Source organism: Salvelinus alpinus, chromosome 24 (assembly GCF_045679555.1).
Source record: "Salvelinus alpinus chromosome 24, SLU_Salpinus.1, whole genome shotgun sequence".
In the NCBI taxonomy this organism is placed as follows: Eukaryota; Metazoa; Chordata; class Actinopteri; order Salmoniformes; family Salmonidae; genus Salvelinus; species Salvelinus alpinus.
In genome coordinates, this window is record NC_092109.1 from 6,641,574 (window position 1) to 6,764,766 (window position 123,193).

The 123,193-nt window shown below is 42.3% G+C and overlaps 8 protein-coding genes and 2 long non-coding RNA genes across 25 annotated transcripts in view; 3 read left to right on the top strand and 7 right to left on the bottom strand.

The window, feature by feature from the left end:
• The window catches only part of LOC139552047 (torsin-1A-like), a 20,187-nt gene extending 19,630 nt beyond the window's left edge, over positions 1 to 557 (bottom strand). Inside the window, exon 1 of the mRNA XM_071363405.1 lies at positions 210 to 557. Within this exon, the coding sequence (XP_071219506.1) occupies positions 210 to 390 (181 nt within the window). The 5' untranslated portion in view covers positions 391 to 557. The remainder of the gene's footprint in view (positions 1 to 209) is intronic.
• Positions 558 to 1,912: 1,355 nt separating this feature from the next.
• On the bottom strand, positions 1,913 to 5,622 carry LOC139552050 (putative nuclease HARBI1). 6 transcript variants are annotated; one of them, XM_071363417.1, is made up of 10 exons: positions 4,874 to 5,622; positions 4,610 to 4,786; positions 4,458 to 4,519; positions 4,289 to 4,375; positions 4,160 to 4,201; positions 3,918 to 4,091; positions 3,803 to 3,838; positions 3,150 to 3,704; positions 2,759 to 2,868; positions 1,913 to 2,664 (listed from the first exon to the last, which is right to left on the bottom strand). In XM_071363417.1, the coding sequence occupies exons 1-7, from the start codon at positions 4,974 to 4,976 to the stop codon at positions 3,803 to 3,805; spliced, it is 681 nt and encodes a 226-aa protein (XP_071219518.1). In that variant the 5' UTR covers positions 4,977 to 5,622; the 3' UTR covers positions 1,913 to 2,664; positions 2,759 to 2,868; positions 3,150 to 3,704. The 6 variants fall into 6 exon arrangements, with proteins under 6 accessions (XP_071219518.1, XP_071219517.1, XP_071219516.1 ...); XM_071363416.1 differs by having other exon boundaries at positions 3,803 to 4,091; XM_071363415.1 differs by having other exon boundaries at positions 3,150 to 4,091.
• A 189-nt stretch (positions 5,623 to 5,811) lies between these two features.
• Positions 5,812 to 9,542, top strand: LOC139552038 (putative nuclease HARBI1). 5 transcript variants are annotated; one of them, XM_071363393.1, is made up of 10 exons: positions 5,812 to 6,560; positions 6,648 to 6,824; positions 6,915 to 6,976; positions 7,059 to 7,145; positions 7,233 to 7,274; positions 7,343 to 7,516; positions 7,596 to 7,631; positions 7,730 to 8,284; positions 8,566 to 8,675; positions 8,770 to 9,542. In XM_071363393.1, exons 1-7 carry the CDS (start codon positions 6,458 to 6,460, stop codon positions 7,629 to 7,631), a joined length of 681 nt encoding a protein of 226 aa, XP_071219494.1. In that variant the 5' UTR covers positions 5,812 to 6,457; the 3' UTR covers positions 7,730 to 8,284; positions 8,566 to 8,675; positions 8,770 to 9,542. The 5 variants fall into 5 exon arrangements, with proteins under 5 accessions (XP_071219494.1, XP_071219493.1, XP_071219492.1 ...); XM_071363392.1 differs by having other exon boundaries at positions 7,343 to 7,631; XM_071363391.1 differs by having other exon boundaries at positions 7,343 to 8,284.
• A 6,320-nt stretch (positions 9,543 to 15,862) lies between these two features.
• Positions 15,863 to 49,189, bottom strand: LOC139552046 (torsin-1A-like). Of its 2 annotated transcripts, none has more exons than XM_071363404.1 (5): positions 49,000 to 49,189; positions 20,453 to 20,718; positions 18,668 to 18,843; positions 17,851 to 17,978; positions 15,863 to 17,481 (listed from the first exon to the last, which is right to left on the bottom strand). In XM_071363404.1, exons 1-5 carry the CDS (start codon positions 49,187 to 49,189, stop codon positions 17,228 to 17,230), a joined length of 1,014 nt encoding a protein of 337 aa, XP_071219505.1. In that variant the 3' UTR covers positions 15,863 to 17,227. The 2 variants fall into 2 exon arrangements, with proteins under 2 accessions (XP_071219505.1, XP_071219504.1); XM_071363403.1 differs by lacking the exon at positions 49,000 to 49,189 and adding an exon at positions 34,036 to 34,280.
• Positions 49,190 to 57,534: 8,345 nt separating this feature from the next.
• Positions 57,535 to 65,929, bottom strand: LOC139552048 (torsin-1A-like). The gene is made up of 5 exons (XM_071363406.1): positions 65,605 to 65,929; positions 61,750 to 62,015; positions 61,192 to 61,358; positions 59,514 to 59,644; positions 57,535 to 59,143 (listed from the first exon to the last, which is right to left on the bottom strand). The coding sequence occupies exons 1-5, from the start codon at positions 65,792 to 65,794 to the stop codon at positions 58,899 to 58,901; spliced, it is 999 nt and encodes a 332-aa protein (XP_071219507.1). The 5' UTR covers positions 65,795 to 65,929; the 3' UTR covers positions 57,535 to 58,898.
• On the top strand, positions 62,734 to 63,039 carry LOC139552055 (uncharacterized). Its single transcript, XR_011670377.1, has 2 exons — positions 62,734 to 62,896; positions 62,957 to 63,039. It is a non-coding gene; the product is annotated as an uncharacterized lncRNA (long non-coding RNA).
• Positions 65,930 to 66,660: 731 nt separating the features above from the next.
• Positions 66,661 to 70,389, bottom strand: LOC139552052 (uncharacterized). Of its 3 annotated transcripts, XM_071363420.1 has the most exons (10): positions 69,645 to 70,389; positions 69,381 to 69,557; positions 69,229 to 69,290; positions 69,060 to 69,146; positions 68,931 to 68,972; positions 68,689 to 68,862; positions 68,574 to 68,609; positions 67,921 to 68,475; positions 67,528 to 67,639; positions 66,661 to 67,433 (listed from the first exon to the last, which is right to left on the bottom strand). In XM_071363420.1, exons 1-7 carry the CDS (start codon positions 69,706 to 69,708, stop codon positions 68,574 to 68,576), a joined length of 642 nt encoding a protein of 213 aa, XP_071219521.1. In that variant the 5' UTR covers positions 69,709 to 70,389; the 3' UTR covers positions 66,661 to 67,433; positions 67,528 to 67,639; positions 67,921 to 68,475. The 3 variants fall into 3 exon arrangements, with proteins under 3 accessions (XP_071219521.1, XP_071219520.1, XP_071219519.1); XM_071363419.1 differs by having other exon boundaries at positions 68,574 to 68,862; XM_071363418.1 differs by having other exon boundaries at positions 67,921 to 68,862.
• Positions 70,390 to 77,897: 7,508 nt separating this feature from the next.
• LOC139552049 (torsin-1B-like) lies at positions 77,898 to 105,386 on the bottom strand. Of its 4 annotated transcripts, none has more exons than XM_071363410.1 (5): positions 105,249 to 105,386; positions 81,096 to 81,361; positions 80,707 to 80,882; positions 79,827 to 79,957; positions 77,898 to 79,467 (listed from the first exon to the last, which is right to left on the bottom strand). In XM_071363410.1, exons 1-5 carry the CDS (start codon positions 105,283 to 105,285, stop codon positions 79,223 to 79,225), a joined length of 855 nt encoding a protein of 284 aa, XP_071219511.1. In that variant the 5' UTR covers positions 105,286 to 105,386; the 3' UTR covers positions 77,898 to 79,222. The 4 variants fall into 4 exon arrangements, with proteins under 4 accessions (XP_071219511.1, XP_071219510.1, XP_071219512.1 ...); XM_071363409.1 differs by lacking the exon at positions 105,249 to 105,386 and adding an exon at positions 94,934 to 95,310; XM_071363411.1 differs by lacking the exon at positions 105,249 to 105,386 and adding an exon at positions 94,930 to 95,307.
• On the bottom strand, positions 95,789 to 97,142 carry LOC139552053 (putative nuclease HARBI1). The gene is made up of 4 exons (XM_071363421.1): positions 97,049 to 97,142; positions 96,864 to 96,979; positions 96,656 to 96,767; positions 95,789 to 96,561 (listed from the first exon to the last, which is right to left on the bottom strand). The coding sequence occupies exons 3-4, from the start codon at positions 96,765 to 96,767 to the stop codon at positions 96,191 to 96,193; spliced, it is 483 nt and encodes a 160-aa protein (XP_071219522.1). The 5' UTR covers positions 96,864 to 96,979; positions 97,049 to 97,142; the 3' UTR covers positions 95,789 to 96,190.
• On the top strand, positions 104,342 to 106,004 carry LOC139552054 (uncharacterized). Its single transcript, XR_011670376.1, has 3 exons — positions 104,342 to 104,510; positions 105,366 to 105,496; positions 105,600 to 106,004. It is a non-coding gene; the product is annotated as an uncharacterized lncRNA (long non-coding RNA).
• The last annotated feature ends 17,189 nt before the right edge of the window (positions 106,005 to 123,193 follow it).

Below are 123,193 nucleotides of genomic sequence, written 5' to 3' on the forward strand. Positions count from 1 at the left end.
TATGGATTTAAGCTATCGTTTTCTCAAGCCGCCCGCCCAATATTTAATGGCCCTAATGTCAACCCTCGCATTCTAAAGTAGGCATATTGGTGGAGCTCGATGAGCAATTACAAGATTAAACATTTTAAAGGACTGACTGTCTACATGATCAAATAGTCGAAGTAAACCACGTAACACATCAACCACTTAATATTTAGCTGTACACATACCTGTTGAATTAAAAGCAATCCATTTTGATTGGCAACTTTCATTATGTACATAATTGTACAATTTCCGCCACACTGCTGCCAAACCGACCACAAATGTGGTTGAGAATGGTTCAAACGCGTTCACAAAAACATTCGATATCAAAACATAAAATACGAAAAAGGTTTTGTATGTTGCTCTCATTTTCACTTCACATAAACATTTAGCTACCTAGTTTATAATTTAGGAGTGCAAAGACGTTAGAAAAAGTGCAAGACAGCTATTTCCTCCTACGTAATCACTATGCGACACCAACACAGCAAAAACTAATTTGTAGCAAAATTGTCGTCACCAGGTATAATCCTGCGTTCCCATCATAGTCGGAACTACGAAATTCGGAATATCCGATTGCTAACTTGTTAAATTATACACGTGCAGCATTCAATTAAACAAATCGGGCATTTCCGAGTTCCGACTAACATATGAGCGCGACATAATGAACAGCTACAAATGGCAAAATCCCGCCTATTTACACAATTTATCTATGTAAAATCAGATTTTAAACAATACTAACCACACCGCAAACCCCATGACTAACCTTAAATGAAGACATTTTATCTATGAATTTTTACGATATAGCCCATTTTGACTTTGCTGGTTGTCACTCGTTACCCCACAGCCAGAAAAGGGATCACATTCAACATCGGCTACGTTCGAACATGGTTTGTCACCTGGATGTCATTCGGCATTTCAAATTTAAAACCGCAAATTATATTCAAAAAGCATTCAATGTTAAGGGCCTGAGGTGTTCCGACTGAGCCAGGGAGATGCAAGTAGCTAAGGAAGGACCACAATACCTTTACTTACTAAAAACAAGGATATGTTAAAAATAAATAAAGTTGCAACGCTTTTAATACATCTAGGAAATGTCCCCAAAAATAAACGTTACCACACCGATACTAAATGTTCAATGTACCTGGGGCCTGTTGCACAAAACTAGGATAAGGGATTAAGCCAGGATATCTTGGTGATCCTGGCTCAATTGATCCGTAATCCGGTTGCACTAAAGATGGATAGGGGGCAGGAGGATATGTTATGGTATAAATTACCATGGAGATTTATTCTGTGGAGCTAGCCTGCTCCAGACCAGGCTAAATTCCAGGATCTATTTAATCTCATCCCTAATGTCAGTCAGCAGTCACCACAAATGGAAACCAATAGTTATTTCACTGCTCACTATACATTGTTATCACATATAACTAGACCCACTGTTATTATTTAAACGTTTGTGATCATTAATTTCAATGATTTTGGATAAAAAATGATTTTTAGATGATGTTGCTATCATTAGATAATTTACAGTTTCCCATAGACTATAAGGCTATATATAAAATGATAGAATATTAGGGCCACAGAGGGGAAAAAAACACAAGTCATAATATTGTAACCAGTTGTTTTAAAGGAGGACAGTTGTTAAAATGACAGATGTGGGGCATTTCGTGAAATTGTACTTCAGTATGGTTTCATAAACAAAGACATGCTGATGTGCCAGAATATTAAGTATCACATTGTCATAAGTATCAAAACTGTAAAAACAATATGTAGCTTTTCTGCAGAAAGAACCAGCCTCATAAATTTATGACTTTATCCTTTTTCTTCAGTGTGGCCCTAGTACTCTGTCATATAAACAAATACACATTCCATATGAATATAAAAACACAATGTGTAACATTATGTTCCTTTATTGAATAAGGACAAAACAAAGCAGGTAAACCATCAGCTCCTTTCGAAACTGAAGTCACAGTGACTCTACAAGATGGAAAGCACAGAATCCAAGCATATTATACAAAATGATACATACACATTCAAAGGTCTGTATATAACACACCCTGCATGTCTGCACACTAAAATAAATGCAGGACAAATCCATACACATCAACTGAACAGACAAATGAATGGATGCAGTAGCCTCCCTGCAGCCTTGTATTACACACAGTATACCGCACAAACATCATAAGAGGCCAAATTCGTCAAAAAACGAACCCAAAAAAACCCAAATTCCTCTGCCACCGCAGGACATATTTAACCAAAATTGAAAGCACACATACTAACTAAAATAATTCAACACATATTGGTCCCTCAGCAGCCGACCACTGTCGTCATCAGGGAAGATTGCCGGATTGTCCCAGTCCATGGCTGGTGGCACTCTGGGGGCCCTCTCCTTCCTCAGGCAGGCCACATTGTGGAGGACAGCACAAGCCACAGTAATATCACATGCCCTAACAGGGCTGACCCTTAATTTGTGAAGGCAGTGAAAGCGTGCCTTCAGGAGGCCAAAGGTCATTTCAACTCTGGCCCTGGTCCTGGCATGGGCATGGTTGTAGGCCTGCTGTGCTTCCTGGGGGTCTGTGAAAGGTGTCAGGAGAAAAGGCTGGCAGCCATACCCCCTGTCTCCCAGCAACACACCAGAGAATTCACCTGTCAACACAAAATCTCATCATTACTACCTCATAAACACAGTGATATTCTTGACACAGCCATGATGGTTATAAATAGGGGTTGTGTGGCTTACCTTGTGATAGGCACTGATAGATTTGAGGCCCGAAAGATTCTGGAGTCATGGACTGAGCCAGGCCATTTTGCCACAACATTGCTGATCACACAGTCAGCATTGCAGACCATCTGAAATCATAAGATGAGGAATATTACACCAATCAATGCACATCACTGGCAATGCAGAGTGTTCGTCAATGGACAATATCAAAAAGTTATGTTCACCTGAACATTAATGCTGTGAAAGGATTTCCTATTCACAAAATCGGCCTCATGGGCACCTGAGGGGGCTTTTATCCTTATGTGTGTGCAGTCCACTGCACCAATGACATTGGGGAAACCTGTCACACAAAGTAATGAGTATCCTACTATGTTTTAACAGTTGTCCTGTAATTTGTAGATCCTCTTACCTGCAATCCTATAGAACTCCTCTTTGATGTCACAGAGTCTTCTGTGGCCAGGGAAGGAGATGAAGACATCTGCTAATGCTTTGATAGCCAGACACACACTCCTTATTGTGCGGCAAATTGTGGCCTTGTTCAGCTGTTCTGCATCCCCCACTGAGTACAGGAAGGCTCCACTAGCAAAAAAGCGCAAGGCCACACAAACCATTTGCTCCACACTCAGTGCATGGCTCCGTGCAGTGCGGTGCTTAATCCTGGGACCCAGTAGTCTGCATAGATACCTGATGCCATCTGCAGAAAACCTGTATCTTTCATATAGATGGTCATCAGGGAAGGCCAGTGGGTCCAACCGGTCCCTGAAGACCCTTTCTCGCCTGAAGGCTCTCCTCAGCACAAGTGCTTCTTCATCCACCACATCTCGCACGAATGGGCATGCCATTGTCAGAGCAGAAAGGAACACACAATTTTGGGCCTTCATATAGGCTAGTGGCCACACCTGGTGCTGGGGGGGTGGGCAAAAGAGGGCGATGCCTTATAACGATGACTTGGTTGTACTGATTGCTGGGAAAATAAAAAAAACCTTAGAAAGATGCCACCGTCCTGTGTGCTCACAATAAGAGCTCATATGTCATGGCTCACTTGACTTTACGAGAATATACCTAATTTTTATTTTGAGCTGTGTCATCTTCTTGGAGCTGGGGGAGGAAAGAAAAATAATGATTAATACATTTGTGTTACAGTTAGCATACAGTGTACATTGAAGGCATATCTCACCTCCCTCTCAAGTTTTTTTATTTCAAGGTCCAGTTTCCTAATTGTCCTCTTTTTTATTTCGGACTCCAGTGCAAGATTTTCCATCTTTTTCTTCTTGTACTGAATGTCTATGTCTGCCAGTTCTATTTGGCGCCGGAGGTGGTTGCCATACAACTTTCTGATAGCTTGTGAGCTCTGTGAACACAATACAATTAGCGCAGCTGGAATTTGGCAGGATGTGGTGTCCTTTTATTAATACGCACTATGTTGCCAGGCTGGTTTTCCCACTGTATAGCATCTGGGTCCTGTAAAAGAAATTAGATTTTTTGATTTTGATGAGGACTCCTCACCATTGTAGAGTAAATAGTACTTTCACAGTCTTAACATGATACCTCATGCCTTCTGGAATCCAGAGAGATGGTCTCCTCCTCATCATCGTCTCCATCATGTGCTGTTGCTGCTGCACTGGGGCCTTCACCCTATCACATTTAATCGGATTCATATTGAAGCTAGTAGACAAGACATGCCAGGCCTACAGTATGCCTTTGATGGAGTACTCACTGGATCAGCATCGTCTGGTGCTTGTGCTGGTGGCTCTAACAGGAACACAGTGCTGCCAGACACTGCAAGGCAATAGGTAAACCAAAGTCAGACAGTCCAAATTGATTCAATATGAATGTGGTTGTATCCCATGTAGAGATGGAAGGACATACCTTGAATGAAGCGGGTGGCATCTTGGGAGGAACCTATGCTCGTCTCTTTCCCCCCAGGGATCCCCTCTAAGACGGGCCTGCCTTTATTTAGCTCCAAGGCCATGTCCTCTGCTGGGGTAAGGTCAGCCTTTGGTGACCCACCACCCGTGCCTTGTCTGTGGGTATTCTTTTTCACTGCTAAAACAGTACAGACAATGTGTGAGCAGGCACCTTCTGGGTACAATATATGCTTGTGCTTTGTTAAATATTAGTCAGGGACCATACCATTCTGCAGAATGTTCTTGTATTTGATTTTGACCTGCTGCCATGTCCGTTTTGGCCCGTTCATGTTTAATCTACACACACACACACACACACACACACACATTTAATGGAGTCACACTGCAAAAAATTACTTGGTATTTTTGTCTTGTTTTCAGTAAAAATATCAAAAAATGTATCATAGCTTTATACAGTGTGATGGAGTTACTTTACACAATTTCACTCATATCTGCAGTGCATTTCAATTAAAAATTTAACCGTTTCATAATTACAGTACAACTGCATTTTTGGAGATGTGAATTAAATATTTGAATTGTAATTGTGATGTTTCAGCGGAGCGGTGAGTGTGTAATTGTGCACTACTTACGCATTCAGGCGGTCTGCAATACTTTGCCACGCTTTTTCTCTTTGCTTTATCACTGTGGCGGTGTTGCCTTTCTTCTTAATTATATCTTTTACCTCCTCGTATGCCTCCATGAGGATTTGTGCTTCCGACGGGGAAAAGTACGCGGCTCTAGTTGCCATGGTAAATCAGTTAATCTATGATCTGTGGCGGGGTCTATTTGAGTGAGCCGTGAGCGCGCACCTATCCAGGATTGGTTTCACCTGGCTTAATGAATCCGTGTCTGCTCATCCTGGCTTGGTCTTTGTGCAACCAATTAAGCCTGGACGCACATGTTTTGGCTTCATTGAGCTCAGCTGAGTCATTTATCCCGGATGTCTTAATTCTACTTTTGTGCAACAGGCCCCTAGTCTGCAATCAAGTTTGTTTAGGTAAATATACACAGCTAGCTAGTAAACACTGCCAAAGATGCTACTGTTTTTTCTGCTGTCGAACGTCACTGCGCGATTGATGCCATCCAGTACCAGCATAGCGGTTGGTATGTGTTTGACTATTTTCACGAATGTTGTATACCAAAGACGATCTCTTAAAAACAGAGCAGGGGCCTGTTGCACAAAAGTAGAATTAAGACATCCGGGATAAATGACTCAGCTGAGCTCAATGAAGCCAAAACATGTGCGTCCAGGCTTAATTGGTTGCACAAAGACCAAGCCAGGATGAGCAGACACGGATTCATTAAGCCAGGTGAAACCAATCCTGGATAGGTGCGCGCTCACGGCTCACTCAAATAGACCCCGCCACAGATCATAGATTAACTGATTTACCATGGCAACTAGAGCCGCGTACTTTTCCCCGTCGGAAGCACAAATCCTCATGGAGGCATACGAGGAGGTAAAAGATATAATTAAGAAGAAAGGCAACACCGCCACAGTGATAAAGCAAAGAGAAAAAGCGTGGCAAAGTATTGCAGACCGCCTGAATGCGTAAGTAGTGCACAATTACACACTCACCGCTCCGCTGAAACATCACAATTACAATTCAAATATTTAATTCACATCTCCAAAAATGCAGTTGTACTGTAATTATGAAACGGTTAAATTTTTAATTGAAATGCACTGCAGATATGAGTGAAATTGTGTAAAGTAACTCCATCACACTGTATAAAGCTATGATACATTTTTTGATATTTTTACTGAAAACAAGACAAAAATACCAAGTAATTTTTTGCAGTGTGACTCCATTAAATGTGTGTGTGTGTGTGTGTGTGTGTGTGTAGATTAAACATGAACGGGCCAAAACGGACATGGCAGCAGGTCAAAATCAAATACAAGAACATTCTGCAGAATGGTATGGTCCCTGACTAATATTTAACAAAGCACAAGCATATATTGTACCCAGAAGGTGCCTGCTCACACATTGTCTGTACTGTTTTAGCAGTGAAAAAGAATACCCACAGACAAGGCACGGGTGGTGGGTCACCAAAGGCTGACCTTACCCCAGCAGAGGACATGGCCTTGGAGCTAAATAAAGGCAGGCCCGTCTTAGAGGGGATCCCTGGGGGGAAAGAGACGAGCATAGGTTCCTCCCAAGATGCCACCCGCTTCATTCAAGGTATGTCCTTCCATCTCTACATGGGATACAACCACATTCATATTGAATCAATTTGGACTGTCTGACTTTGGTTTACCTATTGCCTTGCAGTGTCTGGCAGCACTGTGTTCCTGTTAGAGCCACCAGCACAAGCACCAGACGATGCTGATCCAGTGAGTACTCCATCAAAGGCATACTGTAGGCCTGGCATGTCTTGTCTACTAGCTTCAATATGAATCCGATTAAATGTGATAGGGTGAAGGCCCCAGTGCAGCAGCAACAGCACATGATGGAGACGATGATGAGGAGGAGACCATCTCTCTGGATTCCAGAAGGCATGAGGTATCATGTTAAGACTGTGAAAGTACTATTTACTCTACAATGGTGAGGAGTCCTCATCAAAATCAAAAAATCTAATTTCTTTTACAGGACCCAGATGCTATACAGTGGGAAAACCAGCCTGGCAACATAGTGCGTATTAATAAAAGGACACCACATCCTGCCAAATTCCAGCTGCGCTAATTGTATTGTGTTCACAGAGCTCACAAGCTATCAGAAAGTTGTATGGCAACCACCTCCGGCGCCAAATAGAACTGGCAGACATAGACATTCAGTACAAGAAGAAAAAGATGGAAAATCTTGCACTGGAGTCCGAAATAAAAAAGAGGACAATTAGGAAACTGGACCTTGAAATAAAAAAACTTGAGAGGGAGGTGAGATATGCCTTCAATGTACACTGTATGCTAACTGTAACACAAATGTATTAATCATTATTTTTCTTTCCTCCCCCAGCTCCAAGAAGATGACACAGCTCAAAATAAAAATTAGGTATATTCTCGTAAAGTCAAGTGAGCCATGACATATGAGCTCTTATTGTGAGCACACAGGACGGTGGCATCTTTCTAAGGTTTTTTTTATTTTCCCAGCAATCAGTACAACCAAGTCATCGTTATAAGGCATCGCCCTCTTTTGCCCACCCCCCCAGCACCAGGTGTGGCCACTAGCCTATATGAAGGCCCAAAATTGTGTGTTCCTTTCTGCTCTGACAATGGCATGCCCATTCGTGCGAGATGTGGTGGATGAAGAAGCACTTGTGCTGAGGAGAGCCTTCAGGCGAGAAAGGGTCTTCAGGGACCGGTTGGACCCACTGGCCTTCCCTGATGACCATCTATATGAAAGATACAGGTTTTCTGCAGATGGCATCAGGTATCTATGCAGACTACTGGGTCCCAGGATTAAGCACCGCACTGCACGGAGCCATGCACTGAGTGTGGAGCAAATGGTTTGTGTGGCCTTGCGCTTTTTTGCTAGTGGAGCCTTCCTGTACTCAGTGGGGGATGCAGAACAGCTGAACAAGGCCACAATTTGCCGCACAATAAGGAGTGTGTGTCTGGCTATCAAAGCATTAGCAGATGTCTTCATCTCCTTCCCTGGCCACAGAAGACTCTGTGACATCAAAGAGGAGTTCTATAGGATTGCAGGTAAGAGGATCTACAAATTACAGGACAACTGTTAAAACATAGTAGGATACTCATTACTTTGTGTGACAGGTTTCCCCAATGTCATTGGTGCAGTGGACTGCACACACATAAGGATAAAAGCCCCCTCAGGTGCCCATGAGGCCGATTTTGTGAATAGGAAATCCTTTCACAGCATTAATGTTCAGGTGAACATAACTTTTTGATATTGTCCATTGACGAACACTCTGCATTGCCAGTGATGTGCATTGATTGGTGTAATATTCCTCATCTTATGATTTCAGATGGTCTGCAATGCTGACTGTGTGATCAGCAATGTTGTGGCAAAATGGCCTGGCTCAGTCCATGACTCCAGAATCTTTCGGGCCTCAAATCTATCAGTGCCTATCACAAGGTAAGCCACACAACCCCTATTTATAACCATCATGGCTGTGTCAAGAATATCACTGTGTTTATGAGGTAGTAATGATGAGATTTTGTGTTGACAGGTGAATTCTCTGGTGTGTTGCTGGGAGACAGGGGGTATGGCTGCCAGCCTTTTCTCCTGACACCTTTCACAGACCCCCAGGAAGCACAGCAGGCCTACAACCATGCCCATGCCAGGACCAGGGCCAGAGTTGAAATGACCTTTGGCCTCCTGAAGGCACGCTTTCACTGCCTTCACAAATTAAGGGTCAGCCCTGTTAGGGCATGTGATATTACTGTGGCTTGTGCTGTCCTCCACAATGTGGCCTGCCTGAGGAAGGAGAGGGCCCCCAGAGTGCCACCAGCCATGGACTGGGACAATCCGGCAATCTTCCCTGATGACGACAGTGGTCGGCTGCTGAGGGACCAATATGTGTTGAATTATTTTAGTTAGTATGTGTGCTTTCAATTTTGGTTAAATATGTCCTGCGGTGGCAGAGGAATTTGGGTTTTTTTGGGTTCGTTTTTTGATGAATTTGGCCTCTTATGATGTTTGTGCGGTATACTGTGTGTAATACAAGGCTGCAGGGAGGCTACTGCATCCATTCATTTGTCTGTTCAGTTGATGTGTATGGATTTGTCCTGCATTTATTTTAGTGTGCAGACATGCAGGGTGTGTTATATACAGACCTTTGAATGTGTATGTATCATTTTGTATAATATGCTTGGATTCTGTGCTTTCCATCTTGTAGAGTCACTGTGACTTCAGTTTCGAAAGGAGCTGATGGTTTACCTGCTTTGTTTTGTCCTTATTCAATAAAGGAACATAATGTTACACATTGTGTTTTTATATTCATATGGAATGTGTATTTGTTTATATGACAGAGTACTAGGGCCACACTGAAGAAAAAGGATAAAGTCATAAATTTATGAGGCTGGTTCTTTCTGCAGAAAAGCTACATATTGTTTTTACAGTTTTGATACTTATGACAATGTGATACTTAATATTCTGGCACATCAGCATGTCTTTGTTTATGAAACCATACTGAAGTACAATTTCACGAAATGCCCCACATCTGTCATTTTAACAACTGTCCTCCTTTAAAACAACTGGTTACAATATTATGACTTGTGTTTTTTTCCCCTCTGTGGCCCTAATATTCTATCATTTTATATATAGCCTTATAGTCTATGGGAAACTGTAAATTATCTAATGATAGCAACATCATCTAAAAATCATTTTTTATCCAAAATCATTGAAATTAATGATCACAAACGTTTAAATAATAACAGTGGGTCTAGTTATATGTGATAACAATGTATAGTGAGCAGTGAAATAACTATTGGTTTCCATTTGTGGTGACTGCTGACTGACATTAGGGATGAGATTAAATAGATCCTGGAATTTAGCCTGGTCTGGAGCAGGCTAGCTCCACAGAATAAATCTCCATGGTAATTTATACCATAACATATCCTCCTGCCCCCTATCCATCTTTAGTGCAACCGGATTACGGATCAATTGAGCCAGGATCACCAAGATATCCTGGCTTAATCCCTTATCCTAGTTTTGTGCAACAGGCCCCAGGTTAAGTAAAATTAGATACAAAATGGTATAGCCAAAACACCACCTGAGCGAGCCACAACTCTGTGGTTCGAGCTTCTTCTATGATATAATGGCGGTCCGTGCATGCCGCCACCTACTGTGCTGTAGTGTGTAGTCAATCACGATTTACAACATTTCTAAATACTCCTTCCTAAATCAGTACTTTTGAGAAAATACAAAAAAGCCCTACACATCTATCAAAATTACTCTGATCTTACATTTGCCCTCAACTCTACCCAGTGGAACATTAATATCAATTATATCTATTTTCAAAGCTTTTTTGGCTAACTGGTCTACAATTACATTCCCTTCCACACCCGAATGTGCTGGGACCTTGCAGAATCTCACTAATACACCCATTCTCTCAATTCTCCTTAACATTAATATCTCCAATAGTAGGCCACTCCTATTAGATTTACCTGATGATAAACTATTCAACACAGACAGAGAATCTGAGCATACTGTAATGACCTGACTAGATCATAAAGGAACAATTGTCCAGACAGAGGCTAGAGTTTACGAATTGACGGTTTATTAACCCAACTTTACACAGGCTACTGTTTGGCTGTAGCCCACGCCAAATAAATTAAAGATAACCCACAAGCCAACCGTGACCTTCTCTTGTGAAGGCCAGACGTAAGAGAGAGAACAAAGGCTAAACCTGGTCTTAACTTCCAATGCTCCATCCCCCTGCCCAACCCCCACCCCACTCCGCCAACCGCCAGGATGCCCAGCATCAGAACATTCCTGGCATTCCCGTGATTGGCAGATAGCAGGTTGATTGGCATGTCGGACCCTGCGAACACTGGGTACTGGTAAGTACAACACAACCACCTCCTAGCCTAACACATAACACACAGCTGTCTGTACGGGTCGCTACAATACTATAATTCCAACAGGTTGTATGTCCTCCACCCACTGGAGGCCACTATTATCGGCAACAGTTCAACTGAGTATACTGAAAGTTAATCTCTTAGTCTTCTACATACCCGTATCTGCACATCAAATTCAGGAATGTAAACGACTGTTCCTGTGCGCCCATTATCTGGGTCCTTGGATCCATCTGTGAAAATATGTTTTAAAAAAGCCTAAAAACTTCTACCAATGTAATTATCAACCAGTTTCCCTATATCATTGACTTCTGACCAATCTTTCCTTTTCTCTACCAAGGTTAGATCAACATCAGGATCTGGGAGTAACTATGGAAGAACATCCCCTATCACCACAGAAGGGACAGTCTCCAAATCCCTCAAACCACTCTCATGAGCAAGCTGTATCACAACCCGGCCGTGATTGGGAGTCCCATAGGGCGGTGCACAATTGGCCCAGCGTCGTCCGGGTTAGGGTTTGTCTGGGGTAGGCCGTCATTGCAAATAAGAATTTGTTCTTAACTGACTTGCCTAGTTAAATGAAAGTTAAATAAAAATAAAAAAGCTTTCCAACTGTCCAACCAAAACCACTACTTTGTCTACTAGTATGTTCCCAACGATCATCTAGAACAGTAGCATTGGGATGCTCAACCTCACAGCCTTTCAACATAAGCCAATAAGCTAATGACCATTTTTTATGCCGTATATCCAAAGACATCTCACCTGCCTCCACTAGTAAGGCACATACAGATGTTGATTTAAATGCACCAATACATATCCTTAAAGCTATACACTGGATTTTGTCCAGCTTCTGAAGCCAAATCTTAGGCGTTGTTCCATAAACTATACACCCGTATTCAATTGTCGTCCTGATCAGAGCTCTATAAATATCAATCAACGATTGTCTATCAGCTCCCCATTCATAACCAGAGACCGAGCACATAAGATTCACCACCTTCTTACACTTTGTTTCAACATTTATGACATTATCTTCCCATTTATATCGCTCATTGAACAATAGACCCAAATATTTGTACTTAGAAACCCTCCTTATAGGCTGTCCATACAGAAACAACTGTATATTATCTGCAACTTTCTTATTCAAGAAGAACATACAACAAGACTTCGCCACTGACAATTTAAAACCCCAGTCAATCGACCATCTTTCAACATCCACTATAGCTTGTTGAATAGATTTGATCACATGAGAGACATTCCTTCCCCTCTAAATAGCCACATCATCAGCATATAGGGAAGCCCAATACCCCTACCTACATTCGAAAACACATTGTTAATCATAATGTTGAAGAAAATAGGACTGATAGCGCTGCCTTGAGGAATACCGTTGTCAACTCCATAGGCATCAAATATAAATGCTCCTATTTTAATTCGGAAAGAGCGATTAAATAAGGCCAAAAACCAGTTATATAATCTGTCACCAATACCAATTCTTTCAATCTTATTCAGTAGGCCCTTTCTCCACATAGTGTCATAAGCCTTTTCAATGTAAAAAAAGACAGTAGCCATTACTTTTTTCATGACCAGAGTTTTTTCAACTTCATTGTTCACCTTTACTAACGCATCCAATGTAGATCTACCTTTACGGAATCCACTTTGACATTGACTCAATAAACCTCTATGTTCCAGGAAATAAGACTGGAAATATGACTATCATCTTTTCCATCAGTTTACAGAAGTTAGAGGTCAGTGCTATTGGTCTATAACTATCAGCACATGAAGGGTCCTTGCCAGGCTTTACAAATGGTAATATTACTGCACGTTTCCAACCAGAAGGTATAACCCCCTCACTCCAAATTGTATTAAATAATCAAAGGAGAACATGTAGGACCTTATCAGGTAGATGCTTAAACATTACATAGCACAACTGACCATGACCTGGGGCTGTATATCCACAGCCTTTTAAGGCTGAACGCATCTCATGTACAGTAAAAACAGCATCTAAAGAAGAGTCAACAGTATCTCTTTTCTTATACACATTAACATGACCATTTAAAATCTCACACCTGCGTTACTTATATACTTCATCCAATTAACCCCACCATGTACCCTAGCAAATGTGTTCCCCAACAAGTCAGCTTTTTCTTTATCAGTTACGGACATTTGACCCACAACCAAAACTGGAATTCGAGAAGACTTACTTCTTCCAGTCATCTTATTCAACATAGACCATACATCTGACAGCTCAATACCCCTGCATATTGTAGAGCAGAACTGTCTCCATCCATTTCTCTTGACAGACTTAATGACCCTACGTACTAAAGCTCTCTTCCTTTGGAAATCAACTAGATTCTCAGGAGTCATATTCCTACGCAACATTCTGTAAGTCCTATTTTTTTCTTGAATTGCCGCAGTGCACTCTTCAGTTCACCAAGGAAACACCTTTATTTTCTCACCCACTTCACTCATTGCTACATATAGATTCGCAGCATTCAATATCTGAGGTTACAGAGGGATCACATACATCAACCAGCCTCTAAAGACAACTGTCCAATAGACTTTAAGCAATGATCTCCAAACTTTTCCCAGTCTGCTTCTTGAAATCCCCATATTCTGAATGGTACCCTATCTGGAATACTAACATCAAAGTTTATGGTACACCAAATCTGGAAATGATCACGTCTAACAGTAAAATCATTCATTACATTATATTCACACATAGATGCAATATAGTTAGAAGCTGTTATGAGGTCCAGGCAGGATGTAACCCCTCTAACAACATCAACTCTTGTACCACATCCATTGTTAAGACATACTAATGCTGTGGTTTCTATCATATCTTCCACAATGTACCATTACGCTGCATCGGCAAGATAGAACAGCTGCCTCCGGTAAGACAAGGTGTGGCAGTCTGTGTATATTTGTAAACAACAGCTGGAGCACGAAATCTAATATTAAGGAAGTCTCAAGGTTTTGCTCGCCTGAGGTAGAGTATCTCATGATAAGCTGTAGACCACACTATTTATCAAGTTTTAATTTATATTTTTCGTACCTGTCTATTTACCACCACAAACCGATGCTGGCACTAAATTGAACCTTTATTTAACTAGGCAAGCCAGTTAAGAACAAATTCTTGTTTACAATGATGACCTACCCCGGTGAAACCCAGCGTCATGCTGGTCCAATTATGCGTCACCCTATGGGACTCCCAATCACAGCCGGATGTGTATAAGAACAAACAGAAAAACGCTCATCCAGAGGCAGTGCTCATAGTGGCCGGGGACTTTAATGCAGGGAAACTTAAATCCATTTTACATCGTTTCTACCAGCATGTTAAATGTGCAACCAGAGGGGAAAAAAACTCTAGAACACCTTTACTCCACCCACAGAGATGCATACAAAGCTCTCCCTCGCCCTCCATTTGGCAAATCTGATCATAATTCTATCCTCCTGATTCCTGCTTACAAGCAAAAACTAAAGCAGGACGCACCAGTGACTCGTTCAATAAAGAAGTGGTCAGATGACGCAGATGCTAAGCTACAGGACTGTTTTGCTAGAACAGACTGGAATATGTTCTGGGATTCTTCCGATGGCATTGAGGAGTACACCACATCAGTCACTGGCTTCATCAATAAGTGCATCGATGACGTCGTCCCCACAGTGACCGTACGTACAGAGGAATGCTAACTTGTGTCACTGGCATAGAGGGCGTTGGCGGAGCAGCCTGTCCCCCGTGCTCCGTGTTGGCCTCGGAGCCTCTGGGGACTGTGTGCCATGCTGTACCAGAGGGGCAGATTGGGAAAGAAAGGCAGACAGGTCAGGTCCATGTGGAGGGGTGGTCAGGTCAACTCCCTGTTCGTTCCTCTCCAGGAAGGATGAGACCATTCGTGCCTCCTCAAATTCCCTTCTTGCTTGACGGTGCCGTCGCTGCTGTGCCAGGTCCTTGGCAATGAATTCCCGTTACTGTAGAGCTCTACGGGCCTGCACATCCAATAGGTGATATTGTTCGTCAGCCTGTCGTTCCTCCTCAATCTGAAGCTCAATTTCCTTCAACGCTAGTAGGACAGCGGTCTGTGAATCGCTGAGGGCTAGTGAATGGCGGCTGCCATGGCCACTTCGAAAGGGGTATCCACTGGTCGAACTCTCACTCCGTCAAGAGTGCCTCGACGATTTCCCATTAGTTAAGGGGTGAGCAGAGCCTGCCTCAGGAAGCTGGTCGACTAGTGCGTTGGGTGTTACCTCCTCCATAGATTCTTCCTGTAGACCACTTTCCCGTCCCAAAGCAGTTTCCGGTCCTTGGCTCGGAGGGGATGGTTGATGGCTGAAACGTACAGTTGATCCATCACCACTTTGAGCTCTGGTGGGCTTGCCCTTTGATGTGGGAAACTCGACCACATAATCCTTAAGATAACCAGGTGCTTGTCTGGTTCTTCTGGTGGTAGAGGATGAAACCAGGTGCTTGTCTGGTTCTTCTGGTGGTTGAGGATGAAACCAGGTGCTTGTCTGGTTCTTCTGGTGGTTGAGGATGAAGCCTTCCTTGTTGCTTTAGGCTTAGCTCCTGGATCTTTTATTTGTTCCAAGACTTTTCCCTCAGCTGCTTTCTTCCTCTCTCCTTCCTTCCAGTGGAGACAATTCTTCCTTCTCCATTTCCTTTTCACCTGTCTTTGGTTCAGTCATGATCCTGCTCAAAGGACCATTGAAAGATTAGTGGAATCTGTGTGGGGAGGAATGAGACTGAGGCAGGAATTCCTTTAACCATTAAGTGGTATATTTACTGGGTAGTCTGTGCTGCATAACAAAGGAAACAGAATAACATGTATCCAATCAAATTGATAACATGTATACAATCAAAATCATATTCACAAAGATCACATCATAACAATCATTCATTATTAACATAATTAGGGAATTCAACAAACCAGTTCATTAAGAAGTCAATAGGAATCATCCTTGAGTCATTTATGCACGTAACTATATATCATAATCATGAGAAGAATAATACAAACAGTGATCAGTTATTCAATCTATAATCCCCATTAGTTTGATATCAGAATCGATCAGTTCAGCAAACGATGACGTTTCATATTTCACTCTTTCAAGTGTCTTCAGATGTACATGTAATGTCATTACATATTAACCATATATCAATGGCATAATTGGCCTGTGATGATCTGTAGGGCCGTGATCATTGACCATTCACATTACACAATAGGTTTGAAGCGTGCGCTTCAAGCCGCGCTCCGCGGTAATAACTATAAACAATAACTGATGGCCCACTCTCCCGATCGCAACAGATACTTCAGATGACAGGTTCAGATGAAAGGTAACAGATTTGGTGGATTCATGGACATACAGAACTTCTGGATTAGACGAAGTTAAGGACGAGAAAGCAGCGAGATCGGGCGATGGAGATTTCCTCCTTTTATGGAGTTGAGATCTGTCTGACTTTTCCACCTGACCTAATTAAAGCGCCCCTGGCCCAGCTGAGTAAGTGGCCATGAATTAAAGGATTTTTCCACCAACTCCATGGGCCTTTTCTACAGTATTTCAGATTGTAACTTTAAACCACATTTGTTTCTAATACACAACTCATTTTCACTTGCCATAGTTCATGTGCAGCAGAATTCCATGAAAAAGGAAATCATTATTTGGAGATAATCATTTACAAAATATACAAATCAGGAACGAGCAACTTGATTGGTTAAAAAGAATAGCGTTTACCCTCAGTGTTTTAATTTTATTTTTGTATCTCTTCTTAAAATCTGCCATCCTCTCTCTCAGTAATCCATCTTCAGGGAGAAGTGACACCATAAGAACAAGACCGTTGATGTCCTCCACATGGTTGTGTTGACGGTGGGAGGCCTGAGGGGCGGGTCATCATCAGTCACTGACTTCCTCACCCCGACTGGCGGAGACGTTCTCATTAAGAAAGAGCACACAGTAGAGTAGGAGGTAGATAGATACAGTAGCTGTTACCTCGGAGATCGTCTACATTACCGTCAGCAACTGCAGACCGACTGATCAGACCTACAAACCACCTTTCATCCTAAATTACCACTCATTATGATTAGATCAGTCAGTCTGCAGCCGCCGGCAGCAACGTAGTTGATCTCAAACATGCACTACGTGAAGAAATAGCCTTTTGTTGATGGTCTTGCAGCCCTGGACGGAGAAGATCTTCTCACCTTTTGGGAAAAAGACAAATTCTCTGGCCATCTGGTCGACTACGTCCTGGTCGGGCTCCAAGCCCTTGGCGGACATTTCTGCCATGCCACACAGCAGCACGTGTCTGTACTCCAGAGGCAGGAAGGGGACAAAGAAGTCAACTAGGTTCTTGTCTATCAGACTGGTGTGCCACAACCCACCTACACAGAGAAAGGGAGGGAGGGACACAGTCATGAGATGGGCAAGAAGAAGCTACCACCAATTGCTTACCCAATCCTCTGATGTACACAAGTGCCTAGGGGGTAAGGATAGTCATAAGATGGGCAGGGACAAGAAAGGCAGATGGACAGAATATAGACAGAATATAGAAATCACAGGTAATCTTTGAATTGAAGGTCTGAAAAGACTCCAATAACATCCCCAGTCTTCTAATCCCAGGCTTAGTAACATAAAATGAGAGAATCCTGACCTTAGAGAAACATGTGCATGATTAGTTAAATATAAAAAAGAGTTACCAAAAGTTCATAAGTTAGGCTTCAGCCCTAAAGAATGACAGCATAGTGGCTTACTGTTCTTGTTGTTGAACACGGACAGGGAGAGAGCTGGTTCTAAGTCATGCAATTGTATCTCCTCTCGGTCTCGACCTGCTTTCCAGAAGTCCAGGGCCACCTGCGTGATGTGCTCTCCTCCAGCGTTGCTATGGACATGAGCAAAACAAACTAGTAGATATTAAAGTTGCACTATGCAGAAATGTCCTGGTTGCTAAAACTAATAGTTCGCCTAATTTCAGTTTGTGACAAAATAAGCTGGTAGAGAATCACTGTACAATCTAAACCGCTGTAAAATATATTTTCTACAACTAATAATATTGTTGATTCAGCTGAAGCTGGTGTAAAAAAACAAAAGTAAAAGACAAAAACAAAACTTAAGAATGGGAAGCATAGAAATTGAGCACATAGCAGATCTACTCCTTCTTAGACTTGCTTTCAAGTAGATATATCTATTACTCACATTTCTATGCGAGTTTGGTCAGGTCGCCCATAAAAGTTGCGTATTGCCACTTTAAGCTGGGTTCAACTTTCTTTTTCTTCCTCACTGGTCCGGACATGGGGTAGTTTCTAAATGCATTAGGTTCATGTGTGGTGATTTTATTTGCAAAATAAAAAATCTGAAGTAACTGAACTTTAGTTTTGGGAGGCCGTATCTGATTGACAGCTGACTTTTAGCTAAGTAAAACCATGGACACTGCAACGAGTCGTTAAGTTGTGGGAAAGATAGGATGATGGATGACTAATATATTTGACTGTAAATCCAGTTTAAAAAAACGTAAGATTCCAAAAACAACACAGGAATTCTTATCACACACTGCTGGTCTGTCTGCCCTACCTGAGAAAGATGAAGATGGCTTTGCGGTAGGAGACCCTGTGCAGATATTCGTAGTATTCCAGGTAGGGCTTTATACAGTCGATTAGGCCAGGGTGCATCTTGTCCATCTCGTCAAAGATGAACATGGAACGTGGGCAGTTGGTGACGTTGCCTTTGACCCACTGCTGCAGCTGAGACTGGGGGATGGTCACAACAGTTTAAACAGACTTATCTACAGCAGTGAAGATATATTTTGCGGCATTGCTGTAAGCTATTTAAAAAATTCAGATATACCAGTCAAAAGTTTGGGCACACCTCATTCTACGTTTTTATTTTTTACTATTTTCTACATTGTAAAATAATAGTGAAGACATCAAAACTATGAAATAACACATACGGAATCATACAGTAACCAAAAAAGTGTTAAACCAATCCAAATATATTTTATATTTGAGATTCTACAAAAGTAGCCACCATTTGCCTTGACAGCTTTGCACACTCTTGGCATTCTCTCAACCAGCTTCCTACATATGCTGAGCAATTGTTGATTGCTTTATCTTCACTCTGCGGTCCAACTCATCCCAAACCATCTCAATTGGTTTGAGGTCAGGTATTTGTGGAGGCCAGGTCATCTGATGCAGCACTCCATCACTCTCCTTCTTGGTCAAATAGCCCTTACACAGCCTGGAGGTGTGTTGGGTCACTGTCCTGTTGAATAAACAAAATGGTTGTCCAACTAAGCACAAACCAGATGGGATGGCGTATCACTGCAGAATGCTGTGATAGCCATGCTGGTTGTGTGCCTTGAATTCAAAATAAATCACAACAGTGTCACCAGCAATCACACCTCCTTCTCCATGCTTCACGGTGGGAACTACACATACAGATATCATCCATTCACCTACTCTGCGTCTCAAAGACATCTCACACTGCTTGTGTTTCTTGGCTCAAGCAAGTCTCTTCTTCTCATTGCTGTCCTTTGGTAGTGGTTTCTTTGCAGCAATTTGACCATGAAGGCCTGATTCACGCAGTCTCTGAACAGTTGATGATGAGATGTGTCTGTTACTTGAACTTGGTGAAGCATTTATTTGGGCTGCAATTTATAAAGCTGGTAACTGTAATGAACTTATCCTCTGCAGAAGAAGTAACTCTGGGACTTCCTTTCCTGTGGCGGTCCTCATGAGAGCCAGTTTCGTCATCGCACTTGATGTATTTTGCGACTGCACTTGAAGAAACGTTCAAAGTTCTGGAAATGTTCTGTATTGACTGACCTTCAAGTCTTAAAGTAATGACGGACTGTCGTTTCTCTTTGCTTATTTGAGCTGTTCTTTTTAACAAAGTTTATTTAGATTTGTTTAACACCTTTTTGGTTACTACATGATTCCATATGTGTTATTTCATAGTTTTGATGTCTTCACTGTTATTCTACAATGTAGAAAATAGTAAAAAAAATTAAAAAACACGGAATGAGTAGGTGTGTTCAAACTTTTGACTGATACTGTACTTCCCCTATGATATAGAACCCTCAAATCCAAATATGGACCTTGAAGCCAGTTCCACTGCTTTTTTCTTTCTTTCCATCTAACCAGGGACTGATTTAGACCTGGGACACCATGTGGGTGCAATTCATTACCAAGTAGATCAGAAAACCAACAGTACTCCAGACCTTGTAGGGTTTGATTTGAATTCCACTGATATAGAATATGCATAAAAGCGATTTTTTTTTACAGTCCAATTCTCCATTGAGAATTTCCCTGCCACGGTTACTGGGGATTATATTTCAATTAAACAAAATACTTGTTTTACCTTGTAGTTCTCAATCTGACTCGGATGAGGAAAGTGAGCTGTAGAAACAAACAGATGGATGAAACTGCTGGCCATGCCCTCCTTGTAGATGTTTTCAGCTATCAACTGGCTGACGAAGTTCTTCCCTGTGCCAGAACAGCCATGAAGGGAGAGCACCAGGGGCTCTTTAGGGTTTTTATCGTTCATGAAACCCGTTACAGCTTTCTGGATGACTATGGAAGCAACATGTTGACCAATCAGCTTCTGATCTAGGGCCACTTCCAAACCTGATGACAGGGCAGGAGTTGATTATTAAGTGTCAATGAACGGGATGTGCTACGAATACACCATTATTACTATACAAATTATAGGTGGTTATCTTAATAACGTGATTAGTTACGCATGTAGAGCACAGCTGCTATCTAGGCTAGAGGTGCACGAGTTAGCTGTTTGTTCACTCGCACCCGCAATTGCTAATAACCCATCCACAACCACCCGACTTTCCCTCATGGGTGAGGATCAAAGATGGCAGACCCCCCCCTCTCTCCCACCAGAGGGGAAGAAGTGGGGCCGGTTGTATGACTTTAACGACCGATCGTAAACTCTCTCCCTCTTGCACTGCAGTATGGAGAAGTCAAAAATCCTTTGTGTGTAGAGAGACTCTTGCCAAAACTTCAAACATCAAAAGATTGGACATTGGAACATTAGCTTTAATATCCAAACGTCTGGAATGGTTGGTGGGACCCAAACAATAATTATGTCATATCCTTTGTTGTTTTGTAATATCATTAAGGAGGGTATAACTAAATAACGGTATCTCTAAGGGTGTACACATTCCAGTTAGATTTACATCTGTTGTAATACGTATATGATTAAATATGAAACAATTTCTGAGAAGATAAAATGTGATTTTAGCCTTCCTAATTAGATCATTATTTTTCAAATATACTTTGCCAAGTCAGTAACCACGCCCACGTGGGCACAGACATTATGCAAAACGATGGAATGCCCTTTTTGCCAGAGTGCTTATAAAGTACTCCTAACGAAATTTACATTAGACCAAGCAGCCGGACAGTGTACACCGGACATCACGTAATGGTTAAAACTACAAGACCAGTATACGAAGGTGAAGACGGGACTACACATTCACAGTCTGCAGCTGAAGTCGGAAATTTACATACACTTAGGTTGGAGTCATTAAAACTAGTTTTTCAACCACTTCACACATTTCTTGTTAACAAACTATAGATTTGGCAAGTCGGTTAGGACTTTACTTTGTGCATGACAAGTAATTTTTCCAACAATTGTTTACAGACAGATTATTTCACTATATCACAATTCCAGGGGGTCAGAAGTTTACATACACTAAGTTAATTCACTAAACAGCTTGGAAAATTCCAGAAAATTAGGTAATGGCTTTAGAAGCTTCTGATAGGCTAATTGACATAATTTGAGTCAATTGGAGGAGTACCTGTGGATGTATTTCAAGGCCTACCTTCAAACTCATTGCCTCTTTGCTTGATATCATGGGAACATCAAAATAAATGAGCTAAGACTTTAGAAAGAAATTTGTAGACCTCCACAAGTCTGGTTCATCCTTGAGAGCAATTTCCAAATGGCTGAAGGTACCACGTTCATCTGTACAAACAATAGTACGCAAGTATAAACACCATGGGACCACACAGCCGTCATACTGCTCAGGAAGGCGACGCGTTCTGTCTCCTAGAGATGAACCTACTTTGGTACGAAAAGTGCAAATCAATTACAGAAAAGGAACTTCTGAAGATACAGGAGGAAACAGGTACCAACGTATCTTTATCCACAGTAAAACGAGTCCTATATCAACATAACCTGAAAGGCCGCTCAGCAAAGAAGAAGCCACTGCTCCAAAATCGCCATAAAAAAAGCCAGACTATAGTTTGCAACTGCACATGGGGACAAAGATTGTACTTTTTGGAGAGATGTCCTCTGGTCTGATGAAACAAAAATAGAACTGTTTGGCCATAATGACCATCTTCATGTTTGGAGGAAAAAGGGGGAGGCTTGCAAGCCGAAGAACACCATCCCAACCGTGAAGCACGGGGGTGGCAGCATCATGTTGTGGGGGTGCTTTGCTGCAGGAGGGACTGGTGCACTTCACAAAATAGATGGGATCATGAGGAGGGGAAATTATGTGGATATATTGAAGCAACATCTCAAGACATCAGTCAGGAAGTTAAAGCTTGGTCGCAAATGGGTCTTCCAAATGGACAATGACCCCAAGCATACTTCAAAAGTTGTGGCAACATGGCTTAAGAACAACAAAGTCAAGGTATTGGAGTGGCCATCACAAAGCCCTGACCTCAATCCTATAGAAAATTTGTGGGCAGAACTGAAAAAGCGTGTGTGAGGAAGGAGGCCTACAAACCTGATTCAGTTACACCAGCTCTGTCAGGAGGAATGGGCCAAAATTCACCCAACTTATTGTGGGAAGCTTGTGGAAGGCTACCCGAAACATTTGACCCAAGTTAAACAATTTAAAGGCAATGCTTCCAAATTCTAATTGAGTGTATATAAACTTCTGACCCACTGGGAATGTGATGAAAGAAATAAAATCTGAAATAAATCACTCTCTACTATTATTCTGACATTTCACATTCTTAAAATAAAGTGGTGATCCTAACTGACCTAAGACAGTGAATTTTTACTAGGATTAAATGTCAGGAATTGTGAAAAACTGAGTTTAAATGTATTTGGCTAAGGTGTATGTAAACTTCCGACTTCAACTGTATATGTAAAATAGTCTAGGAAATTCAATCGTAGACGAGAACACCTCGTGGTACAGTTTTGTAGTATACATTCTAACACTTCCAGAACAAAAGCCTACTACAACTACAAAAGACGTTGCGAACTCTGGTGGACAACCAGAGACTTACATGACCAGAGAACCTCCCACAGAACATCGAGTTCTACAGAGGGATGACAGAGAAAGACATAGGCGTAAATATATACATTGCAATTCTTGTCGAATGAGCGGTCGTTCATGTGCAAAGTATTCATATTCCCATGAGCATAGCTTACAAACGTCCCGATAGTTAAATTCCTTTGCCTCTCCCTTTCCCTCTCTTTTGAATACTCCATATTGTGTAACAAGCCGTCATATCGGTTTATTGTGTTAGTAACCAATAACTATGCTGTGTTTGTGTGCGTTTATGAATTTCTGTGTGATTATTTAGTTAATTATTTATTTACTAAGCCAAAATGTATATCGCTGATTTATCATTTATGTTAGGGTTTGTGCAGATTTGAAATCAACTGCGTTCAAAATGAGACTGAGGTAAAATTTGAATTAATGATTGATTTTATTTTTGTATTTTATTTTGAGATTAAATTGATGACTAATATGATATCGAAATTCTGATATTGTTGAGTTAATTCGGGAAATGTTAACTCATTAAACAAACTTATCCCGTGGTGCCCCAGGTTACTAATGAGTTAATTGTTGCATGATTAATATAAATCAAGTAATAATTAAACGTTAGGTAATTGATTCGATAAAACAGCATGTCATCACAAGGATAGTCACGACACGTGATAACGTGAAAATCTGAGGCCTGCATCCAACCCTAACCCGCTAATATAGAAACTGCGCTGTAGGCTACAGTCAGATGGTGGAACAATTTTTGTCAGGGGGTGCATATTTTTTTGACTGATTTAGATAGCTATAGCTGTGTTCGAATATCCATATTAACATACTGTATACTACAATGATTATATACACTAGACCAGGGGTCGGGAACCTATGGCTCCCGAGCCAGGTGTGGCTCTTTTGATGATTGCATCTGGCTCGCAGATAAAACAAAATATTCTCACTTGTTTTAATCCATCCATCGATTTTTCACTGCTCATGTCCTGTTCAGGGCTGCAAGAGCAATTGTCCATTATTTTAATTAAATGATACTGTCCTACGTTGGCCGTTGCTAGGTAAAACAGGTAAAAGCCTCCTTTTGAATCAGTCTGCTCGGTCATTAGCTCAAAGCTAACCCTTCGACGAAGAAGATGGCGAAAAGAAAAAAAGATGACGAGTATCGTACATTTCAGGACGAATGGACCGAAGAATTCGCCTTTGTGGAGAGAGCAGGTTCTGCGGTGTGTCTAATTTGCAATGACAAAATTACATAGATGAAACGGTCGAATGTAAAGCGGCACTTCGACACGCGCCATGCTACCTTTGCATCAAAATACCCTGCGGGAGACAGCAGAAAGAAAGCGTGCCAAGAGCTACTGAGCAGGGTGCAAGCTAGCCAGCAGCAACTCCGCGTATGGACCCGGCAAGGTGACTATAATTCCGCTAGCTTTGCTGGATCTTTAGAAATAGTGAGGAACGGAAAACCATTCACAGATGGCGAGTATGCTAAAACGTTCATGCTGGATGTAGCCAATTAACTTTTTGATGATCTTCCGAACAAAGACAAGATAATTAAACGGATACAAGACATGCCTCTGTCGGCAAGAACTGTTCATGATCGTACCATCGTGATGGCAAACAAAGTGGAGGAAACGCAAGTGAAGGACATAAATGCAGCGCCGTTCTTTTCCCTGGCTTTGGATGAGTCAACAGACGTGAGCCATTTGTCGCAGTTCAGCGTGATTGCAAGATATGCTGTTGGTGACACACTGCGCGAAGAAAGTCTTGCAGTTCTGCCATTAAAAGGGTCCACAAGAGGTGAGGATTTATTTAAGTCTTTCATGGAGTATTATATGGCTCTCACTGAAATAAATTTCCAAATTTTTTGCTTTCATGGCTCTCTTAGTCAAAAAGGTTCCCGACCCCTGCACTAGACTATTAGTTCATTTTAGTATACTGTAAACGAACGGTATCCTTTAAGTTGAGTGTAATAGCTCTTTGCTTGTCTACCGGAAGTTGTTGCTATGCAACCTTTTGCTAGCTAGTTGGCATAAATTACTAGCTAGACATTTTACAACTTTGGGTGTGTTCTTCAATTAAATTTGGAGTTCCAGAGTGTGCCCATAAATTCAGAGTGTTGTCAGATTGTCCGTTTGTAAATTCTGACCGTTTCTCTCTCAGAGTGCACACTGGACGCTCGGGGCGAAGAGTAGGGTTGATTTGATTGTTCTGGCCTTACAACGGCAGTCAAGCACCCAAGCTAACATTGGCTAGCTTGCTAGCTACTTCCAGACACAAATGAGACCACCCGGACCATTTTACTCACCCTAGCAGAGCTGGTTAGGTAGTTTATGTTATCCATTGGTGACTAACTGTGCTGCTGGAAACAATTTATTTGCGCTTTTTTGCCAACGTTTACTGACACCGGCCATATTCAACGGGTGATGAGCGCCCGTAAATTCATTATTCTGCGCTCTGGTACAGAGTGCTCTGAAATCGGAGTATTGTCGTGGCCAAAAGTTTTGAGAATGACACAAATATTAATTTCCACAAAGTTTGCTGCTTCAGTGTCTTTAGATATTTTTGGCAGATGTTACTATGGAATACTGAAGTATAATTACAAGCATTTCATAAGTGTCAAAGGCTTTTATTGACAATTACATATAGTTGATGCAAAGAGTCAATATTTACAGTGTTGAACATTCTTTTTCAAAACCTCTGCAATCCGCCCTGGCATGATGTTAATTAACTTCTGGGCCACATCCTGACTGATGGCAGCCCATTCTTGCATAATCAATGCTTGGAGTGTGTCAGAATTTGTGGGTTTTTGTTTGTCCACTCGCCTCTTGAGGATTGACCACAAGTTCTCAATGGGATTAAGGTCTGGGGAGTTTCCTGGCCATGGACCCAAAATATCAATGTTTTGTTCCCCGAGCCGCTTAGTTATCACTTTTGCCTTATGGCAAGGTGCTCCATCATGCTGGAAAGGGCATTGTTCATCACCAAACTGTTCCTGGATGGTTGGGAGAAGTTGCTCTCGGAGGATGTGTTGGTACCATTCTTTATTCATGGCTGTGTTCTTAGGAAAAATTGTGAGTGAGCCCACTCCCTTGGCTGAGAAGTAACCTCACACATGAATGGTCTCAGGATGCTTTACTGTTGGTATGACACAGGACGGATGGTAGCGCTCACCTTGTCTTCTCCGGACAAGCTTTTTTCCAGATGCCCCAAACAATCGGAAAGGGGATTCATCAGAGAAAATGACTTTACCCCAGTCCTCAGCAGTCCAATCCCTGTAACTTTTGCAGAATATCAGTCTGTCCCTGATGTTTTTCCTGGAGAGAAGTGGCTTCTTCGCTGCCCTTCTTGACACCAGGCCATCCTCCAAAAGTCTTCGCCTCACTGTGCGTGCAGATGCACTCACACCTGCCTGCTGCCATTCCTGAGCAAGCTCTGTACTGGTGGTGCCCCGATCCCGCAGCTGAATCAACTTTAGAAGACGGTCCTGGCGCTTGCTGGACTTACTAGGGCGCCCTGAAGCATTCTTCAAAACAATTGAACCGCTCTCCTTGAAGGTCTTGATGATCCAATAAAATGGTTGATTTAGGTGCAATCTTACTGGCAGCAATATCCTTGCCTGTGAAGCCCTTTTTGTGCAAAGCAATGATGACGGCACGTGTTTCCTTGCAGTTAACCATGATTGACAGAGGAAGACAAATGATTCCAAGCACCACCCTCCTTTTGAAGCTTCCAGTCTGTTATTCGAGCTCAATCAGCATGACAGAGTGATCTCCAGCCTTGTCCTCGTCAACACTCACACCCGTGTTAACGAGAAAATCACTGACATGATGTCAGCTGGTCCTTTTGTGGCAGGGCTGAAATACAGTGGAAATGTTTTTGGGGGATTCAGTTCATTTGCATGGCAAAGAGGGACTTTGCAATTAATTGCAATTCATCTGACCACTCCTCATAACATTCTGGAGTATATGCAAATTGCCATCATACAAACTGAGGCAGCAGACTTTGTAAAAATGAATATTTGTGTCATTCTCAACTTTTGGCCACGACTGTAGATAGCTAGAGCGAATTCACGAAAACACCTGAATGTCCATTGAGAATGCACAACGACTATACCATTTAGCTAAGAATGAGGGAATAATCAAGTCAATAAACGTTGGGTAGTTAGTTAGATAGCCTGTAGTTAATATACTGGCAAGTTTGATGTATAAGTAGCCAACTAATGTTAGGTACCTAGCTAACATACCGGTACATATTGCTGTAATGATATGCTATGTCGTTCGTAAGGACAGAGTAGCTAACAAATTGTCAGCCAATATAACATGTAAGGTAACCTATTTGAAAAGTCATTACTTTATTACATTGCTCAACATTTTCTTAACATTTGTCATAATTAGTTAAAGCAATGAATTTGTATCTGCTCTTGTTGAACTTCAGCTGCATATTTTCCACCATTATCTTCAAATCTGAAAACAAAGCCATGCCCATTTCCTGAAGAGTTGCATTATGAGCCCTAAAGTATGGAAATAGTATCCTCTGCGTGTATACTTCCTATTTTGGCCAATGTAGTACGACATCAGGGACATATTGGTATAGGTGTACAGAGGCCCATTATCAGCAACCATCACTCCTGTGTTCCAATGGAACATTGTGTTAGCCTTTTAAAAATTATCAACTTGGACTAGCAAACACAACGTGCCATTGGAACACATGAGTGATGGTTTCTGATAATGGGCCTCTGTACACCTATGTAGATATTCCATAAAAAATCAGTCATTTCCAGCTACAATAGTCATTTACAACAATAACAATGTCTACACTGTATTTCTGATCAATTTGATGTTATTTTAATGGACAACAAAAATGTGCTTTTCTTTCAAAAACAAGGACATTTCTAAGTGACCCCAAACTTTTGAACGGTAGTGTAGCTAGCTAGCTACTACAGCCAGCTCATCTCAAGTCTCTGGGTACAGAGTCTGTTGTGTGTATGGAAATGTTTTGTAGCCTTTTTGTCCGGTTTCAAACTAACTTGGCTAGTTTTCGCCAGTTGATGTACCAGAGCTAGCCAAAAGTTGGCTAACTTTACCTGGCTAGCTCAGAAACTTTAGATATTATTTTTGTCTCAATCACACTAGACCTGAATTAAACGATGAAACCAGCGGCCAAACAATTTTAGACCATTTTTATTAGAGTCAGTTTAGCAATGTAACGTTATTGATCTGTCAGTTTCCCTAGCTAATTCCCTATTTTTCAAACAAACACGATATGAACAGCTATACAGACTACACTGTCATCGTGAACGGTCAGTGATGATGATGAATGGATAAAGATATCTTTGAATGCACAGTCATGTTCATATAATCTCAGACATAAATTACTAAAGTTTAGAATCCTCCACAGAACATCCTACATGCCAATGAAACTGAATATCATGTAATTGCTCTGCTGGATGTGGAAAACACAAAAGGGGACATATTTGCATATGTTACGATCTTGTGAAGGCTGGGTATATTCTGGCAAAGAGTATGTTATTTTATCTCTGCATGTCGACAGATTCTCCCTTATCCCTGGTTTTGTTTGCTTGGAAATGTTGATACTGGAGACTTATCAGAAGAAACTGTAACCTAGCATTTATAGCGGCTAAGAAACGCGTCGCCATTCATTGGAAGGTTGGTTCTCCTACCAGAATGTCACAATGGATGGCAAATGTGAAGACGTATCACTAGATTTGATTTATTACAAGATTAAGGGTCTACTGTGCAACATTCATAAGGTCTGGGTGCCTTATATGGAATAGCCTACTGTATGACGAAAGGGCTCTATTTAATTTACTTTAGTCGAGCAGTCACAAATAGATACATTTTTTTTCATGGCCCAAGAGACACCTGTGTGATTTGCGAATGCCTCAGTGGACTAATCCATTGACGAGGCTGCGAGGATACCACGGTTCAAGAATATGGGAATTGCGGCTCAGATGCACAAGGCACGTCTCTCTCCAGAATGCACTCTTCCTCCATTTCGTGGGAATTCATTGTTTCATAACTTCCTTGTGTGCATTATTTGCTGTGTATCAATTCCCCATTACATAAACTCAGCAAAAAAACTTGGTATATGGTATCGATTTTAAACGCCAACCTAACCAAAATGTCCGCTCCCACATAAACTCAGCAAAAAAAGAAACGTTCTCTCACTGTCAACTGCGTTTATTTTCAGCAAACTTAACATGTGTAAATATTTGTATGAACATAACAAGATTCAACAACAGACAAACTGAACAAGTTCCACAGACATGTGACCAACAGAAATTGAATAATGAGTCCCTGAACAAAAGGGGGGGGTCAAAATCTAAAGTAACAGTCAGTATCTGGTGTGGCCACCAGCTGCATTAAGTACTGCAGTGCATCTCCTCCTCATGGACTGCACCAGATTTGCCAGTTCTTGCTGTGAGATGTTACCCCACTCTTCCACCAAGGCACCTGCAAGTTCCCGGACATTTCTGGGGGGAATGGCCCTAGCCCTCACCCTCCGATCCAAGAGTTCCCAGGCGTGCTCAATAGGATTAAGATCCGGGCTCTTCGCTGGCCATGGCAGAACACTGACATTCCAGTCTTGCAGGAAGCCACGCACAGAACGAGAAGTATTATCATGCTGGAGGGTCATGTCAGGATGAGCCTGCAGGAAGGGTACCACATGAGGGAGGACGATGTCTTCCCTGTAACGCACAGCGTTGCGATTGCCTGCAATGACAACAAGCTCAGTCCAATGATGCTATGACACACCGCCCCAGACCATGACGGACCCTCCACCTCCAAAATGATCCCGCTCCAGAGTACAGGCCTCGGTGTAACACTCATTCCTTCAACAATAAGCACGAATCCGACCATCACCCCTGTTGAGACAAAACCGCGACTCGTCAGAGAAGAGCACTTTTTGCCAGTCCTGTCTGGTCCAGCGACGGTGGGTTTGTTGTGCCCATAGGCGTCATTGTTGCCGGTGATGTCTGGTGAGGACCTGCCTTACAACAGGCCTACAAGCCCTCAGTCCAGCCTCTCTCAGCCTATTGCGGACAGTCTGAGCACTGATGGAGGGATTGTGCGTTCCTGGTGCAACTCGGGCAGTTGTTGTTGCCATCCTGTACCTGTCCCGCAGGTGTGATGTTCGGATGTACCGATCTGGTGCAGGTGTTGTTACAAGTGGTCTGCGACTGCGAGGACGATCAGCTGTCAGAACCTGTCTCCCTGTAGCGCTGTGTTAGGCGTCTCACAGTACGTAAATAGCAATTTATTGCCCTGGCCACATCTGCAGTCCTCATGCCTCTTTGCAGCATGCCTAAGGCACGTTCAACACAGATGAACAGGGACCCTGGCATCTTTCTTTTGGTGTTTTTCAGAGTCAGTAGAAAGGACTCTTTAGTGTCCTAAGTTGTCATAACTGTGACCTTAATTGCCTACCGTCTGTAAGCTGTTAGTGTCTTAACGACCGTTCCACAGGTGCATGTTCATTAATTGTGTATGGTTCATTGAACAAGCATGGGAAACACTGTTTAAACCCTTTACAATGAAGATCTGTGAAGTTATTTGGATTTTTACAAATTATCTTTGAAATACAGGGTCCTAAAAAAGTTTACATTACCAGTAGTAGCCTACATTTACCGTTAATTCCCATCATTTCTAATCTGCAATGTTTGTTTATGGTCATTTCTGTTAATGCATTCAATATATATTTTTTATTAGTCATTTACCATTAGTTCTTATTGTCAGAGTGGACGTGTTTTGCAAAACTCGCAACCTATGCTACACTTGTGAGAAACAAGTTTGTTTTATTTCATTACATTTACGAGTTGTCAATTTATTTATTGTCGTTTGTTTGAAACGCTCCTGTCAATGTTGAGTAAGGACAAGCACCTATTTACACATATAGAAGTAGGACTAGTCTACCTGGCCTGCACGCAAATGTAGGGCTATAAATGTGCCCATTTGGGGATGTCAGATAGTATTTCTGATGTGTTAACTCACCCCCACTAATGAGCTTTGGAGCTTCTCAAAGTAATTTTTCTTCACAACAGCAAGTAAACAAAGTCTGTTTTTACAATCAATTGTGAATGGCAATAGGTTCTCATGGTATTTGAACAATATTTCCAGCTCTCTCCCTTTCGATAACCACTCGGCATGAAAGGGAAAATGTAATGTTCTGATCCAGTGGAAATGTCATAAAATACCTGATTACTTCTTATCCCTTGCACAAAAAGCCTACAGCTGTGTGTCTCGAGATCACTGGCACTGGAAACTGAGGGCCCAGACTATTTTATACAATATCTCAAGTTTGCTAGCACGAGTTTTGGGGCGACACAGTTGACAGTTGATACAATGTTTCAAAATCGTTGCAGACAAGCCATGCGTAGCCAATGTAATTTATATGATATTTATTTTCTATCTGCATTGTTGTGTTGGCTTTATGTAGGTCATTATTACATAGTTGGCAAATGGCAATAAAAGTAATTTTTAGATTAGACTTCTGTTCCTTTCCATCTCTCTACATTAGCCAGCAGACGGAACAGTTTGTCATCTCCATTGTGTTCAGATGATGACATCTTCTCCCAGAAGTCACCGGTCGTCTTCAGCTCCCTGATGAGGTGTTTTATCACGTTGCTGCCTAGGATGAGCTCATCACGTTGGCCATCCACTACTAGAACAGGGACAGAGGTGCCGGAAAGAGTGGGCACGGTAAGGCTGAAGCGGTCACATTGGAGCCCATGCAGGAACATTTAGTCTGGGGCCGGTTGTGTACGCCTCAAAATGTATCTGCGGGCAGTGCTGTCGTTATTGAGCCTACGAGGGCACGCTCAAGACCGAAAAACATTCTAGTGGGGAGAACAGTAGCGACATTGTGGAGCGATGGCTGGGTCCCTGTCAAAGTTATCAATCCCTCACCAAAGCCAGTAACAGTGAGACGCAATGCCAAGATAGCAGACGTTTTTCCTTGCATGGCATTAGAGGACTTTGACACTGACTACATAGATGGGCCCACTGTCGAACCGGTCCCCCTGGTGCAGCAGATACACAAAATGGATGACAATCAAGACTTTGACAATGGTAGTGGAGATAGCTTGACCGTTGACAGTGCCGTAAAACCGCACAGAGTGACAAGTGAGGTGTTTCACGAGTTAGGGCTAGGTGACATTGACATTGAGTCCACTCAGTTGTCGCAACAGTGTAAGGCCCAGCTAGTTCAGCTAATAGCCCGCTACGAGTGTATCTTCTCCCGGAACAAACTAGATTGCGGGAAGGCTACTAGATATGTCCATCGCATCAGACTCAGTGACACTAAGCCTTTTTTACCGTTACACTCACCCCCCTTTCGACCTCCTCCTTTTCCGCAGCAACCAGTGATCTGGGTCACGGCACCAATGTAACAGTTTAACTTTACGTCCGTCCCCTCGGGCGCGAACCAGGGACCCTCTGCACACATCAACAGTCACCCACGAAGCATCGTTACCCATCGCTCCACAAAAGCCGCGGCCCTCGCAGAGCAAGGGGAACCACTACTTCAAGGTCTCAAAGCGAGTGACGTAACCGATTGAAACGCTATTAGCGCGTACCACCGCTAACTAGCTAGCCATTTCACATCCGTTACATCGGGAACAGGTTTCTTTTCTTCTGGTTAGGCTATCTTGATCTCCGGCTCCCTTTGAGTCATTTGTGTGTCTTCTTTTGTTTAATCAAACAGCGTGCTAAAAGCATCTGACTAGTTCAGTACATACAGCTGATTTTATTAAAACACATAGGGTGTGTCTATATATGGAAAAATACACATTTAAAATTTTGATTAATAGATTGCTCAAAAGAAAATACTACTCTTGGTTTATCGGGACCGGTCCTAGTAGAAATGCAGTAAATGAGCTAGATGCCCAAAACCATTCTGAGGGAAGACCCCCTCTATGGTTATGTCCCCCCCACTTCTAAAACCAAAGTTGCACCCCTGATGTAAAAACTATAAGAGGCACTGATTCAGTTGTTCCTAACTCACTTCACTCATGCTAAAACAGGTAGGCTTGCAATACCATTGCAGACATATGTGCAGATCAAACACACCTTTGGAACACCAATTAAGGTGTTTAGATGTTCTTATAATTCGAAAGATACTCAGAAAACGTGTTTATTTTGATTTTACAACGATTAACATAAGCATAGTATGGTGTTAACAAGACTATGGCATAATCTGCCTACTAACGTAATCAGTTTAATATCACATTGTTTCCGTGCATGTAAACGTAGCCTACTAGTCCTTATTGTTTATGTCGATCGATTTTTCTGCCCGTTCCCATTTGGCGAGTAGGGTGTAGGCTATTTGGCAAGGGAACAATTAGGCCTTAAAGCTTAGGTTTATGCACTAATGCCAAATAGCCTAAAATAAATGGCAAACTTTTATGTAGCCTATAGATATAAACTGCACAAGACTGCTACATTTATGGATTTAAGGTATCGTTTTCTCAAGCCGCCCACCCGCACTTCATCCACACAATATTTAACGACCCTAAAGTCAACCCTCGTTGTCTAAAGTAGGACAACAGTATATTGGTGGCGATCGATAAGCAATTTCAAGATTAAAACTCAAAAGGACTGACTGTGTCTACATGATCAAATAGCCTAAGTAAACCACGTTAACACATCAACCATTTAATATTTAGCTGTGCACATACCTGTTGAATTAAAAGCAATCCAGTTTGAATCGCAATTTTCATATACATAACTGTACATTTTCCGCCCCACTGCTGCCAATCCCAAACCGAGCACAAATGTGGTTGAGATTGGTTCGAAAGCATTTACAAAAACACTCGATATCAACACATAATATACGAAATAGGTTTTGTATGTTGCTTTCATTTTCACTTCAAATAAACATTTAGCTACCTAGTGTATAATTTTTGAACGCAAATGCTTTCAGTCCAACTCAGCTATTTCCTCCTACGTAATCATTATGCGACAACACGGCTTTTTTTTATTGGAGAAAAATCAGTATACAGTGATCCCTCGCCACTTCGCGGTTCACTTATCGCGGATTCGCTATTTCGCGGATTTTCATAATGCATTTTTTTTTTTTTTTTGGTGCATTGTGCTCTGCATTCTGATTCGCTAAAAACTCACTCCCGCTTCTTGTATCAAAACATGCTACGAATTGTGCAATCATTTTGTCGTCTCGTGCAGTTATGTGTACGTACATAAAACAGCTTGGCAAATTTACATTAAGTTGGCCAAATTATCTTGTAATTTCGAACATCTCCTAAACCCATAATAACCCACTGCAGAGCGCAGTCAGGATGCAGCGGCCCAGTCTGAAGAGCAGTGAAACGGCCTACACGTGAGTCACTGTATTTGTATACATGTAATAGTTGCTAATTGTAAAAAAAAAAAAAGTTTTCTATTTCGCGGATTTCACTTATCGCGGGTCATTTTTGGAACGTAACCCCCGCGATAAACGAGGGATTACTGTACATACAAGAAGTATACAAACATACAATGATAACATATGCTAGGGGGTACAACAAATGACACATTATACAAAGACCTTAAAAGATGCACACATATTGATTGTTTTAACAGCTTTCCTATTAGAAGAATGTAGAATGGTCTTATCGTATTGGTCGAAGTGTTTTTTTTGTGAATTTACATTTATGAATATGACATTTTGCCATTAGCACAATCAGATTTATAAGGCAAAAATGTTTTTCTTTATCTTTATTATGGTTAAGGAAACCGAGCAGCACATTCTCCCATAAAAAAACAAAAGTCATCAAGAATATTAACAATTATAAAACTGAATATCTTTCCATAATTGTTTTACATGTAGTGTGACAAAAGCCAAAAAGGATCTGCCCACTCCATCAAGAAGTGAGGACAACAACACAGGGCATCCATGGGACCTCTTGGAACCATGGACTACACCTGCAGAAACTGGACAACAGGGGGAAGCAGAAGAGATACCCATCATAGACCTCTCACTGCTGACTCTCGACACACCACCTCCAGTGGAAGAAACAACCAGCTGGTATCATCAAGTAGAATCAGCCGACAGTAACACGGAAGCAGCAATGTGGGCGTCAGTTTTGCATGACCTAGATTTGGAACAGGAAGCTTGAGTTATAGCTGAGTGCACTAACTGGAGTTTAAGATTGCGCAATAGTAGTCTGTTTTAGACAGAGGCCCAGAACCTTGGGAACTTCCCCTGTAAAAATAGTATATAAAGAGAACAGATATCATGAGAGAACTATGATACTCACTGACATATGAGACAGACTTCATATGGAGAATCATCTTAGGTAAATTTACTATTGCACTATACGCTTTTTGTTGGCCTAGAACAATATTTGAGAACTGGATAATTTTGCCTAAGTACTTATTGGATCACTATCTGAATCTACCTGGTTGAACTTTGTGAACCCGTACCTGAGTCTCCGAAACACAGGGGTCTAGACACCTCTTGATTGCGGACAAAGCGGCATTCACACATTGAAACATCAGGTCCAGAAGTGTTTAGCAATAAAATGAAACAGCCAAATACCAGTTACAATATATTGAGTCTATACACAGGGTTGGAAGCAGTGGCGTGCCGTGGGCCTGGGGCCTGTGCCTTCAGTGAGGTCCTACACAGTCCCACCCGAATTAATCCACCTCTTATTACCATCATTATGATGCCATGGCTCTAGACACTATACATTTAGACAGAAATGCAGTATAACCAGGCGTTGCGTCACCTTGAAATTGATAAAAATGTAAATTTTGGGGTAAACAGTGTTTACCCAAAAACATAACACAATCAATGAGTCTTTTCAATATTTCCCTATTTTTCTTCACCTTTTCATTGTGCAGCTCCGTTGCCCTGCGCGTTTGTTCGTTGAGCTGCAGATCCACTCGGGTGTCCCCAAAAGTTTTCAAAAGCACAATTGCTTGTCAGTGCCCAGCCGTACTTTGGTGTCTCGTTGCTGCCTTGGTTAGACAACTCAAGTTTGCAAAGCCAGTGTGGCTCCAAACACCAAATCGATCACTTGCAAATAATAGGCATTCCCAGCAGTACAGTTTGCAGTGCTTCTCGGAGCCTGTGAGCCATTGATAGCGCTCGTAGTTGGAACTTTGAAAGTGGCGAACGAACCCCTTTCCCGCCTGTGACAGGCTTTGTAGCGTCGGCGTCGGGCGACCTCTCCTTACAATGTCTAACTTTTCTTGAAAAGTTCGTCTTGAGATATAATATATAATTATATCCTCGACCAAATCGATATCTTCTCCTCCTTCCGCCATTGTGGGTTGAAAAAACAGCTTAGTAGTACGCAAATTAATTTGTTTATCAAATTCAGTTTCCTAGTTCTGAGGTTCTGCATAGACCTGCCCATAGGACCTGCCTCTCAATATTGGTAATCCAATCAAAAGACGTGCACGCACTACGCCTGCTAGCTGGCTCCTGTGTAACACTGGAGCCAGCCAGCAGGCGTACAATAGCCAACTCTAAAGCTGATTGGTTGACACTAAATTTTCATTTCCATTCACTTTAAGCTACAAGTGCCCGCACTGTTGATTCTGAAGGTCTGAGGGCAGATTTTAGACCCCTGGCAACACATGATGGCTGAATATGATTGGATAAAAGATCTAACATAAAGACCAGCCCTCCAAATCTCAACCTGGGGCTGGAAGCAGTGCAACCAAGAGGAAAACTATGAAATGAAGAGTATAACTCTTACTCTGGGGAATAATTTAATACATATTTGTGGGGAAATATTTTTTTTTTTTTTTTTTTATATTCTGATGATGTTTAGGCCAGCAGAGAAGGCCTTGCTGGCCCTGACGGCCCACCACTGGTTGGAAGTGAATAGTATTAAGATATTGGAATTCGGAATCTAGCATTATTGCTGTGAGAATACCAATTACAGGAAAGTGACCAAGGGGCTGAGCATTTAAGGTAATTGAACTATTTTGCTATTTAGTCAATATTGTTAGAAGTGTTAACGCATTTAAAGATTTGCAATATTATCTGGCATTAGTATAAAGTGTATTAAGGAGTGATTGAGCACTATTGTTGTATTAATGAAAACTGTATAACCATTGAAGTGTGATAACGTGTATAAGACAAAAAACAGAGTGATTTAATAAAAGCTAGAAACTTTGACAACTAGGCCAGTTTAACGATCTGGAGAGAAACGCCTTTGACACTCTCACTGAACAGAAAGTGACACTGGTTATAGGTTAAGGCTATAGCACTAAATATTACTTAATTGTGTGGACAATAAAAAGTATATCAGGGATTAGAATTTACATCCCACATATAACAATACTAGTTTCCAAGTGACTACTAGCTGACGAGCATAATAATCAACAGAGATTATTAGGTATTGATATATAAATAAATAAAAAGGACAGGTGGTTAAAGGAGATCTTAGTATAAATTTGAGTAGTTAGAAGAAATATAATACTCTAAGAGCCCACAATAGAATTATAAAGGGAGTGACAATGCGAACTAAGGAACAAAGCCAACTCACGCAAAGGGCCACTAAGAATAGATAGAAGGGATGGTAGGGCCGCTCGGCTAGGCCCTTGTTGCACCGAAGTAACTAAAATCCTAAAGTACTCTGCCTAGCCAGAGGACGGGATAGAGGCTTTTGCTGCAGGCGACGGGCAAAAGTCAGTACCGTGACAGTAGACAATGCCAAAATAAATGTGAAACTGTTTCTAGATGCTCAACACAAAAAGTACAATCAATGTTAATGTCTTTTTTGAGTTTCTTCAGGTAATGATTCGCATGGTGATACTTATGGATCATTCTGAAAGAGACCTCTTTGACCTTGTTAACAAGCAGGTATTTGTGTGGTAATAACCAGACTTTTTCCCAACAGATATTAGTGACCAATGTATTCCAGTAACTTGTGACATAAGGAATGGATACAATATCCCTTTGAAATAAAGCACGTATAGACCTATTGTTCTGAGGGAGTACGGAGAAACATATTTTCCCTATTGGAGGGTCAACTGGAATAAGCGAGGGTAGGTCAAGAAGGTGAGGTCTGGCTACACCTCTAAATAACATAAGAGTTCCAGATGGAATAGCATCAAAGACTATGGCAAACTCTCTAGGTGTTACAGGGATATTGTAACGAGATAAAAATTCCTCAGAATTGAGTAACAATCCTTCTGCATGTCACATCCTGACCATAGAGAGTCCTTATTTTCTATGGTAGAGTAGGTCAGGGTGTGACTGGGGGGTTAGTCTAGTTTATTATTTCTATGTGGGGTTCTAGGTTTGTTTTTCTATGTTGGTGATTGTGTATGATTCCCAATTAGAGGCAGCTGGTAATCGTTGTCTCTAGTTGGGGATCATATTTAAGTAGCTGTTTTTCCCACCTGTGTTTATGGGATATTGTTTTGAGTTAGTGCACGTAGCATCTCTGTTGTCACGGTTCGTTGTTAGTTTTTGTCTTTGCTTAGTTTCACTTTCTATTAAATAATGTGTAACTCAACATCCGCTGCGCCTTGGTCCGACATTTATTCTAGCGAACGTGACAGTGCATTAAAAAGTTGCCTCACCAGTAGGATATGACTATTGAACCAGTTCTTAAAAAATAAAGACTTGTTTCTATACAAAATGTCCTTATTGTTCCAAATGAAATACCTATGAGGGGAATTCTTAAAAATATATTAACGACCATGCTAAGAATACTTGTCCATGAAAAGCAGATCATTTTGCAGGAATCTTATCAATGTCATAGTTACAAAGTAACATAAAATTGAGGCCACCAAAACGGGAAAAGATATAAGGGATGAAATTCCAAATTGAAGTAGGATTCTTTAAAAAATGTTAAGCCCAATATATCTTAAAAGTATTATTCAAAGTAGGAAAATTGAGTCCACCATATTCATATGAGTTCATAACGACAGATTTCCTAATATAATGTGTATGATTTTTCCAGATAAAGTTGAAAAGCACCTGGTCAACCGCTTTACCTATTTTGTTGTCAAGATATAGGGACTGGGCTGCATAAGTAAGTCTGGAGATACCTTCAGCTTTAGAAAGCAATACTCTACCTTTCAAGGATAAATCCCTCTGCAACCAATGGTTCAACTTCTTTTTGTTTTTTCAATAATAGGTATACAATTTAATGAGCATCTTTCCTGTTGATCCTTAGATATGGTAATCCCAAGGTATGTTACTTTTTCCTTGACTGGAATATTGCATGTAGAGGGTATCACACAGTCTTTAACAGCAAACAGTTCACACTTATTAAGGTTTAGGCAAAGACCAGATGCTTTGGAAAATATATTTATCACATCGACTGCTCCAGGAATCTGGTCAGCATCTTTCAAAAAGAGGGTTGTGTCATCTGCAAGTTGACTTATGATAATATCTCTGTCCGCAAGAGAGATCCCTTTTATATCACTGGATTTAACAAAACTTGTAAGAAGTTGGGTTGCAAGCAGGAAGAGGTAAGGCAAAATTGGGCAACCTTGCCTAATTCCTCTTTTCATATCAAATCTAGGAGAAGTGCCATGCTTTAACTTAATTGAACTGTTCCCATTCATATAAAGAGTTTTAATAGTACTACAAAATAATTCCCCAAAACCAAATTTCTCAAGGGACTGAAATAGAAACTCATGTTCCACTGTATTGAAGGCTTTATAAAAGTCTAAGAAGAGAATAAAACTATCTTCGAAGATTAAATCAGAATAATCAATAAGGTCTAACACCAGTCGGATATTATTAGATATATGTCCATTCCTCATGAAGCCAGATTGTGTCTCTTCTATAATTGAGTCCAATAGTGCCTTCATTCCTTTTGCAAATATAGAGGCTAATATTTTGTAGTAATTATTGAGCAGACAGATTGGACGCCAATTATCGAGTAGAAGCAAGTCTTTTTTGGGTTTAGGGATTAATGTAATCAGACCTTGAGTCAAACTGGGAGGGAGAGCATTATTTACAATGCTTTCAGAAAATTCCTCCAACAGATAACTGTTGAGAAAAAGTTTTGTAAAACTCAGCAGATATACCATCAGTCCCAGGGGACTTATTATGTTTGTAGGTGTTCAATAGAATAAATGATCTCTTCAACTATAATAGGGTCATCCCACTGTTCCCTCTTAGCCTCCCCGATTGATTTCACATCCCCCAGAGAGTCAAAGAAAAGTGTTGAGGAAACCTCACAATACTTAGAACTATATAAATTCCTGTAAAGGTTACTGCTAAAGTTAGAGATTAATTTGGGATCATCTGTGATGAGGCCATTAATATTTAATTGTTGAATTGTATTATTTTTAGAGTGGTATTTTTCTAACATGAAAAAATAAGATGAATTTTGTTCACCCTCCTCTAGCCACTTCTTCCTAGATCTGACAAAGGCTCCCTCTGCTTTCAGTTCATACAGGCTCCCTCTGCTTTCAGTTTATACTGTCTCCCTCTGCTTTCAGTTCATACATATCATCCAACTTGTGTTGTAGCTCAAACAGAACAGATGTGTCCTCCTGAGAGACTTTCTACAGGCATTTGAACAAGAGAAGACCTTTGTAGTTACAATTTCTTCTTCAGCTCTCCTTGTCTTAGCAAGAATACTCCCATATTTTCTTAAATATTTTCCAACCGCATATTTAAAATGCTCCCAGTTATTACTGTATTAATTGTCATTTATAGCTTTGTTCCAAAAGTGTGTAATTAAATTGTTTGTTTATCTCCATCTTGACCAACTCATGTTTTAGTATAGAGCTATTAAGCTTCCAGTAGGATGCTCTGCCAAGGCCATTATCAGAGATAAAACGTTTAATGTCAATATAAATAGCTCTATGATCAGTAAGGGGAGTGACCAGGATGTTAACAGAAATATTCTGTTTCTCAAAACATTTAGACACCAGCCAAAAATCTATGCGTGATTGTCTGGAGCGGTCTTATTACTCTCTGTGAAAGACTAGTCATTAGGAAACTTTACTCTCCAAATATCTATAATATCAAACCTTTCCATAAACTGCCTCAAACTTGTATTCATAGAAGTGGACTGTCCCGGAGGCCATCTATCAATTAAATTATTCAGAGAAATATAAAAAATCCCCACCTACAATAAGTAAAGCATTCGGGAACTTGGTTAGCCATGGAGAAAACGCTTTTCTAAAGATTCAAGTAACTGATCATTTTCAAGTTTGGAATTGTAACCATAAATGTTGGTAATAATAATAATTATGTTGTTAAAGTTGATAACAAGATAAAGAAAGTGACCAGAAGGGTCACAGTCGGAGTGCAAAATACTTACATTGAAATTATTCTTTAGAGTGGTAACTCAAGCAGAGTGTTCAGAACCATGAGAGCCATACATCATTACCCCACTGAGATGTTGACGTCAGTTGAAGTTGACGTCAGTAGCAACTGAATGAGACTCTTGAAAAAAACTAAATCTGTTTTAAGCTGTTTGGCAAATAAAAATAATGCTTTGCGCTTTACATTATTTCTTAACCCCCTAGCATTGAGTGACACAATAGACAATGGCAAAGTGGAATATAGAACAAAGTACTATGAGCTAAGCAACAATCGCAAATCGAAAAAGAATATAAGGAAACCAGTGTTGCATACCATATACAGTGGGGCAAAAAAGTATTTAGTCAGCCACCAATTGTGCAAGTTCTCCCACTTAAAAAGATGAGAGGCCTGTAATTTTCATCATAGGTACACTTCAACTATGACAGACAAAATGAGGGAAAAAAATCCAGAAAATCACATTGTAGGATTTTTAATGAATTTATTTGCAAATTATGGTGGAAAGTAAGTATTTGGACAATAACAAAAGTTTCTCAATACTTTGGTTTATATACCCTTTGTTGGCAATGACAGAGGTCAAACGTTTTCTGTAAGTCTTCACAAGGTTCACACACTGTTGCTGGTATTTTGGCCCATTCCTCCATGCAGATCTCCTCTAGAGCAGTGATGTTTTGGGGCTGTTGCTGGGCAACACAGACTTTCAACTCCCTCCAAAGATTTTCTATGGGGTTGAGATCTGGAGACTGGCTAGGCCACTCCAGGACCTTGAAATGCTTCTTACGAAGCCACTCCTTCGTTGCCCGGGCGGTGTGTTTGGGATCATTGTCATGCTGAAAGACCCAGCCACGTTTCATCTTCAATGCCCTTGCTGATGGAAGGAGGTTGTCACTCAAAATCTCACGATACATGGCCCCATTCATTCTTTCCTTTACACGGATCAGTCGTCCTGGTCCCTTTGCAGAAAAACAGCCCCAAAGCATGATGTTTCCACCCCCATGCTTCACAGTAGGTATGGTGTTCTTTGGATGCAACTCAGCATTCTTTGTCCTCCAAACACGACGAGTTGAGTTTTTACCAAAAAGTTATATTTTGGTTTCATCTGACCATATGACATTCTCCCAATCTTCTTCTGGATCATCCAAATGCTCTCTAGCAAACTTCAGACGGGCCTGGACATGTACTGGCTTAAGCAGGGGGACACGTCTGGCACTGCAGGATTTGAGTCCCTGACGGCGTAGTGTGTTACTGATGGTAGGCTTTGTTACTTTGGTCCCAGCTCTCTGCAGGTCATTCACTAGGTCCCCCCGTGTGGTTCTGGGATTTTTGCTCACCGTTCTTGTGATCATTTTGACCCCACGGGGTGAGATCTTGCGTGGAGCCCCAGATCGAGGGAGATTATCAGTAGTCTTGTATGTCTTCCATTTCCTAATAATTGCTCCCACAGTTGATTTCTTCAAACCAAGCTGCTTACCTATTGCAGATTCAGTCTTCCCAGCCTGGTGCAGGTCTACAATTTTGTTTCTGGTGTCCTTTGACAGCTCTTTGGTCTTGGCCATAGTGGAGTTTAGAGTGTGACTGTTTGAGGTTGTGGACAGGTGTCTTTTATACTGATAACAAGTTCAAACAGGTGCCATTAATACAGGTAACGAGTGGAGGACAGAGGAACCTCTTAAAGAAGAAGTTACAGGTCTGTGAGAGCCAGAAATCTTGCTTGTTTGTAGGTGACCAAATACTTATTTTCCACCATAATTTGCAAATAAATTCATAAAAAATCCTACAATGTCATTTTCTGGATTCTTCTTTCTCATTTTGTCTGTCATAGTTGAAGTGTACCTATGATGAAAATTACAGGCCTCTCTCATCTTTTTAAGTGGGAGAACTTGCACAATTGGTGGCTGACTAAATACTTTTTTGCCCCACTGTAGATATAAATGATTGAGTGAGAATAGTTTAGCATAACAAAGCTAACTGCCAGAATAAGAAACAACAAAGAGCTTGCTCACTGCCTATACTGCAGGTAAAAATATCAGAAGTGAGAGAACAAATAAAATAGCAAATATCCATTACTCCAGTAGTCCTGTGCAGTTAGAACGAAGGTTAAATCACCTTAGAGCCGGGAGTGGGATCTGCTCACATCAGAGGTAGCTATCTAGGTGGCCTATGTTGACCACCAGGCACAGTCTTTGACAGTCCTCAAGGAGGAAGGTTGATTTCGGATCAGTTGATGAAAGCGCGCCCTCCGATGAAGTAAGCCGCTTTTCCCTCTTTTCATGCTTTTTCCACAGCTGGCCACAGTTTCTCTCTCCTTTCTCTGTCTGCTTTCGAGAGGTCTTCAGCAAAACGTAGATTGTTATTGTGTAGGAAAGTAGACTTCTTGGCTGCTTTCCAAATGGCATCCCTGTAGATCCGCGATGTGAACTGGAGAATGATACCTCTGGGCTTGGAGTCACCCTGCCTTCTCGTGCCAAGGCGATGTACAGTGTCGACAACATCTGCTAGCTTAGCCTTCTCCACAGGTAGGATAGCTTGGCAGACTTTGATGGTCTCTTGCCGCACGTTCTCCCCATCTGCTTCGGGAACTCCATACAGTCTCAGATTCCACCGTCTGGAGTAGCTGTCGAGATGTCACATGCCCCCCTCCGTGCAGAGCGAGCTAGCACGGGACCAGTTCATACAGGCAGAGCGCCTACGGAGCTGCGCATACAGACCCAGCTAGCTCATCCTGAGTCATTGCAGATAGCCTTGAAGATGGCTTTGGAGAGGGAGCTGGTGTGGGCTGGTGCTTCAGCTGGGGCTTTGGTGGGGGTGCAGGGAGACACACCCTCTGTGCGAGCTGGGGGGCAGAGCAGCCAGGAGCCGGAAAAGCCTGCATGGGTGGCTGAAATGACAGAACTCATTCGTGCTGTGTCGCTACAGGCGGCACGAAAGACACGCCCTGGTCCCAGGGTCTGCTGGGGTTGTGGTCAGTCAGACCATCTGCGCCGGGATTGCCCCATGTCCACCAGAGCTCAGGGAAACGGGTAGTGCGGACCCGTGGTTTTCTATCCCAACCACCATCTTCTTCAAGGGGAGCCCACCAGCACAGACGGGGAAGCAAGGCTCCACTTCCCCCAGAAGCAGACGAGGGCAAGCGGATGGAGCCTGTTGTTGTGGTGGGCCGGACCTGTGTTGGGGACTTTTGTCATGTCCCTGTCACTGTGGAGGGGGTGCCCTGCTCCGCCCTGGTGGACACTGGGTCCACAGTAACCCTGGTGAGGCCAGATATTGTGCCAGGTTGGACACAGTGTGAGCCCACAACTGTGCAGCTCCGCACAGTCACAGGTGAGCTGGCACCCATGAAAGGGAAGGGAATAATGACTCTGACAGTAGGGGGCAGGACTGTGTGTCATCCTGTGTGGGTGGTGGCTGTGCAGGAACCTTGTATCCTGGGGTTGGACTTTTTTAGGAGCACAGGCTGCCAGTTAGACCTAAATGGGGGCACACTGAGCTTCCAGGGAGGGCCGGCAGTCACCATGGCTCCCCCTAATGTCACATTCACTCAACCCAACAAACCCTTTACTCCAACAGTTAAAGCAGCAGAGACCCATGGCTGCCCCCCCTTCCCCACATCTGTGTGTGACTTTTCCCCAGCCCCCTGTCACCTACAGCTGTGTGTTACATTCCCCCAGCTACCTCCACGACACAGCCCTCTGTGAGCCCGGGCCGCACCCCCCCAGCCCAGCTACCCCAGATGGGAGAGGAGAGGACACTGTCTGCAGTGAGGGAGATATGGGTAAGGAACTGTGTTGGTCTTGACCCCGAGCAGCAGGAACAGTTGTGTCAGTTTCTGTTTGAATTCAGAGACAGCTAAGCGCTGAGTGAGGAAGAGGTGGGTCAGACTCATCTGGTGCAGCATGAGATCGACACCGGTGATGCTCGACCCATCAAGATGCGTCCCCGCCGTATCCCGCTGGCACGCCAGGAGGCGGCAGACAAGGCTGTGTTGGAGATGCAGCGGGAAGACTTCATCGAGCCCTCAGACAGCCCCTGGGCGGCGCCAGTCGTCATGGTTCCGAAGAAGGGGGGCAAGCTGAGGTTCTGTGCGGACTACAGGCGGCTGAATGAGGTAACCAGGAAGGACTCATACCCCATACCACGTATCGATGAGTCGCTGGACCTGGTTAGGGGATCCTCCTGGTTCTCCTCACTAGACCTCCGCAGTGGCTACTGGCAGGTGCCCCTCTCCCCAGAGGCCAGAGCCAAAACGGCATTCTCCACTAACAGAGGACACTGGCAGTTCAAGGTCCTGTGCTTCGGCCTGTGCAACGCTCCAGCTACTTTTGAGCGTTTGATGGACAGGGTGCTGGATGGCATCCCCCGACAGCAGTGTCTGGTATACCTCGATGACATCCTGGCCCATGGCAGCTCCTTCCAGTCAGCCCTGGGGGCGCTACGGCGTGTGCTGGAGAGGGTGGCTGCCGCAGGTCTGAAGCTCCACCCCGAGAAGTGCCACTTCATGAGGAGAGAGGTGTCCTTCTTGGGCCACCGAGTGGGGAAGGAGGGGATCAGCACCATGAAGGACAACGTGGGGGCTGTCAGAGACTGGCCCACCCCCACCAACCAACGTCAGCTGAAGAGCTTCCTGGGCCTGTCCTCGTACTACAGGAGGTTTATACGTGGCTTCTCAAGCGTCGCTGCTCCCCTGAACCGCCTGCTGCCGAAGCACAAGGCTTTCACTTGGACAGTGGAGTGTGAGGAGGCCTTCAACACCCTCAAACGTGCACTGATCGAGGCCCCCGTGCTCACCCCCCCTGACCTCACCTTGCCCTTTATCCTGGACACAGATGCGAGCAATGTGGGCATGGGTGGGGTGCTGGCCCAGGTGGGGCCAGAGGGGGAGAGAGTGGTGGCGTACTTTAGCAAAACATTTGACAAACATGAGCGCCGCTACTGTGACACCCGGCGGGAGCTCTTGGCTGTTGTATCTTCCGTCAAACACTTCAAGTACTACCTGGGAGGCCTGCCCTTTACTTTAAGGACTGACCACTCTGCTCTCCAGTGGCTCATGTCTTTCAGAGAGCCAGAGGGGCAGGTGGCACGCTGGTTGGAGGAGCTTCAGCCGTATGACTTCACAGTGGGGCAGGGGCACGCCACTCCAACGCCGACGCCATGTCCCGTCGGCCCTGTACTGCAGACGGCTGCCGCCACTGTGAGCGGAGAGAGGGACGGGAGAGAGAGCTGTGTGCAGAGGGGGGGGTCTGTGCCACAGTGTGTCGGGCGAGCGGGCCTGTCTGCTGTGAGCTGCAGACGTGGCTGAATGGGGGCAGCAGCAGGGACGGGACACAGACCTACAGCCAGTGCTACAGTGGGTAGAGGCGCAGGTGAGGCCACCATGGGAAGAGGTGACAGTGCTCTCACTCGCGACCAAAGGGTTGTGGTCAAAGTTTGAGCGACTGCGGCTGGATGATGGCGTGCTACAGCGGGCATGGAAGTAGTCGGCTACGGGAGAGAAGAGGTGGCAGGTGGTGGTCCCAAAAGCATTGCGGGAGGCTGTGCTCCAGAGTACTCATGGGGGGGTGGGGACTGGAAACTTTGGGGTCACAAAAACACTGCGCCGCCTCCGTCAGGGCTTTTACTGGGGGCAGCACAAGAGGGATGTGGAGGACTTTTACTGGGGGCAGCACAAGAGGGATGTGGAGGACTGCACAGCGAGAAAGGGCCCTCCAGGCCGCTCTCATGCTCAGCTCCAACAGTTCCCAGTGGGGGCTCCCATGGAGAGGGTGGGAGTAGATGTAGTTGGGCCGTTCCCCACCACAGACAGTTGAAACCGCTGGTTGCTCACGGCCATGGACTATTTCACAAAATGGCCCGAGGCCTATGCTCTGCCTGAACAGGAGGCAGAGACCATCGTCGACGCCCTGACAGCGGGGATGTTCAGCAGGTTTGGAGCTGCGGAGTCCATCCACAGCGACCAAGGCAGAAACTTTGAGTCCCGTGTGCTCGACACCATGTGTGAGAGGCTGGGTATGCACGAGACCCGCACTACTCCTCTCCATCCTCAAAGTGATGGCCTTGTGGAGCGCTTCAACAAAACGCTTGGACAGCAGCTGGCCATCGTCTCTTCCAAACACCAGCGTGACTGGGACAAGCACCTGCCTATGGTCCTCATGGCATGCCGCTCCGCTGTCCAAGACTCCACCTCCTGCACGCATGCCCTCCTCATGCTAAGGAGAGAGATTCGCACCCCTGCGGAGATGGCGTTTGGTCGGCCCCTGGATAGCTGGTGAATGCAGGTGTGAGGCAGAAGAGGAACTATGACGTGCACACCCGGGGAAGGCACCTTGTGGCTGGGGAGCTGGTCTGGGTCTACAACCCCCTAAGGGAAAAAGGCAGATGCCCCAAGTTGGACAGTCACTGGGTGGGACACTGCAGTGTCCTGGAGAGGGTAGGGGAGGTTGTTTACCGGGTGCAGCTTCCTCCCAGGGGGAGAAAGGTGACACTGCACCTGGACAGGTTAGCCCCATACAGAGGGGCCTCTTCTTCCCAAACCCCAGGGACCCCCACAATTCCCCTCTCTGGCAATGACATTCTCCAGGCACCGCAGACAAGGCTCCAGACAGCCCACTCCCCCTGTCTCCCTCCCTGTGTCACCACGTGGTTCCTCAGAGCCACGGACTGTATTACCCGTTCCCGCTTCCTTGTCCCCCATATCCCTGCCTTCATCCCCTGGTTCCCAGAGGGGCACTCTGCGACCATCATGGCCACACAGGCAAAGGAGACCTCCGGGTCGCTTCAGAGACTTTGTTTGTTCCCTCGGGGACGAGGGACTTTGTGGTGGGGGGGCTGTGTAGCGACCCGCACAGACAGCTGTGTGTTATGTGTTAGGCTAGGAGGTGGTTGTGTTGTACTTACCAGTACCCAGTGTTCGCGGGGTCCGACATGACAATCAACCTGCTATCTGCCAATCACGGGAATGCCTGGAATGTTCTGATGGGCATCCTGGCGGTTGGCGGAGTGGCGTGGAGGGGGGTTGGGCAGGGGGGTGGAGCATTGGAAGTTAAGACCAGGTTTAGCCTTTGTTCTCTCTCTTACGTCTGGCCTTCACAAGAGAAGGTCACGGTTGGCTTGTGGGTTATCTTTCATTTATTTGGCGTGGGCTACGGCCAAACAGTAGCCTGTGTAAAGTTGGGTTAATAAACCGTCAATTCGTAAACTCAACCCTCTGTCTGGACAATTGTTCCTTTATGATCTAGTCAGACAGAGAAATGCAAGTAGCCAAGGAAGGACCACAATACCTTTACTTACGACAAATTAAAATATGTTCAAAAAAATTAAAGTTTCAACGCCGTTAATTGGAAATGCTCCCCAAAAGAAACGTTAACACACCGGTACTAAATGTTCAACGTACCTGTTCTGTTGAAGGAGATCCACTCTGGTCTACAACATTCGTGAAAATAGTCAAACACGTTCTGGTAGGTTGCGAGGAAGCCGGTGAGAGCCGCAGCCATACCAACCGCTATGCTGGTACTGATGGGCTCAATCGCCGCCGTCGCAGTGATGTTCGACAACAGTAACCCCAACAGAAAAAACGGTTGCATCTTTGGCCATGTTTACTAGCTAGCTAGAGGTGTATATTTAGCTAAACAAACTTGATTGCAGACTGTTAAGTAAAATTAGATACAAAATGGTATTGAAGAGTATAGCCAAAACACCGCCTGAGCGAGCCACACCTCTCTGGTCTGAGCTCCCTCTTCTTCTATGACATAGTGGCGGTCCGCAAACCAACATTAAAGGTGCAAATTAAAGGCCACATCCGTTCCCTCTGAGAGGGACAAAGAATTACTGAGAAGAAACCGCGTCAGCCCCTCGAAAGTGAGGCATCTTGCATTTCTGAATGCAAATCTCTAATAAATGCAAAATATGTTCAGCATTGCTGTGTGCTGCTGGTTATAACATGGCAATAAAGAAGAGAGAGAAAATAGTGACTAGTTGAATGTTTTAAGTGGGATGCTGCAGTTTGGCACATTGTTATTTATTTTTCTTTGATATGGTGCAATATTCTATTATGTTGTTAAGATAATATTCGTTTTGAATTATTACATTCATATCCACTTAGCATTCTTTTTCATAACAAACCAATGTATTTTCAATTTCAAACCAATGTTTGATTTAATTTAATGATTTAATTAGAATTGTTTTAACACCAATCATAGTCAAACTAACACAAACTGTTTGACTTGAAAAAATACAAAACATATTTTTTTTAAAGAGCCGTTTGGGAGCCAAAAGAGCCGGCTCTATTTTGTGAGCTGAGCCGAACGAGCAGGCTCACTGAGAAGAGCCGGAATGCCCATCACTACTCTGTGGTCTGAGCTTCTTCTTATATGACATAATGGCGGTCCGCAAACCATCATTAAAGGTGCATGCCGCCACTTACTGTGCTTTAGTGTGTGGTAAATCACGGATTACAACCTTTCTAAATTCCCCTTCCTAACTCAGTACTTCTGAGAATATACAAAATAGCCCTACTAACTTCTAATAGTCCCTCCCCAAAATCCATTACACACCAACCCTGTCCAACTTCAATGACCCTACACTTCAATCTTTCCCTCACTTCAACATACTTACAACAATATAACACATGATCCACCGTTTCATCAACCATACACAGACACAAACCATTCACATGCTTGCCAACCAGATGCAATGACAAGTTCAGTATACAATGTCCTAAGCGCAATCGAGCAAATACCACCTCTTTCTTTGGAGGGCATATAAATGCCGGCCCTTGGGCTCAGAGTTCCATCTCTTCTGCCACACATCAAAATGGATCTGATTTTACATTTGGTCTCATTTCTAGCCAGTGGAACATTAATATCAATTATATCTTGTTTCAAAGCTCTATTGGCTAATTGGTCTTCAATTTTATTCCCTTCCAAACCCGAATGTGCTGGAACCCAGCAGAATCTCACTAATACACCCATTCTCTCAATTCTCCATAATAACATTAATACAACCAACTCCTATTAGATTTACCTGATGATAAACTATTCAACACAGACAGAATCTGAACATACTATAATTTTATCAGATTGTACGTTCTCCACCCACTGGAGGGCAACTATTATTGGCTACAGTTCAAATGAGTACACTGAAAGTTAATCTGTTAGTCTTCTACGTATCTACACATCAAATTCAGGAATGTAAATGCCTGCCCACTATCTGGGTCCTTGGATCCATCTGTGAAAAGCGGTAAAAAAGCATAAGAACTTCTGCAAATGTAGTTGTCAACCAGTTTCCCTATATCACTGACTTCTGACCAATCTTTCCTTTTCTCTACCAAGGTTAGATCAACAACAGGATCTGGGAGTAACATCCCCTATCACCACAGAAGGGCCAACCTCCAACTCCCTCAAACCACTCTGATGAGCAAGCTTTCCAACCAAAACCACTACCTTGTCTACTAGTACACTGCTCAAAACAATAAAGGGAACACTTAAACAACACAATGTAACTCCAAGTCAATCACACTTCTGTGAAGTCAAACTGTCCACTTAGGAAGCAACACTGATTGACAATAAATTTCACATGCTGTTGTGCAAATGGAATAGACAACAGGTGGAAATTATAGGCAATTAACTGGAAGGGCAATAGTGAAGGGCTTACATATATATACTGTATGTTACAGGAGAAGGTCAATTTGGGAAATATATACGTTCCCTGTAACAAATTTGAAACAGGACAGGAGCCAGCATATATTACAAGTTAAATCAGTTGACAGACAGTGAGCTGGGTATGGGTCGTATCAGGACAACTTATCTGGGGAAACAAATAACACAAAATGATCCAAGATAGACTGAAAAGCATTTAAACATCTTCAAAATATCTTTACATTCCCCTTCAGAACATAGAAGGTATAGAACAGAATGTCTCACCTTATTGGTTGTCATGAGAGCGACACAATAACAGAGTGGTTCTGCAGGTGGTGACCACAGACCACTTCTCAGTTCCTATGCTTCCTGGCTGATGTTTTGGTCACTTTTGAATGCTGGCGGTGCTTTCACTCTAGTGGTAGCATGAGACGGAGTCTACAACCCACACAAGTGGCTCAGGTAGTGCAGCTCATCCAGGATGGCACATCAATGCGAGCAGTGGCAAGAAGGTTTGCTGTGTCTGTCAGCGTAGTGTCCAGAGCATGGAGGCGCTACCAGGAGACAGGCCAGTACATCAGGAGACGTGGAGGAGGCCGTAGAAGGGCAACAACCCAACAGCAGGACCGCTACCTCCGCCTTTGTGCAAGGGGGAGCAGGAGGAGCACTGCCAGAGCCCTGCAAAATGACCTCCAGCAGGCCACAAATGTGCATGTGTCTGCTCAAACGGTCAGAAACAGACTCCATGAGGGTGGTATGAGGGCCCGACGTCCACAGGTGGGGGTTGTGCTTACAGCCCAACACCGTGCAGGACGTTTGGCATTTGCCAGAGAACACCAAGATTGGCAAATTCGCCACTGGCGCCCTGTGCTCTTCACAGATGAAAGCAGGTTTACACTGAGCACATGTGACAGACGGGACAGTCTGGAGACGCCGTGGAGAACGTTCTGCTGCCTGCAACATCCTCCAGCATGACCGGTTTGGCGGTGGGTCAGTCATGGTGTGGGGTGGCATTTCTTTGTGGGGCCGCACAGCCCTCCATGTGCTCGCCAGAGGTAGCCTGACTGCCATTAGGTACCGAGATGAGATCCTCAGACCCCTTGTGAGACCATATGCTGGTGCGGTTGGCCCTGGGTTCCTCCTAATGCAAAGACAATGCTAGACCTCATGTGGCTGGAGTGTGTCAGCAGTTCCTGCAAGAGGAAAGCATTGATGCTATGGACTGGCCCGCCCATTCCCCAGACCTGAATCCAATTGAGCACATCTGGGACATCATGTCTCGCTCCATCCACCAACGTCACGTTGCACCACAGACTGTCCAGGAGTTGGCGGATGCTTTAGTCCAGGTCTGGGAGGAGATCCCTCAGGAGACCATCCGCCACCTCATCAGGAGCATGCCCAGGCGTTGTAGGGAGGTCATACAGGCACGTGGAGGCCACACACACTACTGAGCATCATTTTGACTTGTTTTAAGGACATTACATCAAAGTTGGATCAGCCTGTAGTGTGGTTTTCCACTTTAATTTTGAGTGTGACTCCAAATCCAGACCTCCATGGGTTGATAAATTTGATTTCCATTGATCATTTTTGTGTGATTTTGTTGTCAGCACATTCAACTATGTAAAGAAAAAAGTATTTAATAAGAATATTTTATTCATTCAGATCTAGGATGTGTTATTTTAGTGTTCCCTTTATTTTTCTGAGCAGTGTATATTCCCAACAGTCATCTAAAACAGTAGCAGTAGGATGCTCAACTTCACAGCCTTTCAACTTAACCCAATACACTAATGACAATTTTGTACGCTGTATATCCAAAGGCATCTCACCTGCCTCCACTAGTAATGCACATACAGATGTTGATTTAAATGCACCAATACATATCCTTAAAGCTATACACTGAAATCTGTCCAGCTTCTGAAGCCAAATCTTCAGCGCTATTCCATAAACTATACACCTGTAATCAATTGTCGTCCTGATCAGAGCTCTATAAATATCCATCAATGGTTATCTGTCAGCACCCCCATTACCAGAGACTGAGCACATAAGATTCACCACCTTCTTACACTTTGTTTATGACATGATCTTTCCATTTATATCGCTCATGAACCATAGACCCAAATATTTGTACTTAGAAACCCTCCACATGTTTCTATATGGACAGCCTAACTGTATATTATCAGCAACTTTATTCTTTGAGAAGAACTTACAACAAGACTTCCCCACCGACAATTTAAAACCCAAGTCAATCGACCATCTTTCAACATCGACTGTAACTTGTTGAATAGATTTGATCACGGGAGACATTCCTTCCCCTCTTCCAAATAGATCCATCGTCGGTATATAGGGAAGCCCCAATACCCCTACCTACATTCAAAAACACATTGTTAATCAAAATGTTGAACAAAATAGGACTGATAGCACTGCCTTGAGGAATACCATTGACAACTCCATAGGCATCAAATAAAATGTATCCAATTTTAACTCGAAAGAGCGATTAAATAAGAAGACCGTAACCCAGTTATATAATCTCCCACCAATACCAAGTCTTCCATCTTAATCAGTAGGCCTTCTCTCCACATAATGTCATAATGCCTTTTCAATGTAAAAAAAAAAAAAGAAGACAGCCATTACTTCTTTCATGACCAGTTTTTTCAACTTCATTGTTCACCTTTACTAATGCATTCAAAGTAGATCTACCTTTACGGAGTCCACTTTGACATTGACTCAATAAACCTCTATGTTCCTGGAAATATGACTCATCTTTTCCATCAGTTTACACAAGTTAGAGGCCAGTGCTATTGGTCTATAACTATCAGCACATGAAAGGTCCTTACCAGGCATGTTTCCAACCAGAAGATATAACCCCCTCACTCCAAATCTTATTAAATAATCCCAGGAGAACATGTATGACCTTATCAGGTATGCTTAAACATTACATAGCACAACTGACCATGACCTGGGGCTGTATATTACATTACATTTACATTTAAGTCATTTAGCAGACGCTCTTATCCAGAGCGACTTACAAATTGGTGCATTCACCTTATGATATCCAGTGGAACAACCACTTTACAATAGTGCATCTAACTCTTTTAAGGGGGGGGGGGTTAGAAGGATTACTTTATCCTATCCTAGGTATTCCTTAAAGAGGTGGGGTTTCAGGTGTCTCCGATTTGCCAATCTTGTATATCCACAGCCTTTTAAGGCTGAACCCATCTCATGTATGGTAAAGACAGCATCTAAAGAAGAGTCAACGGTATCTCTTTTCTTATACACATTAACCTGACCTTTTAAAATCTCACACCTGCATTACTTATATACTTCATCCAAAGTAACCCAACTATGTACCCTAGCAAATGTGTTCCCCAACAAGTCAGCTTTTTCTTTATCAGTTACAGACTTTTTTTGATCCACAACCAAAACTGGAATTCGAGAAGAGTTGCTTCTTCCAGTCATCTTATTCAACATAGATCATACAGTCGACAGCTCAGTACCCCTGCCTATTGTAGAGCAGAACTGTCTCCATCCATTTCTCTTGACAGACTTAATGACCCTACGTACTAAAGCTCTCTTCCTTTGGAAATCAACTAGATTCTCAGGAGTCATATTCCTACGCAACACTGTAAGTCCTACTCATTGGTACATATAGATTCACAGCACTCAATATCAAAAGGTCACAGAGGGAGCACATACTCCTTCATGAAAGCCCCCTCTTCTGAATGGTACCCTATCTGGAATAGTAACATGAAAGTTTATGGTACACCAAATCTGGAAATGATCACGTCTAACAGTAAAATCATTCATTACATTACATTCACACATAGATGCAATATAGTTAGAAGCTGTTATGAGGTCCAGGCAGGATGTAACCCCTCTAACAACATCAACTCTTGTACCACATCCATTGTTAAGACATACTAATGCTGTGGTTTCTATCATATCTTCCACAATGTACCATTACGCTGCATCGGCAAGATAGAACAGCTGCCTCCGGTAAGACAAGGTGTGGCAGTCTGTGTATATTTGTAAACAACAGCTGGAGCACGAAATCTAATATTAAGGAAGTCTCAAGGTTTTGCTCGCCTGAGGTAGAGTATCTCATGATAAGCTGTAGACCACACTATTTATCAAGTTTTAATTTATATTTTTCGTAGCTGTCTATGTACCACCACAAACCGATGCTGGCACTAAATTGAACCTTTATTTAACTGGGCAAGCCAGTTAAGAACAAATTCTTATTTACAATGATGACCTACCCCGGTGAAACCCAGCGTCATGCTGGTCCAATTATGCATCACCCTATGGGACTCCCAATCACAGCCGGATGTGTATAAGGCCATAAACAGGAAAACGCTCATCCAGAGGCAGTGCTCATAGTGGTTGGGGACTTTAATGCAGGGAAACTTAAATCCATTTTACATCGTTTCTACCAGCATGTTAAATGTGCAACCAGAGGGGGAAAAACTCTAGAACACCTTTACTCCACCCACAGAGATGCATACAAAGCTCTCCCTCACCCTCCATTTGGCAAATCTGATCATAATTCTATCCTCCTGATTCCTGCTTACAAGCAAAAACTAAAGCAGGACGCACCAGTGACTCGTTCAATAAAGAAGTGGTCAGATGACGCAGATGCTAAGCTACAGGACTGTTTTGCTAGCACAGACTGGAATATGTTCTGGGATTCTTCCGATGGCATTGAGGAGTACACCACATCAGTCACTGGCTTCATCAATAAGTGCATCGATGACGTCGTCCCCACAGTGACCGTACGTACAGAGGAATGCTAACTTGTGTCACTGGCATAGAGGGCGTTGGCGGAGCAGCCTGTCCCCCGTGCTCCGTGTTGGCCTCTGAGCCTCTGGGGACTGTGTGCCATGATGTACCAGAGGGGCAGATTGGGAAAGAAAGGCAGACAGGTCAGGTCCATGTGGAGGGGTGGTCTGGTCAACTCCCTGTTCGTTCCTCTCCAGGAAGGATGAAACCATCCGCGCCTCCTCCAATTCCCTTCTTGCTTGACGGTGCCGTCGCTGCTGTGCCAGGTCCTTGGCAATGAATTCCCGTTCCTGTAGAGCTCTACGGGCATGCACATCCAATAGGTGATATCGTTCGTCAGCCTGTCGTTCCTCCTCAATCTGAAGCTCAATTTCCTCCAACGCTTGTAGGACAGCGGTCTGTGAATCGCTGAGGGCTAGTGAATGGCGGCTGCCATGGCCACTTCGAAAGGGGTATCCACTGGTCGAACTCTCACTCCGTCTAGAGTGCCTCGACGATTTCCCATTAGTTAAGGGGTGAGCGGAGCCTGCCTCAGGAAGCTGGTCGACCTGTGCGGTGGGTGTTACCTCCTCCATAGGTTCTTCCTGTAGACCACTTTCCCGTCCCAAAGCAGTTTCCGGTCCCTGGCTCGGAGGGGATGGTTGATGGCTGAAACGTACAGTTGATCCATCACCACTTTGAGCTCTGGTGGGCTTGCCCTTTGATGTGGGAAACTCGACCACATTATCCTTAAGATAACCAGGTGCTTGACTGGTTCTTCTGGTGGTTGAGGATGAAACCAGGTGCTTGTCTGGTTCTTCTGGTGGTTGAGGATGAAACCAGGTGCTTGTCTGGTTCTTCTGGTGGTTGAGGATGAAACCAGGTGCTTGTCTGGTTCTTCTGGTGGTTGAGGATGAAACCAGGTGCTTGTCTGGTTCTTCTGGTGGTTGAGGATGAAACCAGGTGCTTGTCTGGTTCTTCTGGTGATTGAGGATGAAACCATGTGCTTGTCTGGTTCTTCTGGTGGTTGAGGATGAAACCAGGTGCTTGTCTGGTTCTTCTGGTGATTGAGGATGAAACCAGGTGCTTGTCTGGTTCTTCTGGTGGTTGAGGATGAAACCAGGTGCTTGTCTGGTTCTTCTGGTGGTTGAGGATGAAACCAGGTGCTTGTCTGGTTCTTCTGGTGGTTGAGGATGAAACCAGGTGCTTGTCTGGTTCTTCTGGTGGTTGAGGATGAAACCAGGTGCTTGTCTGGTTCTTCTGGTGATTGAGGATGAAACCAGGTGCTTGTCTGGTTCTTCTGGTGGTTGAGGATGAAGCCTTCCTTGTTGCTTTAGGCTTAGCTCCTGGATCTTTTATTTGTTCCAAGACTTTTCCCTCAGCTGCTTTCTTCCTCTCTCCTTCCTTCCAGTGGAGACAATTCTTCCTTCTCCATTTCCTTTTCACCTGTCTTTGGTTCTGTCATGATCCTGCTCAAAGGACCATTGAAAGATTAGTGGAATCTGTGTGGGGAGGAATGGATGAGACTGAGGCAGGAATTCCTTTAACCATAAAGTGGTATATTTACTGGGTAGTCTGTGCTGCATAACAAAGGAAACAGAATAACATGTATCCAATCAAATTGATAACATGTATACAATCAAATTCATAATCACAAAGATCAAATCATAACAATCATTCATTATTAACATAATTAGGGAATTCAACAAACCAGTTCATTAAGAAGTCAATAGGAATCATCCTTGAGTCATTTATGCACGTAACTATTTATCATAATCATGAGAAGAATAATACAAACAGTGATCGGTTATTCAATCTATAATCCCCATTAGTTTCATATCAGAATCGATCAGTTCAGCAGACGATGACATTTCATATTTCACCCTTTCAAGTGTCTTCAGATGTACATGTAATTTCATTACATATTAACCATATATCGATGGCATAATTAGCCTGTGATGATCCGTAGGGCCGTGATCATTGACCATTCACATTACACAATAGGTTTGAAGTGTGCACTCCAAGCCGCTCTCCGCAGTAATAACTATAAACAATAACTGAAGGCCCACTCTCCCGATCGCAACAGATATTTCAGATGAAAGGTAACAGATTCGGTGGACTTACATGGATTCATGGACACACAGAACTTCTGAATTAGACGGAGTTAAGGAAGAGAAAGCAGCGAGATCGGGCAATGGAGATTTCCTCCTTTTATGGAGTTGAGATCTGTCGGACATTTCCACCTGACCTAATTAAAGCGCCCCTGGTCAAGCTGAGTAAGTGGCCATGAATTAAAGGATTCTTCCACCAACTCCATGGGCCTTTTCTACAGTATTTCAGATTGTAACTTTAAACCACATTTCTTTCTAATACACAACTAATTTTCACCTGCCACAGTTCATGTGCAGCAGAATTCCATGAAAAAGGAAATCATTATTTGGAGATAATCATTTACAGAATAAAAAAAATCAGGAACAAGCATCTTGATTGGTTAAAAAGAATAGCGTTTACCCTCAGTGTTTTAAATATATTTTTGTATCTCTTCTTAAATCCACCCTCCTCTCAGTAATCCATCTTCAGGGAGAAGTGACACCATAAGAACAAGACCGTTGATGTCCTCCACATGGTTGTGTTGACGGTGGGAGGCCTGAGGGGTGGGTCATCAGTCACGGACTTCCTCACTCCAACTGGCAGAGATGTTCTCATTAAGAAAGAGCACACAGTAGAGTAGGAGGTAGATAGATACAGTAGCTGTTCCCTCAGATCGTCTACATTACCGTCAGCAACTGCAGACCGACTGATCAGACCTACAAACCACCTTTCTTCCTAAATTACTACTCATTATGATTAGATCAGTCAGTCTGCAGCCGCCGGCAGCAACGTAGTTGGCCTCAAACATGCACTATGTGAAGTAATCTAGCCTTGCGTTGATGGTCTTGCAGCCCTTGACGGAGAAGATATTCTCGCTCTTGGGGAAATAGACCATGTCTCTGGCCATCTTGTCGACCACGTCCTGGTTGGGCTCCAGGCCCTTGGCAGACATCTCTGCCATGACACACAGCAGCACGTGTCTGTACTCCAGAGGCAGGAAGGGGACAATGGAGTCAACTAGGTTCCTGTCCATCAGACTCGAGGGCCACAACCCACCTACACAGAGAAAGGGAGGGAGGGACACAGTCATGAGATGGGCAAGAAGAAGCTACCACCAATTGCTTACCCAATCCTCTCAGATGTACACAAGTGCCTAGGGGGTAAGGATAGTCATAAGATGGGCAGGGGCAAGAAAGGAAGATGGACAGAATATAGACAGAATATAGATATCACAGGTAATCTTTGAATTGAAGGTCTGAAAAGACTCCAATAACATCCCCAGTCTTCTAACCCAAGGCTTAGTAACATAAAGGAGAGAATCCTGACCTTAGAGAAACATGTGCATGATTTGTTAAATATAAAAAATAGTTACCAAAAGTGCATAAGTTAGGCTTCAGCCCTAAAGAAGGACAGCAAAGTGGCTTACTCTTCTTGTTGTTGTTGAACAAGGACAGGGAGAGAGCTGGTTCTAAATCATGCAACTTTATCTCCTCTCGGTCTCGACCTGCTTTCCAGAAGTCCAGAGCCACCTGTGTTATGTGCTGTACTCCAGTGTTGCTTTGGAGATGAGCAAAACAAACTAGATATTAAAGTTGCACTATGCAGAAATGTCCTGGTTGCTAAAACTAATAGTTTGCACAATTTCAGTTTGTGACACAAAATAAGCTAGTAGAGAATCACTGTGCCATCTAAAACGCTTTGAAATATATTTTCTACAACTAATAATATTGTTGTTTCAGCTGTTTGAAGCTGGTGTAAAAAAACGAGTAAAAGTAAAATGACAAAAACAAAACTTAAGAATGGGAAGCATAGAAATTGAGCACATAACTGATCTACTCCTTCTTAGACTTGCTTTCTAGTAGAATGACATTTCTATGTGAGTTTAGTCAGGTCGCCCATAAATATTGCATATTGCCACTTTAAGCTGGGTCCAACGTTCTTTTTCTTCCTCACTGGTCCGGACATGGGGTAGTTTATAAATGCATTAGGTTCTAGAGGTCGACCGATTAATCAGAATGGCCGATTAATTAGGGCCGATTTCAAGTTTTCATAACAATCGGAAATCGGTATTTTTGGGCGCCGATTTAGCGATAAAAAAGAAATTACAAAAAATATACCTTTATTTAACTAGGCAAGTCAGTTAAGAACACATTCTTATTTTCAATGACGGCCTAGGAACGGTGGGTTAACTGCCTTGTTCAGGGGCAGAACGACAGATTTTCACCTTGTCAGCTCGGGGGATCCAATCTTGCAACCTTACAGTTAACTAGTCCAACGCAATAACGACCTGCCTCTCTCTCGTTGCACTCCACAAGGAGACTGCCTGTTACGCGAATGCAGTAAGACAAGGTAAGTTGCTAGCTAGCATTAAACTTATCTTATAAAAAACAATCAATCATAACCACTAGTTAACTACACATGGTTGATGATATTACTAGATATTCCTATAATAACTACAACCTAAAACTTCTTACCTGGGAATATTGAAGACTAATGTTAAAAGGAGCCACCAGCTTTCATATGTTCTCATGTTCTGAGCAAGGAACTGAAACGTTAGCTTTCTTACATAGCACATATTGCACTTTTACTTTCTTCTCCAACACTTTGTTTTTGCATTATTTAAACCAAATTGAACAATTTTCATTATTTACTTGAGGCTAAATATTTTTTATTTAGGTATTATATTAAGTTAAAATAAGTGTTCATTCAGTATTGTTGTAATTGTCATTATTACAAATAAAAACAATTATTTTATTTTATTTTTTTTTAAAAATCGTCCGATTAATCGGTATCGGCTTTTTTGATCCTCCAATAATCGGTATCGGCGTTGAAAAATCATAATCAGTCGACCTCTATTAGGTTCATGTGTAGTGATTTTATTTGCAAAATAAAAAATCTGAAGTAACTGAAGTTTAGTTTTGGGAGCCGTATCTGATTGACAGCTGACGTTTAGGTAAGTAAAACCATGGTTACTACAACAAGTCGTTACATTTTGGGAAAGATAGGATGATGTATGTCTAATATATTTGACTGTAAAAAAATAAATCTAAAGTATCCAAAAACACATGAATTCTTATCACACACTGCTGGTCTGTCTGGCCTACCTGAGGAAGATGAAGATGGCTTGGCGGTACGAGACCCCATTCAGATATTCGTAGTAACCCAGGTAGGGCTTTATACAGTCAATTAGGCCAGGGTGCATCCCGTCAAAGATGAACATGGAACGTGGGCAGTTGGTGACGTTGCCTTTGATCCACTGCTGCAGCTGAGACTGAGGGATGGTCACAGCAGTAAAAACACAGACTTATCTACAGCAGTGAAGATCGCTCGCAAAAAACTTTTTTTTTTTTCTTCCTGATATACATCCTGTATCATATAGAACCCTCAAATCCAAATCTTTGACCTGGAAGCCAGTTCCACTGCTTTTTTGTTCTTCATTCTTCCCATTCAACCAGGGATCGATTTAAACCTGGGACACCAGGTGGGTGCAATTAATTCTCAGGTAGAACAGAAAACCAGTAGTATTCCAGACCTCGTAGGGTAAGATTTGAATTTCACTGATAATGAACATGCATAAGTGTTTTGTTTTTTTTGCAGCCTAATTCTCCATTGAAATTTCCCTGCCAGTTACTGGGGATTATATAACAAAATATTTGTTTTACCTTGTAGTTCTCAAGCTGACTCGAATGAAGTAAGTGAGTAGAAGTCACAAACAGATGGACAAACTTGCTGGCCATGCCCTTCTTGTAGATGTTTTCAGCTATCAACTGGCTGACTAAGTTCTTCCCTGTGCCACTCCAACCATGTAGAGAGAGCACCAGGGGCTTTATAGGGTTTTTATCGTTCATGAAACCCGTTACAGCTTTCTGGACGACTCTGGAGGCAACATGTTGACCAAACAGCTTCTGATCTAGGGCCACTTCCAAACCTGATGACAGGGCAGGAGTTGATTATTAAGTGTTAATGAATGGGACGTGCTACGAATACGCCATTATTTCTATACAAATTATAGGTGGTTATCTTAATAACATGATTAGTTACACATGTAGCACACAGCTGCTAAGTAGGCTAGTGGTGCACGGGTCAGCTGCTCGTTCACTCGTACCCGGCCGCAATTGCTAATAACCCTTCCACCACCACCCGACTATATGTGATAAATTGAAAATCTGAGGCCCGCACTCGACCCTAACCTGCTAATATAGAAAATGTGCTGTAGGCTACAGTCAGATGGTGGAACCATTTTTTGTCAGGGGTTGCAGGATATTTTTTTGCCTGATTTAGATATGTTGGAAATCATAAGCAGAAACAGCCTTTTGGTAGGTGATTTGTTCGTTAACCTCAAGGCCTATAATTAGATACATGCAGCTTCTTCTCTTCTGTCATTATATGTTGCCCTGAAAGACTAAACAAACCCTTGCTCACCAGAATAATGTCATAATTAAAGGGTTCAGCCTATCAATTTTAGTTGACATCAGTAAAGTTCTATTTCGTGGAGCAAATATGTTTAGGGACCGGGGAGGAAATGCAATAACAAAAAATAAAACATGTAAGACTATATGTTTCAAATTTCAGTTTGACCGTTGTAAGGAAATAGAAAGCTTTGAAAACGACCCAACGTGTTTCTGATAAGATTTCAGTTCGGCTTGGATGCATATTTTATTTGGTTGAAATACTTTTAGCTTTTCTGACGCTGATAAAGATAGATACCGTCTGTAGAGGTGCTAACTGTGCATTCTCTCAAGATGCTGAATGAAAGAAATCATATTTCTCCACTCCTGTTCCTGAGTCAAAATTGTGCCTACATTTGGTGTATCATTTTACTGCAAGAAATGCTTAATTCTGTAGGAGTTACTATTAAGGCTATGTGAGAGGTTATACATTTAGTGTCCTGATTTCAGTTTCCATTCTACCCATCTGAACAATAGCCTAGGCTACAGTTCCCTTGACATGCATAGGCCTATTTGAAGTCCCTGTCAAATGTGTATAGTGCCTCACAATCACACATAACATAGCAATCTATCATCCATTTTTACCAATTCCCCAAATCTTTCCCAAACATTACTTTTCAGGCCCTCCCTTATTATTTCGCAGATTTTCTCTTATTGAATTAAACTCAGACAATTGTACGGTTACATGCATACAATGTGATTGTGGATAGTTAATGTTAATATAATAGTTTGATTATAAAGTTCAAATGCTTTGCAAGAAGAACGATTTCCCTAATAATCCTGTTTACGTCGGCATCTGAAATTGAGCTACCCGATAGCACACTCATACAGAAAATTGTCTATCAAAATAAATATTCTAACCATATTATTTGGACATGTTTGTATGTGAAACAGGGGCTCAACTTTCACTTGGGACTGGTGCTTTTTTTGGTATAGCCTACTGTATGACAAAAGGGGTCTGTATTGCATTTTTTTTTTTTTTGTCGCAGTCACAAATATATATATTTTTATGGCACAAGAGACACGTGTGATTTGTGCCTGTCTCAGTGGACTAATCCATTGACAAGGCCACGGGATGCCACGGTCCAAGAATATGGGGATTGTGGCTCAGATGCACATCTCTCTCCAGAACGCACTCTTCTGCCATTTCGTGGGTATTCATTGTGTGAATTGTTTGCTGTGTCTATCAATTCCCCATTACATACTACTGGTGATGTAACTTACATTTACCATTGATTCACAAATTTTCTAATCTGCAATGATTGGTTATGGTAATTTCTGTTAACGCATTCAATATATTTTTATTACAGTCATTTACCATTAGTTCTCATTGTCAGAGTGGACATGTGTTTTGCAGAACTCACAACCTATGCTACACTTGAGAAACAAGTTTGGTTGATTTCATTACATTTACGAGTTGTCAATTTATTAATCATCTTTAGTTTGTAACGAGCCCATTTGGGGGATGTCTGATAGTTAAGACAATCAGAAATACTCACCCCCACTAATGAGCTGCGGAGCTTCTCAAAGTAATTTTTTCTTCACCTTCAAACAGCAAGTAAACAAAGTATTTTGACAATCAATTGTGAATGACAACAGGCCCTCAAAGAATTTGAACAATATTTCCAGAGCTCTCCCTTTCAATAACCAAAGCGAAAAATGTAATGCTCTACTCCAGTGGAAACGTCATAAAATACTTGATTACTTCTTATCCCTTGCACAAATAGCCTACAGCTCTGTATGTCCCGAGATCACTGGCAATGGAAACTGAGGGCCCAGAATATTTTAATACAATGTCTCAAGTTTGCTAGCATGAGTTTTGGGAAGACCCAGTTGATACAATGTTTCAAGATCGTTGCACAGGCCATGCATAGCCAATGTCAATTTATAGGATATTTATTTTTTATCTGCAGGCTGCAATGTTGTGTTGGCTTTATGTAGGTCATTATTACATAGTTGGCAAATGGCAATAAAATTAACTTTTAGACTTGTATAATTTGTATTAGATAGAATGTAGATTAACCATAGACAATGATTGAGACAAAGACTATTATAAACTAAATTAAACTGTTCCACAAAAATGTGCATATGTAAATCAAAGCTGGCACGCAAATTGGTAGAAATGGTAAGAAGTAGAATGAGCTTTAGATTCCCCCAAAAAACTGAGGGAGGCCCCCTGCCAGGTTATGTCCCCCTCACGTCTGCTCCCCTGATGTGAACTACTTCTGAGAGGCATAGATAACTGTCCAGGCTGTTACACAACCGGCCGTGATCGGGAGTCCCATAGGGCGGCGCACAATTGGCCCAGCATTGTCCGGGTTTGGCCGCTGTCGGCGGTCATTGTAAATCAAAATGTGTTCTTAACTGACTTGCCGAGTTAAATTAAATGTAAAAAAATATATATATACAATTATTCACTTCACTCATGCCAAACTTGCGCTAACGGTGCGGATACATGCGCAGATCAAACACATTTGGAACGCCAATTAAGGTGTTTAGATGTCCTTATAATTCTAAAGATTGCTCAGAAAACTAGGTGTTTATTTTGATTTTACGACGATTAAGATAAGCAGAGTAAGGTGTTAACATGACTATTGCATAATCTGACTGCTGCCGTAATCAGTTTTAAAATCAAATTATTTCCGTCCGTGTAAACGTAGCCTACTAGTTCTTATTGGCTACGTCGAACCATTTGTTCTACCCGTTCCCATTTGGTGAATAGGGTGTAGGCTACTTGGTGCGGGTACAATTAGGTCTTAAAGCTTAGGTTTATGCACCAACGCCAAATAGCCTAAAATAAATGACAAACTTATATGTAGCCTATAGATATAAACTGCTACATTTATGGATTTAAGGTATCGTTTTCTCAAGCCGCCCTTCATCCACACAATATTTAACGACCCTAAAATCAACCCTCGTTTTCTAAAGTAGGCCAACTTTAGAAAATTGGTGAAAATCGATAAACAAATTGTAAGATTAAAACGCAAAAGGACTGACTGTGTCTACATGATCAAATAGCCTAAGTGAACCACGTTAACACAACCATTTAATATGTAGCTGTACACATACCTGTTGAATTAAAAGCAATCCATTTTGAATTGCAACTCTCATATACATAATTGTATATTTTCCGCCCCACTGCTGCTAAGCCAACTCCCGCACCGACCACAAATGTGGTTGAGATTGGTTCGAACGCATTCACAAAACCACTCGATATCAACACATAATATACGAAATAGGTTGCGTATGTTGCTTTCATTTTAACTTCAAATAAACATTTAGCTACCAAGTTTATAATTTAGAAACGCAAAGACGTTAAGAGTCCAAATCAGCTATTTCCTCCTCCGTAATCATTATGCGAAAGCAAAAGCAAATCTGTAGCAAAAGGTTCGTCACCAGGGGCCTGTTGCACAAAACTAGGATAAGGGATTAAGCCAGGATATCTTGGTGATCCTGGCTCAATTGATCCGTAATCCGGTTGCACTAAAGATGGATAGGGGGCAGGAGGATATGTTATGGTATAAATTACCATGGAGATTTATTCTGTGGAGCTAGCCTGCTCCAGACCAGGCTAAATTCCAGGATCTATTTAATCTCATCCCTAATGTCAGTCAGCAGTCACCACAAATGGAAACCAATAGTTATTTCACTGCTCACTATACATTGTTATCACATATAACTAGACCCACTGTTATTATTTAAACGTTTGTGATCATTAATTTCAATGATTTTGGATAAAAAATGATTTTTAGATGATGTTGCTATCATTAGATAATTTACAGTTTCCCATAGACTATAAGGCTATATATAAAATGATAGAATATTAGGGCCACAGAGGGGAAAAAAACACAAGTCATAATATTGTAACCCGTTGTTTTAAAGGAGGACAGTTGTTAAAATGACAGATGTGGGGCATTTCGTGAAATTGTACTTCAGTATGGTTTCATAAACAAAGACATGCTGATGTGCCAGAATATTAAGTATCACATTGTCATAAGTATCAAAACTGTAAAAACAATATGTAGCTTTTCTGCAGAAAGAACCAGCCTCATAAATTTATGACTTTATCCTTTTTCTTCAGTGTGGCCCTAGTACTCTGTCATATAAACAAATACACATTCCATATGAATATAAAAACACAATGTGTAACATTATGTTCCTTTATTGAATAAGGACAAAACAAAGCAGGTAAACCATCAGCTCCTTTCGAAACTGAAGTCACAGTGACTCTACAAGATGGAAAGCACAGAATCCAAGCATATTATACAAAATGATACATACACATTCAAAGGTCTGTATATAACACACCCTGCATGTCTGCACACTAAAATAAATGCAGGACAAATCCATACACATCAACTGAACAGACAAATGAATGGATGCAGTAGCCTCCCTGCAGCCTTGTATTACACACAGTATACCGCACAAACATCATAAGAGGCCAAATTCGTCAAAAAACGAACCCAAAAAAACCCAAATTCCTCTGCCACCGCAGGACATATTTAACCAAAATTGAAAGCACACATACTAACTAAAATAATTCAACACATATTGGTCCCTCAGCAGCCGACCACTGTCGTCATCAGGGAAGATTGCCGGATTGTCCCAGTCCATGGCTGGTGGCACTCTGGGGGCCCTCTCCTTCCTCAGGCAGGCCACATTGTGGAGGACAGCACAAGCCACAGTAATATCACATGCCCTAACAGGGCTGACCCTTAATTTGTGAAGGCAGTGAAAGCATGCCTTCAGGAGGCCAAAGGTCATTTCAACTCTGGCCCTGGTCCTGGCATGGGCATGGTTGTAGGCCTGCTGTGCTTCCTGGGGGTCTGTGAAAGGTGTCAGGAGAAAAGGCTGGCAGCCATACCCCCTGTCTCCCAGCAACACACCAGAGAATTCACCTGTCAACACAAAATCTCATCATTACTACCTCATAAACACAGTGATATTCTTGACACAGCCATGATGGTTATAAATAGGGGTTGTGTGGCTTACCTTGTGATAGGCACTGATAGATTTCAGAGGCCCGAAAGATTCTGGAGTCATGGACTGAGCCAGGCCATTTTGCCACAACATTGCTGATCACACAGTCAGCATTGCAGACCATCTGAAATCATAAGATGAGGAATATTACACCAATCAATGCACATCACTGGCAATGCAGAGTGTTCGTCAATGGACAATATCAAAAAGTTATGTTCACCTGAACATTAATGCTGTGAAAGGATTTCCTATTCACAAAATCGGCCTCATGGGCACCTGAGGGGGCTTTTATCATTATGTGTGTGCAGTACACTGCACCAATGACATTGGGGAAACCTGTCACACAAAGTAATGAGTATCCTACTATGTGTTAACAGTTGTCCTGTAATTTGTAGATCCTCTTACCTGCAATCCTATAGAACTCCTATTTGATGTCACAGAGTCTTCTGTGGCCAGGGAAGGAGATGAAGACATCTGCTAATGCTTTGATAGCCAGACACACACTCCTTATTGTGCGGCAAATTGTGGCCTTGTTCAGCTGTTCTGCATCCCCCACTGAGTACAGGAAGGCTCCACTAGCAAAAAAGCGCAAGGCCACACAAACCATTTGCTCCACACTCAGTGCATGGCTCCGTGCAGTGCGGTGCTTAATCCTGGGACCCAGTAGTCTGCATAGATACCTGATGCCATCTGCAGAAAACCTGTATCTTTCATATAGATGGTCATCAGGGAAGGCCAGTGGGTCCAACCGGTCCCTGAAGACCCTTTCTCGCCTGAAGGCTCTCCTCAGCACAAGTGCTTCTTCATCCACCACATCTCGCACGAATGGGCATGCCATTGTCAGAGCAGAAAGGAACACACAATTTTGGGCCTTCATATAGGCTAGTGGCCACACCTGGTGCTGGGGGGGTGGGCAAAAGAGGGCGATGCCTTATAACGATGACTTGGTTGTACTGATTGCTGGGAAAATAAAAAAAACCTTAGAAAGATGCCACCGTCCTGTGTGCTCACAATAAGAGCTCATATGTCATGGCTCACTTGACTTTACGAGAATATACCTAATTTTTATTTTGAGCTGTGTCATCTTCTTGGAGCTGGGGGAGGAAAGAAAAATAATGATTAATACATTTGTGTTACAGTTAGCATACAGTGTACATTGAAGGCATATCTCACCTCCCTCTCAAGTTTTTTTATTTCAAGGTCCAGTTTCCTAATTGTCCTCTTTTTTATTTCGGACTCCAGTGCAAGATTTTCCATCTTTTTCTTCTTGTACTGAATGTCTATGTCTGCCAGTTCTATTTGGCGCCGGAGGTGGTTGCCATACAACTTTCTGATAGCTTGTGAGCTCTGTGAACACAATACAATTAGCGCAGCTGGAATTTGGCAGGATGTGGTGTCCTTTTATTAATACGCACTATGTTGCCAGGCTGGTTTTCCCACTGTATAGCATCTGGGTCCTGTAAAAGAAATTAGATTTTTTGATTTTGATGAGGACTCCTCACCATTGTAGAGTAAATAGTACTTTCACAGTCTTAACATGATACCTCATGCCTTCTGGAATCCAGAGAGATGGTCTCCTCCTCATCATCGTCTCCATCATGTGCTGTTGCTGCTGCACTGGGGCCTTCACCCTATCACATTTAATCGGATTCATATTGAAGCTAGTAGACAAGACATGCCAGGCCTACAGTATGCCTTTGATGGAGTACTCACTGGATCAGCATCGTCTGGTGCTTGTGCTGGTGGCTCTAACAGGAACACAGTGCTGCCAGACACTGCAAGGCAATAGGTAAACCAAAGTCAGACAGTCCAAATTGATTCAATATGAATGTGGTTGTATCCCATGTAGAGATGGAAGGACATACCTTGAATGAAGCGGGTGGCATCTTGGGAGGAACCTATGCTCGTCTCTTTCCCCCCAGGGATCCCCTCTAAGACGGGCCTGCCTTTATTTAGCTCCAAGGCCATGTCCTCTGCTGGGGTAAGGTCAGCCTTTGGTGACCCACCACCCGTGCCTTGTCTGTGGGTATTCTTTTTCACTGCTAAAACAGTACAGACAATGTGTGAGCAGGCACCTTCTGGGTACAATATATGCTTGTGCTTTGTTAAATATTAGTCAGGGACCATACCATTCTGCAGAATGTTCTTGTATTTGATTTTGACCTGCTGCCATGTCCGTTTTGGCCCGTTCATGTTTAATCTACACACACACACACACACACACACACATTTAATGGAGTCACACTGCAAAAAATTACTTGGTATTTTTGTCTTGTTTTCAGTAAAAATATCAAAAAATTTATCATAGCTTTATACAGTGTGATGGAGTTACTTTACACAATTTCACTCATATCTGCAGTGCATTTCAATTAAAAATTTAACCGTTTCATAATTACAGTACAACTGCATTTTTGGAGATGTGAATTAAATATTTGAATTGTAATTGTGATGTTTCAGCGGAGCGGTGAGTGTGTAATTGTGCACTACTTACGCATTCAGGCGGTCTGCAATACTTTGCCACGCTTTTTCTCTTTGCTTTATCACTGTGGCGGTGTTGCCTTTCTTCTTAATTATATCTTTTACCTCCTCGTATGCCTCCATGAGGATTTGTGCTTCCGACGGGGAAAAGTACGCGGCTCTAGTTGCCATGGTAAATCAGTTAATCTGTGATCTGTGGCGGGGTCTATTTGAGTGAGCCGTGAGCGCGCACCTATCCAGGATTGGTTTCACCTGGCTTAATGAATCCGTGTCTGCTCATCCTGGCTTGGTCTTTGTGCAACCAATTAAGCCTGGACGCACATGTTTTGGCTTCATTGAGCTCAGCTGAGTCATTTATCCCGGATGTCTTAATTCTACTTTTGTGCAACAGGCCCCTGGTATACTAGCCGCAACTATGAAACTCGGATATTTCCGATTTGCTAACTAATATTCGTTAACACGTGCAGTGTTCAAATAAACATCAATTCAGGCATTTCCGAGTTTCCTATTTCCGAATAGAAGATGAACGCGGCATAATAAATGGCTAAACCCCGCATATTTATACAATGTACGTTCTTACACCCGGATTTTAAACAAACCTAACTACACCACCAACCTGAAATGAAGACCAAAAAGCAAAATTTATGTTCATTAATGTTTACGATATAGCCCATTTTGACTTTGCTGGTTGTCACTCGTTACCACAGCCACAAAAGGGATCGCATTCAACATCGGCTACGTTCGGCCATGGTTTTTCACATGGATGTCATTCAGCATTTCAGAATTTTAACGGTAAAACGGCAAATTATATTCAAAAAGCCTACAATGTTAAGGGCCAGAGGTGTTCTGAGTGAGCCTGAGAAATGTAACTAGCCAAGGACCACAATGCCTTTACGTACTACAAATGAGAATGTTTTTTTTTTTATTAAGTTGCAACACCGTTAATAGGAAATGCCCCCCAATAGTAACGTTATAGCCAAAACACCGCATGAGCGAGCCACAACTCTGGTCTGAACTTCTTCTACCTCCATGACATAGTGGCTGTCCGCAAACCAAAATTAAAGGTGCAAATTAATGGCCACATCCGTTCCCTCTGAGAGGGTCTTCTCGAAAAGACAAATAATTACTGAGAGAAGAACCGGCATCAGCCCCTCGAAAGTGAGGCAGCTTGCATTTCTGAATGCAAATCTCACAAAAGCAAAATATGTTCAGGATTGCTGTGTGCTGCTGGTTATAACATGGTAATAAAGGAGAAAAGAGGGACCAGTTTAATGTTTTAACTGGGATGCTGCAGTTTTGCACATTGTTATTTATTTCTTTGATATGGTGCCATATTCTATTCGTTTTTAATTGTTACATTCATATACATTAAGTTTAAAAGCATTCTTTTTCATAACAAACCATTGCATTTTTAAATAAATTGTGGTTTAAGGTAGAGTATAATTTCATTTAATGGTGTTAAAACAATTTTAAATATACTAATCATAGTCAAACTAACACAAACTGTTTGACTTGAAAAAATACACTACATTTTTGTTGAAGAGCCGTTTGGGAGCCAAAAGAGCCGGCTCTTTTTGGTGAGCTGAGCCGAACGAGCAGGCTCACTGAGAAGAGCCGGAAAGCTCATCACTACTCTGTGGTCTGAGCTTCTTGTATGACATAATGGCTGTCTGCAAGCCAACATTAAAGGTGCATGCTGCCACTTACTGTGCTTTAGTGTGTGGTCAATCACGGTTTACAACCTAACTCAGTACTTCTGCGAATATACAGAAGAGCCCTACTAACTTCCAATAGTCCCTCCCCAATCCCCAAAATCCCCCCAGCCCTGTCCAACCTCAATGACCCTACACTTCAAGCTTTCCCTCACTTGAACATACTTACAACAATATAACACATGATCCACTGTTTCATCAACCAGACACCAGACACAAACCATGCACATGCTTGCCAACCAGATGGAATGACAAGTTCAATATACAATGTCCTAAGCGCAATCGAGCAAACACCACCCCTTCCTTCCCAGTCTTTCTTTGGAGAGCATATAAAGGCCGACCCTTGGGCTCAGAGTTCCATCTCTTCTGCCACACATCTATCAAAATGTCTTTGACTTTACATTTGGCCTCACCTCTACCTAGTGGAACATTAATATCAATTATATCTTGTTTCAAAGCTCTTTTGGCTAATTGGTCTTCATTTTTATTCCCTTCCAAACCCGAATGTGTTGGGACCCAGCAGAATCTCACTAATACACCCATTCTCTATAATAACATTAATACCTCCAACTCCTATTAGATTTACCTGATGATGAACTACTCAATACAGAATCTGAGCATACTATAATTCTAACAGGTTGTACGTTGTCCACCCACTGGAGGGCAACTATTATTGGCTACAGTTCAAATGAGTACACTGAAAGTTAATCTGTTAGTCTTCTACGTATCTACACATCAAATTCAGGAATGTAAACGCCTGCCCACTATCTGCGTCCTTGGATCCATCTGTGAAAAGCGGTAAAAAAAGCATAAGAACTTCTGCAAATGTAGTTGTCAACCAGTTTCCCTTTATCACTGACTTCTGATCAATCTTTCCTTTTCTCTACCAAGGTTAGATCAACAACAGGAGCTGGGAGTAACCATGGAGGAGCACTCACTATCCCCACAGAAGTGCCAACCTCCAACTCCCTCAAACCACTCTGATGAGCAAGCTTTCCAACCAAAACCACTACCTTGTCTACTAGTACACTGCTCAAAGAAATAAAGGGAACACTTAAACAACACAATGTAACTCCAAGTCAATCACACTTCTGTGAAGTCAAACTGTCCACTTAGGAAGCAACACTGATTGACAATAAATTTCACATGCTGTTGTGCAAATGGAATAGACAACAGGTGGAAATTATAGGCAATTAACTGGAAGGGCAATAGTAAAGGGCTGACATATATATATACTGTATGTTACAGGAGAAGGTCAATTTGGGAAATATATACGTTCCCTGTAACAAATTTGAAACAGGACAGGAGCCAGCATATATTACAAGTTAAATCAGTTGACAGACAGTGAGCTGGGTATGGGTCGTATCAGGACAACTTATCTGGGGAAACAAATAACACAAAATGATCCAAGATAGACTGAAAAGCATTTAAACATCTTCAAAATATCTTTACATTCCCCTTCAGAACATAGAAGGTATAGAACAGAATGTCTCACCTTATTGGTTGTCATGAGAGCGACACAATAACAGAGTGGTTCTGCAGGTGGTGACCACAGACCACTTCTCAGTTCCTATGCTTCCTGGCTGATGTTTTGGTCACTTTTGAATGCTGGCGGTGCTTTCACTCTAGTGGTAGCATGAGACAGAGTCTACAACCCACACAAGTGGCTCAGGTAGTGCAGCTCATCCAGGATGGCACATCAATGCGAGCAGTGGCAAGAAGGTTTGCTGTGTCTGTCAGCGTAGTGTCCAGAGCATGGAGGCGCTACCAGGAGACAGGCCAGTACATCAGGAGACGTGGAGGAGGCCGTAGGAGGGCAACAACCCAACAGCAGGACCGCTACCTCCGCCTTTGTACAAGGGGGAGCAGGAGGAGCACTGCCAGAGCCCTGCAAAATGACCTCCAGCAGGCCACAAATGTGCATGTGTCTGCTCAAACGGTCAGAAACAGACTCCATGAGGGCCCGACGTCCACAGGTGGGGGTTGTGCTTACAGCCCAACACCGTGCAGGACGTTTGGCATTTGCCAGAGAACACCAAGATTGGCAAATTCGCCACTGGCGCCCTGTGCTCTTCACAGATGAAAGCAGGTTTACACTGAGCACATGTGACAGACGTGACAGTCTGGAGACGCCGTGGAGAACGTTCTGCTGCCTGCAACATCCTCCAGCATGACCGGTTTGGCGGTGGGTCAGTCATGATGTGGGGTGACATTTCTTTGTGGGGCCGCACAGCCCTCCATGTGCTCGCCAGAGGTAGCCTGACTGCCATTAGGTACCGAGATGAGATCCTCAGACCCCTTGTGAGACCATATGCTGGTGCGGTTGGCCCTGGGTTCCTCCTAATGCAAAGACAATGCTAGACCTCATGTGGCTGGAGTGTGTCAGCAGTTCCTGCAAGAGGAAAGCATTGATGCTATGGACTGGCCCGCCCATTCCCCAGACCTGAATCCAATTGAGCACATCTGGGACATCATGTCTCGCTCCATCCACCAACGTCACGTTGCACCACAGACTGTCCAGGAGTTGGCGGATGCTTTAGTCCAGGTCTGGGAGGAGATCCCTCAGGAGACCATCCGCCACCTCATCAGGAGCATGCCCAGGCGTTGTAGGGAGGTCATACAGGCACGTGGAGGCCACACACACTACTGAGCATCATTTTGACTTGTTTTAAGGACATTACATCAAAGTTGGATCAGCCTGTAGTGTGGTTTTCCACTTTAATTTTGAGTGTGACTCCAAATCCAGACCTCCATGGGTTGATAAATTTGATTTCCATTGATCATTTTGTGTGATTTTGTTGTCAGCACATTCAACTATGTAAAGAAAACAGTATTTAATAAGAATATTTAATTCATTCAGATCTAGGATGTGTTATTTTAGTGTTCCCTTTATTTTTGTTGAGCAGTGTATATTCCCAACAGTCATCTAAAACAGTAGCAGTAGGATGCTCAACTTCACAGCCTTTCAACTTAACCCAATACGCTAATGACAATTTTGTACGCTGTATATCCAAAGGCATCTCACCTGCCTCCACTAGTAATGCACATACAGATGTTGATTTAAATGCACCAATACATATCCTTAAAGCTATACACTGAAATCTGTCCAGCTTCTGAAGCCAAATCTTCAGCGCTATTCCATAAACTATACACCTGTAATCAATTGTCGTCCTGATCAGAGCTCTATAAATATCCATCAATGGTTATCTGTCAGCACCCCCATTACCAGAGACTGAGCACATAAGATTCACCACCTTCTTACACTTTGTTTCAACATTTATGACATGATCTTTCCATTTATATCGCTCATGAACCATAGACCCAAATATTTGTACTTAGAAACCCTCCACATGTTTCTATATGGACAGCCTAACTGTATATTATCAGCAACTTTATTCTTTGAGAAGAACTTACAACAAGACTTCCCCACCGACAATTTAAAACCCAAGTCAATCGACCATCTTTCAACATCGACTGTAACTTGTTGAATAGATTTGATCACGGGAGACATTCCTTCCCCTCTTCCAAATAGATCCATCGTCGGTATATAGGGAAACCCCAATACCCCTACCTACATTCAAAAACACATTGTTAATCAAAATGTTGAACAAAATAGGACTGATAGCACTGCCTTGAGGAATACCATTGACAACTCCATAGGCATCAAATAAAATGTATCCAATTTTAACTCGAAAGAGCGATTAAATAAGAAGGCCGTAACCCAGTTATATAATCTCCCACCAATACCAAGTCTTCCATCTTAATCAGTAGGCCTTCTCTCCACATAGTGTCATAATGCCTTTTCAATGTAAAAAAAAAAAGAAGACAGCAATTACTTCTTTCATGACCAGTTTTTTCAACTTCATTGTTCACCTTTACTAATGCATTCAAAGTAGACCTACCTTTACGGAATCCACTTTGACATTGACTCAATAAACCTCTATGTTCCTGGAAATATGACTATCATCTTTTCCATCAGTTTACACAGGTTAGAGGTCAGTGCTATTGGTCTATAACTATCAGCACATGAAAGGTCCTTACCAGGCATGTTTCCAACCAGAAGGTATAACCCCCTCACTCCAAATCTTATTAAATAATCCCAGGAGAACATGTATGACCTTATCAGGTATGCTTAAACATTACATAGCACAACTGATCATGACCTGGGGCTGTATATCCACAGCCTGTTAAGGCTGAACGCATCTCATGTACGGTAAAAACAGCATCCAAAGAAGATTCAACAGTATCTCTTTTCTTATACACATTAACATGACCTTTTAAAATCTCACACCTGCATTACTTATATACTTCATCCAAAGTAACCCCACTATGTACCCTAGCAAATGTGTTCCCCAACAAGTCAGCTTTTTCTTTATCAGTTAGACTTTTTTTGATCCACAACCAAAACTGGAATTCGAGAAGAGTTGCTTCTTCCAGTTATCTTATTCAACATAGATCATACAGTCGACAGCTCAGTACCCCTGCCTATTGTAGAGCAGAACTGTCTCCATCCATTTCTCTTGACAGACTTAATGACCCTACGTACTAAGGATCTCTTCCTTTGGAAATCAACTAGATTCTCAGGAGTCATATTCCTACGCAACACTCTGTAAGTCCTATTTTTTTCTTGAATTGTCGCAGTGCACTCTTCAGTCCACCAAGGAACCACCTTCATTTTCTCACCCACTTCACTCATTGGTACATATAGATTCACAGCACTCAATATCTGAGGTCACAGAGGGAGCACATACATCAACCAGCCTCTAAAGACAACTGTCCAATAGACTTTAAACAATGATCTCCAAACTTTTCCCAGTCTGCTTCTTGAAAGCCCCATCTTCTGAATGGTACCCTATCTGGAATAGTAACATCAAAGTTTATGGTACACCAAATCTGGAAATGATCACGTCTAACAGTAAAATCATTCATTACATTACATTCACACATAGATGCAATAGAGTTAGAAGCTGTTATGAGGTCCAGGCAAGATGTAACCCCTCTAACAACATCAACTCTTGTACGACATCCATTGTTAAGACATACTAATGCTGTGGTTTCTATCATATCTTCCACAATGTACCATTACGCTGCATCGGCAAGATAGAACAGCTGCCTCCGGTAAGACAAGGTGTGGCAGTCTGTGTATATTTGTAAACAACAGCTGGAGCACGAAATCTTATTTTAAAGGAAGTCTCAAGGTTTTGCTCGCCTGAGGTAGAGTATCTCATGATAAGCTGTAGACCACACTATTTATCAAGTTTTAATGTATATTTTTCGTAGCTGTCTATTTACCACCACAAACCGATGCTGGCACTAAATTGAACCTTTATTTAACTAGGCAAGCCAGTTAAGAACAAATTCTTATTTACAATGATGACCTACCCCGGTGAAACCCAGCGTCATGCTGGTCCAATTATGCGTCACCCTATGGGACTCCCAATCACAGCCGGATGTGTATAAGGCCATAAACAGGAAAACGCTCATCCAGAGGCAGTGCTCATAGTGGTTGGGGACTTTAATGCAGGGAAACTAGTGGGCTAGTGAATGGCGGCTGCCATGGCCACTTCGAAAGGGGTATCCACTGGTCGAACTCTCACTCCGTCTAGAGTGCCTCGACGATTTCCCATTAGTTAAGGGGTGAGCGGAGCCTGCCTCAGGAAGCTGGTCGACCTGTGCGGTGGGTGTTACCTCCTCCATAGGTTCTTCCTGTAGACCACTTTCCCGTCCCAAAGCAGTTTCCGGTCCCTGGCTCGGAGGGGATGGTTGAAACGTACAGTTGATCCATCACCACTTTGAGCTCTGGTGGGCTTGCCCTTTGATGTGGGAAACTCGACCACATAATCCTTAAGATAACCAGGTGCTTGTCTGGTTCTTCTGGTGGTTGAGGATGAAACCAGGTGCTTGTCTGGTTCTTCTGGTGGTTGAGGATGAAACCACGTGCTTGTCTGGTTCTTCTGGTGGTTGAGGATGAAGCCTTCCTTGTTGCTTTAGGCTTTGCTCCTGGATCTTTTATTTGTTCCAAGACTTTTCCCTCAGCTGCTTTCTTCCTCTCTCCTTCCTTCCAGTGGAGACAATTCTTCCTTCTCAATTTCCTTTTCACCTGTCTTTGGTTCTGTCATGATCCTGCTCAAAGGACCATTGAAAGATTAGTGGAATCTGTGTGGGGAGGAATGGATGAGACTGAGGCAGGAATTCCTTTAACCATAAAGTGGTATATTTACTGGGTAGTCTGTGCTGCATAACAAAGTTAACAGAATAACATGTATCCAATCAAATTGATAACATGTATACAATCAAATTCATAATCACAAAGATCAAATCATAACAATCATTCATTATTAACATAATTAGGGAATTCAACAAACCAGTTCATTAAGAAGTCAATAGGAATCATCCTTGAGTCATTTATGCACGTAACTATTTATCATAATCATGAGAAGAATAATACAAACAGTGATCGGTTATTCAATCTATAATCCCCATTAGTTTCGTATCAGAATCGATCAGTTCAGCAAACGATGACGTTTCATATTTCACCCTTTCAAGTGTCTTCAGATGTACATGTAATTTCATTACATATTAACCATATATCGATGGCATAATTAGCCTGTGATGATCCGTATGGCCTTGATCATTGACCATTCACATTACACAATAGGTTTGAAGTGTGCGCTCCAAGCCGCTCTCCGCAGTAATAACTATAAACAATAACTGAAGGCCCACTCTCCCGATCGCAACAGATATTTCAGATGAAAGGTAACAGATTTGGTGGACTTACGTGGATTCATGGACACACAGAACTTCTGAATTAGACGGAGTTAAGGAAGAGAAAGCAGCGAGATCGGGCGATGGAGACTTCCCCCTTTTATGGAGTTGAGATCTGTCGGACATTTCCACCTGACCTAATTAAAGCGCCCCTGGCCAAGCTGAGTAAGTGGCCATCTACAGTATTTCAGATTGTAACTTTAAACCACATTTCTTTCTAATACACAACTAATTTTCACTTGCCACAGTTCATGTGCAGCAGAATTCCATGAAAAAGGAAATCATTATTTGGAGATAATCATTTACAGAATAAACAAATCAGGAACAAGCACCTTGATTGGTTAAAAAGAATAGCGTTTACCCTCAGTGTTTTAAATATATTTTTGTATCTCTTCTTAAATCCACCCTCCTCTCAGTAATCCATCTTCAGGGAGAAGTGACACCATAAGAACAAGACCGTTGATGTTCTCCATGGTTGTGTTGACGGTGAGAGGCCTGAGGGGCGGGTCATCAGTCACGGACTTCCTCACTCCAACTGGCAGAGATGTTCTCATTAAGAAAGAGCACACAGTAGAGTAGGAGGTAGATAGATACAGTAGCTGTTCCCTCTGAGATAGTCTACATTACCGTCAGCAACTGCAGAACGACTGATCAGACCTACAAACCACCTTTCTTCCTAAATTACTACTCATTATGATTAGATCGGTCAGTCTGCAGCCGCCGGCAGCAACGTAGTTGGCCTCAAACATGCACTATGTGAAGTGATCTAGCCTTCCGTTGATGGTCTTGCAGCCCTTGATGGAGAAGATCTTCTCGCTCGTGGGGAAATAGACCATTTCTCTGGCCATCTTGTCGACCACATCCTGGTTGGGCTCCAGGCCCTTGGCAGACATCTCTGCCATGCCACACAGCAGCACGTGTCTGTACTCCAGAGGCAGGAAGGGGACAACGAAGTCAACTAGGTTCCTGTCCATCAGACTCGAGAGCCACAACCCACCTACACAGAGAAAGGGAGGGAGGGACACAGTCATGAGATGGGCAAGAAGAAGCTACCACCAATTGCTTACACTATCCTCTCAGATGTACAAGTGCCTAGGGGGTAAGGATAGTCATAAGATGGGCAGGGGCAAGAAAGGCAGATGGACAGAATATAGATATCACAGGTAATCTTTGTATTGAAGGTCTGAAAAGACTCCAATAACATCCCAGGTCTTCTAACCCCAGGCTTAGTAACATAAAGGAGAGAATCCTGACGTTAGAGAAACAAGTGCATGATTTGTTAAATATAAAAAATAGTTACCAAAGTGCCTAAGTTAGGCTTCAGCCCTAAAGAAGAACAGCAAAGAGGTGGCTTACTCTTCTTGTTGTTGTTGAACAAGGACAGGGAGAGAGCTGGTTCTAAGTCATGCAACTTTATTTCCTCTCGGTCTCGACCTGCTTTCCAGAAGTCCAGGGCCACCTGTGTTATGTGCTGTACTCCATCGTTGCTATGGAGATGAGCAAAACAAACTAGTAGATATTAAAGTTCCACTATGCAGAAATTTCCTGGTTGCTAAAACTAATAGTTCGCCCAATTTCAGTTTATGTGACAAAATAAGCTGGTAGAGAATCACTGTACAATCTAAACCGCTGTGAAATATATTTTCTACAACTAATAATATTGTTGTTTCAGCTGTTTGAAGCTGGTGTAAAAAAACGAGTAAAAGTAAAAAGACAAAAACAAAACTTAAGAATGGGAAGCATAGAAATTGAGCACATAACAGATCTACTCCTTCTTAGACTTGCTTTCAAGTAGAATGATATATCTATTACTCACATTTCTATACGAGTTTGGTCAGGTCGCCCATAAAGGTTGCGTATTGCCACTTTAAGCTGGGTTCAACTTTCTTTTTTCTTCCTCACTGGTCTGGACATGGGGTAGTTTCTAAATGCATTAGGTTCATGTGTGGTGATTTTATTTGCAAAATAAAAAATCTGAAGTAACTGAACTTTAGATTTGGGAGGCCGTTGTACTCGTTGTAGTAACCATGGTTTTACTTAGCTAAAAGTCAGCTGTCAATCAGATGACTTTTAGCTAAGTAAAACCATGGTTACTACAACGAGTCGTTAAGTTGTGGGAAAGATAGGATGATGGATGACTAATATATTTGACTGTAAATCCCCCCCCCAAAAAAATATAAGATTCAAAAAACAACACATGAATTCTTATCACACACTGCTGGTCTGTCTGGCCTACCTGAGGAAGATGAAGATGGCTTGGCGGTACGAGACCCCATTCAGATTGTCGTAGTAACCCAGGTAGGGCTTTATACAGTCGATCAGGCCAGGGATCATCATGTCCATCCCGTCAAAGATGAACATGGAACGTGGGCAGTTGGTGACGTTGCCTTTGATCCACTGCTGCAGCTGAGACTGAGGGATGGTCACAGCAGTAAAAACACAGACTTATCTACAGCAGTGAAGATAGCTTACGGCATAGGCGCAAAAAGATTAAGAGTAAGATTTGAATATCACTGATAATGAACATGCATAAGAATGATAATTTTTTTTACAGCCTAATTCTCCATTGAGAATTTCCCTGCCACGGTTACTGGGGATTACAATACAACAAAATACTTGTTTTACCTTGTAGTTCTCAATCTGACTCGGATGAGGAAAGTGCACTGCAGACACAAAATGATGGACGAAACTGCTGGCCATGCCCTTCTTGTAGATGTTTTCAGCTATCAACTGGCTGACGAAGTTCTTCCCTGTGCCAGTCCAGCCATGTAGAGAGAGCACCAGGGGCTTTTTAGGGTTTTTATCGTTCATGAAACCCGTTACAGCTTTCTGGATGACTCTGGAAGCAACATGTTGACCAATCAGCTTCTGATCTAGGGCCACTTCCAAACCTGATGACAGGGCAGGAGTTGATTATTAAGTGTCAATGAACGGGATGTGCTACGAATACACCATTATTTCTATACAAATTATAGGTGGTTATCTTAACTTCTTCTGGCTGCAGGGGCAGTATTGAGTAGCTCTGATAAAAGGTGCCCATTTCAAACGGCCTCGTACTCAATTCTTGCTCGTACAATATGCATATTATTATTACTATTGGATAGAAAACACTCTCTAGTTTCTAAACCCGTTTGAATTATATCTGTGAGTAAAACAGAACTAATTTGGCAGCAAACTTCCTGACCAGGAAGTGGAAAGTCTGAAAACTATGCTTTGTTCTAGGGCCTGCCTATAAATGGGCATGATATGTATTAGTATACATGCACGTCATACACCTTCCACTAGATGTCAAGAGGCAGTGAGAGAAGAAATGGAGTGTTTATCTTGGTCTGAGGTGGAATAAAACCTCTTGGCATGACGTGTCACCCATTTCCTGTTTTCTGGAGCGCGCTAGGAGAGACCTGGGATTGCCTTCTGAAAAGCTGTCGTTAAAGACGACTAATATCTCCGGCTTTGATTTTATTTGATAAATGTGACAATATCATCGTAAAGTATGTTTTTTCAATATAGTTTTATTAGATTATTGAAATTTATTCGGGACGTTAGGCGTGTTGCGTTGTGTGTCTTTGTTCAGGAAGGAGAGCTTCGCGCCACTTTGCTAGCTTTCCGTGGTAATTGACTGGAGAAGAGGACGTTCTAAATCCAAACAACGATGGTTCTGGACAAAGGACCCCTTGTACAACATTCTGATGGAAGATCATCAAAAGTAGGACCCATTTTATGATGCTATTTCATATATCTGTCGAACATGTTGTACTAGTAGTTTGCGCCCAGATTTTGGGCACTCTCTCGCTATAACTAAGCTGGATGTCGTAATGAAGTTATTTTTAGAATTCTAACACGGCGATTGCATTAACAACTAGTGTATCTATCATTTCCTATACAACATGTATTTTTGAGTCATGTTTATGAATAGTTATTTGGTCAGAATAGGTGCGTTTTAGAAAAATATCCGCACATTCTGGGAAAAAGATGCTACGTTAGCACAATGTATAACCACTGATTTCAGCTCTAAATATGCACATTTTCGAACAAAACATAAGTGTATGTATAACCTGATGTTCTAGGACTGTCATCTGATGAAGCTTATCAAGGTTAGTCAAAAATTATATATCTTTTGCTGGTTTGTTACGATCGCTAACTTTTGCCTTGAATCAATGCTGTTGTGTGTTTGGCTATTGTAGTAAGCTAATATAACGCTATATTGTGTTTTCGCTGTAAAACACTTTTAAAAAATCGGAAATATTGGCTGTATTCACAAGATCTTTGTCTTTAATTTGCTATACACCATGTATTTTTCAGAAATGTTTTATGATGAGTATTTAGGTATTTGACGTTGGTGTCTATAATTACTCTGGCTGCTTCGGTGCTTTTTGTGACAGTAGCTGTGATGGTAGCTGCAATGTAAAACTGATTTATACCTGAAATATGCACATTTTTCGAACAAAACAGACTTATTGAATAACATGTTATAAGACTGTCATCTGAACAATTTCTGAGAAGATAAAATGTGATTTTAGCCTTCCTAATTAGATCATTATTTTTCAAATATACTTTGCCAAGTCAGTAACCACGCCCACGTGGGCACAGACATTATGCCAAAACGATGGAATGCCCTTTTTGACAGAGTGCTTATAAAGTACTCCTAACTAAATTTACATTAGACCAAGCAGCCGGACAGTGTACACCGGACATCACGTAATGGTTAAAACTACAAGACCAGTATACGAAGGTGAAGACGGGACTACACATTCACAGTCTGCAGCTGTACAGTTGAAGTCGGAAGTTTACATACACTTAGGTTGGAGTCATTAAAACTAGTTTTTCAACCACTTCACACATTTCTTGTTAACAAACTATAGTTTTGGCAAGTCGGTTAGGACTTTACTTTGTGCATGACAAGTAATTTTTCCAACAATTGTTTACAGATTATTTCACTATATCACAATTCCAGGGGGTCAGAAGTTTACATACAGTGAGTTAATTCACTAAACAGCTTGGAAAATTCCAGAAAATTAGGTAATGGCTTTAGAAGCTTCTGATAGGCTAATTGACATAATTTGAGTCAATTGGAGGAGTACCTGTGGATGTATTTCAAGGCCTACCTTCAAACTCATTGCCTCTTTGCTTGATATCATGGGAACATCAAAATAAATGAGCCAAGACTTTAGAAAGAAATTTGTAGATCTCCACAAGTCTGGTTCATCCTTGAGAGCAATTTCCAAATGGCTGAAGGTACCACGTTCATCTGTACAAACAATAGTACGCAAGTATAAACACCATGGGACCACACAGCCGTCATACTGCTCAGGAAGGAGACGCGTTCTGTCTCCTAGAGATGAACCTACTTTGGTACGAAAAGTGCAAATCAATTACAGAAAAGGAACTTCTGAAGATGCAGGAGGAAACAGGTACCAACGTATCTTTATCCACAGTAAAACGAGTCCTATATCAACATAACCTGAAAGGCCGCTCAGCAATTTGCAACTGCACATGGGGACAAAGATTGTACCTTTCGGAGAGATGTCCTCTGGTCTGATGAAACAAAAATAGAACTGTTTGGCCATAATAACCATCTTCATGTTTGGAGGAAAAGGGGGGAACCTTCCGTGAAGCACGGGGGTGGCAGCATCATGTTGTGGGGGTGCTTTGCTGCAGGAGGGACTGGTGCACTTCACAAAATAGATGGCATCATGAGGCAACATCTCGAGACATCAGTCAGGAAGTTAAAGCTTGGTTGCAAATGGGTCTTCCAAATGGACAATGACCCCAAGCATACTTCAAGAGTTGTGGCAACATGGCTTAAGAACAACAAAGTCAAGGTATTGAAGTGGCCATCACAAAGCCCTGACCTCAATCCTATAGAAAATTTGTGGGCAGAACTGAAAAAGCATGTGTGAGGAAGGAGGCCTACAAACCTGATTCAGTTACACCAGCTCTGTCAGGAGGAATGGGCCAAAATTCACCCAACTTATTGTGGGAAGCTTGTGGAAGGCTACCCGAAACATTTGACCCAAGTTAAACAATTTAAAGGCAATGCTTCCAAATACTAATTGAGTGTATATAAACTTCTGACCCACTGGGAGTGTGATGAAAGAAATAAAAGCTGAAATAAATCACTCTACTATTATTCTGACATTTCACATTCTTAAAATAAAGTGGTGATCCTAACTGACCTAAGACAGGGAATTTTTATTAGGATTAAATGTCAGGAATTGTGAAATTTGTGAAGTTTAAATGTATTTGGCTAAGGTGTATGTAAACTTCCGACTTCAACTGTATATGTAAAATAGTCTAGGAAACTCAATCGTAGACGAGAACACCTCGTGGTACACATCTGTAGTATACATTCTAACAAACACATCCAGAACAAAAGCCTACTACAACTACAAAGGACATGGCGAACTCTGGTGGACAACCAGAGACTTACACGACCAGAGTCTTACATCACTTGAAAACCTCCCACAGAACATCCGAGTTCTAGAGAGTGATGACAGAGAAAGACATAGGCGTAAATATATACATTGCAATTCTTGTCGAATGAGCGGTCATTCATGTGCAAAGTATTCATATTCCCATGAGCATAGCTTACAAACGTCACGATAGTTGAATTCCTTTGTCTCTCCCTTTCCCTCTCTTTTGAATCCGCCATATTGTGTAACAAGCCGTCATATCAGTTTTGTCCACTAGGAACCTATCATTGCATTGTGTTAGTAACCAATAACTATGCTGTGTTTGTGCGTGTTTATGAATTTCTGTGTGATTCTTTAGTTAATAAATAAATAATTAAGCCAATTTGTATATCGCTGATTCATCATTTATGTTAGGGTTCGTGCAGATTTGAAGTCAACTACGTTCAAAGTGAGACTGAGGTAAAATTATAATTAATGATTGATTGATGACTAATATGATATCTAAATTCTGATATTCTTGAGTTAATTCGAGAAACGGTAACTCATTAAACAAACTTTTCCTGTGGTGCCCCAGGTTACTAATGAGTTAATTGTTGCATGATTAATAGTCAAGTAATAATTAAACGTTAGGTAATCGATTTGATTAAACAGCATGTTCACAATGATAGTCACGACACGTGATAACGTGAAAATCTGAGGCCCGCATCCAACCCTAACCCTCTAATATAGAAACTGCGCTGTAGGCTACAGTCAGATGGTGGAACGATTTGTCAGGGGGTGCAGGATATTTTTTTTGCCTGATTTAGATAGCTATAGCTGTGTTCGAATACCCATACTAACATACTGTATACTACAATGAGTATATACACTACATACTATTAGTTCATTTTAGTATACTGCAAACGAACGGCATACTTTCATTTGAGTGTACTAGCTCTTTGCTTGTCTACCGGAAGTTGTTGTTGCTATGCAACCTCTTGCTAGCTAGTTGGCATAAATTACTAGTTAGACATTTTACGACTTCGGGTGTGTTCAATTCAATTTGGAGTTCCAGAGTGTTGTCAGCTTGTCCGTTTGTAAATTCTGACCGTTTCTCTCAGAGCGCACACTGGACGTTCGGGCCGAAGAGTAGGGTTGATTTGAGTGTTCTGGCCTTACAACGGCAGTCAAGCACCCAAGCTAACGTTGGCTAGCTTGCTAGCTACTTCCAGACACAAATGAGACCACTCGAACCATTTTACTCACCCTAGCAGAGCTGGTTAGGTAGTTTTCATGTTATCCATTGGTGACTAACTGTGCTGCTGGAAACAATTTATTTACACTTTTTTGCCAACGTTTACTGACACCGGCCATATTCAACGGATGTTGAGCGCCCATAAATTCATTATTCTGTGCTCCCGTACACTCAGACGAGAGTGCTCTAAAATCGGAGTAGATAGCTAGAGCGAATTCACGAAGGCACCCGAATGTCCATTGAGAAGGCACAACGACTATACCATTTAGCTAAGAAAGACGGGAACAATCAAGTGAATAAACGTCGGGTAGTTAGTTAGATAGCCTGTAGTTAAAATATTGGCAAGTTTGATGTATAAGTAGCCAACTAATGTTAGGTAGCTAGCTAACATACCAGTACAAACTGATGTAATGATATGCTATGTGGTTTGTAAGGACAGCGTAGCTAACAAATTGTCAGCCAACATAACATGTAAGGTAACTTATTTGAAAAGTCATTACTTTATTACATTGTTCAACATTTTCTTAACATTTGTCATAATTAGTTACTTCTCTAGGGTATGTGAAACGGTGCGTCCCACCTCGTCAACAGCTAGTGAAACTGCAGGGCGCCAAATTCAAAACAGAAATCCCATCATTTAAATTCCTCAAACATACAAGTATTTTACACCATTTTAAAGATACACTTGTTGTAAATCCAGCCAAAGTGTCCGATTTCAAAAAGGTTTTACGACGAAAGCACCCCAAACGATTATGTTAGGTATGAGCCAAGTCACAGAAAAAGACAGCCATTTTTCCAGCCAAAGAGAGCAGTAACAAAAAGCATTCAGAGAGAAAATGAATCACTAACCTTTGATGATCTTCATCAGATGACACTCATAGGACTTCATGTTACACAATACATGTATGTTTTGTTCGGTAAAGTTCATATTTATATCCAAAAATCTGAGTTTAGGCGGGACGCTACTGTCTCACTTGGCAAAAAGCCTGAGAAAATGCAGAGCGCCAAATTAAAATGAATTACTATGAAAATGACTATAAAATCAAACTTTCATTAAATCACACATGAAAGATACCAAATTAAAGCTACACTGGTTGTGAATCCAGCCAACATGTCAGAATTCAAATAGGCTTTTCGGCGAAAGCATACGATGCTCTTATCTGAGGATAGCACCATAGTAAACAAAGAGAGATAAGCATATTCAACCCTGCAGGCGCGACACAAAACACAGAAATAAAAATATAATTCATGCCTTACCTTTGACGAGCTTCTGTTGTTGGCACTCCAATATGTCCCATAAACAATCACAAATGGTCCTTTTGTTCGATTAATTCCGTCGATATATATCCAAAATGTCCATTTATTTGGCGCGTTTGATCCAGAAAAACACAGGTTCCAACTTGCTCAAACGTGACGACAAAATATCTCAAAGGTTACCTGTAAACTTTGCCAAATAATTTCAAACTACTTTTGTAATACAACTTTAGGTATTTTTTAACGTTAACCTCTTGAAGCTAGGGGGCAGTATTTTTATGTTTGGAAAAATAAAGTTCCCAAAGTAAACGGCCTATTTCATAGGCCCAGATGCTAGAATATGCATATACTTGACAGATTAGAATAGAAAAAACTCTAACGTTTTCAAAACTGTCAAAATATTGTCTATGAGTATAACAGAACTGATTTTGCAGGCGAAAACCTGAGGAAATCCAACCAGGAAGTGCCTTTTATTTGGAAAAATCCCTGTTCCATTGCCTGCCTTTCCTCCATTTAAAGGGATATCAACCAGATTCCTTTTCCCAGTTTCAAGCTTTTATTCTGAAAAATGAGCGAGATTTATCAAATCGAAATGGCCCTAGCCCTCACCCTCCGATCCAACAGGTCCCAGACGTGCAATGGGATTGAGATCCGGGCTCTTCGCTGGCCATGGCAGAACACTGACATTCCTGTCTTACAGGAAATCACGCACAGAATGAGAAGTATGGCTGGTGGTATTGTCATGTTAGGGTGGCAATGTCATGCTGGAGTGGTCATGTCAGGATGAGCCTGCAGGAAGGGTACCACATGAGGGAGGACAATGTCTTCCCTGTAACGCACAGCGTTGAGATTGCCTGCAATGACAACAAGCTCAGTCCGATGATGCTGTAACACACCGCCCCAGACCATGACGGACCCTCCACCTCCAAACTGATCCCGCTCCAGAGTATAGGCCTCGGTGTAACGCTCATTCCTTCGACGATAAACGCGAATCCGACCATCACCCCTGGTGAGACAAAACCACGACTCGTCAGAGAAGAGCACTTTTTGCCAGTCCTGTCTGGTCCAGCAACGGTGGGTTTGTTGTGCCTATAGGCAACGTTGTTGCCGGTGATGTCTGGTGAGGACCTGCCTTACAACAGGCCTACAAGCCCTCAGTCCAGCTTATTGCGGACAGTCTGAGCACTGATGGAGGGATTGTGTGTTCTGTACCTGTCCCGCAGGTGTGATGTTTTGATCTACCGATCCGGTGCAGATGTTGTTACACATGGTCTGCTACTGCGAGGACGATCAGCTGTCCGTTCGGTCTCCCTGTAGCGCTGTCTTAGGCGTCTCGCAGTACCGACATTGCAATTTATTGCCCTGGCCACATGTGCAGTCCTCATGCCTCCTTGCAGCATGCCTAAGGCACGTTCACGCAGATGCGCAAGGACCCTGGCATCTTTCTCTTGGTGTTTTTCAGAGTCAGTAGAAAGGCCTCTTTAGTGTCCTAAGTCTTCATAACTGTGACCTTAATTGCCTACTGTCTGTAAGCTGTTAGTGTCTTAACGACCGTTCCACAGGTGCATGTTCATTAATTGTTTATGGTTCATTGAACAAGCATGGGAAACAGTGTTAAAACCCTTTACAATGAAGATCTGTGAAGTTATAGTGGCGGCAGGTAGCCTAGTGGTTAGAGCGTTGGACTAGTAACCGAAAGGTTGCAAGATCGAATCCCCGAGCTGACAAGGTAAAAATCGTTCTGCCCCTGAACAAGGCAGTTAACCCACTGTTCCTAGGCCGTCATTGAAAATAAGAATTTGTTCTTAACTGACTTGCCTAGTTAAATAAAAGGTAAAATACATTTGGATTTTTACAAATTATCTTTCAAATACACGGTCCTGAAAAAGGGACGTTTCTTTTTTTGCTGAGTTTACATTACATTAGTAGCCTACATTTACTGTTAATTCCCTTAACTTCTAATCTGCAATGTTTGGTTATGGTAATTTCTGTTAATGCATTCAATATATTTTTATTAAAGTAATTTACCATTAGTTCTCATTGTCGGAGTGGACATCTGTTTTGCAGAACTCACAACCTATGCTACACTTGTGAGAAACAAGTTTGATTTATTTCATTACATTTACATGAATTTATTCATTGTCTCGTTTTAAACGCCCCCGTCAATGTTGAGTAAGGACGAGCACCTGATTACACATATAGAAGTAGGACTAGTCTACCTGGCCTGCACGCAAATGTAGGGCTATAAATTTGCCCATTTGGGGATGTCTGATAGTTAAGACATCAGAAATACTCACACCCACTAATGAGCTGTGGAGCTTCTCAAAGTAATTTTTTCTTCACCTCAAAACAGCAAGTAAACAAAGTCTGCTTTTACAATCAATTGTGAATGACAATAGGTTCTCAAAGTATTTGAACAATATTTCCAGCTCTTTCCCTTTCGATAACCACTCGGAGTTTGGAGTGTGACTGTTTGAGGTTGTGGACAGGTGTCTTTTATACTGATAAGTTCAAACAGGTGCCATTAATACAGGTAACGAGTGGAGGACAGAGGAGCCTCTTAAAGAAGAAGTTACAGGTCTGTGAGAGCCAGAAATCTTGCTTGTTTGTAGGTGACCAAATACTTATTTTCCACCATAATTTGCAAATAAATTCATTAAAAATCCTACAATGTGATTTTCTGGATATTTTTTTCTCATTTTGTCTGTCATAGTTGAAGTGTACCTATGATGAAAATTACAAGCCTCTCTCATCTTTTTAAGTGGGAGAACTTGCACAATTGGTGGCTGACTAAATACTTTTTAGCCCCACTGTATGTGTTGGCTTTATGTAGGTTATTATTACATAATTGGCAAATGGCAATAAAAGTTACTTTTATATTTGTATAATTTTCATTTAGATAGAATGTAGATTAACCACAGACTGATTTAGAGATAAATACTATTATAAATTAAATGAACCCGTTCCACAAAATTGCATATGAAAATCCTAACTGGCACGGAAATTGATAGAAATGGTAAGATTATTGGCACTCCAAATGGAGAAGATTGCCGACCGCTGGTGTAGCCTATTACCGGCAACTTCAGGAGCATAACAGCAGAATCTGTGAAGGCCAGTAGGAGAAGGCGGGTCGGGAACAGTTTTTTTTTCTTCTGGTTAAGCTATGTTGTTCTCCGGGCTCCCTTCGAGTAAATGGTGTGTCTTCTTTTGTTTAACCTGTTTTGGAGACTGGTTTTTGTTCGGAATTTCAGATGACTGACGTGCTCAAAGTAAACTGCCTGTTACTCAGGCCCAGAAGCTAGGATATGCATATACTTGATAGCATTGGATACACTCTGAAGTTTCTAAAACTGTTAAAATAATGTCTGTGAGCATAACAGAACTGATATGGCAGGCGAAAACCAAAGGAAAATCCATACAGATTTTTTTTTAGGTCACAGGTTATTTCAATGGTTGCCTATTAGATATACAAATAGATAGGACCCAGATACAGCTCAGCATTTAACACCATAGTACCCTCCAAACTCGTCATCAAGCTCGAGACCCTGGGTCTCGACCCCGCCCTGTGCAACTGGGTCCTGGACTTCCTGACGGGCCGCCCCCAGGTGGTGAGGGTAGGTAACAACATCTCCACCCCGCTGATCCTCAACACTGGGGCCCCACAAGGGTGCGTTCTGAGCCCTCTCCTGTACTCCCTGTTCACCCACGACTGCGTGGCCATGCACGCCTCCAACTCAATCATCAAGTTTGCGGATGACACTACAGTGGTAGGCTTGATTACCAACAACGACGAGACGGCCTACAGGGAGGAGGTGAGGGCCCTCGGAGTGTGGTGTCAGGAAAATAACCTCACACTCAACGTCAACAAAACAAAGGAGATGATTGTGGACTTCAGGAAACAGCAGAGGGAGCACCCCCCTATCCACATCGACGGGTCAGTAGTGGAGAAGGTGGAAAGTTTTAAGTTCCTCGGTGTACACATCACGGACAAACTGAATTGGTCCACCCACACAGACAGCGTCGTGAAGAAGGCGCAGCAGCGCCTCTTCAACCTCAGGAGGCTGAAGAAATTCGGCTTGTCACCAAAAGCACTCACAAACTTCTACAGATGCACAATCGAGAGCATCCTGTCGGGCTGTATCACCGCCTGGTACGGCAACTGCTCCGCCCACAACCGTAAGGCTCTCCAGAGGGTAGTGAGGTCTGCAGAACGCATCACCGGGGGCAAACTACCTGCCCTCCAGGACACCTACACCACCCGATGTCACAGGAAGGCCATAAAGATCATCAAGGACAACAACCACCCAAGCCACTGCCTGTTCACCCCGCTATCATCCAGAAGGCGAGGTCAGTACAGGTGCATCAAAGCAGGGACCGAGAGACTGAAAAACAGCTTCTATCTCAAGGCCATCAGACTGTTAAACAGCCACCACTAACATTTAGCGGCCGCTGCCAACATACTGACTCAACTCCAGCCACTTTAAAAATGGGAATTGATGGAAATTATGTAAAAATGTACCACTAGCCACTTTAAACAATGCCACTTAATATAATGTTTACATACCCTACATTACCCATCTCATATGTATATACTGTACTCTATATCATCTACTGCATCTTGCCATCTTTATGTAATACATGTACAACTAGCCACTTTAAACTATGCCACTTTATGTTTACATACCCTACATTACCCATCTCATATGTATATACCGTACTCTATACCATCTACTGCATCTTGCCTATGCCGTTCTGTACCACCACTCATTCATATATCTTTATGTACATATTCTTTATCCCTTTACACTTGTGTGTGTATAAGGTAGTAGTTGTGGAATTGTTAGGTTAGATTACTTGTTGGTTATTACTGCATTGTCGGAACTAGAAGCACAAGCATTTCGCTACACTCGCATTAACATCTGCTAACCATGTGTATGTGACTAATAAAATTTGATTTGATTTGATTGCAGTTCATATGGCTTCCACTAGATGTCAAAAGTCTTTAGAAAGGGTTTCAGGCCTGTTTTTTGAAAAAAGTAGTTTGAAGAACTCCAAGTAGTTTCTCATTAGAAAAGTGGTCTTATTGGGCCCGTCTGAAGTTTGCTAGAGAGCATTTGGATGATCCAGAAGAAGATTGGGCCCGTCTGAATTGGGCCCGTCTGAAATGAGGTGCGCGCACTTCGTTATTTATCTTCCCTATTCAACATACTGTTCTCCGTCTTAAATATTATTGTTTATTTAGATATTAGAGTACCTGAGGATTAATTAGAAACATCGTTTGGACGAACTTTACAGGTAACTTTTTGGATTCGTTTGTATGCATGTTGAAAGAGTGGATTACTGAGATCATTGGCGCCAACAAAACTGACTTTTTTGGATATAAAGGACTTTATCGAAACAAAACGACCATTCATTGTGTAGCTGGGACCCTTGGGATTGCAAACTGAGGAAGATGTTCAAAGGTAAGTGATTTATTTAATCGCTATTTGTGATTTTGTGACGCACGTGCTGGTTGAAAAAGTATGTTGGTGTGGGGCGCTGTCCTCAGATAATCGCATGGTATGCTTTCGCCGTAAAGCCTTTTTGAAATCTGACAACGCGGTTGGATTAACAAGAAGTTAAGCTTTTAATCAAACAGCGTGCTAAAAGCATCTGACTGGTTCAGTACATACAGTTGATTTTATTAAAACACATAGGGTGTGTCTATATATGGAAAAATACAAATTTTAAAATTTCAATTAATAGATTGCTCAAAAGAAAAGACTACTCTTGGTTTATTGGGGACAGTCCTAGTAGAAATGCAGTAAATGAGCTATAGATGCCCAAAACCATTCTGAGGGAGGACCCCCTCTATGGTTATGTCCCCCCCCCCACATCTAAAACCAAAGTTGCACCCCTGATGTAAAACTATAGGAGGCATAGATTCAGTTGTTCCTAACTCACTTCACTCGTGCTAAACTGGTAGGCTTGCGCTACTGTTGCAGACACATGCGCAGATCAAACACATCTTTGGGACGCCAATTAAGGTGTTTAGATGTCCTTATAATTCGGAAGATACTCAGAAAACGAGGTGTTAATTTAGATTTTACGACGATTAACATAAACATAGTATGGTGTTTACAAGACTATGGCATAATCTGCCTACTGACGTAATCAGTTTAATATCAAATTATTTCCGTGCATGTAAACGTTGCCTACTAGTTCTTATTGTCTACGCCGATCGATTTCTGCCCGTTCCAAAGCTTAGGTTTATGCACTAATGCCAGATAGCCTAAAATAAATGACAAACTTCTATGTAGCCTATAGATATGAACTACACAAGACTGCTACATTTATGGATTTAAGCTATCGTTTTCTCAAGCCGCCCGCCCAATATTTAATGGCCCTAAAGTCAACCCTCGCATTCTAAAGTAGGCATATTGGTGGAGCTCGATGAGCAATTACAAGATTAAACATTTTAAAGGACTGACTGTCTACATGATCAAATAGTCGAAGTAAACCACGTAACACATCAACCACTTAATATTTAGCTGTACACATACCTGTTGAATTAAAAGCAATCCATTTTGATTTGCAACTTTCATTATGTACATAATTGTACAATTTCCGCACCACTGCTGCCAAACCGACCACAAATGTGGTTGAGAATGGTTCAAACGCGTTCACAAAAACATTCGATATCAAAACATAAAATACGAAAAAGGTTTTGTATGTTGCTCTCATTTTCACTTCACATAAACATTTAGCTACCTAGTTTATAATTTAGGAGTGCAAAGACGTTAGAAAAAGTGCAAGACAGCTATTTCCTCCTACGTAATCACTATGCGACACCAACACAGCAAAAACGAATTTGTAGCAAAATTGTCGTCACCAGGTATAATCCTGCGTTCCCATCATAGTCGGAACTACGAAATTCGGAATATCCGATTGCTAACTTGTTAAATTATAGACGTGCAGCATTCAATTAAACAAATCGGGCATTTCCGAGTTCCGACTAACATATGAGCGCGACATAATAAACAGCTACAAATGGCAAAATCCCGCCTATTTACACAATTTATCTATGTAAAATCTGATTTTAAACAATACTAACCACACCGCAAACCCCATGACTAACCTTAAATGAAGACATTTTATCTATGAATTTTTACGATATAGCCCATTTTGACTTTGCTGGTTGTCACTCGTTACCCCACAGCCAGAAAAGGGATCACATTCAACATCGGCTACGTTCGAACATGGTTTGTCACCTGGATGTCATTCGGCATTTCAAATTTAAAACCGCAAATTATATTCAAAAAGCATTCAATGTTAAGGGCCTGAGGTGTTCCGACTGAGCCAGGGAGATGCAAGTAGCTAAGGAAGGACCACAATACCTTTACTTACTAAAAACAAGGATATGTTAAAAATAAATAAAGTTGCAACGCTTTTAATACATCTAGGAAATGTCCCCAAAAATAAACGTTACCACACCGATACTAAATGTTCAATGTACCTGCTCTGTTTTTAAGAGATCGTCTTTGGTATACAACATTCGTGAAAATAGTCAAACACATACCAACCGCTATGCTGGTACTGGATGGCATCAATCGTCGCAGTGACGTTCGACAGCAGAAAAAACAGTAGCATCTTTGGCAGTGTTTACTAGCTAGCTGTGTATATTTACCTAAACAAACTTGATTGCAGACTAGGGGCCTGTTGCACAAAACTAGGATAAGGGATTAAGCCAGGATATCTTGGTGATCCTGGCTCAATTGATCCGTAATCCGGTTGCACTAAAGATGGATAGGGGGCAGGAGGATATGTTATGGTATAAATTACCATGGAGATTTATTCTGTGGAGCTAGCCTGCTCCAGACCAGGCTAAATTCCAGGATCTATTTAATCTCATCCCTAATGTCAGTCAGCAGTCACCACAAATGGAAACCAATAGTTATTTCACTGCTCACTATACATTGTTATCACATATAACTAGACCCACTGTTATTATTTGAACGTTTGTGATCATTAATTTCAATGATTTTGGATAAAAAATGATTTTTAGATGATGTTGCTATCATTAGATAATTTACAGTTTCCCATAGACTATAAGGCTATATATAAAATGATAGAATATTAGGGCCACAGAGGGGAAAAAAACACAAGTCATAATATTGTAACCAGTTGTTTTAAAGGAGGACAGTTGTTAAAATGACAGATGTGGGGCATTTCGTGAAATTGTACTTCAGTATGGTTTCATAAACAAAGACATGCTGATGTGCCAGAATATTAAGTATCACATTGTCATAAGTATCAAAACTGTAAAAACAATATGTAGCTTTTCTGCAGAAAGAACCAGCCTCATAAATTTATGACTTTATCCTTTTTCTTCAGTGTGGCCCTAGTACTCTGTCATATAAACAAATACACATTCCATATGAATATAAAAACACAATGTGTAACATTATGTTCCTTTATTGAATAAGGACAAAACAAAGCAGGTAAACCATCAGCTCCTTTCGAAACTGAAGTCACAGTGACTCTACAAGATGGAAAGCACAGAATCCAAGCATATTATACAAAATGATACATACACATTCAAAGGTCTGTATATAACACACCCTGCATGTCTGCACACTAAAATAAATGCAGGACAAATCCATACACATCAACTGAACAGACAAATGAATGGATGCAGTAGCCTCCCTGCAGCCTTGTATTACACACAGTATACCGCACAAACATCATAAGAGGCCAAATTCGTCAAAAAACGAACCCAAAAAAAACCAAATTCCTCTGCCACCGCAGGACATATTTAACCAAAATTGAAAGCACACATACTAACTAAAATAATTCAACACATATTGGTCCCTCAGCAGCCGACCACTGTCGTCATCAGGGAAGATTGCCGGATTGTCCCAGTCCATGGCTGGTGGCACTCTGGGGGCCCTCTCCTTCCTCAGGCAGGCCACATTGTGGAGGACAGCACAAGCCACAGTAATATCACATGCCCTAACAGGGCTGACCCTTAATTTGTGAAGGCAGTGAAAGCGTGCCTTCAGGAGGCCAAAGGTCATTTCAACTCTGGCCCTGGTCCTGGCATGGGCATGGTTGTAGGCCTGCTGTGCTTCCTGGGGGTCTGTGAAAGGTGTCAGGAGAAAAGGCTGGCAGCCATACCCCCTGTCTCCCAGCAACACACCAGAGAATTCACCTGTCAACACAAAATCTCATCATTACTACCTCATAAACACAGTGATATTCTTGACACAGCCATGATGGTTATAAATAGGGGTTGTGTGGCTTACCTTGTGATAGGCACTGATAGATTTCAGAGGCCCGAAAGATTCTGGAGTCATGGACTGAGCCAGGCCATTTTGCCACAACATTGCTGATCACACAGTCAGCATTGCAGACCATCTGAAATCATAAGATGAGGAATATTACACCAATCAATGCACATCACTGGCAATGCAGAGTGTTCGTCAATGGACAATATCAAAAAGTTATGTTCACCTGAACATTAATGCTGTGAAAGGATTTCCTATTCACAAAATCGGCCTCATGGGCACCTGAGGGGGCTTTTATCCTTATGTGTGTGCAGTCCACTGCACCAATGACATTGGGGAAACCTGTCACACAAAGTAATGAGTATCCTACTATGTGTTAACAGTTGTCCTGTAATTTGTAGATCCTCTTACCTGCAATCCTATAGAACTCCTCTTTGATGTCACAGAGTCTTCTGTGGCCAGGGAAGGAGATGAAGACATCTGCTAATGCTTTGATAGCCAGACACACTCCTTATTGTGCGGCAAATTGTGGCCTTGTTCAGCTGTTCTGCATCCCCCACTGAGTACAGGAAGGCTCCACTAGCAAAAAAGCGCAAGGCCACACAAACCATTTGCTCCACACTCAGTGCATGGCTCCGTGCAGTGCGGTGCTTAATCCTGGGACCCAGTAGTCTGCATAGATACCTGATGCCATCTGCAGAAAACCTGTATCTTTCATATAGATGGTCATCAGGGAAGGCCAGTGGGTCCAACCGGTCCCTGAAGACCCTTTCTCGCCTGAAGGCTCTCCTCAGCACAAGTGCTTCTTCATCCACCACATCTCGCACGAATGGGCATGCCATTGTCAGAGCAGAAAGGAACACACAATTTTGGGCCTTCATATAGGCTAGTGGCCACACCTGGTGCTGGGGGGGTGGGCAAAAGAGGGCGATGCCTTATAACGATGACTTGGTTGTACTGATTGCTGGGAAAATTTAAAAAAAACTTAGAAAGATGCCACCGTCCTGTGTGCTCACAATAAGAGCTCATATGTCATGGCTCACTTGACTTTACGAGAATATACCTAATTTTTATTTTGAGCTGTGTCATCTTCTTGGAGCTGGGGGAGGAAAGAAAAATAATGATTAATACATTTGTGTTACAGTTAGCATACAGTGTACATTGAAGGCATATCTCACCTCCCTCTCAAGTTTTTTTATTTCAAGGTCCAGTTTCCTAATTGTCCTCTTTTTTATTTCGGACTCCAGTGCAAGATTTTCCATCTTTTTCTTCTTGTACTGAATGTCTATGTCTGCCAGTTCTATTTGGCGCCGGAGGTGGTTGCCATACAACTTTCTGATAGCTTGTGAGCTCTGTGAACACAATACAATTAGCGCAGCTGGAATTTGGCAGGATGTGGTGTCCTTTTATTAATACGCACTATGTTGCCAGGCTGGTTTTCCCACTGTATAGCATCTGGGTCCTGTAAAAGAAATTAGATTTTTGGATTTTGATGAGGACTCCTCACCATTGTAGAGTAAATAGTACTTTCACAGTCTTAACATGATACCTCATGCCTTCTGGAATCCAGAGAGATGGTCTCCTCCTCATCATCGTCTCCATCATGTGCTGTTGCTGCTGCACTGGGGCCTTCACCCTATCACATTTAATCGGATTCATATTGAAGCTAGTAGACAAGACATGCCAGGCCTACAGTATGCCTTTGATGGAGTACTCACTGGATCAGCATCGTCTGGTGCTTGTGCTGGTGGCTCTAACAGGAACACAGTGCTGCCAGACACTGCAAGGCAATAGGTAAACCAAAGTCAGACAGTCCAAATTGATTCAATATGAATGTGGTTGTATCCCATGTAGAGATGGAAGGACATACCTTGAATGAAGCGGGTGGCATCTTGGGAGGAACCTATGCTCGTCTCTTTCCCCCCAGGGATCCCCTCTAAGACGGGCCTGCCTTTATTTAGCTCCAAGGCCATGTCCTCTGCTGGGGTAAGGTCAGCCTTTGGTGACCCACCACCCGTGCCTTGTCTGTGGGTATTCTTTTTCACTGCTAAAACAGTACAGACAATGTGTGAGCAGGCACCTTCTGGGTACAATATATGCTTGTGCTTTGTTAAATATTAGTCAGGGACCATACCATTCTGCAGAATGTTCTTGTATTTGATTTTGACCTGCTGCCATGTCCGTTTTGGCCCGTTCATGTTTAATCTACACACACACACACACACACACACACACACACACACATTTAATGGAGTCACACTGCAAAAAATTACTTGGTATTTTTGTCTTGTTTTCAGTAAAAATTTCAAAAAATTTATCATAGCTTTATACAGTGTGATGGAGTTACTTTACACAATTTCACTCATATCTGCAGTGCATTTCAATTAAAAATTTAACCGTTTCATAATTACAGTACAACTGCATTTTTGGAGATGTGAATTAAATATTTGAATTGTAATTGTGATGTTTCAGCGGAGCGGTGAGTGTGTAATTGTGCACTACTTACGCATTCAGGCGGTCTGCAATACTTTGCCACGCTTTTTCTCTTTGCTTTATCACTGTGGCGGTGTTGCCTTTCTTCTTAATTATATCTTTTACCTCCTCGTATGCCTCCATGAGGATTTGTGCTTCCGACGGGGAAAAGTACGCGGCTCTAGTTGCCATGGTAAATCAGTTAATCTGTGATCTGTGGCGGGGTCTATTTGAGTGAGCCGTGAGCGCGCACCTATCCAGGATTGGTTTCACCTGGCTTAATGAATCCGTGTCTGCTCATCCTGGCTTGGTCTTTGTGCAACCAATTAAGCCTGGACGCACATGTTTTGGCTTCATTGAGCTCAGCTGAGTCATTTATCCCGGATGTCTTAATTCTACTTTTGTGCAACAGGCCCCAGGTTAAGTAAAATTAGATACAAAATGCTATCAAAGAGTATAGCCAAAACACCACCTGAGCGAGCCACAACTCTGGTTCGAGCTTCTTCTATGATATAATGGCGGTCCGTGCATGCCGCCACCTACTGTGCTGTAGTGTGTAGTCAATCACGATTTACAACATTTCTAAATACTCCCTCCTAAATCAGTACTTTTGAGTAAATACAAAAGAGCCCTACACATCTATCAAAATGACTGATCTTACATTTGCCCTCACCTCTACCCAGTGGAACATTAATATCAATTATATCTCTTTTCAAAGCTTTTTTGGCTAACTGGTCTACAATTACATTCCCTTCCACACCCGAATGTGCTGGGACCTTGCAGAATCTCACTAATACACCCATTCTCTCAATTCTCCTTAACATTAATATCTCCAATAGTAGGCCACTCCTATTAGATTTACCTGATGATAAACTATTCAACACAGACAGAGAATCTGAGCATACTGTAAGGACCTGACAGAGGCTTGAGTTTACGAATTGACGGTTTATTAACCCAACTTTACACAGGCTACTGTTTGGCCGTAGCCCACGCCAAATAAATGAAAGATAACCCACAAGCCAACCGTGACCTTCTCTTGTGAAGCCCAGACGTAAGAGAGAGAACAAAGGCTAAACCTGGTCTTAACTTCCAATGCTTTCCAATGGAAATAAGACTGGAAATATGACTATCATCTTTTCCATCAGTTTACAGAAGTTAGAGGTCAGTGCTATTGGTCTATAACTATCAGCACATGAAGGGTCCTTGCCAGGCTTTACAAAAGGTAATATTACTGCACGTTTCCAACCAGAAGGTATAACCCCCTCACTCCAAATTGTATTAAATAATCAAAGGAGAACATGTAGGACCTTATCAGGTAGATGCTTAAACATTACATAGCACAACTGACCATGACCTGGGGCTGTTTATCCACAGCCTTTTAAGGTTGAACACATCTCATGTATGGTAAAAACAGCATTTAAAGAAGAGTCAACAGTATCTCTTTTCTTATACACATTAACATGACCATTTAAAATCTCACACCTGCGTTGCTTATATACTTCATCCAAAGTAACCCAACTATGTACCCTAGCAAATGTGTTCCCTAACAAGTCAGCTTTTTCTTTATCAGTTCCGGACATTTTTTGACCCACAACTATAAATGGAATTCGAGTGGACTTGCTTCTTCCAGTCATCTTATTCAACATAGACCATAAATCTATCAGCTCAGTACCCCTGCCTATTGTAAAGCAGAACTGTCTCCGTGCATTTCTCTTGACAGACTTAATGACCCTACATACTAGAGGAAATCAACTAGATTCTCAGGAGTCATATTCCTACGCAACACTCTTTAAGCCCTATTTCTTTCTCGACTTCCTTGGTGCACTCTTCAGTCCACCAAGGAACCACCTTCATTTTCTCACCCACTTCACTCATTGGTACATATACATTCGCAGCACTCAAAATCGGAGGTCACAGAGGCAGCACATACATCAACCAGCCTCTCTAAAGACAACTGTCCAATAGACTTCAGGCAATGATTTCCAAACTTTTCTCAGTCTGCTTCATGAAAGCCCCATCTTCTGAATGGTACCCTATCTGGAATAGTAACATCAAAGTTTATGGTACACCAAATCTGGAAATGATCACGTCTAACAGTAAAATCATTCATTACATTACATTCACACATAGATGCAATAGAGTTAGAAGCTGTTATGAGGTCCAGGCAGGATGTAACCCCTCTAACAACATCAACTCTTGTACCACATCCATCGTTAAGACATACTAATGCTCTTGTTTCCATCATATCTTCCACAATAGTACTATTAGCATCTGTATGTGTGCTTCCCCATAAACTACTATGTGCATTAAAGTCGCTGCACATATCTCTCTAGAGCCCAATTTTCCTGATATTTCATCAAACATCTGTAATGATAGTTGACGACAACGGTTGTAAAAATTGTGTAACTTAATATTACTACCTGCACTGTAGATTTCCACCATCACATATTCATATTCAGATGGGACAGTTACAGTGGGGCAAAAAAGTATTTAGTCAGCCACCAATTGTGCAAGTTCTCCCACTTAAAAAGATGAGAGAGGCCTGTAATTTTCATCATAGGTACACTTCAACTATGACAGACAAAATGAGAAAGAAAAATCCAGAAAATGACATTGTAGGATTTTTTATGAATTTATTTGCAAATTATGGTGGAAAATAAGTATTTGGTCACCTACAAACAAGCAAGATTTCTGGCTCTCACAGACCTGTAACTTCTTCTTTAAGAGGTTCCTCTGTCCTCCACTCGTTACCTGTATTAATGGCACCTGTTTGAACTTGTTATCAGTATAAAAGACACCTGTCCACAACCTCAAACAGTCACACTCTAAACTCCACTATGGCCAAGACCAAAGAGCTGTCAAAGGACACCAGAAACAAAATTGTAGACCTGCACCAGGCTGGGAAGACTGAATCTGCAATAGGTAAGCAGCTTGGTTTGAAGAAATCAACTGTGGGAGCAATTATTAGGAAATGGAAGACATACAAGACTACTGATAATCTCCCTCGATCTGGGGCTCCACGCAAGATCTCACCCCGTGGGGTCAAAATGATCACAAGAACGGTGAGCAAAAATCCCAGAACCACACGGGGGGACCTAGTGAATGACCTGCAGAGAGCTGGGACCAAAGTAACAAAGCCTACCATCAGTAACACACAACACCGCCAGGGACTCAAATCCTGCAGTGCCAGACGTGTCCCCCTGCTTAAGCCAGTACATGTCCAGGCCCGTCTGAAGTTTGCTAGAGAAAATTTGGATGATCCAGAAGAAGATTGGGAGAATGTCATATGAAACCAAAATAGAACTTTTTGGAAACTCAACTTGTCGTTTTTGGAGGACAAAGAATGCTGAGTTGCATCCAAAGAACACCAAAGAATGCTGAGTTGCATCCAAAGAACACGATACCTACTGTGAAGCATGGGGGTGGAAACATCATGCTTTGGGGCTGTTTTTCTGCAAAGGGACCAGGACGACTGATCCGTGTAAAGGAAAGAATGAATGGGGCCATGTATCGTGAGATTTTGAGTGACAACCTCCTTCCATCAGCAAGGGCATTGAAGATGAAACGTGGCTGGGTCTTTCAGCATGACAATGATCCCAAACACACCGCCCGGGCAACGAAGGAGTGGCTTCGTAAGAAGCATTTCAAGGTCCTGGAGTGGCCTAGCCAGTCTCCAGATCTCAACCCCATAGAAAATCTTTGGAGGGAGTTGAAAGTCCGTGTTGCCCAGCAACAGCCCCAAAACATCACTGCTCTAGAGGAGATCTGCATGGAGGAATGGGCCAAAATACCAGCAACAGTGTGTGAAAACCTTGTGAAGACTTACAGAAAACGTTTGACCTCTGTCATTGCCAACAAAGGGTATATAACAAAGTTTGGAGATAAACTTTTGTTATTGACCAAATACTTATTTTCCACCATCATTTGCAAATAAATTCATAAAAAATCCTACAATGTGATTTTCTGGAAATTTTTTTCTCATTTTGTCTGTCATAGTTGAAGTGTACCTATGATGAACATTACAGGCCTCTCTCATCTTTTTAAGTGGGAGAACTTGCACAATTGGTGGCTGACTAAATACTTTTTGGCCCCACTGTATATTACGATATACAAGACCTTCCCTTATGAACGTAGCAGACCCACCATCCTGTTTAGCTGATCTATCAGATCTGATTGAACAATAACCAGGAATAATAAAATCAAGATGTGGTCTAAGCCATGTTTCTTGAACACATATATCACATCAAGTTTGATCTCTAAATCTATTACATATTTCTTAAACTCCTGACAGTTAGCAATAAGGCGTCTGGCATTCCACTGAAGGATAACAAAAATTATAACTCTACTTATCATCATACTGAGACATTCCCCCATTAGTATTATTAGGAGTCAACATATCAACAATCATGGCGATAGTAACATCTGTTACTCTTAAAAACTCTGTTGCTGCTTCCACAATGATCTTCAACTTGGCAGTTATTTTTTCCACAAACACAGTCCGGTTGATAATCTTTCCAATGAAGGCTATAAAGTCAATCTGATTAACTATTAAGGTGTCCTTTGAAACAACACATTTGTGAGAGCAAGATTTCTGAACAGGTCTTGTATCCATGTCTGGACCAACATGAGCAACATTTCCTACAGTAGGTCCACTTATTCCAGGATTATTATTATTACCTAATAGTTCCACCATTCTGCCTTGCAGCCTCTGCATAAGAGACCGTATGAGTGATTTTATATATTTTGGACTCTTTCTGCACCTATTATCTCCATCATTCTGCCTAATAGTTCCACCATTCTGCCTTGCAGCCTCTGCATAAGAGACATTATGAGTGCTTTTATATATTTTGGACTCTTTCTGCACCTGGCATCCACCAAATGCTGCACTGTGTTCCCCCCACAATTACTACATTTAACTTTGACATTGTTCCCACGTTCACCATAATCATGTTCCCCTCCACACTTAGCATATCTTTTCTTTCTTTTGCACAGATCCGCTACATGTCCCATTCTTTGGCATTTAAAACACCTTAATGGAGGTGGGACACTCTCTATCAGTGAAAGCCAGGAAGCCCATCTGTACTTTCTTAGGTACAACCTTCTCAAACATTAATAATACTGACAGACTTTAACTTCTCTTCCCCTCTTTCTTACTGAAAAACCTTTAATTAAGCTTCAACCACTATGCCACCCTCTGCATTTATATAATCTATAGACAGACAGTGGAACCCCAGAAATGACTGTATCCAACCACCATCGCCCGTTTGACGTGTGGTCCAATCGTATTCGCCCTTTGACTTTAGCCACCGCCCCAACTCGAATTTCCAGAAAACAAACGGCGGCCATGACACTTTTCCCGCATCCTATCATTGTTTACATCACACGGAGAGATAGTTACAGAGTAAGTATATTACATAAGCTTGCATGACATCGATTGTAATGTTATTGCTACATCTGTGAAGTTGTAAAAATGGAAAAGCGAATTGTAAACATTATTATACAGTGTGATCTCTGGTGTCAACTACCTATGATGCACGTACAGTAGCATTGGTTTCGGCATCGGTAGCTAACTTTACCGGTTGAATCAGCCACCGCTTTTCTGCATTTTCAATCATATTTTTACAATCGTAGCTATTTTAATGCACACTATCGCTTAAATTCGTGCTTTGATTTATGTTATAAGACGTCTGTGAAGTTGTGAGATCGTGTGCACGTGACGCAGGCTACAGTACAGTACAGTAATGTTATCATGCTACAGTAGTTTATTTTCGGTTCCAGTGTATGACACAGGTATATTGAACATGTATGTGGCCGTATCAGTCATGTATTAGCTAATACATGTATTATGTTAGCTAGTTTAATGCTGTTTGGTAGGCTATTCAATTCCCTTGACATTCTGCAAGCGTGAATACTTTACAGTAAGGGATGATATGCATTGCGTTAGTCTTACTATTTGCCCGTTAGATCTCACATGCATTGAATGCTAAACAACTTTACTACATGTTTTCCATAAATGCAGTGTGTACTTTGCAAAGATGAAAACCCTTCCATGGTGACACTCCCGTCCTGTATCTGTCATATAGGCCTATGCATTCTTTGTCCTATAGCTAGCTAACTAAATCTAGTAGCTGTCACTTACCATTCATGCTGCTGCTTGGCTGTATATTTGCTCTCATGGTGTTGAGAATGATTAATACTGTAGCTGTCACTTATGTATTCTCTGTATGTATTATGTATGAACCCTTGGACGTACAAGTACCACCAGCGCTCGCTCCTGCCTCACGGCCGGCCTGCCCTCTGTGATCTACCCCAGGCTTCTGTCTTTCCCCCGTGGGGTGAAGACTAGCAGAAGAGGGCGATGTCCTTCTTGCCTCAGAAAGTGCTGGGGTGAGTTTTTCTATAATAAATGATACGCTTAGAAATTGTAATTGAATATTTGCTAATATTGGGTTGACTATTAGTAGTTTAACACTCTCCCTCTCTCAACAAGCATCAGCAGGGGTGGATTGGCTGGACGCTGTTGACCAGGAGCAGCATGGGGAGTTCACAATTCAGCACTGACTTGCTTGAGAGACACCAGACCAACGTTGGTCCAGTGTGAACTGGCGGCCAGCAGTGGATTGCCCGACCGCCTTCTTTGCATGTCCACTGTTCCTCTGGATGCCCCTTTGTATGTAGGCATTTACACTGACATGCCCCCAGCCTGGGTGAGGGCGTAATTCATCCCAGACTTGCTTGAGACACCAGACTAACGATGGTCCAGTGTCCAGTGTTGTTTTCCACATTTTGTACAGGTGTGGCATGTGGTGTGAGCTGATGTTCAATGTTCCCCTCCTGTGAAAATGTACAGTTATTTATTTTTGCAGACTTAAATAAAAAAAAGTTTTTTAATTAATTACATTTCCGTCCAGTTTTCGGTCACAAGGCACCTGTCACTAATTTATTAAAAATTTAAAAAGAAGGGGGATACTAGTCAGTTTTACAACTGAATGCATTCAACTGAAATGTGTATTTCACATTTAACCCAACCCCTCTGAATCAGAAAGGTGCAGGGGGCTGCCTTAATTGACATCCATGTGCAGGGAACAGTTGGTGAACTGCCTTGCTCAGGGGCAGAAGAACAGATTTTTACCTTGGGGATTCGATCCAGCAACCTTTCAGTTACTGGCCCAACACTCTAACCACTAGGCTACCTGCCAGTGTTTATCTGACTAGATTAAAAAATATATATAATAATTATGTCTCCCCTTGCATAGATATATTACACTTGTTAACACCATTGGTCAGCTAGGAGAAATTAGAATAGGTAAGGTTGAGTTGAAGATGAGTGCAATATAAACCTAAGAGATGGTGAAAGTTCATTTTCAACAAGGTTGCATAATATTGATTTTCTATATGTAAAAACAGTAAACTCAGTTATCAAGGTTTAAAGGGACCAATATGTCTGAATGTTTGATCACAAATAAATGTGCCACTCCTATCCAGAATATTAGGCTATTTTCTGGTATAGCGTACTATGATTGGTTTACTTCATGTTTGTTTGATTAAAAAAAAGATTTATAAAAGAGACAGAACTATTTAAGTCTTTAGAAAGAATATAGATCAAAAGCTATGGTTGATGCCACTTTTTAATCCATAGACCTACCAGAAGAGGGCATTATTGTATTGTAGAGAGTATATGGCTTGCCTTACCTTCTCAGTGGGAATTATCCTGCTGCATTACAGCCACCTTTTTAAAGTCTACAAATCACCTATACTACACTCTTTACATTCACCATACAGTGCCTTCGTAAAGTATTTTGTTACATTACAACCTTATTCTAAAACGGATGGGGGGGGGGAAAGAATCTTTAGCAATCTACACACAATACCCCATAATGACAAAGCAAAAACAGGTTGTCAGAAATGTTTGCAAATGTATTAAAAATATAAATACCTTAAGTATTCAGACCCTTTGCTATGAGACTCGAAGTTGAGCTCAGGTGCATCCTGTTTCAATTGATCATCCTTGAGATGTTTCTACAACTTGATTGTAGTCCACCTGTGGTAAATTCAATTGATTGGACATGATTTGGAAAGGCACACACCTGTCTATATAAGGTCCCACAGTTGACAGTGCATGTCAGAGCAAAAACCAAGCCATGAGGTCAGAGAAATTGTCCGTAGAGCTCCGAGACAGGATTGTGTCGAGGCACAAATCTGGGGAAGGATACCAAAACATTTCTGCAGTGGTGAAGGTCCCCAAGAGCACAGTGGCCTCCGTCATTCTTAAATGGAAGACGTTTGTAACCACCAAGACTCTTCCTACTGATAGCTGCCTGGCCAAACTGAGCAATTGGGGGAGAAGGGCCTTGGTCAGGGAGCCCGATGGTCACTCTGATAGCTCATGAGTTCCTCTGTGGAGATGGGAGAACCTTCCAGAAAGGTTCCAAATCAGGCCTTTATGATAGAGTGGCCAGACGAAGCCACTCTTCAGTAAAATGCACATGACATCCTGCTTGCAGTTTGCCAAAAGGTACCTAAAGACTATCAGACCATGAGAAACAAGATTCTCTGGTCTAATGTAACCAAGATTGAACTCTTTGGCATGAATGCCAAGCGTCACTTCTGGAGGAAACCTAGTACCATCCCTACGGTGAAGCATGGTGGTGGCAGCATCATGCTGTGGGGATGTTTTTCAGCGGCAGGGACTGGGAGCCTAGTCAGGGTTGAGGGAAAGATGATCAGAGCAAAGTACAGAGAGACCATTGATGAAAACCTGTTCCAGAGTGCTCAGGACCTCAGACTGTGGCGCTGGTTCACCTTCCAACAGGACAACGACCCTAAGCACATAGCCAAGACGACGCAGGAGTGGCTTCGGAACAACTCTCTGAATGTCCTTGAGTGGCCCAGCCAGAGCCCGGCTAGAACCTGATTGAACATCTCTGGAGGGACCTGAAAATAACTGTACAGCAATGCTCCCCATCCAACCTGACAGAGCTTGAGAGGATCTGCAGAGAAGAATGGGAGAAATTTCCCAAATACAGATGTGCCAAGCTTATAGCATCATACCCAAGAAGACTCAAGGCTGTAATCGCTGCCAATGGTGCTTCAACAAGGTACTGAGTAAAGGGTCTGAGTACTTATATAAATGTCATATTTCAGTTTTTAGTAAACATTTCTAAAAACTTGTTTTTTCTTTGTCATTATGTTGTATTGTGTGTAGATTGATGGGTGGGGGTGTAATCAATTTTAGAATTAAGGCTGTAACTTAACAAAATGTGGAAAAAGTCAAGGGGTCTGAATACTTTCCGAAGGCACTTTATATTAATTTGTATGTCATGAATCTTTAAGTATGTTTGCCGTTATGTGCCTCGGTTTTCAGAATTTAAAGGCGCCCACTAGAGGTCAATGCTATGGAAATCCAGAGAGGACATATTAATAAATAAATTCCCTCGTTCTGTTGAGATCATAACTTATTATTTATTTCATGATCACGACATAACAGAAGTTGTTTTGTTGAGATCACGAGATAAACTCTATAAATCGGTGGAGCGGTATTGATAATAGAGTGACGGTATGGCTGAGGCGGCAGAGCTAGTGGTTGAAGTTTCTATTGATTGCTACACTAAGGGATGGTACATTTCATGTTAAGATCAGGCTTTCATTTGTGTTTGGAGCTCATTATCAGTTTATAAATTAGAATGTTGGCAAGCCAAATGTCCCTTACCTTGAGCTAAGAGCTTGTGGGGCATTTAAGCCCTCATGGGGCATTTAAGACCTGAACAATGCCTGACAAGAAGCCCTGTCTCCCAGGCTGTGTGCCACCTCCAAGACCACAGCCTTGGCTAGTCTTCTGCGCGTACGAGCTAGCTACCTAGTTATCTATGCTGGTTGTTAGCTTGCATAATTGATATGTGTATAAATGTAAGGCAAACTTCATGTTTTATGGATAATATTAATATTTACAGAGTGGGAAAAACATTTACAGAGTGGGATCAGAGCTCCATTACTGACAGGCTGATCAGATTGACAGGGTGCTTCATACGTAAAGCTCCTTGCAGGCAGATTAGCAGTCAATGCATTATGTATATGATCTGAGTCTGCTATTGAATCTGATCAGCCTGCCAGGAATAGAGCTCACTTCCTGGATCAGATATGCATCTGCCTATAAAGTACTTTGACAGCTAATCTGCCTGCAGGGGCTTTACCTTTGAAACAGCCTACAAGGCAGCATCCTGACTTATCAGCTACTGGGGCTGAAAGTGAATATGATCAGCTTGTCAGGAATGGAGCTCACCCACTGTAAACATGAATAATCCCTGATGATTATACACATAATTTATGCAAGATACAACTAGGGCTGTGGCGGTCATGACATTTTGTCAGCTGGTAATTGCCATGCAAATGTAAGAAGTGCAGTAATGTTATGGCTAGCCTCAATTAGCCTAGTTAGCTAGCTACTCTCGGTTTGATGTAGTCAAGACACGTACTATGTAATTGGACGTGGGGCTAAATAACCAGCAAGAAGTTAGTCTAGCGCGAGATAACAGTGTTTGCAGTCTCTCCCTCCATGCCTGCTCTGAGGCTCATGGTGCTATGAGCCTCCCATATCTTACTCACACGTTCACATTCACACACACTGCACGGCTTCCACTTCCTAATAGCCTACAGCTGCTCGCTCTTTGCCTCTCTCTGTCACTCCCTTTTTCCATGGGTCCGGTTTAATAAAGAGGCATAACTATTGGCTTTTCTGCTGCTTCCCTCACACGGATCGGACCGGTTGTCCTTTAGGTCCTTTCGGAACCAGCCGCAACTGGGAGACCCATGGGGTGACGTACAATTGGCCCAGCGTCGTCAGGGTTAGGGGAGGGTTTGGCCGGCCAGGATGTCCTTGTCCCATCGCGCTCTAGTGACTCCTGTGGCGGGCTGGGCTCGCTCACAAGACTAGCCAAGTTAGCTGCGTTGTTCCTTGCATGCGATTGGCTGTGGTCTTGGGGGCGCCACGTAGCCTGGGAGATAGGGTTGCCTGTCAGGCATCATTAAGGGCTTAAATTCCCCACGAGCACATTGCGATCAAAGCAGCCACAGGGCTCCTTGATGAGGTGGTTGTCATGCATCTGAACAAATTAATGGATGATGCATGCTACTTTTGATTATCTCTTGAGCTCGACAAAATAACTTTTGTTATGTTGAGATCATGAGATAAAAAATATATAAAGTCATTTTTACATCAGCAGATGTCACTAAATGCTTATACAGAAACTCAGCTTAAAACCCCAAAACAGCAAGCAATGCAGATGTAGAAGCAAGGTGGCTAGGAAAAACTCCCTAGAAAGGCAGGAAAATAGGAAGAAACCTAGAGAGGAACCAGGCTCTGAGGGTGTGCCAGGTGGAAATTATAAGAGAACCATTAAGGTCAGATTGTTCTTCAAGATGTTCAGACATTCATAGATGACAAGCAGGTTCAAATAATAATCACAGTGGTTGTAGAGGGTGCAACAGGGCAGGTTTGGTAGAGAGGGAGGAGAAAGAGAGAGAGATGGAGAGAAAGAGAGAGAGCGAGAGGGGGGAGAGTTAGATAGAGGGTCGAAAACAGCCGGTTCCATAGCCCACAGGCAGAACAGTTGAAACTGGAGCAGCAGCACGATAATGCAGCACGTCTGGTGCACAGGCCAGGGTTCCATAGTCACAGGTAAAACAGCAGAAACTGGACGGGGATGGGGACAGCCAGGAGTTATCAGGCCAGATAGTGCTGAGGCATGGTCCTAGGGTTCTGGTTTTCCAGGAGGGGAAAGAGAGAGGGACAGAGTGAGAGATAGATGGGAGAATTAGAGGGATCATACTTAAATTCACACAGGACACCAGATAAGGCAGCATAATTCCACCAGATAGGACAGACTGACCCTAGACCCCGGCACATAAACTATTACAGCATAGATACTGGAGGCTGGGATGGGGGGTCAGGGGACACTGAGGCCCTGTCCGACGATACCCCTGGACAGGGCCAACCAGGAAAGACATAACGCCACCCACTTTGCCAAACACAGCCCCTACACAGCCCCTACACAGCTCCTACACCCCTAGAGGGATCTCAACAGACCTCCAGCTTACTACCCTGAGACAAGGTTGAGTATATCCCACGACGATCTGCTCCACCGCTCAAACCCAAGGGGGCGCAAAACCTGACAGCAAGATCACGTCCATGACTCAACCCACTCAAGTCGAGTAGAGTGAAAAAAAGAACCTGTCAAGACACGATGCACCCATCCTAAGGACGGCATGGAGGAGCACTAGTAAGCCAGTGACTCAGACCCTGTAATAGGGGAGCCGGCCAGGCAGAAACAGCAAGGGCGGTTCGTCACTCCAGTGCCTTGCTGTTCACCTTCGCACCTCTGAGCCAGACTACACTCTACCATAGGACCTACTGAAGAGATGAGTCTTCAGTAAAGACTTAAAGGTTGAGACTGAGTCTGCGTCTCTCATATAGATAGTCAGAACATTCCATAAAAATTGAGCTCTATATGAGAAAGCCAAATCAGAGAGATGGGTTGGAACAAGTCCATGTAATGCTTTGTAGGTTAGCAGTAAAACCTTGAAATCAGCCCTGGCCTTAACAAGAAGCCAGTGTAGAGAGGCTAGCACTGGAGTAATATGATAACATATTATCATTCCAGCAGCCGTATTTAGCACTAACTGAAGTTTATTTAGTGCTTCATCCGGGTAGCAGGAAAGTAGAGCATTGCAGTGATCTAATCTAGAAGTAACAGGAGCATGGAATAGCTTTTCTGCATAATTTTCAGATTTTTGTAATATTACACTGATGGAAAAAAGCTGCTCTTATCCTTGATAAGTTCGTCAAAAGAGAGATAAGAGGTCCAGAGTAACGCCAAGGTTTTTCACAGTTTTATTTGAGACGACTATACGACCGTCAAGATGAATTGTCAGATCAAACATCAGATCTCTTTGTTTCTTGGGACCTAGAACTAGCATCTCTTTTTTACTACACCGTATTCAAAAGATTAGCCAGCTGGCTAGTCTGGAGCTGTATTTGTCATACGCATATAAGGAAAATTTTGCCCCAGATGTTGTCTTTGTCTTCACCATTTAATATTGTCGCCTAAGTTTTGGTATCTTTTATAAATGTCAATTTATTTGGTTATTCCAAAATTTCTAATCAGCATTTTGTTGAACTTCAAAATAGTAATCAATCAACTTAAGTTAATCAAAAGAAAAACAAACACCCCAAAAAAAATCAAATAACATTTAACAATCATCAGTCTGTCAATTTGTGGTGGACGGTGGTGCATCCGCTGGGAGGACTGTTCTCCGCTGTCAAGTGAGGTAGAGTGAGCAACCTGTTGGGGGAGACAGACGGAACAAACAGGGCCCAGACCCGCCTGGCCACGGTGCACTCAACAAACAGGTGGTAGATGTTTTCAGCTCTCTGCACGTGCTATGTGCCATCTTTACATGAAATACCTAGTGGGGAAGCAACCATGAACAGCCATCCATGAGATGTTTTTCTGTTTGTTTGTGTTGTCGTGGTGATTGAACTTTAACCATACCTGTTGTGTGTATATGGCTGAGCTGACTCTCAGGTGGGAAATGGTGTCCTTGGAGCGGATGTGGGCCATGATGTCCTTGTACATCCAGGATGCCAGCTTCAACCGTGGGCAGACCTAACCTGAACGCAAAATCTTTCCACGTCTTGTACACTGGTGGGGGGTCCCAGCAATAGGGTACAGTGTGGTCGATGGTGCTGAGTCCGAGGGTTCTGAGGATGGGAGTGGCAAAGTACCGTTCAAAGTACCCGGCTTTCCTGTCAGTCTTGTGGATGTTGGTGACCAAGTTGGATAGTCCCTGTGCCTTAATGATGTTAAGGATGTCTGGGACCCCCTTCCCCCCGTTCTCAACTGCTTTGTGCAGGGTGCTGCGCTTGAGTCGCTCCATCTGGCTCCCGCAGACAAAGGTGAGCATCATGCGTTCGATCTTCTTGCTGGTCGCTCTCTCCCGGGAGAAACAACCTGCCTAGGTACAGTAGAATGGGGAGAACGATTGCCTTCAGGACCAGGATCTTACCCGTCATTGTGAGGGACCGTGCGCTCAATTTGCAGAGCTTCTGTTGAACGTGGTGGATGATCTCCTCCCAGCTGACGGAGCCATCTCCATCCCTCTGACCCCAAGCAGCTTTATGGTCTCTGTTTTGACAGGGAAAGAGGTGGTGAGAGTCTCATGCCAGTCCTGTGACAGGTACAGTTCACTCTTAACCCTGTTGATGAGGGCACCAGCGGCTGCATAGTAGTCTTCCACCACCTTTCCATAAAGAGACATGTGTTTTTCTACATCATAATGTACAAAGTGCGACCTTTGGTAGTTTGGCTGCTGGTAGGCTTTGGCGGCAAAGGCAAGTCAGCCTGTGCTCATGGTTCACTTCTCACAGGGTAAGTGAAATGATAGGCTACAATGACTTTGCTCATGGTCCACATCGAAAATGACAGGTAACAACACCCTGAGTGCACCGAACACGAAACACCAATACAAACGTAACAACAGCACAACAAAATAGATCAACAAGTTCCTTGAATTTTCTTTTGCGGGTGCCTGTTCATTATAGGATAGACAGTTGTGGTTTAGCTGCACCAATCAAAGCAGTGAAGGAAGTAGTGAAGCAAGACTTTAGTGGTAAAAACCATTCATCTTGGGGCAACGGGGGGAGCAGTGTTGCAAAATGCAATCATATCACGCAATTATACCATGGTCATATATATTTTTTTTAATACAGACAAGCTAAAAAATGTCCTAAAATTATCACATTTTCTGATAAAAAAGTGGAGGTGCAACTTTGCACCCCGTATTTGAATTTGCTCCATGGCTCAGGTGTACAAGTATGGGCTATGCCGAAAAGCTGTTTAGCTCAGTCGTGACTGGCGAAGAGGAAGAACTTTACAGGTGTTTTTATTTTATTTTCTAAAATCATGCATGTGGGAGGTAATATTAAAATTAAACCCGGCACTGAAAATAAAAGTACACTGAAAAGTATTAGCATGTCATATCGTAGGGGAAACACAGCAGAGCCGCATAAAAAAATCAGAAGTCCCCAATTCGGATTTCCCACTTCAAGCCCAGCTATAAATGGTTTACTCTGGACGTTGTCTTTCAGTTGAAAACATTTATATTTCTGTTCTTGTGGGTTTTAAAGAGGATTAAATAGCATCCACTGGCCCTTGTGAAATGTTCGCCTTGTTTACATGCTAACACTGCGCTCTGAAGTTTTGGTATTACCTTTACAGTGGTTAGGACATGTTTTAACATAAAGTCAGAGAACACTGAAAGCGGTGGGTCAAATTACACACACACAACTAAAAAAGCTGTGAAGCATCACTCAAACATGAGTTTTGGTCTCATTGGTTCCATGTGGCATGTGGATTTTTTTAAGCGCATATAATGTAATGTAGGTAGATCAAAAGATTGTGCGAGAATCTGATGAGAATGGAGAGAATTTTAAACAGTGAAATATTTTAGGTTTAATGTACAACCACTTTTCTATGTTGTAGCCTAAGAGGCTATACAATTTCACACACATACATTGCATTTGGGATGTGTCAGTTTAGTCAATCTGAGGATACATCTAAACTAAATACACTATGAGTATTCCATCCACATCCATACAATGCTAAATTGTTGTTTTCTGAAAATATGAGTAAATGGTATGTCATTTTTCTATCTGAGAGGGAGGAATTTTCTAACATGGTCTCATTAGCTGTGCTATAAGCCAGAGGATGTGGGCGACACACAACAAAGGTCAGAGATGGAGACAGAATGTTCTGCTGGAATTAGCATACTTCACTTTCTACTACTCACCGTCTACTTGTGTGAGGAGTTTTAAAATTGTTGGCTGATGATCAGATGCAGTGTTGCAATACTATGCTGGTAGTGTACGTGCGTGTGTGTGTGTGTGTGTGTGTGTGTGTGTGTGTGTGTGTGTGTGTGTGTGTGTGTGTGTGTGTGTGTGTGTGTGTGTGTGTGTGTGTGTGTGTGTGTGTGTGTGTGTGTGTGTGTGTGTGTGTGTGTGTGTGTGTGTGTGTGTGTGTGTGTGTGTGTACGTTCTCTGGATATAAAGTTTGGAGTGTAGCATAAGGTAACCAGTCCATCCAGTATGCATAATAACAGTCTACACTCAAAGACGATTACTAGAATTTGTTGCAATTTTGGAGTATAGGCTAGACCAATTATGTCCCAAAGATATCTTAAATCTACTGTATGTTTTCTTTAATATTTGTCTGCTGTGCGTAATAGGCTATTCGTCTATGTATTGTATAACGATACAATCCTTATTTTAATTCCGTTTTTGGGGGGCTTGGGCTCATATATAGGCCTCTGCATATGCATATGCGTGTTTTGAATGAATCATCACCTGTCCATCTCATTGTATTTGGCTTTGAAGCAACATCCAACGATCATGTTTTCAACTCAGTTTCAACCTGTTATGGAACATCTTTCTTCAAATGGATCATCACAGTGAGGTGAGTTTTAAAAGCACAATACTGTTTTGATGACAAGTGTTTGATGTGATTTTCGAATGCATTTGCATTGATGTCAGAGAGGTTAGAGAGACAATAGAGCCCCGAGTACCAGGCCATTAGCGACCTGACAGTCGTTCGGGAGTTGGATACTACCAACGCATGTCCAGGGTGCATAAGAAGAGATGACCGTGACTCAGCGGTCACATGGAATTTGACTGCGGTCATGACTCATGACTGCCGGTGTGGCGGTAATACGGTCACCGCGACAGCCCTACCTAAGCCTACACAATTTCACACACACACATTGCATTTGGTGTGTCAGTTTAGTCAATCTGAGGATACATCTAAACCAAATACACTAGTCCATCCACATGCCCACACAATGCTAATTTGTTGTTTTCTGAATGATTTGAGTAAATGGTGTGTAATTTATTTTCTATCTGAGAGGGAGTTATTTTCTAACATTAGCTGTGCTATAAGCCAGAGGACGTGGGCGACACACAGCCAGGTCAGAGATGGAGACGGAACGTTCTGCTGGAATTAGCATGCTTCACTTCCTACTACTTACTGTATACTTGTGAGGGGTTTTAATATTGTTGGCGGATGATTAGATGCAGTGTTGCAATACTATGCTGGTAGTGTGTGTCTGTGTCTGTGCATGTGAGAGAGCTGCCTCTATCTTTGAGTCTTGATCTATGATAAATGTACATACATGTGTATATCACATGCATGTGTTGTTGATTTGCGTATTTATCCTCCTATATTTTCTGATGACTGTTGCAGAAATGAGGTGTCACAGCTACAGTACAGTGAGGCCATCCAGCCAACTACAGCAACACCCCACATGAAATTGGAGGGGAGGCAGACTGAGTGAAAACAAAGAATGACTTGCAAAAGACCAAGACAAAAATCAAACTAATTGCCAAACAGCAGGAGGGAGGATATTTTTCATATTAGCACTTGTTTTAGTACAGAAGGATCCCTCATTCATGACCAGGGCCAGGTCTGCTTTCTTAGCTAAGTGGAAAAATAAATTATTGTTGACGTTTGTATGTGTATGTTTTGCATTGTTTACATTTCCTTAATAAAATCGTACAAAAAAAAGGAAAAATAGATTATTTGCCTTTTAGAGTGAATTGTAGTTACCACCCATGACTGTATTTGTTCGTGACATGGGTATGGTTGTTGAATTTGTTCATTTTTAGTCCTATGGACAGAAAAATAATGTTTATGACAGTACATTACAAAGTCTTACTTTGAGGCTTACAGACTGGCTTACAATGGCTTACAGACTGTCTTGCAAAGTAAAATGTAATTTGCATATACCCTGCCTCTTCCCCGCCCCCATATTCCAGAAGTGAGAAACCTACATAAACATGCGAAGTATAGACCATATATTGTGTTCCCTACAGATTACAGAACATAGCAGAACCTCTCAACTATCCATTCACACCCCAGTCCTATCTACAGATTATGGAACATTTTTGTAGTGATGTGAAACTGAGGCTTTCTGTAGACTTTGGGGCTTTCACCAAATTGTGCTGAAAAACTGTTAATTACTTGGAGCTTTTAACACAATGCACATTAGTGCCAACTGTTGGTCAGCAATGAATAGAAATGTAGAAATGTAGAAATGTATTCCACATTCGGAAAGTATTCCGACCCCTTGACTTTTCCCACATTTTGTTACGTTACAGCCTTATTCTAACATTTATTAAATTTTATTTTTTTCCTCATCAATCTACACACAATACCCCATAATGAGAAAGCAAAAACAGGTGTTTTTTTTAACAAAAAAATAAGTATTTACTCAATACTTTGTTGAAGCACCTTTGGCAGTGATTACAGCCTTGAGTCTTCTTGGGTATGATGTTACAAGCTTGGCACACCTGTATTTGGGGAGTTACTCCCATTCTTCTCTGCAGATCCTCTCAAGCTCTGGCCAAAGAGTTCAATCTTGGTTTCATCAGACCAGAGAATCTTGTTTCTCATTGTCTGAGAGTCCTTTAGGTGCCTTTTTGGCAAACTCCCAGCTGGCTGTCATTTGCCTTTTACTGAGGAATGTCTTCTGTCTAGCCACTCTACCATTAAGGCCTGATTGGTGGAGTGCTGCAGAGATGGTTGTCCTTCTGGAAGGTTCTCACATCTCCACAAAGGAACTCTGGAGATCTGTCAGAGTGACCATCAGGTTCTTGGTATACTCCCTGACCAAGGCCCTTCTCCCCCAATTGATCAGTTTAGCCTGGCAGCCAGCTCTAGGAAGAGTCTTGGTGGTTCCAAACTTCTCCCATTTAAGAATGATGGAGGCCACTGTGTTCTTGGGGACCTTCAATGCTGCAGATATGTTTTGGTGCCCTTCCCCAGATCTGTGTCTTGACACAATCCTGTCTCGGAGCTCTACGGACAATTCCTTCAACCTCATGACTTTTTTGCTCTGACATGCACTGTCAACTGTGGGACCTTATATAGACAGGTGTGTGCCTTTCCAAACCATGTCCAATCAATTGAATTTACCACAGGTGGACTCCAAATCAAGTTATAGAAACATTGCAAGGATGATCAATGGAAAGAGGATGCACCTGAGCTCGACTTTGAGTCTCATAGCAAAGGGTCTGAATACCTATGTAGTGAAGGTATTTCCGTTTTTTATTTTGAATACATTCGCAAACATTTCTAAATACCTGTTTTCACTTTGTCATTGTGGGTCTTAGCATTTTATCAGTTACTGTTATGGGTTCGCACCTTCCACCGTGCTTACTTTTTTGCTGTGAATTCCTTTTTTTGCTGTCAAAAACTATGAATCTATGGCAGTATTTAGGATAGAAGCTTATACTTCACTAAATAAAACAAATTGTTTGAACAACAATGTGCAGAAAGTGTGGTGTCATCAAATATTTTCAAATGAATATGCTTCCACCGGGATTCAAACCTATTTCCTACCATCTGTGAGTGTTCTGGTCCCCGAGACCCTGACCAAAGATTTTTTTTAACTAACCCATGATCGACCACAGCCTGTCGTTTCCAATTGGAACAAATTAGTCATAGTGGACAGAACAAGCAAGGAGGGGGGCAGAGCCCAGCATGAGCTATAACGAGATCTGATTGGCGCGTTCTAGAATGTATTTGCATATTTCCATTAGGGACCTCCTACTCTGTGAAGTGTGCATGTGAAATAACTCAATTCGCCCTTGAACTCCTTCTAAACGGCAATTTAAAAATAAACTTTGGCAAAGGGTAAAATCCACAAAACTAAGTCCACTCTGTTCGTAACAGAACAGAAAGCCCCGGAACCACAGAAAAATCTGTGAAAACCACTTGATCTAACAAGTCTTTGGACGTCATTGATCACATGATAATGTTATGTTGAAACAAGCATCAGTACACTGCATCAGAGCTCCGGTATCATACGTTCGTTCCATCACTCAAATTTTGTCCTGTAGGTTTTCTCAAGGAAAACCCCCCACTGCTATGTCAAAGATAATACATCTAAAGTATTTATAACAAAGTATACTATAGTATTTTTTAATGAGAGAGAGAGAGAGAGAGAGAGAGAGAGTGATCACAGTCACACAAATGTTAAAAACAGAGTCTTTTCATTATTGAAAAAGAAAATCTGTTGTTTGACTAAGCTTACAGCATTTAGAGTTGTGTTGAGTAATAATCTAGGTGAGGGCAGTCATTGTTTGTTCAGTCTGCTTCATAAAACGTAACCAACATTCCCATGTCCACAGGACGAGACCCAGCTTTAACGTGGTGGCAGTAAAGTAACTATAAGGACTACATGTCATCAATACTGTACTTTCTTTTCCACCACAATTTTTCTTTTAGGTAAATACTTTATCAGGACTAGGGAGCAGTATCTAAAACAAGCTCTACGGTATTGAGAAATGCCCACGCTTACTGACAAATGTTTATGATTGATGACACAAATAAAGGGGAAGAAGCAGTGAAGAGAGGAAGGGGACTTTCATGTAAGTCATTTTACAGAAAAAGGTGTGTGTGTGAACTATGATATTATTCATACTCAACCAATGAAATAGGTAAATATTGTACACTGAGTGCACAAAACATTAGGAACACCTTCCTAATATTGAGTTGCACCCCCTTTAGCCCTCAGAACAGCCTCAATTAGTTGGGGCTTGGACTTCAAGGTGTCGAAAGCGTTCCATAGGGATGTTGGTCCATGTTGATTTCAATGCTTTCCACAGTTGTGTCAAGTTAGCTGGATGTCCTTTGGGTGGTGATTCTTGATACACACAGGAAACTGTTGAGTGTGAAAAACCCAGCAGTGTTGCAGTTCTTGACACAATCAAACCGGTGTGCCTGGCATCTACTACCATACCCTCGTTCAAAGGCTTTAGTCTTGCCCGTTCAAAGGCTTTTGTCTTGCCCATTCACCCTCTCAATGGCGTTTGTACACGTCTCAATTGTCCCAAGGCTTAAAAATCCTTCTTTAACCTGTCTTCTCCCCTTCATCTACATTGGTTGAAGTGGATTTAACAGATGACATGTATCATAGCTTTCACCTGGATTCACCTGGTCAGTCTATGTCATGGAAAGACACAGATGGCCCTGTTCCTGCTTTCACTGGAACAGGCCCAGATCCACGCCTTTTGCGTGAAGAAAAGACGGCAGAAAAGGGGATGCAGATCGGGGATCCTTCGAGGAAGCAGGAGGCGAGCGAGTAAACTCCCAATGCTTTCCATTCTCCTTGCTAACGTGCATAAAATTGATGACCAATAAAATTGATGGCCAAGATTAATAAAATTGATGATTAAGATTATCCTACCAACTGGACATTAAAAACTGTAACATCTTATGTTTCACTGAGACGTGGCTGAACGAAGAAACGGACAATATAGAGCTGGTGGGATTTTCCATGCACCGGCAGAACAGAGACGCTACCACTGGTAAGATCTCGAGGTATTGAGTACCTTATGATAAGTTGTCGACCACACGATCTACCAAGAGAGTTCTCATCTGTACTATTCGTAGCTGTCTATTTACCACCACAAAGCGAAGCTGGCACTAAGACTGCTCTCAACCAACTCTATAAGGCCATAAGCAAAGAAGAAAATGCTCACCCAGAAGCGGCGCTCCTAGTGGCCGGGGACTTTAATGCAGGCTAAATAAATCAGTTATACCAAATTTTTACCAGCATGTCACATGTGCAACAAGGGAAAAAAAATCCTAGACCACCTTTACTCCACACACAGAGATGCATACAAAGCTCTCCCCCGCCCTCCATTTGGCAAATCTGACCACAATTCTATCCTCCTGATTCCTACTTACAAGCAAAAACTAAAGCAGGAAGTACCAGTGACTCACTCAATACAGAAGTGGTCAGATGACGCGGATGCTACACTACAGGACTGTTTTGGAATATGTTCCGGGATTAATCCAATGGCATTGAGGAATGCACCACCTCAGTCATCGGCTTCATCAATAAGTGCATCGATGACGTCGTCCCCACAGTGACTGTACGTACATATCCCAACCAGAAGCCATGGATTACAGGCAACATCCGCATTGAGCTAAAGGCTAGAGCTGCCGCTTTCAAGGAGCAGGAGACTAATACGGACGTTTAAAAGAAATCCCACTATGTCCTCTGACAAACCATAAAACAAGCAAAGCGTCAAAACAGGATTAAGGTTGAATCCTACTACACCGGCTCTGACGCTCGTCAGATGTGGCAGGGCTTGAAAACTATTACGGACTACAAAGGGAAACCCAGACGCGAGCTGCCCAATAACGCGAGCCTACCAGACGAGCTAAATGCCTTTTATGCTCGCTTCGAGGCAAGCAACAATGAAGCATGTACGAGAGCACCAGCCGTTCTGGATGACTGTGTGATAACGCTCTTGGTAGCCGATGTGAACAAAACCTTTAAACAGGTCAACATTCACAAAGCTGCTGGGCCAGACGGATTACCAGGACGTGTACTCAAAGCATGCACGGACCAACTGTCAAGTGTCTTCACTGACATTTTCAACCTCTCCCTGACCGAGTCTGTAATACCTACATGTTTCAAGCAGACCACCATAGTCCCTGTGCCCAAGGAAGCGAAGGTAACCTGCCTAACTGATTACCTCCCTGTGGCACTCACGTCGGTAGCCATGCTTTGAAAGGCTGGTCATGGCTCACATCAACAGCATCCTCCCAGACACCCTAGACCCACTCCAATTCGCATACCACCCCAACAGTTCCACAGATGACGCAATCTCTCTTGCACTCCACACTGCCCTTTCCCACCTGGACAAAAGGAACACCTATGTGAGAATTCTGTTCATTAGCTACAGCTCAGCGTTCAACACCATAGTGCCCACGAAGCTCACTAAGCTAAGGACTCTGGGACTAAACACCTCCCTCTGCAACTGGATCCTGGACTTCCTGACGGGCCACTCCAAGGTGGTAAGAGTAGGCAACAACACGTGTGCCACGCTGATCCTCAACACTGGGGCCCCTCAGGGGTGTGTACTTTGTCCCCTCCTGTATTCCCTGTTCACCCACGACTGCGTGGCCCAACACGACTCCAACACCATCATTAAGTTTGCTGACGACACAACAGTGGTAGGCCTGATCACTGACAATGATGAGAAGGTCTAAAGGGAGGAGGTCAGAGAACTGGCAGTGTGGTGCCAGGACAACAACCTCTCCCTCAATGTGAGCAAGACAAAGGAGCTGATCGTGGACTACAGGAAAAGGCGGACCGAACAGGCTCCCATTAACATCTACGGGGCTGTAGTGGAGCGAGTCCACATTGGTGTCCACATCACCAACAAACTATCATGGACCAAACATATCAAGACAGTTGTGAAGAGGGCACGACAAAACCTTTCTCCCTCAAGAGACTGAAAAGATTTGGCATGGACCCCCAGATCCTCAAAAGGTTCAACAGCTACACCATCGAGAGCATCCTGACCGGTTGCATCACCGCCTTGTATGGCAACTGCTCGGCATCTGACCGTAAAGTACTACAGAGGGTAGTGCCATCCAGGACCTATATAATAGGCGGTGTCAGAGGAAAGCCCATAAAATTGTCAGAGACTGTTTTCTCTGCTACCACACGGCAAGCGGTACCGGAGCGCCAAGTCTAGGACCAAAAGTCTCCTCAACAGTTTCTACCTCCAAGCCATTAGACTGCTGAACAATTCATAAAAATCGCCACCGGACAATTTACATTGACCCCCCCTTTGTACACTGCTGCTACTCGCTGTTTGTTTGTTACTTATGCATAGTCACTTCGCCCCCACCTACATGTACAGATTACCTCAACTAGCCTGTACCCCTGCACACTGACTCGGTACTTGTGCCCTCTGTATATAGCCTCGTTATCGTTATTCTTACTGTGTTACTTTTAATGAATACTTTTTTTTTTGCCTACTTGGTACATATTTTAGATTTAAGGGCTTGTAAGTAAGCATTTCACGGTAAAGTCTACACTTGTTGTATTCGGCGCATGTGGCAAATAAAGTTGGATTTGATTTTACTCATGTTTTGTACTCAGTGTATGTAACACAAAATCATGTATTTGTGTATGTTGGGGACGTACATCTACCTGTGCAAAACATGCATATGC

What these genes read in the sequence shown, in the direction of transcription:
- LOC139552050 (XM_071363412.1), bottom strand. Translation starts at nt 3,621, where the DNA reads ATGAAGGCCCAAAATTGTGTGTTCCTTTCTGCTCTGACAATGGCATGC. An exon ending in GGAGTTCTATAGGATTGCAG is followed by an intron (nt 3,081 to 3,149) that starts GTAAGAGGATCT and finishes TTTGTGTGACAG; the next exon opens with GTTTCCCCAATGTCATTGGT. An exon ending in TTCACAGCATTAATGTTCAG is followed by an intron (nt 2,869 to 2,964) that starts GTGAACATAACT and finishes TTATGATTTCAG; the next exon opens with ATGGTCTGCAATGCTGACTG.
- LOC139552038 (XM_071363389.1), top strand. Translation starts at nt 7,813, where the DNA reads ATGAAGGCCCAAAATTGTGTGTTCCTTTCTGCTCTGACAATGGCATGC. An exon ending in GGAGTTCTATAGGATTGCAG is followed by an intron (nt 8,285 to 8,353) that starts GTAAGAGGATCT and finishes TTTGTGTGACAG; the next exon opens with GTTTCCCCAATGTCATTGGT. An exon ending in TTCACAGCATTAATGTTCAG is followed by an intron (nt 8,470 to 8,565) that starts GTGAACATAACT and finishes TTATGATTTCAG; the next exon opens with ATGGTCTGCAATGCTGACTG.
- LOC139552046 (XM_071363404.1), bottom strand. Translation starts at nt 49,189, where the DNA reads ATGCAACCGTTTTTTCTGTTGGGGTTACTGTTGTCGAACATCACTGCG. An exon ending in GCCATCTTCATCTTTCTCAG is followed by an intron (nt 17,979 to 18,667) that starts GTAGGGCAGACA and finishes TCATGTCCATAG; the next exon opens with CAACGCTGGAGGAGAGCACA. An exon ending in CGTGTTCAACAACAAGAACA is followed by an intron (nt 17,482 to 17,850) that starts GTAAGCCACTAT and finishes TTCTCTGTGTAG; the next exon opens with GTGGGTTGTGGCACACCAGT.
- LOC139552048 (XM_071363406.1), bottom strand. Translation starts at nt 65,794, where the DNA reads ATGAAAGCAACATACGCAACCTATTTCGTATATTATGTGTTGATATCG. An exon ending in GTCAGCTTGAGAACTACAAG is followed by an intron (nt 61,359 to 61,749) that starts GTAAAACAAATA and finishes ACCATCCCTCAG; the next exon opens with TCTCAGCTGCAGCAGTGGAT. An exon ending in GTTCAACAACAACAAGAAGA is followed by an intron (nt 59,144 to 59,513) that starts GTAAGCCACTTT and finishes TTCTCTGTGTAG; the next exon opens with GTGGGTTGTGGCCCTCGAGT.
- LOC139552052 (XM_071363419.1), bottom strand. Translation starts at nt 69,708, where the DNA reads ATGAACGGGCCAAAACGGACATGGCAGCAGGTCAAAATCAAATACAAG. An exon ending in CAAGAACATTCTGCAGAATG is followed by an intron (nt 69,558 to 69,644) that starts GTATGGTCCCTG and finishes GTACTGTTTTAG; the next exon opens with CAGTGAAAAAGAATACCCAC. An exon ending in AAAACCAGCCTGGCAACATA is followed by an intron (nt 68,863 to 68,930) that starts GTGCGTATTAAT and finishes TTGTGTTCACAG; the next exon opens with AGCTCACAAGCTATCAGAAA.
- LOC139552049 (XM_071363408.1), bottom strand. Translation starts at nt 94,094, where the DNA reads ATGAGAGCAACATACAAAACCTTTTTCGTATTTTATGTTTTGATATCG. An exon ending in GTCAGATTGAGAACTACAAG is followed by an intron (nt 80,883 to 81,095) that starts GTAAAACAAGTA and finishes ACCATCCCTCAG; the next exon opens with TCTCAGCTGCAGCAGTGGAT. An exon ending in GTTCAACAACAACAAGAAGA is followed by an intron (nt 79,468 to 79,826) that starts GTAAGCCACCTC and finishes TTCTCTGTGTAG; the next exon opens with GTGGGTTGTGGCTCTCGAGT.
- LOC139552053 (XM_071363421.1), bottom strand. Translation starts at nt 96,767, where the DNA reads ATGGTCTGCAATGCTGACTGTGTGATCAGCAATGTTGTGGCAAAATGG. An exon ending in CTATCAGTGCCTATCACAAG is followed by an intron (nt 96,562 to 96,655) that starts GTAAGCCACACA and finishes TTGTGTTGACAG; the next exon opens with GTGAATTCTCTGGTGTGTTG.